Here is a 123,491-nt window from a genome sequence, read left to right as displayed (position 1 = left end):
CAAAACGTGGAGCATTGCAATCAAGTGAAGTGAAGAATCAGGTTGTTATGTTTAACATAGTTACTATTGTAAACAGCAGCAAATTCCTATAAAAGGAAATTCATAATTTTAATATCAAACAGTACGATAGTACTGTTTAAGTAGGGATCGGGGTGGATTTGGCGCGCGCCTCAAATTTCGATCCCTCAAAAATCATCCTAGAAATATCTCACACAGCAAATAAACCTTTTACTAAAGAGTCTTCAAGTTTCTAACTTTATTTCTAGCGTTATATATCAGGAAACGACTAGAAAAGTGCTGGAATTTTATTTCTAAAAAATCGCTAAAACAGAAATTTTCGTCTGCCTGCCAGCCTGCCTGCCTGCCAGCCTGCCTGCCTGCCTGCCTGCCAGCCTGCCTGCCTGCCAGCCTGCCTGACCACATTCGCAAGGCTACAGGCCAAACGAAGCAGCGAAGGATCACCATTCTTTGCCACAATATTTAACTCGCTGCTGGGATGTGCCTTTTCGGGTTCCGACGAGTGTCTGCCTTCTGCGCTTTGCCTTTCCTTTTATCTTCAATTACGGATCGTCTTCTTCTTTTCCAGTCACGGAGGCGTTAATAATTCGTATCGACACTTTCCTTAGAGCAGCCGTATTCGGACGCCACAAAACTAATAACGGATTCCGTACTGTAAGGGCAAGTAGATGCCTGTATAGCAACACTTGCAAAGCGATCAAACAGCCTAGTGAAGTAAGAACACACTGCCACGCCCTTATCAATCAGAGCGCGCGCTCGTACTTAACGATCTGTGGACCACGCCCATTATTAATGGTCCAGCTGCAACTAATTGTAGAAAACAGGAGATAGAAACCCTGCATGCCTTTCAATTTAGTAATTGAGCAGCTTGCATAAAGCAAGCAGCAAGATCGAGATACTCTAATAGAGCAGTCAGTGCCAAAGATCAATAATAGCTATATAACTATACCAAAAAAAGTTAACAAACTAGTGAATTTAAAAATTGTTAATTTAGAAATGGAAGTAGGGATCAAGTGATAAAAACTACTGAAACAAGTGATTTGAATGATGGCAACTATTACAACATAGCTTTGTGGGGAAATCCCTACTTTGGCATTGAACATATATGGTGACGTGGTGAGATGCCAATGTAAGGATTTCCCCACAAAGCTATGTTGTAATAGTTGCCATCATTCTAATCACTTGTTTCAGTAGTTTTTATCGCTTGATCCCTACTTCCATTTCTAAATTAACAATTTTTAAATTCTTATTTTCTAACTATGTACTGTATGTGCAAATGTTTCTTGCTAAGAAGTGCACTGTCATTCTTGCGCAATAACTTTACATATAATGTTATGAAATTGCAGCTCACTACAATTACGTATCATTTACCTATCAAGTGTGGCTTTCCTAGTTAGTAAGGTTTCAATGCTTAAGATGCAGAGCATTTTTTCTAATATACAGTATATGTATCTGTGCAGTCACATGTAATCTGGTATAGAGTAATCAATTTTGGCAGATTGTTAGTGTGTATGATTTTGATGTACAGGCTTACGTTTCTATCCAAAATTTACAACAATGGATCATAACTACTGTACGTATATATTGTGATGGTTGTGACTGTCATAATGTGATTATGGACTGAGAAATACAGTTTTATTTGCGCTTATGTATTCCCACTATAGAAAGCTTTACATCCCAATATTTCAATGCCCCCAATACTGCATGATCCAAAGGTGGGCAAAGGGAAATACCTGGAACTCTACCCTGCATATGTCCCTGAATGTTTTACTTGCAAATAATTCTATCACTGGATTTATTGTTTTAGGGTAAAACAATAGATGAGAGGCACACATACAGTCACCTTATTAAAGGAGTTTTAATTGTTGAAAATTTTGAACAAGGTTTTTTCCCACTTTAATGCTGAACTACACTAACTTTTATTTACACAGTGTTAACTTGACTGTACTATAATAGTGTATGATTATGTAGGTTAAGGCAGTTAGTGGAATAGCTGGACTACCAGGACATCCAGGCCTTCCTGGTATTGGAGGACCAACTGGTTCAAAAGGAGATAAAGGACCACTGGGTAAACAAGGTGAAATAGGAGGCAGAGGTACTGATGGAGGTTGGGGTGATAAAGGAAATCAAGGTCCTCAAGGAATTGAAGGGATTCCTGGACATAATGGAATTGTAGGGCTCAAAGGAGAAACAGGTGCATGAAATATAAAACGAGGATAAAGATTTTGATAAACTTCATTTAGGTCCCCCAGGATTACCAGGAACACCTTGCCTGTGCTCCCAGGAACCACCAACACCACACTGTACAGCTGGTAAGCTAATAAAAATGATATACATGCAATGATGATGAATTCAACAAATTTGATTTCCACAAACAAAACAACTGTTTGTTTGTAGAAATATCAAATTTGAGCATTTTATTTTATTACTTCCCATTGCATAAGGCCATGTAGATCTAAGTCAGAAGTCAGAGGTCAAACTTCGAAATTTATAACTCTTCTTGTATTTATTTAAAACACTGTTAACTGGTAAAGAAAAGTTTACTCTGCTTTGTTGAGTTTAGTGTCCACCATTTTATCAATGAATGACATTAAAAATTCTACAAGCACTTAGTAATATTTGCTACAAAATCAACCCACCACAACCTAATTTTGTATAAACGAGAAGATGAAATTTGATATGTAGTGCATGTAGCACAGCTAGTTTGACTATCATTTCATGCGCATGAAAACTAGATCTGATCACAAACTTGTTGCTTTACCTGTGATCTTAATTTAAAAAGAGTAAAAGGAATAGATGATAATTCTATGATGTAATCATTTTAGCAATTGGAGAGCCTGGATCACCAGGTGATATTGGGAGTAAAGGTAAACCTGGACAAAGAGGGTTCCAAGGTGTACCAGGTAAAAACGGATTAAATGGGCTACCTGGTAAGATAATCTGTATAGATATAATGTCAAAAAGATGATGCGTTGTTCACAGGTCCACCTGGTGATCGTGGAAGATCTGGTAATCAAGGAAACCCTGGTAGACTGGGACCTCAGGGAGAACCTGGTCCTCGTGGTGCACCGGGTCACCCAGGAATATCTTACTGCCCAGGAATTACAAGAGATGACATCAAAAACATTCGAAGAATAATCAATTCTAGTGTTCTTGTGCACAAAAGCTACTTTGATTCATGGAGAGGAAGTATTCAGCCTCAGAATCCCTATGAAATACTCTTAAGGCATTATTTACCAGATGATGTCCAGCTAAACGGCAATAACAGTTATACCTTAGCTGCTGAACGTACTGATCATAGTCAGTTTCAAATCAGAAGAGGCACTTCACTAACAACATGGGCTAATAGCACAGAAGAAATTATAACTAAACTTGAAGAGTACAAAAAGTGAGCAGTAGCTATTAGCTAACCACAGCCTGGGGTAATTCATAAAAATTAATTATGAAAGCTATAAATTTAAGCATTACTATTATATCACTGGTACAAATGCCTTATAAACACCGATAGCATAACAGGTTTTATGCATACATGTAGCTATAATATTGTACAGTGTGAGGTCCACCATTTTGAAAATTCTAGCTCCACCTGCAAAAAAAAAGTTTCTGTTAGACATTAGAAGCACCTTTTTATTAACTGGATTTTAAAACCTTCTTCTACATGGTGTTCAAAAAGATATTTATACATGTTTATAGGCTAAATAATTACCAATATCTTGTAGATGTTCATTATTATGTTGGAAAGTTTGCAGGAAGATAATGTACTGTATCTGTGCTTTTCAAAAAATCAGACTATATATGTGACCCGGTCTGCGAAAAGGGCTCTTATAGCCTTTCCAATTGCATATATATGGTAACCCATAACTTGACTGGTGAATATGGTACAAGCCTACAATTTGGTCACTCATCAACCCTAACCTGGCAGTAACTGTGGGTGTAATTACATGGTGATAGCTTTAGTAGATTAGGAGTTATGATTAGCCAAACATGGATAATTGGAAAGGCTATAAGAGCCCTTTTCGCAGACCGGGTCACATATGAAGTCTGCTATAGAGTAGAGTGTGCAGATGTAGTTTGCTTTACTGTATATTACACTGTTATATGCAAATATTATTAATTTTATTATAATGAAGTACAGTAGTCTTACTACAGTTTTACTTGCCAGATTTTTAGAAACATACTCAGAAGGACAAGGATGCAGCAAGGCACATCAGGATCTCCTATCACATCATTATTTTGTCCTAAAGGGCATGATGGATTACCAGGACCCCCTGGGCCATTAGGTCCTCCAGGCGATAAAGGTGACAGAGGACGAGCTGGAAATCCTGGAATAATGGGTATAAACAGTATCTTGTAGTAGAGTTTAGTGTACACAGTGACCATTACTACTGATAATATCACTATGTTGGCTACAGGTCAACCTGGTGAGCCTGGTGAAGGTGGTAGTAAAGGAAATAATGGAGATCATGGTCCAGTCGGAGATCAAGGATTTAATGGACCACCTGGTAGGGTTGGGATGCCAGGCCTGCCAGGTAGTAAAGGCCTACCGTGTAAAACACAGGTACACTTGGTTTTCCATGACATTGACACACTAAAATATTTATGTGTGATTATAGAGTCGTAGTAATCCTGTTGAGTCAGTTCAGTGGTTGGTTAATGGGCCATCAGGACAAAAAGGGTCTAAAGGTGATCGTGGTGATAGAGGTGTAGAAGGCATCAAAGGACCTCCTGGTGATCCTGGAATAAGTGGACATGATGGCAGTAATGGGAGCAAAGGGGATATAGGTATATAATTACACACGAGTAACTATTTCTCCCATGTGCTTTTATGGAATACATGCTTAGCATATTTAAAAGTGTTGCTTTCTACATATACTGTATAGCTACATGTATACTCACTGTGTTTGTATACATGTATGTGGCCTGCTTGTATGGACATAAAAGCACCAGCATGAAGTACTATCAACTGAATTTTTCATACTATCTAGTTATGTCTTATGTCTTCAACTTGACTAATGTTTGGTGGTTTTCTGACAGCTTGTATAATCATACCAGACAAGTCTAAGGGCTAGTTGGAGGGGATTTGAAGTACTGAAGAGAGATAACAATGGTTCTGAAATTTGACATGTTTTCATTGTTGTGAGAAACTGCCCTGACAGGCTGTTTTGGAGTTTGTACTTTTAAATACCACCCCTGCCCAATTGAAGCCTATCTTGTGAGCAGTCTACCACCTAACATCCAGATATGAACACTGTTAATAGAGGATAAAATCAAAAACTCCATGAAAAGGCATTATCTTAGCTATTGAATACTTGTGCAGGCTATGGTAATGATAATTTGTACATGTAACTGCTGGCTGGTTACAGATATTAAACTACAATTTCTGCAAATCATAAATACGCCTATATGGTTGTTTTTCTAATATTCAGTTAGTTGATTCCAGAAAATCATATCACATGTGTAGTGTTAAACTTTTCCTCTTAAAAAGGAGCTGATGGAGAAACTGGGCAACAAGGATTAACAGGTCCAAAAGGTCAACGTGGATATCCTGGTCCTCCTGGACCTCCTGGCTCACCTGGTTGTGCCTGTAAACTGTTTAAACTTCTTTTGGACATTTATCACATCATTTTACCATCTGGAGGCATAGTTCATGAGACATTGATTATTGCTACCAACCTAACTTCATACTCTGCTCCACACAAATACTGTGTCCCAGGTTAGCTACAATACTTTGATTTGTGTATAATAATTATAGCAAATTTATCTAAAATAAAGCCAGGATTAAATGACTAGGCTCACCTGGGCATCACTGCAAAAAACTTGGATTTACACACCCAATGGAATATTTAGCACACATGTAAAACAGGTCAAATTTGTAACATATGTGTTTGCAGAAATGTGTAGAATAGGTCAAATTTGTGACTATGCACATCATGATCACATATGATGGAAATGGTATTTCAACACATTCCCTCCAGTAGCACATACATGCTTGCAACTTCACTACATATGCGCACAGTGCACAAATGTATAGCAAAAAAGATGACTATATGTGCTTTGTCTTTGATAGGGTAGTGCATAAAAGGAAAATTCACATCTTTTTGCTGTGCATTCCATCACAATAAGTGAAGGAGTACATACCCAAGTGCTGGATGGCCAAACAGTGGTTAATTCTGGATTTATATTAATCACAAACATGCTTAACCTCATGTTTGATTCACCATTGCAAAATAAAGGTGATAAGGTGATAAATTTGGTCACTTTAAGCTCCTAACATACATACCATTATTATTGTTATTGACTTAATTTCATAGTGATAGGTGCTAAATATGAGGAGATATGATTAATCAGACTTGAAAGTTTGGAAAGGCAATAAAAGCCACCCTTTCACAGATATGGTCACACTTTTATGACTGATGCCATCATTTCTAATAATACACTAACAAGTAACTATAAATAATAAATAATATAATCATAATCATAACAATCAAAATGTAGAAAGCAAAGGAAATAATTACCCTGCATAGTATACAAATTTAATCCCTATACACTAGTTAATTGCAAATTCATTTTGCATTTAAGTATGGGGATTAAATTCGCAAATAAAGCATACCCTAATTTCTGTAAATTTGCTTTGTATTATGCATATACACTAACCAGCACCATGGTATATAAGGAAGACACTCCCAGAGTTGAATATTGGTATATACTGGACTTACATTATTTGTGACCGGATTTGCAAAAAGGTACCTTTTCCACACATTTTACAGGCAAGCAAACAAAACAGTGTAACTTTTGACTCCACATACTGATCAACTTGTTCTTAGTTTCAAACTGTAGCCAGATACTTTAGCTGCAATATATCAGTAGGGTTTATGGTTTGGTAAATATTTTCTCCTATAAGGTCCCTCTGGAGTACCAGGAAGCAGAGGCCCTAAAGGTCCTCAAGGTAACCATGGTACCACTGGTGAACCTGGTGATGATGGAGATGAAGGACAACAAGGTCCCAAAGGAGCAAAGGGTATTAAAGGTATCAATGGGATAACTGGTCTAAAAGGTAACAGTATATTATGGTCAAAGCCGTAAAAGTGTCCTATACAGTATGAATGTAGCTATACATGCAGCTTATGCATGCATCTCTATAGCTCAGCTGTAACACTGGGTACAAATAAAGTTATTTACATAATGATCACAGTGATCTTTAGTAAGCGGTTGTTCTATTAGAGTATAATATATTTTTAAGCTTCAGTATAGACTAATATATCTTCAATGACAAGGGTGGCTTGAAGAAGTTTGGTGACAGGTTTCCAGAGTTTTCTGTTGCATGCACTTACCTTAAGTCTAGGGGGTCTGGATGCTCCCCCAGGAAATAATAATGTATTCTAAGATTGAATCCGGTAACAATTTCCCCAAAACCTTCTGTAATGCTGTCATTTTAAACATGTGCTAGGAATTGATTGATTGATATAGGTTGCTTATGCATGCTTCTGTTGACATAGTATCAGAAGCAGGCTAAAGAGTTAAGAGTGGAACTACGTCAAGTTTAAAGCCCTTACTTGGGATTTAGGGACATGCCCTCAGGAAAATAAACACTCTGAGTTACAATTTTTTACTATTTTTGCTGCATTGATAAACAGGTAAACTAAGTAACTTTTAGAAGTGCAAAAATGTGACTAATGAAAAGTTAAGTATTTAGGCATATACTGTATAACAAAATCTTGCTGCAGAAATAATATTAGCTTTCGAAGGATGCCGCAGCAATCATTCAAACTCAACCACTGCTCAATACTCAAAACAATGTAAACACTTATTATATAAGTGTAACTAGCCTACTACTGAAGATGCGGCATGTAACCAAGTACGCAGGATATAGACATACATTTTGTTTGCAAATCTAAATCTTCTTCAGTAAGCAGACATGATATACCAGTGTTGGGCAAGTTACTTGATCAATTACTCTTTATTTCTGTATTACTCCAAATGAAAGGTTAATTATAATATTAATATCATGTACATTTATTATAGCCAACTAATCAGTTACAATAGCATTCCCCCTCATGCATGCACACTGCTTTCTTTACTTTTAGCTCAGCTCTATGCTAGACTGGGACTATGATTATAGTTTTCAGCTGTAACACATTGGTAACTTATAGTAGTGTTACGTATGTGTGCATTAGGTTACTATTTCTTCATTATGAAACAATATTGATTTTCTCATTAATGATAATGGATTTTTTCTTCTTCAAACATAACTTAATCACTGTGAATAGTAGTACAATATAATTAGTACTAAGAAGCCCAAAAGTAATAACTTTCATGCTACTGTAATAATGCATTATTCCCAACACTGCATGATACACTATTAATGTTCTATACAAAAGTCATATACAGTAAGTCAGAAAATTTAGTACAGCAACTGTTTACTAATTTTATAATATCTATCAATGTTACAGGACCTGCAAGAAGAAATGGCTTAGTAGGGGAAGATGGATCACCTGGAAGTATTGGTCCACCTGGTCCTCCTGGTGAGGGTTGTCAATATATTGGAAGAAATGCTACTAACAGTAAGTGACGAGCTCATTATGAAATAGGAAAGAATAACACACATAAAGTTGCATTGTTTTGTCTTAGGAATAATGATTATTGGTCATCTTATTAGCTATTAACTCTTGTTATTAGTAATAGTGTTTATACCTGACTATTAAGCTTTATTTAACCTTTAGCTAGAGCTATGTTCAAGTAGGGTGTAATCTATGGTTCTCAGTTTGAAAGTTTGCATTGTGAAATCTTTTCATTGAAAACAAACAAAAAAAACAGAGCTATGTATAGATTTTGCTCATAAAAAGGTCACCTATATTCCTTATTAAGTAACACCTTTTCCTGGTGCAGAAAAACTGCAGAGAACAGTATCTAAGGAACGAATGTAATGAAAGCTAAACACAGACTTGATGTTAAGCTTTTAGCGTTTTAAGAGGTTTATATACATTTTCTGAAAACTCCAATCCACACTCCCTTCACCTACTGCTTACATTATATAGCATCATTCACATGTCCTCCTGGAGAGAAAGGTGTTAAAGGAGTAAAAGGACCTCGTGGGTATCCTGGAGCAGCTGGTCCTAAAGGAATACAGGGTACTCATGGAATACCTGGTAGTGATGGACAGAAGGGAAGAAGAGGATTACCTGGTCATAAAGGTGGCAGAGGATGCACTGGTCCACCTGGTATACCAGGACCAACCGGTCCAGCAGGTTTACCAGGAAACCCTGGCAATAGAGACCACTGTCCTGAGTTTGATGGAATTGACTTGGGTCTGGTATGTGTGTAGCATTTTTATACACAGAGCGTATTGTATTTTATTATACACATGTACCAACAGGTACAGCCAAACCCAGCAGAATATAATGCCATCCGACAACTGGCTCGACAGATGGCCAGGAGGAGCAGCAAGAGAATACAAAGATATGCTTGTTCTTTGAGAGATGCCAGTCAGCCACTGCTTCGATATTTGGCATGCTACATTTGTGATAGCAGTTCTGGAAATTAGAACAACTTTTCCTTGTGTAGCTACTCCAGCATAAAATATATTCTACAATTGTAATTATTCAACTATTTACTGTATGACGTGCATTGTGTAAAACATAGCGCTAAAGATTTGCACAAAGTACATGTATGTAATCAAAACTTCCTGCATTTGCATATGTATACAAAACTAATGTGTAGAAGGATTGCAGTGAGTAAAGTTGTAGGCACTATTCATCCATTGAAAAACACATTAAGAACATTAATAGTGCTAACCGCAGCAATATAGACATGCATAGAAATACACAGCTGTAACTAATTTATGCACTGTAACATGAAAGAATTTGAAGTCACTCATTCTCTATTTTAAACCATAGTTACTTTTATGGAAATCAAAGCCAATGGTGTCTAACTGCATGCCAATGGTACAACAGATGTTTACAAAGCTACATTATTAATATTCATGTTGGGAAGGCTTTGACCACAATTGGCTGAACTCAGTTGAAGATTTCGAACTAAAATCACTTAATTATTAAATAGATTATGGTAAGTAACATTAGTATTAGTAACCAAAGCTTTAAGCTACTTTAATTTCCTTTGTCCTGAATTACTAAAAACTTCTCTCCTGGGACTTAGTAACTATGTGCATTAAGCAAATCTAAAAAAAATTAATAGTTTTCACAGTTTCATTCTTCTAACTACTTTAAATATCTAATCTTTATTAGTTTCTGCAAAGTGCTGGTATAGTTTGTGGAGTTAACAACAATATGTCAATGCCACGGAGTAATTTTTTCACCATGTCTTTTAGAACCCTTAACACAACAAAAATAGTGTTCTAATACTACCTATTCTAACTCTGTCTTTATTCAGTATTGGAACAACTATTTTAAAAACTCTCTATAATGAGACAAAACGAACCTCAATTCTATAAATCAACCTAATGTTATTCACTATTGAGTGCTGTGGTCTGTTTTTGTTTGAGCCAAGGTAGAATTTTTGGACTATTGGTTCCAACACCAAAACATATAGATGGAATAAATACAGTTAGTATTTGTGTATGAATTATGCTGTACTTGGAACCCCCCACTCCCTCCCAGATCTGACACTGCAAAATAATGTCATTGGAAGATACAGTCCACATGGAGTCTTGCCTACAATGTATTACCAAGAGTTAATAATATTATTAACTCTTGGTATTACACTGTAGTAATTTTACGGCGCTACATACATGTAGATAGAAGAGACGAGTGAAGCTCAACTTTAAGAATCAGTCAACAGAAGCTATAAAATTATTTCTAAGAACTGCATGCGAGCCATGTCATAGGTTAATAATGCACTCCAATAGAACAACCACCTGAAACTTTAATTACCTTTAGTAGAAAAGTAAATAGCTTTGTCCACAAGATTAATACATAATTATGAAACTGCTAAACATGTTTATAAAGAAATTATACAATGTGAGACAAGGCCTAGGGAACTTCATGAAGATCACATTACAGTTATAATTTCAATTTTACGCACCTGTATGATGGTTATCCCTTTGAGACCGTTAAAACCCTTCACTTCTTCGAGACCTTGCTGTCCTTGATCTACATCACCACTAGGTACATTTGCTGCTAATTCAGAAGGACCTTGAAACACACAAAAGCTCTACTGGTAGAATATTCTGATACAAATACATAGTCTGTACTCCATTTATCTGTAAATCTGCATAAATTGTGTTTTCTGTTTTTACTTATGGTGTTTAAATAAGATAGTACAAAGCCTACTGCGATGCTACAATTATTGTCAATGTGGGATGTTTTAAAGCCAATAGCTATAGCAAGCCACATACTTTAGGAAATTTTGGCAAGTAAGTACACTGTTACAGTATTATATACAGCTAAGTTTAGTTGTGTGAAGATTATTAAGTAAGGATATTCACATAATATTATTTGCTTGCAAATGATTTTTTTTTACAGTTATGCATTCATTTCTTGCTCCTTTTGTCTTACTTTCCATGTTATAGTACATTAAACTGATTGCTATATTGCCTCTTAATCATCAAGGATGGGTTTAGGGGGGTATGGGGCTAAAATACCCCTCCAAAAGTTTACTATGTGCTATGCATAGCTAGAAAGATAGTAGAAGTTACAGTACAGGTGCAATTGCATCTAAAGCATACATGGGCAATGAAAACACATAAAGAGTGAGAAGAGAAGAGCTAATTTCTTCTATAGGAATAGTAAAACTGTTTTAAAAGCTGCTAAACATTGAAATACCCTACTTGAACAGTAAACTACTCTAGTAGAACATTCATCACTAAAATTCTTTAACTATAAAGAACAAAAACCAAACCCTAGATACTTTGAACTTCAATTTTGAACTCAAACTATACTGCAACATTTATGCTGTGCCTTTTGTACGAACGCTACATTGATATTTCACTTAGTTAAAGTGGTTCACAATGCTTATTTAATAAGGTTCAGTCAGTATTATTACCAGATTCGATCTCAGAAAGCTACACTTGCAAAATCTTCCTGAGAGGGCTTGCACCCAGATCTCCCTAGATAAAGTGTGCTTCTCACACTGCACTACTAGTTGTACCAAACAGTTGCCACATTTTTAGCCTCCAGGCCACTATAGATGGTATTAGATGGCTCTAGCTTAGCACCGCCCTTGGAAAATCCTAGATCTGACCTGATCGTGACAGTGATTTTCAAGTCAATAGTTCTTCAGGAAATTTCAGCTCTGTACCGTTGATACATATAGCAATGTTAGTAGCTTTATTATAGTAAATCATGCTGCTTGTGATTGATTTGGATAGTGCCCCTGATGAAGTAAAATAGGTTGTTTAAACTCTGAAGATGTACCAACTAATGAGAGCATGATAGATATGCAGCATGGCTAAAGCAAGCACTAAATTTTACATGTCAGGTGGTGTTTATAACATGCATGCACGCATGCACGTATGCATGCACATATACACACACAAACCACTATAATATGAACATCAACAGCAGTAAGGCATTTTTGTTAGCATAAGTCCTGTATTAATAAAGGTGGTTAAGCTAAATAACTACATTGGCAGCCATAAAGTGTACTATCAATGTAATTCCAATTTGGAGTGAACCAGTATAAGCAGAAAGAACATTGGAAGATATTTCTAACAACATACGTATTCTCTGCAAAAGAAAATTCAATCAGATTTTCATGACAGTCAATAAACTCACACATAGACTGTGTTATAGCAACAGATTCCTTTGGCTATGTGACTTACCAACTGGATCTGTAGATTTGGAAGGTGTAGGTTTCACAATGGAGGTAACATTGGGGTAAATACTCCTTAAACAGTTACCACTATCATACTTTCTGTATCCTGTTGTACAGGCACAAGTAAAGTTTAGGCATTGCAAATTTTCCAGCAGACAATGTGAATCTGTCATACAGCCTTGAACAGCTAGGTAAATGTCTTCCATTTGTTAGCTCTAAACCATCTCACAATAATATTATTCTGAAATGGCATCACAGATGATGGGCCTACTGCAGTGAAAAGTACATAAAACATTTGATGGTCGTAGAGATGAAACACAAGCTTGGTCTTGTACCATGGTTTCATTTCTTATGGCCAGATATCTCTTCTGCCTATCCAGGGGCCAAATTGCCACCTTAATGATGGAAAGCTGTTATGGTGATCGATGCAGTGATTGGACTAATATTGACCACTTAAGCAATGATTTTATGTTGATTGTATGTAGTTCAATAACTTTCTTAATCTAAAGAGATATTGTTTGTTGAAATGGATGTACAACTGGACTAAGTGCCCATGGGTTGTATCTGCACCATTTATTCTTTATACAATCAACTGAACAAGTATCTTCAACTTGTAGCAATGTGTTGCTTACACAATTGTCACAATGTATGTAAGCCCCATCACAGTCAACAGTTCGGTGCACCATCATGCTGTCACAATAATTACCAACTGTACCAGATCTGCATGAGTCCCATTCAGAGTATACTACAGTATGTCATAAGTGTAACAGTGACTGACATTAATGTCACAAGATTGAAGATGAGGACAAGGCCTGCCAAGTTCATTAATATACTGTATGTCTCTGACGTGTTTGTATGCCATCTATGTCACAGGATGAGTTACAGATGGACCATGGCTCAAATTTTGAAACAATGCAATCCACTGGACATGCAATGCTGTAAAATTCTTGTTGTGAAAATAAAATCTATGCAATAGTGATCTGAAACACTTTTATTATCAGATTTACGAGTACAAGTTGCCACTCTGTTACGCAGTCCATTACCACACAAGTGGCTGTCATTAATCAGAACACAACTCAACCGCAAACCAGTATACCAGTAGTACTGAGATTCAGGGCATGGTTCTGGTTTAGTGAAGGGTTCACATTGTCTCCCTGTAGGAAATGGATGCCTCAGAATTTGCCTAGTAAGCATTCTGTTACAAGACGCACTGCTACTACACTCTGAACAATTACTATCATCTTCACTCCATTCTGACAGTACACAGTCACCTGTACATGGTAGATAACAATCCTTTGATGCCATAAATGTATTAGAATTGTTACAGGAAGTAATGTCATGTGGCTGCCATCTACATAGCAAGAGTAATTTTGAAACATTTTTCCATGTCCACAATATTCATTAGTGTTTGTGGCATTAGTAACAGTACATGCAGTCCATTCCCCAGGTATAATTTCAACACATGATTTGTTTATACAAGTAGTTGTCTCTTCCAGAGGAGGACATAATTTTAGTAAAGAATTGGGTTGTTGCAATGCAGTTCTATATCTAGTAGTAGTTCCAAAACCACATGATGTTGAATAAGGCTCATGTTTTTGCCATTCAGAGACCTTGTATTTGCGATCAATAGGAAGTTTGACATAACAGTGGATAATGCTGATTGGAATGGGAGGGGATGTACCACACACTGAATTATTGACAACATAATTTGTTTTACTGATGGCATTGACACAACTAACTGTTCTGATCTTAATGCCTGTTAATTTTTTGCTGTTATTTACAATACAGGAACTCCATTTCATACAATCCAATGATAACTGGAACACTGTGGTACTAGACATGTTTGTTCTTGATATAATTGTTGGTTTATCAATTCTGGACAGTTTTCAGTGAAAGATCCTGTGACACCCACAGGTAGAATTGCATGTCTTTCTCTAGTTCTGATGCCAGGTGAGTATCCACATGATTTAGAACATGGACCAAATTTTGACCAATTTATAAGCACATGTTTGTCATTACATGGCATGATGCAATGCTTGAAGTAAGCAGGCTTCTTTTCTAGGCAATAGGAATCCCCTACTACATGATCAGTAGTGGGACAAGTCACTGTTCTATTCTTGTATCCTATTCCACAAATTTCATGGTTGGTTAAGTAACAATCTGACCATTCACCATTAACCCATACATAACTTTGACATGATGACACTGCTCAAGTACAACTTCCATTCCATTACTGTTGACATCATTACAAACTCCATCAGCTTCTTGCCAGAGTATGGTATGATACTTTGGTCAACAACCATCACTACCACAAGTTTCTGAACAAGGTCCGTAATACCAGTTACGTTTAATGCATTCACTTTACACTCTCTTGCAGTGCTCTCCATAGAATAACTCGAGCACTCTTCTATTGGCATCGTGGTGTTCCCAAGCATGCATGTTACATTACGTGTTTGTACACTAGTACTGCAATAAGTAGTAGACACATTGCTACTGCATTCATCCCACTGACTATAATCTATTTTATAAATTATACAGTTCTGGTCTTTATTGCATACTTCAGCTTGTTGAAGCTGTGTTGATGTGCAATTGTATATCCCACAGTCAAGTACATGTCTAGTTCTTTCCCTCATTCCTCCAGTATGACATGAGGGCCATATAGTCCACTCACTAACAACACAATCATCAGAACACGGTGGTATATTGCAAGGGACATTACTTGGTGGCTTTTCATCAAGACACTCATCCTTTGCAACTATGACTTTTTTGCAATGTAATTGTCTGGTAGCAAATCCTTAACCACGTGTTTTATTATAAGTCAAGAAACAAGACGATGTATTTTGTACACTCCATTTTGGATAGGGACACTCATCAGGCATACAGTATTGCAACTCTTTACTGTGAGAACATGGAAACTCATCTGGTATGTGGTGTGAAAGTTTCTCTCTGAATCAATAGCCAGATTTACTGCTTAAGCTACAGTTATGGAAAGTGATACATTGACTCCATGCAGTACACTGGCTCAGGTGGCCATGTTTCAGTTTACATTAAGATACAAGAGCAATTGGTGGAGAATCCAATAAAGTTTTGCATTCTGTATGATTCACATACTCGGTATGGTTTCCAAATGACTTTTGGCAGTACACATGTCTGTGTTTGTATCCTTCACCACATTTTGAGCTCTGGTCATATGGGGTACAGCTAGACCACAACTGGATGTAACCCATGTCAAGTTATACAAGATTGAGTAGGACCTTGTTTCTGTTAGTTCAGGACACAGCACCCCATGAGTATTTGAAGGTGGTGGATAGTTTATAATGAATCTTGTTCTAACCTGTTCAAAACTCTTACTATCATAATTTAATAAACATTCTGGCCACAAAGACCATCCTGATACCACACACTCACAAGGCATTTCACAAGTTTCAGATACAAAGTTGTGTGGTTTAAAAACTGATACACAAAAGCTTTGATCAACCTCATCTCCATACTGGTTTATACAAGTAACATTTCTATGTCCAGGGGCGTATCTAGGATTTTGAAGATGGGGTTTCCTACTAACAATATGTTACTGCCTTTTACATATTAGCAGGGACAGATGTAGGATTTTGCTAAAGGGGGGCATACTAAAAGAGGCAACTTAACAGTGTGTGAAGCACACTCAGCGAAGTGCGAAGCACGAGCTTTCTAGGGGGTGTTTTTGAGAATTTAGCATTCTGAGATTGAAATTGGTGGCAATTTTGACTGAAATTTGCACATTTTATATAACACTGTAAGCATAGCTACTGGACTAAAACATGATAGTAGTACAATTAAGGTCTATTGATGATAGCCAAAGGTTATAGTTCCGAAGAAAAATTTGAGTTTCTGATATTGAATTTGCAAGATGGAGTTTATGCTAAAGAGTTTCATTGGAAGCTCAAGTAGCTAGCTATATTACTGAGCTGTAATAAAAACAAAGTTAGAAAGCTAGTAGTATATAGCTTCTAGGCCACTATATATATGTATACAGCGTTGTGAGAATATACACACTGCTGGCATGTGGAGTGCCATCTCCAAAGAACCTCTATAGTAAGGGTGCATGTAATTGGAGTCAGCAACTCTAGATAAACAGTGTTTTATTAGGATAATATGCATGACTGCTCTATTAGAGTATCTTGATTTCTGCTCCTAACCCACCCAGTTACCTATTGTGTGCTTAGTGTGCTATGCCTATATGAGCTGATACACATGATTCACAGTATCAAGACACACGGTAGTGTGTCGTGCGGCCCAAGGAGCTGGCGCGCCACACCCGTGAGTATATTGACAGGAAGAACGAAAACGTCATTTTCACACCTTTGTATCTCAGTGATTACTTATCCGATTGGAACCAAATTTGCTACACAGTTGCCCGCCAGCCAGAGGAGTCTACATTCCAAATTTGAAGGAAATCGCTTCAATCATTTCCGAGATACGAGCAGCCAAAGTTTCGTTTTTTTTCTTCGTTTTTTTTTCTTCTTCGTCTTTTCGCACACTTGCAAAAATTGCTATAACAAGCAAACGCGTACTCCGATCGCCATGAAATTTGGCACACAGAAAGGGAGTCCAACGGCGAATCCTAGCATCAAAGTTGGTACAAATCCGATGAATGGTTCAGGAGTTATGACCGATTATTCTCGTAAAACAAGATCGATTTGTTGTCACGCCTACAGGGTAAACCGCTTCATGGAATGAGTTGAAAATTGCTATGTAGATGGAGTAGCCATCGTAGGAGTGCTTTTTGGTAGTTTGAAAGGAATCGAGATAAAGACCACGGAGATATGACACAAAACCCAACCTGTGTCACAATTACGTGATCGATTTTTATGAATAAAAAAGTATTAGTTTTCACGCGTACTAGGCAAACCGCTTAGGGCAATGAGCTGAAAATCGGTGTATAGCTGGAATAATATTCATAGAAAGTCCTTGCAGTAGTACAGAAGAATCGGATTACAAACCACTGAGTTATGATTCTAAAGCCAACTACGTGTAGCAAACAGGGATGAAGTAGATGTACTTTAAATATTTTATCAGTAAATGTACAAATTATGTATACTGTATAATACATATGTGACCGGATTTGCGAAAAGGGGTCTTCCACACACATCAAATTTGCCAATTTTGACAATTGATAACTTCAGATTGGAAAGAGCTATTGCCTTGATATTTGGGCGGTGGTGAGCACCACTATAGCTGAATACATGGTGAAATTTTCAGGTTAATATGTTACTTGAACACTGAGTTATGGTCTCCACCGTTTACGGAATTGAATGTGTGTGGAAGACACCTTTTCGCAAATCTGGTCACATATATTGATTACAGAAATCTCCATGGTGGTTTCTTTGTAACTGAACACTCTACAAGGTGACTTCTTCTAATTGCTCTCTCTACAGGGTGAATTGTTTGTAGCTGAACGATCTACAAGGTAACTTCTTCTAGCTGATCTCTCTACAGGGTGATGTGTTTATAGCTGAACTTTCTACTGGGTGATTTGTTTGCAGCTGAACTCTCTAAGTGGTGGTTTCTTTGTAGCTGAACTCTCTAAAAGGTAACTTCTTCTAACTGATCTTTCTACAGGGCAATTCGTTTCTGGCAGAATTTTCTACAGGGTGATTTCTTTGCAGCTGAACTCTCTACATGATGGTTTCTTTATAGCTGAACTCTCTACAAGGTAACTTCTTCTAGCTGATCTCTCTACAGGGAGATTTGTTTGTAGCTGAACTATCTACAAGGTAACGTCTTATAGCTGATCTCTCTACAGGGTGATTTGTTCGTAGTTGAATTCTGTACAGGTGATTTGTTTGCAGCTGAGCTCTTTACAAAATGGTTTCTTTGTAGCTGAACTTTCTCCAAGGTAATTTCTTCTAACTGATCTTTCTACAGGGTGATTTGTTTGTAGCTGAACTATCTACAAGGTAATTTCTTCTAGCTGATCTCTCTACAGGGTGATTTGTTTGTAGCTGAATTCTGTACAAGTGATTTGTTTGCAGCTGAGCTCTTTACAGAATGGTTTCTTTGTAGCTGAACTGTCTACAGGGTGACTTGTTTGTAGCTGAAATCCCTACAAGGTAACTTCTTCTAGCTGATCTCTCTACAGGGTGATTCGTTTGTAGCTGAACTCTCTACAGGTGATTTGTTTGTAGCTGAACTCTCTACAAGGCGATACTTCTAGGTGATCTCTCTACAGGATTCCTTGTTTCTAACTGAACTCTCAACAGGGTGATCTGTTCATAGCTGAACTTTCTACTGGGTGATTTGTTTGCAGCTGAACTCTCTAAATGGTGGTTTCTTTGTAGCTGAACTCTCTACAATGTGACGTCTTCTAGCTGAATTCTCTACAAGGTGACTTGTTTCTAGCTGAAATCCCTACAAGGTAACTTCTTCTAGCTGATCTCTCTACAGGGTGACTTGTTTCTAGCTGAACTCTCTCCAGGTGATTTTTTTTGCAGCTGAACTCTCTACATGGTTTATTTCTTTGTAACTGAACTCCCTGCAAGGTGACTTCTTCTAGCTGATCTCTCTACAGGGAGATTTGTTTGTAGCTTGACTCTCTGTAGGTGATTTGTTTGCAGCTGAACTCTCTACATGATGGTTTCTTTGTAGCTGAACTCTCTACAAGGTAATTTCTTCTAGCTGATCTCTCTACAGGCCGATTTGTTTGTAGTTGAACTCTCTACATGATGGTTTCTTTGTAGCTGAACTCTCTACAAGGTGATTTCTTCTATAGCTGATATTTCTACAGGGTGATTTGTTTGTAGTTGAACTCTCTACATGATAGATTCTTTGTAGCTGAACTCTCTACAAGGTGATTTCTTCTATAGCTGATCTTTCTACAGGGTGATTTGTTTGTAGCTGAACTATCTACATGATGGTTTCTTTATAGCTGAACTCTCTACAAGGTAACTTCTTCTAGCTGATCTCTCTACAGGACAATTTGTTTGTAGCTGAACTGTCACATGATTGTTTCTTTGTAGCTGAACTCTCTACAAGGTGATTTCTTCTAGCTGATCTTTCTACAGGATGATTTGTTTGTAGCAGAACTCTCTACAAGGAAACTTCTTCTAGCTGATCTCTCTACAGGGAGATTTGTTTGTAGCTGAACTCTCTATACATGATTTGTTTGCAGCTGAATTCTCTACATGATGGTTTCTTTGTAGCTGAACTCTCTACAAGGTAACTTCTTCTAGCTGATCTCTCTACAGGGAGATTTGTTTGTAGCTGAACTCTCTATACATGATTTGTTTGCGGCTGAATTCTCTACATGATGGTTTCTTTGTAGCTGAACTCTCTACAAGGTAACTTCTTCTAGCTGATCTCTTTACAGGGTGAATTGTTTGTAGCTGAACGATCTACAAGGTAACTTCTTCTTACTTATCTCTCTACAGGGTGATTTGTTTGTAGCTGAACTTTCTACAAGGAAACCTTTTTTAACTGAGCTCTGTACAGGGTGAATTGTTTGTAGCTGAACTATCTACAAGGTAACTTCTTCTAGCTGATCTCTCTACTGGATGATTTGTTTGTAGCTGAACTATCTACAAGGTAACTTCTTCTAGCTGATCTCTCTACAGGGTGATTTGTTTGTAGCTGAATTCTGTATAGGTGATTTGTTTGCAGCTGAGCTCTTTACAGAATGGTTTCTTTGTAGCTGAACTCTCTACAAGGTAACTTCTTCTAGCTGATGTATCTACAGGGTCACTAGTTTGTATCTGAATTCTCTACATGATGGTTTCTTTGTAACTGAACTATCTACAAGGTGACATCTTCTAGCTGATCTCTCTACAAGGTGATTTGTTTGTAACTGAACTCTCTACAAGAAAACTTCTTCTAACTGATGTCTGAACAGGATGAATTGTTTGTAGCTGAACTCTCTACAGGGTGATTTGTTTGTAGCTGATCTCTATACAGGTTACTTATTTCTAACTGATCTCTTGAATTCTGTTCAGGGTGACTGCTCTATTAGGATGACTGCTCTATTAGAGTATCTCGATCTCGCACTTGCTACACCAAGTTGGATTTCGTGTTATAACTCCGTGGCTTTAAGTCTGATTCTTCTACACCATTGAAGAGCCTTTCTAAGATGATAACTCCATCTGTACAGCGATTTTCAAAGCATTACCCCAAGTGGTTTATCTGGTAGGCGTGGCAAGCATAATAATAATAATAATAATAAAATAAAAAAATTAGCTAATCTCGATTGCGTAATTGTTACACACTGTTGATTTTTTCGCTGTATCTTCCTGGTTTTTAGCTCGATTTCTTTCAAACCACAAAAGGTTTGAGGTTCAATAGTTAACCTATTCACCCACCGATTTTCAGCTTCTTCCCATACGCGGTTTACCCTGTAGGCGTGACAACATATTGGTGTTATTTTTCGTGCATAATCGCTCATAACTCTTTGCCTATTTATGGTGTTCCAGCCAAAGTTGGTACCGAGATGCGCCTTTATACCCCCCTTCTGTGTGCCAAATTTCAAGGCAATCTGATAACGCGTTCGCGTTTTATAGCAGTTTTTGTAAGTGTGCGAAAAGAGGAAGAAAAATAAGAAGAAAAAAAACGAAGAAACTAAGCCAATTTTTGAAGTCGCATATCTCAGGAATTCCTTAAGCGATTTCGCTCAAATCTGGAATGTGGAGTACTGAAGTTGGAGGAAATGTACATAGCAAAAGTTGTCTTGTTTCATCAAGGCAGCACAGAGCTACGGAGGTGCGAAAATTGCGTTTTCTTTCTTCCTGTCAATATACTCACGGAGTTGCGCGCCGGCTTCTTGGCCACACGACACACTACCGTGTGTCTTGATACAGTAAATTAACACAACTAAATTAAAAGCAGTACAGCAAATAAATGGTACAACTATAGACTACAAGGTAACAATTACTAAACACTAACTAGTTTCAACACAGCTTTGAAAACTCCAGTGTACATTCTTGCCTAAGGTGCTTCAACTGAAACTGGAGAAATGCATATATCTCCATGGTACCATTCTGAACACTCCAAACAGCATGTCATTGGAGGTTGACGTGGCATTATATAAGCCTTCGCTTATTCAATTTATATAATTTTCAGATTTTTCTTCTTTTGCCTCTGATTGGTAACAGAGAAAAACGTTAACATTGTTGTTCAATATTATACAAGATGAGAGATGGCTACACATCTTAGGATAGTCAAATACTAATGTTCCAGGGTTTTCACCTAAACACAGGAGCACTGCATATGCAATGCTAAAAAAACCACAATCATTATTTCCAGTCTGTTTATGAACATCTACAAAGTTCAGGGTAAATTCTGATTGCTGGTGCGCAGTAAACAGGCCATTTGCATTAGTTGTCACAAGAAAACATACTGTCAAAAACCAACACATCTTTCTGGTTGAGTTACTAATTGTTACCCAGTGATTTCTGTTACTGTCATGTATAACTTGAGTGAAAGCACTTTCAACAATCAAATAACTCAATAGCCAACATCTTGAAATTTTGGTTGAACTACTTGTTCAATATTATATTGGTTAGCATTGATAATTGCAACATTAATCCAATCACCCGACTTTGTCCCCATCCATGAAGTGTAATTCATCAATCCAGGAATGGGTGTCTTCATCTTTCATATCAGAACAATTCAATATAATTATTTTAATGTCATTCAGCTATAGTATGAAAATGTACTGTTTGTTCAATTAGAATTTAAAAAAAAAGTAATTCTACAGAAACCTGTTAATTTTAGCAACTTTTATATGCTCATCTGTATAGCACATATATCATATAGGGGGTGGGTGGGAGGGTGCGGAGAGGAGGTGTGGTGGGTCGCCCACGCACAAGAAGTTGTTGACAGTGAAAAAACAGTCTATAAGTATCATGCAACTGTTTAAATATATACGTTCTTTGATATTGTATATACATTAGTTTGCCAGTGATAGTTATAAACGGCGAACAGAATGTAATGAAATGCCCGCCCACGCACAATTTGCGCCTTCGTTAAAATGGCCTTGCTCAAAGACGATTAATTGTCTAGGACGTAGTTTTCTGTATAAATACTTTGGTTTGTTTATCATGCTGTAATGTTGAGCTGCTGTGTTATGCTATAATAATATTAATGCTTATGTTATTATTTTAATGATGTTTCTATTGGTTTAGTGCACGGTGGGAGGTGGAATCGTCCATGATGACGATTGGGCACTGTGCAAATAAGGTGAGTGTATGCTTTGTACAAAGAAGCCCACGTAGCTGTGCAGGGCTCATCTTCTGTATAGTCTTTTTGTTTTTGTTTTTTTGAGGGGTAGCCAATGTCCATGCAAAACACCGAAATGGTGTATCAGAGAGGTTGCCAACGCCCACGCAAAGCACCCAAATGGTGTGTACGAGAGTCCCAATCTTTATGTATTTTAAAAGCATTTAGTGAGATTGCTAACTAGTAACTACCTGTACAGTTGTTGATCTACATCTTGTTTTAGCTATTCATGATCGATCATTGTCTACTTTGTTAAACTCACTTTCTCCATTATTTTTATGTGATTTTGGATTTAGGATTTGGTTTCTAAAATATTTGTGTATTTCTGATTGGATTTCTCACATAGTGTACAAGAGTCCCAAGGCATTGGCTACCCCTCACTTTTTACCAAAAGTCAGTTCATCTCTAGTTGACAAAGGTAGTCTGACCATCTAATTATGATATTAGAATCTAAATTAAATTCTTGATCACAGATACACATTTCCCTTGTTGCTATATGTGGTGGACCACAAAATTAACTAATGTAAACAACCCTTACCATACCTTGTGTTCTATTTTTATGTGAATATGTAGTGTAGTGAAGTGTAGTGTGTGTGTGTGTGTGTTTGTGTGTGTGTTTGTGTGTGTGTGTGTGAGTGTGTGTGTGTGTGTGTGTGTGTGTTTGTGTGTGTGTGTGTGATAAAGATTTTTTTAAATTCACCAAATAAAATGTGACCGTTTTTTCCACAGGTTTACATGCTGGAGATCTGCAAACAGCTAACTTGAAAGTTTTTATATTGACCATTTTTTTAAAAATTAATATTTATTTGATTACATTTACTAAGTTGGATCATGTGATCAAAATAGTTTAACGTGTTATTAGCATGATGTACAAGGGCTATTGACCATTGAAAAGTTGATGAATTAAACATTCACGAAAGTAATGCTTCTTTATTGCAACTCGCCCACGCAATATAGCGCGCGCGTCACTAATGATTAGTGCTCAGCCGGGGTATGCGACCATTGGATTGAGATGGTGATTTTTATAAAATTATTTGTATCATGTATAACGTTCGTCACGAACGGTATAACTAGCTGAAGTATTCAAGCAAGGAGCGATCTAGCCTTGTATCACCGGGATTCGTTAAAAAGTTCGCGGCTGGATTGTTGGGGTGAGCCAATATTTTCATTGCCAATGGTTTTATGTGTAATGTTAAACCCCCTACTTTGTACCATGAAAAAGGCCGTATTAAGCTGTTGCGTTTTACGTGAAAGTAGATGTCATCCTGGCCATTCCTGCTAGAACCGGGGAAAGGTTTAAAAGTTATCTGACGCTCCATGGAAGAGCCTTGAAAACCTGCTTCCAGTGTAGACGCGTGTATCTTGTAAACGAAAAAAAATTTTTTTTAAAGTCGCTGAATTGTTTGATATAGTTTGGACGATTCTCTGTATGTATCAGCAGTCTTTTATTTTGCTGGAGGATGCTGCTTCTTTTCACTGAGTTGTATACTTGTGAACAAGTTTTTAGAAGCTTCATTGACAGGTTGACTCGATGGAGAGCTGTCCAAAAGGAGTGATCCACTGTGTGATGAGCCTTCCTCACTGCACACTAGATGATATGCATGTTGGAGCAAACATAACAACTGTTAACATAATGATATGAACTACAAAACAAGCAAGGAAATATTAATCCTTTTTCCCGCTAAAACATAAAAATGTACGGTTAATTGTTAGTAGCAGAGCCCATATTAAAATGAGCTCTAAATAGAGTAGAAACCTGGTCAGCATGTTCTATATAATTTCATTGGTGTGAACCAAGCAGTCAAAGAAAAGTATTGAGAGAGAAAGTGGCAAAATGGGTACTACCATTAAATGTTTGTGTATCACCACCACAATGTGATACTGCAGTGCATCAAAAAGCTATTATCAATGCTATTCTTGTCCAGAAAGTAAGCAATGACATTTTTTTTGTTGGCCTTGCCATTGTTTTCCTATCTATAGTAAACAACTACAGGCTACCAACACTTCAGTAACTCCACCACAGGCTTAGCAAACCCATGCAGCACAAAAGAGATTTGATAAAATTTTAACTTAACTTTTAGCCACTAAAATTATCACCACTAGTGTTTAATTGATGGTATATCCATTCTAAAGTTAGCATTAGTAATAGGTTTACAAGTAAGGAGGCTCAAGGAGCCTGTAAAGCCTGATCTTTACAAAGTTGTTGCATTTAAGAAGATTATAAAATTGTAGCTAGGTTTGGAGCAATCAGGCTGTTCCGTTGAGAGACAAAATGTCAAACAAATACACACTCACCACTTTTACTGATACCCAAAAGATTCTTGTCGACTCACATAAGTTTTCAAATTCTGCCATACTTATTGCAACATACAACAGTACTAAATTTCTCTTTCATAAATCAAGCCAAAAGTTCAGTTTTCAACTGAGTGGCCTTTGTTTATAAAACTCTGAATCTCTCATCAAAATCACTGAGATCTGCTATAGTACCTAAAATGTAATTCTCAGTCCTTCTTAGCTCTGGTCTACCACACTGGTTCTGCCATCCAGGTTGTTTTCCACTCTGGTTCTGCCGTCGGAATTGCCTTCCATTCTGGTTCTTCCTGCTATAACCCAGGCAAAATGATCCTGCAAGAACTTTAAACAAGATCTTGCAAGAGAATCCGGTCATTTATTACAGGATTTGGCAGGAATCCTGCAAAATCCTGCAAGAGCTTTCCAGGATCTTGCAAGAGAATCCGGTCATTTCTTGCAGGAACTTGCAGGACTCCTGCGGGATCTTGCAGGATCGTTTTTGCTGGGAAGCACCGTTTCTATAACTACAGCAAAGACTGAATTCACCACAAAAGGACTTCTTTGCATTCGTCACCATTCATCTTGTGTTCCCTCGTGTTGTCACCTGATGACAGCTGCAGGTCACGTGATAAAATCCCACATTAGCATAATTCGAGGCCGGCATAATTATAGCCGAAAGGCTAGTTATCGGCTACAAGAAACAGCAGGCTCGTTTTGTTTGTCACAAAAGTAACATAGTATAGTGTTTGAAGTGATTTAGAGGATATATCTAGGCACTTTAGGCGTTCCGTTCCGGAGAATAATGCCACGGAATATGCCATTCCGTTCCGTGCCGTTCCGTGGAATAATGGTAAGTGTTATATCCCTACTGAGCACCCTACTCCCTACTGTGCTATATCCGTACTGTGTAGCTAGTAAAACAATAATAAGTGTTATATCCCTACTGAGCTCCCTACTCCCTACTGTGTTCAGTAGGGATATAACACTTATTATTGTTTTACTACACAGTAGGGATATAACACTTCTTATTGTTTTACTGTGATTTAATATCATGCACTACTCCAGCTTGTTTCAGTACTTTTTATCGATGTGCTGAGCTCCCTACTCCCTACTGTGTTCAGTAGGGATATAACACTTATTATTGTTTTACTACACAGTAGGGATATAGCACTTCTTATTGTTTTACTGTGATTTAATATCATGCACTACTCCAGCTTGTTTCAGTACTTTTTATCGATGTGCTATATGGCCCCTACTCTAGTTGAAAATTCCAAAATTTTCTTTGTACTTGTTTGTTAACTTTTTTTTGTAAATACTTATTATGACTGGTGAACCCACGCATAGCACATCTGAAATGGCACCACACCCCAATTACTGAGCACAGTAGGGATATCGTAACACTTCTTATTGTTTACTGTGATTTAATATCGTGCACTACTCCAGCCTGTTTCAGTACTTTTTATCAATGTGCTATGGTCCCTACTCTAGTTGAAAATTCCAAATTTTTCTGTGTACTTGTTATGCAGCTTCACTGTTAAAATGTCCTCCTGGAGAGAAAGGTGTCAAAGGAGTGAAGGGACCTCGTGGATATCCTGGAGCAGTTGGTCCTAAAGGAATACAAGGTAGTCATGGAATACCTGGTAGTGATGGACAGAAGGAAAGAAGAGGATTACCTGGTCATCAGGGTCGCAGGGGACATACTGGTCAACCAGGTATACAAGGACCAATAGGTCCAGCAGGTTTACCAGGTTCTCCTGGCAACAGAGACCACTGTCCTGAGTTTGATGAAATTGATTTGGGCTTGGTAAGGTGTATGTGTAAAAACATCACGATGAATGATTTGTTATACACCAGTAAAATAATGCTCTCAACTTACTCTTCATCTATGTCTACAACAGATACAACCCAACCCTGTAGAATATTCTGCTATTTGGCGATTGGTTGCAAGGAAGGAAAAGGGATATGCCTGCTCTTTGAGAGATGCCAGCCAGCCAGCCAGCCACTACTTCGACAATTAGCATGTCATTTTTGTGATGGCAGTTCTGGAGATTAGAACAACTTTCCTTAGTCTTGAAAAATTTCTAGCAAACACATTCAGCATTGCTGTACTCGTTGAAAACTCATGAAATACTTATGTGATGCAACTAGGTTTTGGCTACTTACAGACTGTTTACTGTACATATATTGTAGCAGTGTACATAATCATTTTGATGTAAACTTGAGTGTTGTGTAATGCTCCATAGAATTTCTCCAAGTTTATTACAGGATAATAATGAAGCCATGGAAGTAGTTTCTACTAGATTCTCTACACTGCACAAGTGCAAAATGTCAAACCCATTTACGTGTACTGAGTAACACGTTACATTTCTGTTGAGATTCACATGTAATATATATAATGCTGCTCACAATCTTTAATGTTATCTAAAGGTTATCATGACTTGGGATTGAAAAATGAGATGAATAGCAGGTGCTTACAATGGTCGCTGAAAGTGTGAATCAATTTCTTATATTTTAGCTATTTGCAGCAATTGTTAGCTAACTGATTCAGAATTGTTAATGTACAACACTTGAACTTGAAAAAGTCAATAATACGTATAGCATACTTTTGAATAGGTACTGCTGAATTGTTTAACCAATCACAAATAATATTCTATTACTTTTATTGGTTGTGTCATAGATAACGTGCTAGCTAGCTATGTATAGTAACATCTATGTTTGTACGTATCCACATTTAGGGAGGGATGTTATAATCGCACGTTATATTAATGCATCAGCAGTACATGTAACGTGTTGTAACCAACAACAGACACACAAGCTAAAGTGCTGTTCGGGTACTAATGACTAGTATTGCATCACTGGTACTACATGCAACACAGTTATGCTTCTTCATATTAAATTATAAAATTTAATTAATTACCAAACAGATATAGGCACAAGTGTCCTATAATGTATACACACATACACATACACACCTGCTCATCAAATAATATAATGATATTATGCTTTATTAAAGATTACATGGCCCAATACAGTTACAGTTGTATCTATATAGCTGCAAATAAGTCTATGATTATTTCAAATTTCTGAACCTGATGTTTATGTAAACGTCTAGTGAGATTGTATATAGCAGCACAAAGAAAGTCAACAGCATGCTTGTCAAATTGCCATCATGATAAAAGCTGCCAACAATATTATGGTCTTTCCCAGATGAATCTGATGTGACTGACTAAACTCCTGGACAAGAAGAAACTGTTGTATTTAATTTAGTGTTCAGTGAGAGCTGCATTCTTGCTATAAAACATGCACATTAAATAGATATTAAAGTATTTATTTATAGTGCAATGCAAATAATACATCGCAAAAATATTCACAATCTTATTTTTATATTAAGCCCAAAACTACATGTTGTTATTATGCCAACAACTATGTGCTTATTCGTGACCGAATTTTGGAAAATCACCCATATGGGCGCATTTGACACCTAAAAGATTTAATGATCAACTCACAAACTTTATAGTGCAAACTTACCTGTTAATGATTGTAAACCATTCTCAATACCTTAAATTACAAGAAAATCCTTGAAATATTTTTAAAACTGTTCCCTGCTCTTATTAACAACTCACTAAACATGGAGATTCTAATTATTTCACATGCACCCATATGGGTGATTTTCCAAAATTCAGTCATAGTGATTGAATATTCTATTAGAATGTTTTTTTAGTATTGATAAAGACAAAGAAACACACTATTAAAAGCAAATGTACGTATAAATATATTTTTGTTGTTTTTTCTGCAAACAATGCAGAATTCTTGTACAAAAAATTCTGGAATAGCAAAATTCAGATACACTCAATACTAAATTTAAGTCCTAGCTTATGTACAATATTTTCAGCTAGCTGTGTAGAGAGGATAACTTTTGTAAAAGGCCAATTTTCTAAAAAAATGTGACAGAAGAGATTATTCAACAATCTACCTGACCAATTCAGCTACCTGTCTACAGTTCAGTCTGTACCTGTCTACAGTTCAGTCTGTACCTGACTACAGTTCAGTCTGTACCTGTCTACAGTTCAGTCTGTACCTGACTACAGTTCAGTCTGTACCTGTCTACAGTTCAGTCTGTACCTGACTACAGTTCAGTCTGTAGGTGACCAGAGTATAGGTACATGCATCCAATAATACCGTGTGAGTGCATGTGTGTCCTACAATGTGTAAAGTCATGGAGTCTTCCTCAAAGGTTATATGATATCTATTAACATTTGTAAGGATTTAATGGTACATGTACAATCAAATTATAGTAATCACTATTTATAGAACTATGCTACTATGAGTGTATGTATGGTTTCTTGTGCAAAGTGTAGTGAAAAATCTCTGTGCTACTCTTCAACAATCATAAAACATTGCATTTAGTGTAAGAGTAATCCTGATGTATCCTATTATGTACAAGATGTTTGTGTATAGTTACGAAAAGAAAAGGTTTTTAGTAGTGTTTATTTTAGTTTCCAAATGTTAAAGCTTCAGGGGGCTAAATTTCTCAAAAAATCAATTCCATTGTAGGAAGTAACTGCAAACAATTAATACAGATTTAAGTTTGAGAATTCACACAATGATCTTGTGTTACTTGTCCGATCTAGCTACATTCAATTTTAAATAATTCCAATGTTACACCCATACAAGCTATCACTTTTATGGTTTGTAATGGAAGAACACTTTGTCTCTATCTCAAGAAATGCTTTGTTGCTAGGTAAGTAATGTCATCCGAAGCTTTTAATTTAGTTTTGAATCTATCAACCTTTGTTCCATGTATATACAGTACAGTTGAAATGTGAACCCCTACTAACTAGGTGGTGCTCACACTTATTGTAATTATTATGTTGTCTACTGCTGTAGCCATAGCAACAGTTTATGCACCCCACAATATTTAAGAATAATATGAGTAGTTTTAAGAAATTGTAACAATTTGTACTGTATGCATGCTTATTAGTAATTACGCTGTGTGGAAAATATTTGCAATACTACATGCACACTGGGTGTACCTTGCAACAAAGGACCATTGTTGTGTAACTACAGTGTATACTTGTGCTGAAATAAAACAATTCAAATTTTAAAGTTTAGACTTTTTTAGTAATCAGTTGGCAAACAAAGTAAAGCCTTGTGTAATTTATTGATGTGTAGTCTTTTCTGACCAACTTCCTTTATACTGAAACCTGACAACTAGCTATGTGTTAATGAGTGACACAAGACTGGTCACACACACACTCATGTACGTACATTTAATGATATCTTGTGGTTTCCTCAGTACAATATTGTTATGACATGTTTTAATATGCTACAGAAATTACACACTTAGTCTAAAGTTTAATGATACAATAGCAGACATTTGTGTAGGGTATTATACACATGTGTGTATGGGCAATGTAATTATCATACACTGGTTATTGGAATGTGTACAAATTTTATTTTTACATTACCAGCATTGGCTGTGTTAACTACATGTAATTACTGTAATAATTATTATGGGTACTTTGGGTGGGCCAGATTATACATATACATAGCAATACGCCCCAAATTGTATATCCATAGACTGAATAATATTATTCAATAGGAATACGTAGTGAAAGTATAAAGTTGCAGATCAAAATTAGTCTATGACAAGTCACAGGTTTGTTAAGCAATTGTGGAGCACTCAAGCAGAGTATCCCAGATATCAGAATGATTGGAATGCAGTGAAGCCTAGAACTGGCTTGACACTGATGAATGGAGAAGTGATCATTATTGGTATGTTAACTAGAAACATTTGATACAATAACAAGATATCAAATTACAACATCTAGGTCATACATTTCCATGGTAGCAACATCGCTGATTTACTGCATACGCCATAAATGTTTAAAGTTGATGTATACTGTTACTGCTAGTATTAATGCCATAAAGTTGCACACAAGTTTAGGATCATTTAACACTAAAGAATTGAAAAGCCCGCCACAGTATTCCTATAGTCATAGTTGCAAGTAACAGTGATTTGTGTACTGCGTAGTCTAAAGATGAGATTCCTGTTTGTGCTACTTTGTGTTGGACTAATTGAGAATACCTGTTGCCAGACCAATGGTGGACTGTTTTCTGTCTCTACTGGACCATGGAGTGAGTGTCACAGAATTGATAACAGTTACATGTTTTATAAGACAAGAAAAGTGGTCTGTATGTATAAGAACACTCAAACAGCACCATGGTATTATTGTAAACAACTTGGGTTACACATACCAAATAACAGGACCATTTGTGAAGGGGTAATGCCTGTGGACTGTGTCACAACAGTTTGGTCAGAATGGAATGCCTCTACTCCATCTTTACAACATCGTTCTAGGGAGATAATACTGCCACCGTTACATGGTGGCCATGCATGTCCTCACACATATGAAAGCAAAGCATGTATTGACTGTGTGGTAAATAGTATACACATTGTTTACCAATGGAAGATCAGTGCATGGAGACCATGTGAACCACTATCAGGTCCAGCTAATTGTGGTCATGGAGTGAGACATAGAAATGTTACTTGTATAAACCTGTATGGAGATGAGGTTGATCAAAGCTTTTGCGTATCAGTTTTTAAACCACACAACTTTGTATCTGAAACTTGTGAGTTGCATTGTGAGTGTGTGGTATCAGGATGGTCTTTGTGGTCAGAATGTTTATTAAATTATGATAGTAAGAGTTTTGAACAGGTTAGAACAAGAGTCATTATAAACTATCCACCATCTTCATATACTCATGGGGTGCCGTGTCCTGAGCTAACAGAAACAAGGTCCTGCTCAGTCTTGTATAACTTGACATGGGTTACATCCAGTTGGTCTAGCTGTACTCCATATGACCAGAGCTCAAAATGTGGTGAAGGATATAAATACAGATATGTGTACTGCCAAAAGTCATTTGGGAACCACACTGAGTATGTGAATCTTACAGAATGCAAAATTTTATTAGATTCTCCACCAATTACTCTTGTATCTTGCTCTGTTCAATGTGAACTGAAACACGGCCACCTGAGCCAGTGGACTACGTGGAGTCAATGTATCACTTTCCATAACTGTAGCTTAGGCAGCAAATCTGGCTATCGATTCAGAGAGAAACCTTCACACCACATACCAGATGAGTTTCCATGTTCTCACAGCAAAGAATTGCAATACTGCATGCCTGATGAGTGTGCCTATCCAAAATGGAGCATCAAAAGTACATTGCCTTGTTACTTGACTGATAATAAAACATGTGGTTCAGGATTTGCTACCAGAGAATTACATTGCATAAATATTCATGGAAACATAGTTGCAGAGGTTGAATGTCTTGATGAGAAGCCACCAAGCAATGTCTCTTGCAATATACCATGTGCTAATGATTGTGTTGTTAGTGAGTGGGCTATATGGTCCTCATGTTGTGCTGGAGGAATGAGGGAAAGAACTAGACATGTACTTGCCTATGGGATATCCAATTGCACATCAACACAGCTTCAACAAACTGAAGTATGCAATGAAGACCAGAGCTGTATAGTTTATAAATTGGATTACAGTCAGTGGTATGAATGCATTGGTAAAGTGTCTACCACTTATTGCAGTACTGGTGTACAAACACGTAATGTGACATGCATGCTTGGGAACACCACAGTGCCAATAGAAGAGTGTCCAGGTTATTCAATGGAGAACACTACAAGAGAGTGTAAAGTATGTAAGAGTGAATGTATTAAAAGTGACTGGTATTATGGACCTTGTTCAGTAACCTGTGGAACTGATGGTTATCGACCAAAATATCGTACCATACTCTGGCAAGGAATTGATGGAGTTTGTAAGGACAATGACAGTAATGGAATGGAAGTTGTAGTTGAGCAGTGCCCCACCTTGCCATCATGTCAAAGTTATGTATGGATTAATGGTGTATGGTCAGATTGTTACTTACCTGGCCATGAAATTTGTGGATTAGGATACAAGAATAGAACAGTGACTTGTTCCACTACCAATGGTCATGTAGTAGGGGATTCCTATTGTCTTCATAGTGATTCACAAAAGAAACCTGTTAACTTCAAATATTGTGTCATACCATGTAATTACAAATGTGTACTGAAAAACTGGTCAAAGTTTGGTCCATGTTCTAAGTCATGTGGATCCTCACCAGGCATCAGAACTAGAGTAAGACATGCAGTTTTACCTCTAGGAGTTAAAGGATCTTTTTCTGAAAACTGTCCAGAATTGATGAATGAAGAATTGCATCAAGAAGAAGCATGTTTAGTGCCAGAGTGTTCCAGTTATCAATGGATTGTATCAAATTGGAGTTCCTGTATTTCAGATACTAACATTGGATTGGGAAATATGATTAGAACAGTTGCTTGTATCAATGTCATCGGCAACAAAACTGTATTGATCAATAAGTCACTGTGTGAAGCAGCCTCTCCTACTCCGACTAGTACTGCACCTTGTAATGTTGAGCTTCCTATTGATTGCAAGGTCTCTGAATGGCAAGAACGTGAGCCTTGTTCAGCATCATGTGGTTTTGGAACTACTACTAGATACAGAACTGTGTTACAGCCACCAAATCCTTTAGGAAGGTCATGTCCACTCTTGGAAGAGACAACTACTTGTATGAACAAATCATGTGTTGAAATTATACCTGGGGAATGGACTGCATGTATTGTTACTACTGCCACATACACTAGTGGATATTGTGGGCATGGGAAAATGTTTCAAAATTACTCTTGCTATGTAGATGGGCAGCCACATGACATTACTTCCTGTAACAACTCTAATCCATTTATGGAATCACAAGATTGTTATCTACCATGTACAGGTGACTGTGTACTATCAGAATGGAGTGAAGATGTTAGTAATTGTTCAGGATGTAGTGACAGTGCGTCTTGTAACATAATGCTTACTAGGAAAATTCTGCGACACCCATTGCCTACTGGGAGACAATGTGAATCCCTCACTAAAACAGAACCATGCCATGAATTTCAGTACTACTGGCATACTGGTTTGTGGTTGAGTTGTGTTCTGGCTAATGACAGCCACTTGTGTGGTAATGGAGTATGTAACAGAGTGGTAACTTGTACCCGTAAATCTGATAATAAAAGTGTTTCAGATCACTACTGCATAGATATTATTCCTAAACCTTCACATCAAAATTTTTGTAGCATTGCATGTCCAGTGGATTGCATTGTTTCAGAATTTGAGCCATGGTCAATGTGTAACTCATCCTGTGACATAGATGGCATGCAAACACGACAGAGACATATATTAATTAATTCTAATGAAGTTGGCAGGTCTTGTCCTCATCTTCAAGAAACAAGATCTTGTGACATTAATGTCAATCATTGTTACACTTATGACATGGTGTATTCTGAATGGGGCTCATGCAGATCTGATAAAGTTGGTAATTATTGTGGCAGTATGACGATGTATCGAACTATTGACTGTAAGAGGAGAAATGATGGGGCTTTTGTACATTGTGAGAATTGTGTAAGCAACACATCACTACAACTTGAAGACACTTGTTCAGTTGATTGCATAGAGGATGAATGGTGTAGATATAGCCCATGGAGTACTTGGTCCAGCTGTACATCAATTTCAACAAAGAATATCTCCTCGTTCAGCTTTAGATCAAGAAAGTTATTGAACTATGATCAACGTAAAAATGATTGCTTGAGTGATCAATATGAGACCAAAGAATGCATTGATAATAGTATAAACCTCCTATCATTTAGGTGGCAATTTGGCCCCTGGTCACTGCAAGGCAGAAGAGCTGTCTGGTGTGAATCCATCAGAGATAGAAACATTGCACAAGACCAAGCTTGTGTTTCAGCACTAAGACCATCAAATGTCTTATGTACTTTTCATTGCGGTAGACCATTCATCTGTGACACCATTTCAGGATATTGTCATTGCCAAGATGGTCTAGAGCTAATGCATGGAAGATGTTTACCTACTCAAGGATGTATGACAGATTCACATTGTCTGTTGGATAATATGCAATGCCAAAATTTCACTTGTGTCTGTGCAACAGGATACAGAAAGAACGGCAGTGGTCACTGTTTGAAAAATACTGATCTCAATAGTACCCCTGTTGTGACTCCTACATCTTCCAATCCTACAGTCTCAGGCAGTAAGTCATGTGGTGTTGCATATAATAATATCCCTGATGTGTTGTGGTTATTGCTATGTGTGTTGTACATGACTCTAACAACTTGGTGGAATTAGGAATGTTCCTGTATATAAAGCATGTTCTTGATATTATTCCACACCACACTGGTTGCTGCCAATGTGATCTCCATAAGCAGGTACTTCATTTAATTAAACTAAACCAGTGAAGTACAGATCTTGTGTTAACTAGAGGAGAAAATGTCACACCGCTTTGTGTTGTATAGTGTAGAACTGATAATGGGACTTTGGGTTCCTTGATATACAGAGCTGCTGTATGTACTAGTCCTACCCTTTAAGAGAGTTTTCTTGTGCCACTCATAAAACCTAAGAATAAAAGGGTTCTCTAGCCAGGAAATATCCCATGTCAGCCTGTAATTAATAAAGCTTTGCATGTGTCACATGCATATGCATGTGTGAGTGTGTGTGCGTGTGTGTGTGTGTGTGTGTGTGTGTGTGCGTGTGTGTGTGTGTGTGTGTGTTTGAGTGTGTGTGTGTGTGTGTGTGTGTTTGAGTGTGTGTGTGTGTTTGAGTGTGTGTTTGAGTGTGTGTGTGTGTGTGTGTGTGTGTGTGTGTGTGCGTGTGTGCGTGTACGTGTACGTGTGTTTGTGTGTGTGTGCACACATGCATGTGTGTGTGTGTGTGTGTGTGTGTGCGCACGTGTGTGTGTGTGCGCACGTGTGTGTGTGTGTGCGCACGTGTGTGTGTGTGTGCGCACGTGTGTGTGTGTGTGCACACGCATGTGTATGTGTAAGAGAGGGAGAGAGAGAGAGAGAGAGAGAGAGAGAGAGAGAGAGAGAGAGAGAGAGAGAGAGAGAGAGAGAGAGAGAGAGGGATAGAGAGTGTGTGTATGTATGTATGTGTGCGACTATGTGTGTGTGTGTGCATGTGTGCATATGCATCAACAACTAGGCCTGATTATCACAATCATTAGCTGTGGATGACTCGAGGCTGGGGTGCGTGTGCGTGTGCATTCATGTACATGTGTGTGAGTGCATGCGCACATGTCTGTTACTATATACAGTACTGTAGGTGTATTGTATACACATAATACTATACTTCATTAACTTACGTGTCAGCTGACATTACCATATCAATGTGTTTCTTTTCAACAGGGTCCTGGTTTCTACTGGTTATTGTTATTGGTCCACTGATACTGTTTTTCTTGATTGTGTTCACCATAGTAGTTATCTGTTACTGCAGGTATGACAGATTGTGCATGAAATTTTACTACAATCATGTATTACATGTATACTAGTGACATGGTGAAATTCTAGAAATTAATAGCAATTGCCTTCAATTATCACCTTATTATTTGTTACATTGTTTGTACATTCATGACATCAGAGTGTGATTTTGGTTTGGCTCTTAAACAGTGGGAATCATCTGAAATATGCACTGATTGAGAATTCTTAGCACAAAAATTAGCACAAGTAATGGGTTTCTGAATTACTACACATGTAGTATTATGTTTCATCAACCAACAGCTTTATGCTATAGCCTATTAACAATAAATAGCATAACATGACTGTGCATTGCAAGAAAATGTTGAAGCAGGCATGTTGTCTCAGTTGATCTCTACATACTTGGTGTGTATGTGATTGACATAATATGGCTTGTTACAAGTAATGCTATATACTGTACTGTATAATGGTATCTATAGTGAAACATTGTATGTTTACATCTCAGAAGTTCAATAAGTATTTCACCAATCATTTAAATAGTAGTGATTTGTGGTATCTTTACTTGCACCAGTTTGCTGGAGATGCAAAGGCTTTAGCTGCAATTATATGTACAGTATGTACAGAATGTATGGATGTACTGTACATAACATATGGTACTTCAATGAATCTCTTAGTGGTTTGAATGAATATTGACAATAAGGCATGTCAAAGTTAAATGTAATCACTAATAACTTCCAATGCACAGTAAAAGCAAACTAGTGAACGTCACTACTAATGGCTGCCACAATACTCAGTATTTTTGTGTAGTGACGTTCACTACTAAGTTTGTAGTGAACGTCACTCCATTGACCACCAAGCAGTGACGTTCACTGCAAAAAGTAGTGAGTATTGTGGCAGAGCAATTCACTACTAATTTTTTACAGTGTGGTTTTACAACAGTATTATCATGTAAGAATGATTGTTGTATTAGAGCACATGTATTTACTAACCAAGCATCACATGATACATAGTATGTAAATATATACTAGTACAGATATTAATTATTTATATGATATTGTAACCTGCAGGCATAGAAAACGTAAGCAGTGTACTCCAGTTCAAATAGAAATAACTTGGCCACATCTTGAGAGACTTTCAAGACAAGCCAGCATTACATCTAGAAATGTTCAGCTACGCCATACTGACAACCTCCCCCCTCAACAAGATGTTTCAGTACAAGAAGGACAAATAACAATGTCAACATCTTCCACAGAAGATCCATTAAATATGCAAATAGATAGTCCTCTACACATATCAGTTCCCCAACATTACAAATATGAGGTGTCCCCGGATGGTGAAAGCCTTCAAACTTATCGGTCAGTTATTTCAACTTCTACAGCAGCTCACTATCCACATGTATCAATTTATGATACTAATTCAGCTCAGTCTAGTCCACAAACTACAAAAAGAGTCTTAATTGGAACAAATCGTTTGCACATGACAGTGTCAGAAACCAATCCAGTTCAATCTAGTCCACAAACTCCAAAAAGAACTTTAAATTCTACAGCAACTCATCATCCACACGTACCTGTTTATTCAACTAATTCAGCTCAGTCTAGTCCACAAAGTACAAAAAGAACTTTAAATTCTACAGCAACTCATCATCCACACGTACCTGTTTATGCAACTAATTTAACTCAGTCTAGTCCACAAACTACAAACAAATTGGTGAATGCATCAGATCAAACTAATCCAAAATCAAAGAAAACACATACTGATGGAACCGAGACTTCTAACAGTTGGCAGGCAGAAAAATTTGAGGACAGTGTAGTATACAAAGCAAAGGCTAAAGAAATGTGGAAGCAAGCACAACAATCTCCAGTAAAGTTTCAAGCAGTACTTTAATGGAAATTTTGAATTTTAGATTGATTTTTAAAATGTATATACTATAAGTAATAAAGCACAAAACTGTTAAACTTATTTTGATGATAGCTATTCGATTTAATTGAAATTTACTTTACTTTACTAACTATATGTGACCGGGCCTGTGAAAACAGGGCATGTGGGCACAAACTACACCCCATCACTCTTCAGGTCATATCGCAGAGCTAGAATAGTAGTTTTTCATTCTGTAACTTGCATCATAATGCCAATTAAATTCTGACTACGAGCTGAAAATTACAATACCATAGCATAATGGTACAAAAAGTTATGAGTGATGAACGTGTGAAAAAGTAGGCAAAAATCATGTGCCCACATGCCCTATTATCGCAGGCACGTCACATATTGTTTTTTATGTTTGTCACTCACTTAATCTTTTGGAGTAAAGGTATCATCAGCCCCTGTTGCTATGAGTAGTAATCTTCTCCTCAGTCCCACAAGCTGTTGATAGTGGGTGCAAACTCATGCACACGCACCAACAGCAAGTATGTGCACATAGATGAGATGAATGATATACATCTAGATAAATTTTAATGGTTGTCTTCTAAATCTAACTGAGTGCAGTGCTTGGCCAGTGTCATGCCAGTACTGACCATTATCCATGTTGCTTGAGCACTTTACATTTTCAAATCTGTTTATATAGTGTCTGTCTTAATGTACATGCAGCTTGTTGCCTGTCAGTACTCCGATCAGTCTAAATACTAAAAAAGTGAAGCTATTGTATGTACAGATTTTACATTGCTACTACTGTGATTGTTACAGATGTTGTAAATTGCAATTGCAAGCATGAACTATAGATAGCATAATAAATATTTTTTGTTGTGATGATTCTTGCATACAAACATGATACATGTATGTAGCTACAGTACTTCACATAATCATTATTTAGATTTTACAAACAAAACACAGTACTGGTTAAAATAATTATAGTTACATAATTACATACAAACTTCGATTACATACAGTAAAGTAGTCAACCACGTTTTCTGCATAACTATGACGAGTAAGAGTTAAAGTGACCTTTATAAAGGAGATAAACTGGTGACTATGATATAGATATGGAAGGCGCCTTGATGGAAGGTACGGTAACTCACCCGTGTTAAACTAAATTTGCAGTGACTTGTGTACGCACACATTCATAGTATCAGCAAGTGAACCTCGAGCTTGTAACTTGAATATACTGCACATAATGTAAGGCATTATTGTTACGAGGTGGTTACCAATGTGCCTGACAATGTCATGCATATTTACACTGTAATCTCACTGGTTATGTACACATGGGGCAAGGTCGAGAACAAGGTTGAAATTTAAACTATGATGAGTACTACTGAATCTCTGCTTTGTGCTGTTGCTTGCTTTCACCGTAAATTCTTACAGGTGAAACAACATAACCAAATGGTTAGAACAGTGGCTTGGTATGTCCCATGATGCTGGCCAGTTCATGCTGTTGCAGTTGCCATGACTATAACTGATTATTATGGAACTTTGAGTTCCACGTCTTCTATCCATGTTAACCTCTTGGAAGTTACTAGTCTTTTCCAAGGTGGATTTTCCTGCACATACTCAAGTGCTTAGGATGCTTTCCTCAGCAGCTTCAAGCCTAATAGAGTTAACATAATGCTGCATAAATGTTCGTTTGATATCCAGCTTTTATTTCTCTTGTAATGCTGTGTACCCCTGGACACTAAACAAGACTACACGACCGGCCACAATTGACGCAATAAAATACTGAATAGCTTTTTTCATTGTACCAGTGATAAACATGATGTCATACACTCATCCAGTATTTTCCATAAACACAAACTGAGTACATATGCAACAAAATTTAATATTTTATCTTCAAATGTTTACTAAAACACTTCTTCATATTCTCCCTATTGTGTTGTGCGTATTGTCAATCTTTATTGTCAATCTTATATCAATTACTTTATTTTGCAGATTATTAAAACAAGGTACCACAGAACTTGCCAGCTTGAGCAATCCTAATGTAAGTGTATTTTGTTTCTGATTGTACAATAGACCATGTGCAATCTTGGGGACATGGTTTTGTAGTATTGATGCAAGAATATTATAGGGATGGGCAATTATCCAATGATCATAATAGCAATAGTTGACATCGTCTTTTCATTAACTAGTGATAATTAAAATCGGCAATTATCGCATAATAATCGAATAAGTATCTTAAATATTTAGTTGAATATTTTGTTACAGTGGTTAAGTGTACAACAATCGTGATAATGGCTCATGACAATAGTTGTACGACAGAAATGTTTATACCCCCATCCCTAGAATACTATAGTCTAACTTCTCGGACATTCCCTTAAGATATTTATAGCTACAAATACAGATTATTGCACACAAGTCGGTACTAATATAATTCCCTACCCCAGGAAGTAATAAACCCAGGACCAAGGACCTGCAGGGATCCAGAAATTTTATATATTTCCAAGTGTTTATGCATTCTATAATTGTATTAGATGCCTCTGCGAGTCACAGTGTCTCGTCTTACATAGTCATAGCACTTCTGCAGCATCAAAGTACCTCACATGACGTCTATTGTCAGGGATCTAGACTGGCTGCTCACTGGTTACAGCTGGCTTTCTGTATGACAAGTACACTAGTATTGTGTAACTGGAGAAATTTTGTGGGACATTTTTTTCCAGGAAATATTTTCCGTGAAAGGGTGACTGCTGGTAGGAGTTGCTGGTTACACAAACAGTTTGACAAATAGCCTTGTGCGCTTCATGTGGTACATAAGAAGTTAAACCTTCTAGTATTTATTAATATTGGTGCGTAGCTGGAGGTGTGAAAATGAGCACCTATCAGAATGGTCTATGCTAAGCAGTCCAAACCCTCTTTCAGAGTAGGCATGGATTTGTGAGGCACCATGGTATATATAGAGTAAGTGATGTGGTCATGCAAGACAGGATGCTGTGACTTGTAGAGGTAACAGGCATGAATATTGTGAAGTACCAATCGAGTTCTTCATTTCCAGGTCCACTGCTTATACCACCTCATATTATTTACACATTACATATTGCAATAATAATTATTATTATTATTTATTGTTAGCATTTATATTCCAGGAAGTGAATAGTCTATGTGATAGATGATGATGGCCTATTAATCAGTCTGCTTGCTTCAGCACTGATAAGCCCCCTGACTATATTATGGTGAAGAGCCTTAGATGATCTGTAGATGTCCTTATTCCAAGAAGCTTAAGACGGCAATCAATCTGCAGCAATTGGTGACTTAATTGTAAATTGGCCAATTTCGACATGTAACCGACAATTCCTTTGTAGCATATCTAAGTGTGTATTACATGTGTTTATGTATAATGTACTGTAATGAGGAGTGAAAAACAAAATGAAGTGTCCATTTATATGTTGGTATTATTCTTCAGTACAGAGGTATTTGTGGAGCAGACTAGGGACTTGCAATCATAGTTTGCAACACACACTAGTAATATTTACACAGTCAGAAGTTTCGTGCTCCAAGTATGAAGCTTACATGTCTGGTTGATGTACATGTACTGATAGTACATTTGATAAACTTGTCTCACCACTATTATGTTTACTGTGTTTGTTACAAGCCTTGATTATTGCATTTTGAAAGAATCATTACACCACAGCATCGAGTGTTATGAAGATGACGTTGACTATAGAGCTGAAACAAACAGGTATTCTGTATACCAGTGTGTGGCAATGACCATGATACAACAAGATATCGAGATTGGGAGAATGGGCTGGAGCAGTGTAGCCTTGTAACCTGACCCTTAATCTGTCACATCAGATCACATGACCCTCAAACAATGGGTCATGGTAAATGTGTACCTCAACATCTATGATAAAGCTCAGGCTGGTATATTTGGTGGTATGCCTATTTACCCCACACCAGCTGCCCTATATTATCCCTCCTAACTGATATGCTACAGCGCAGCTCATGTCCCACTAACCAGCTGTAGTTTGGTACTATGAGTGGAAAGAAAGAGATGGGGAAGGACCGACCTTTGGTGGGATAAAATGTTTCCAGCACAGCAAACAGTTAGTGATACTGCTGCTCCTTTGCTACCCTGCTATAGCATAGAATAATCTAAAACAGGCAGGCTGCTACATATGGTATTACCCCAAACCTGTTGTTGATACTCTCTTATGAATACCACCATGCATAGTGATCAAGCTAACCCAATTGTTTAGTTATTTACTGAATAGTGCATAGTGTTCAATGCTAGTTCCCATCGACTGATGTTGTTATGGCCACTTAACCTTCAATTAAACTTGTAATATGCAACAGGTCTGAACAAGTGATAAAAATATACACAACTTATAATTGACAAACAAACTACAAATTAGTTACAGAATAAGTTAGAATACACACTATTATAAACCAATTACATTGTGTGTGGTGTCTTCCCATAATCTCCAGAATACCGACAATTGCTAGAAATAAAAGACCACTAAACACCTTACAGAAATTGGATAATTAAATTCAGCAAATAATCAACACTATTGCAGTAGTGGAGTAAGAAAGGCATTGGACACAAAGTTAAGTCAATGATGCATTGTATTGCAGCTGTTGTGGTTGGTGAAAAGGCACATCTTAGGCCTTAGCAAGTTAGTCAATACAAATTCTTTAAAAGTTAAAGTTTAATAACTTCCCAGAAGCATTTTGGGTCACTCTGAAATCACGCTAATTTTCCATTGACATTGTAAGGCAGAAAAGCGACAATCTACATCATCGTTACTGAGCAAATGACAATGCTCAATTGATGATTTGATTATCCATATGGTGCAGTACACACATAGCTGACAATAGACTTACCTCGGTATCCACATGATCCCAATTGCTATGAATCAACATCTGTCTGCCACTAGCACCTAATATAAAGAGGAACATTCACCATTTGTGACAGCAGTTGCTGGTCTTAACTGAAAATCAACACAATACGAAGGTGATTTGTGAACAGTAAATAACATGTCCGTTGTTGGAAACTTTAATAAATATGGGACACCTTTTAATGATTAATGGTACACACCATATATTATAGCCCCTTCCTAAAGAAATCTGAACATTTTATTGCATGGATAATGGATATCCTACCATGTTTAATATAGTAGACAATAGTAACACATTATTATTTGTTAAAAGATAAATGTATCACTCATTTCTACCTACATTAATATACCTTGTAGTAGATACTATGCTGCTACGTAGAACAAAAATACTTGACAATTCACAACCAAGGTTATAACAAGTAGCTCCACTAATGACTGCACCAAATTAAAAACAGACAATATTATATAGTGGGAATTACTATTTTACCAAATTTTGAGCAAAAATGGGCAATTATTTGTAAATTCTGCCTATTGCACGTTGAAATTAAGCAATTTTGTTTGAAATTTGCAGGAGTACCGTCAAAATCAACAATTAAGTACTAAATTTTGTAATTTAGTTAAATTTCAAAATGCAGCAAATTTTATTCAAAATTTCAGCATCAAAAAACATTCAACAAAAACAAGTGCTATACGAATTCCGCTGTTACATAATTTTCTTTCATCATTATAATATCTTCACTGGATAATTCCATCGATGGTGACAATGATATTTTTCCAACCACTGCTCGCTTTGGAAATTCTTCAGTTACAATTTTGTTGCGACGTCCTCTCCAAAACTTGAATTTCTCATCGTAGTCTCCCTCGAGCCATCCCACCTTGATAACTGTAGTGCCTATACTGGCAACTTTACCAACTTGTGGTAAAAATTCCTTGTATCTTTGGCACTTCAAATAAACATAGTCACCGACTTCATATGGAGACGGAGCAATACTTTCTGGTTCTGTAGGTATAGTGTCTGGGCCTTTACGAGCAGGTTTCTTTTTTCCAATTTGTATCTGTAACAAAACAAAACAGATTCTTTTGGTAGCAAGTTACATATAATATGAGTGCTTGCATGCAGACCTGAAAATTCAGTTCCTTAAAATATCTTTAGAACTGAAAATTCAGTTTGCTCAAGAAATATTAGAACTGAAATTTCAGTTCGTTCAAGAAATATTAGAACTGAAAATTCAGTTCGTTCAAGAAATATTAGAACTGAAAATTCAGTTTGTTCAAGAAATATTAGAACTGAAATTTCAGTCAGTTCAAGAAATATTAGAACTGAAAATTCAGTTTGTTCAAGAAATATTAGAACTGAAAATTCAGTTTGTTCAATGTATTTTAGAACTGAAAATTCAGCTAAAACTGGTACTGGTGATAAAGCATAACCAGTGTGACGACATTCCGTAAGTTTCTTGAATCAAAACATTCCGTAAGTTTCTTTTGCCGTTCATGACTGGAACGGCAAAAGGGAAAATATGAGACACTACTTTCAATTAAAGCAAGAGTAAATTTACTCTTCATAATACATGTAGTAACATACAAAGTTTTAAATCCCTTTATTTTATAATGTATTTCGTAAATCATGATGTACTTGCTTTAGTGGCAAGGCCTACTACGCTGGTTATAATTGCAGAACACCTGAATGGTCCACTAGGAAAGTTCACCTTAAATAGCCTGCACGTGCATGGAGTTGCTGCACCTGCTTCTAAACTTAAAAAAGAACCCCACCTTCAAGCCAATGTTTTCCTAAGGAAACAATCATGATCATTATACACTTCGTTTAGCATTTAATTATTCTTTGTATACAGGTTGCTTTTAATACTTAATGGTTTGCTCATGTGGGTGCATACAGACAAACAAAGATAGGTAGGTAGGTAGGTGGGTACCCACTACCTACCTACCCACACACATACATCCAATTTTAGAAACAATTACAGCAAACTAGGTGGCCCACGGCCAGCTGTAGGCAAGCGTCTGGTTTAAAAGTGGTTCTAAAACACTAAATTTCAAAAATGGGAAACCATGATTAAATAAGGTTGAATTGGTAACAATTACATATACTGACCGGACGATGATTAGTATATTTGGAAGCATAGTTCTGAATCCTTGGATTAACTGGCACATCTATAGTACTGGACGCTGTAAACCTGAAATACATATAAATAATACATAAGCAATCTTTTTGAGGAGGTGCAACACACCGTTCATCTACCATTGTTATGCTGTCTAAAATCCAACCAGAACTTTGTGGGGTGCTTCCAAAACGGTTTTCAATCCCTGAAATGTCTTCCTTCCATTGAACTAAATCATCTGATTTTATAGCTCCAGCAATTTCATACTTCACAATATCCTTCTTCAGCTGTCCCAAATCTTGCTTGGCCAATGATGGCTGGATAAGCTCTGGTCTTCCGGTTGGTACAGACTGAAAACCACCAGTAAACCATAAATAATACCTTGGAATTACTCTCACAAGTTTATAAAATAGTCTATTTATATATACAACAGGGATGACTGCAAAAGGTAACAATATAATAAAAATTTCCCAGAAATTCCTGAATGGTGGCCTAATCTTTTCATAATTGATGTGCATGCTGCCTTTTATATTTGAGTATACTGTATGTAAGTGACATATATGTGCTGGTCAGATTTAAGAAGGTACTAGTCAGGTTTTAGAGGTAGTGATCATTTTGACCACTACTGACCAGTGTGGACAGAACCCTGGTAATTATATATCCACATGAGTGAACTATATACACAAAAGAACAGTTTGTTTTAATCTGAAACAGCTTCCCTAGCTAATACATAACAATAGCACTACATATAGTAGCTTCTATTTGCATTTTATCTGTTGTATTTTTTGTAGGATCAAAGTTCAAACTGGATTCACAGCAGTTTTACAAGATGATGGATATACTTATTGTCAGTGAGATTTCATTGCAGAGGTTGCCAAACTCTCCCCGCAGAATTCTGCTACAGCAGACCCATCTTAAGTGGTCGCCTTTGAGTCACAATTCATATAGGCAGGTGGCTGTATTAATTTGGGAATACAGACAGGTGCCCTTTCTATATAGACAGCCATTAAGACAGGTTCCAATGTATGTTGTCACACATGTATCACAATTAATGCACATTCATTTAGACACAATGAATTGGAGGTATATGTGGGAATATGCACTTACTTTTAAAAGGACACAATTACCAATCCAATCATTATGTGACCAAAACTTGTACTGCATCACGGCTTTCCCTGATCCATCCTTTTTGAACATAAAAATGTGTGGCTCAGTGTGGTAGTGGATTTCTTCAAGATGAGGAGCAATCCACTCCCTGATGTTATATACTTCTTCTACCACAGACGCATGGACCACATCTGGATTACTTCTTTTCGCTGACTCTAGCATTGCTACAACCAAAAAAGTGCACGTATGATTCATGACATGACACATTCTGGTGATATTCTTGAAAGAAACCTTAAAAGTAAAATTTGAACTTTCTAACACAACAAATACTCAGGGACGACGACATTTTGCCATATACTTTATAGTCCCAGTAAACCATGAAATCTACTGCTCTATTTCATGTCCAAAATGGTAGGTCACTAGTATAGAAATCTTTATAATTACCTAGCACCACCCATATTCTTAGTCACTAGTATTAATTCAACCAAATCTGGTATCTACAACTTTGCAGAGAAGACTGTAGGTTGAGTAAAACCAACTAAAAGATACAAAAACTTCCCAGTACACACATGTACAAAGGTTCCAAATGTTCATTCCAGTCCTGGACATCCAAGGCGTAAACACACACACACACACACACACACACACACACACACACACACACACACACACACACACACACACACACACACACACACACACACACACACACACACACACACACACACACACACTGCTTCTGGAGTTAACATTAGGTGCCCCAGCTACCCCAACACCAGCTGGGTAGGCTGGAGTGGTTTCTTGGTCAAGGAAACAACACAAAACACACAATTAGCTGTACCAAGTGGGTGCATGCCTGGCTTGAAACATATAAAAGTTGTGGCTTTGCAAGACTATATTTGATCACAGGTTAGTTTTGATGGCAGTAACCCACTACTAAAACATTATACACTATTGTTGTAGGTATATGAGCAACATCAGGTTTACTACAGTGTACACATATTTACCAGCTATTGTACTTGCTGAATTTTTGCTTAAATATTGAGATAGTCGACTGAACCGTTGATCTACGTCCTCGTGGGTATGACCCACCATTAAAAATCCAAGTTCAATCTGAAACAGATGTAAAAAATCATTAAATTCTATAGGTACGGAGCAGCATTGAAACTGGGTTGGGTCATCCGGGTCATATTTTATCTGGATCATCCAGGTCTGACCTGCTTGAGTGGGTCAGAACGTACGAAAAAATTAGAATTTCACAATAGAAAAGTGTAATGTAGTATACTGTTGTACTCCTAATCCTTCTTGAGCCACGCCCACTTATTCTAATTCCATTTACTGCCTGCAAGAACAGCAGAGCCATGCCCCTTATTTTGTATGTGAATATACGCTAACAAAATTGCATATTTGCTGTTTGCAGACTATATATTGAGCCACACCCACTAATCACTGGAGTTAAAATACTCTGCCCTTACAGCAAATTAGTTTTCGTGTATAATACAGCTGCATAAATCATGGTAGCCATGCATTTATTGGTATTAGTGCATGCTACTGCTGCTATAAATCTAGCGTGCTCAATTGCCCGATGCCACCAGAAGCACATGGCACTTGACTCAATTTTATTGATCCGGGTCACATCCAGGTCAGCAGTCGTGGCCCAGTTTCAATGCTGATATGGAGCATGGCTATACTCTACTATACGTCTCATATCATAAAGACATAATAAATAACAACACACAAATGTTTTGTTCTCTATAGCCATAGTTTGCATACATACAGTGCAAATTTGCAAGTAATGCTATAAAATTAATATGTATGATGTATGTACACATGTATGCAGTAAAAATAAATAAAACTTACTTCTTTAAAGATGTTCTTTTCTACTAAATATGCCATAAATCCATAAACATATTTGTTCTTATTTTCCCGAACACCTATAAAATAAATGCTTGTAGTGATAAATGCTTCAAAAGAATAATACAAGGAACTGCCTATAAGAATGTGTCGTCAGAACCAGCCATCCTCAGATAAGAGTAAGGACATCTTAACTTGGCCTGTGCAAAGGAAGGACCTTCGCAGACTTCTAGGCCTTGCAATTTTTTACACCATATTATTCCGCAAGTACACATAGCCAGCTCCCTCAATGCACCCACAGACAAAAACGTAATAACTAGGAGGGTGCACATCAACAAGCTCTCCACACTTTAAAACATGCCCTAGTTAGCCCTCCTGTACTCAATTACCTAACAAAACATGACACGTTTGTGCCTATGACCAATGCATCAGACACTGGTGTTGGTGCAGCCCTTTCCCCAGCCAGGGCACAGTGATTGAATATGCCAGCCGAGCACTGACCAAAGCAGAACCACCACTGAGAAGGTGTGTCCATCTATTGTCTGGGAAATCCACAAGTTACAATACTATCGTACATTTGGTGATTGAGATAGATCACAAACCCTTAGAGTGGCTACAGTCAAAGTGATCTAGTTATGAAGTGGAAAACATTGACATATTTAAATCTATGCTACGTAACTATTATTTGGCAATCAATAACTGACATTATTGTATTATATTATCATGAACCACGATAGTGGATTCATAATAGGGATCGCCCATGTTTTTTGTTGCAAAAACTCTAATAGAACATACACCTAAAACCCACCTTGAAAAGCATTCTTTAGGCTAAAACCAACCTCTAGTGGTTCTTTACAAGGAATATAGGTCCCCTAGTTAGTAAAAAAGGAAGCAGAATGTGAATATCAGCCAAAACTGAAATTTGCCATTTTGTTCATATTTTCATCTTCATATTCATAATATTCTTTCACAGGCATAACTCATTTTAGAAGCAGAGTATTGAAATATAAAGTAGCTATATAGGCTTGTTAAGTGGATTAGTGTGTGTCTGTGAGTTATTTTCGACTTCATTTTCAAGCTGGAACAGCCCAAACGGGACCGCTTCTTCTTGCTCAGACGCCATTGCCCGTACGAGAAGCCATACAATGCCGCTCTTATCAATGGATTTGTGGCATGAATGAGTTAGTTTTTTGCTAGATCTGTTGTATTAAAGATTAATACAGCCGAGGAAGCTTATTTTGTGAGCAAGAGACTGTTTTTAGGTGGTTTTTCTTGCCTATGGTTTGTGTACGTGCGCGGGTACTGAGCGCGCGATCATGGCAAGGATTTATCAACCTTTGATAAACTGTACTGAGACATTCTGCATCGCTTTTATGGGTGAATACAAAGAATGATACAACAGTTCACTCGTGATAAAGCCTCTCACCTTGCGCCAACTACTGGGTTGGATTTCTTTCTTAGTTTCAATGGAATGTTGTGGTCACTAACTTGTGGTGCCACATTAGCTAATTGTCTGCAGCTGGTTAGCTTCCTGTTAAAATTACTGAACTTGAAGCAAGCTCAACAGCGATCATCCAGATTATAAGCTGGTGCTGTAGCACAGACTTTGCTTAATAACAAAAAACATCAAAGTTCATGCATCCAAGTACCTATAGCTGCATGCAGCTAACTACAAAATGTTTATTCTCCACTCTGCCATGAGTTTGCTTCGAGATTACACGATTGCTTGTGACTATCCGTGTGTGTGTGTGTGTGTGTGTGTGTGTGTGTGTGTGTGTGTGTGTGTGTGTGTGTGTGTGTGTGTGTGTGTGTGTGTGTGTGTGTGTGTGTATGTGTGTGAATACTAAACATAAAATATACTACCCTAGATATTTGTCATTTATGGACACGCACAAACTGCTAATTGGTGTAGCTACAGTACATGCGTGTCCAAAGTGTATCCGTGGGCGTGTGCATTTAATGTAAGTACATGTATGTGAGTGTGTGCATGCACACCTACAAGTTAATCCATAAATGGATTAAGAAAAAAGTACGTAAACTAGAAATAATAAAAAATTAAAATTTTCAAACAAGGAATAGGCCTAGATCGCTGAAAAAGCCAGCAAACAAGAAGGGATCGCTGGGGTGGTAATGTTATCCACAAATCCCTATTTTGATTCAATTAACCTAAAATGAATTACATGATGCAATTAACACTTGACGTGGAGAGGCTTTAGTAGTCCACAAGAAAAAATTTCCTATACTGAGTCAATAGGGATTTGTGGATAACATTATCACCTCAGCGATCCCTTCTTGTTTGCTGGCTTTTATAGCGATCCCTAATCCTTGTTTGAAAATTTAAATTTTTTATTATTTCTAGTATCTGTATATATTCCTCTGTTTGTGAAGTTTTCACAGAAATCAAATCAAAAAATGCACACTTGAGAGGTGCATGGTTCTTGCAGTTGCGAGGACTCAATTTTTTGAGTTAGGAGGGATCCTGTAATCAACATGCTGCTGCGCTTTCCCCGTAAACCTGTTACCATGGTAGCCATCAGTAATGAACTAGCACCAATGTGCTCGCAGCAGCTCAGAGGTCAGACCCAGCCCTCTCTATAGTCCTTCAGCAAATGACAATACTGTTATCCACCAGCAACTGGAGAAAATTCCCTCTCAAGAGGTATCAACAGATCTGGTGCCAGTTGACCATGCATGACTCTGTGCTGTAGTAAAGTCTATACCTACAGTACCATGTAAGAAGAAAAGTTCCTCCTGATAGCGCTAAAGTCTCTACAGAGACAGCTATTGATGAATGCCCGCGATAAAGCTGGACACCAAGGAGCGGACAGAATGATGGCAAGACTCTATGAAGCAGCATAATGGGTAAGAATGTAATGCCACCTGTCAATGGACTAAGGCAGCAAGCAGGCATCCAGCTCTACTGCAGCCAGTGGTAGCAGCAGGCCATGGGAACTTGTGGCAGCTGATATTCCTAAGTTGCCAATGTCACGTCAAGGAAGCCAATACATGGTCATTGCACAAGATCATTTCTCAAAGTGGCCTTTACTGTACCCTTATCCGATCAGACAGCAGTAAGATAGTGCAGGCCTCACATTAATTGGACCCCCTCAGAAGCTACACTCTGACCAGGGCAGGAATTTTGAGAGCCTGATACTTGAGAGAAGTATGCAAAGTAGTGATGTGTGATAATAATTTTTGAACACTATCGACTATCATGATAATTTTGTCATGATCGATAATATAATAATAATAATAATAATATCACTGGTGTACATATGCCCATGCTTTTGAGCAAGAAGGCTGAAACATCTACATTTACGTAAAATTCTACCAACACGTAAACAAGGGTTCATAACTCCTATGTCCTTTATGCCAGCAAAGATACTCTTACTAATCATTAACAGACAAATCCATTGGTCACTTAGATCTGTTTACTGAATATGAGTATGATTCTTCTTGTGACATGCATTTTCTACAATACCGTAGACTCTGGTTGTTATGTGCATACGTATAATAAAAGTTTGCCAAAAAAATATTGAATTAGGATATACCTGTTACGTGCATGTGCTTGCCTAATAGAGAAGTTCATCATGAATTTGTTCTGTTAGGGTGGTGCAGTTCACAGTCAATTTGCAGTTTGTGTGCAAATCCGTCATGAAGAGCATGAATTTATAGCTGAGGTGACAGCATTTCTCTAGTGAAAGGTACACTACTAGTTATATCAATGGTAACGCCTCCAATAATCCTGTAAACTTTGAGCCTCAAAGTGTAAGCGAGCCCTTTGCATTTCTTTTTTTTTTGCACAGCTGTAACTAGCACGGAAACTTTGTGTTCATAAATGCTCTTATCAACCATGGTTAATTAACAGAACCGAAGGTGCACTTAACAAACAATATGTGGTTAATATATGTGACCCGCTGAGCAAAAACCCGACTAGTTTGCATTTTTCTCAAACTTCAGTTTATGTCTTCTTGGTTATCTAGAGGGAAAAAACAATGGGCTGCCAAAGTTATAGCTTCATCTGATGAATAGTTGTGGAGTTATAGCGATAGACAGCAGGAAGAGCAAAATAGTCGATTTGTACTGTGCTTATACGGATAAAAAATTACAGGCACTTGTTTAATCCATCATAACTCGAGAAAGAAATAAGCTACGGAGATGGGACTTGGCTCATTCTCTTCCTTATGAAATGGGGCACCTAGTAAGGTAAACTAGTAAGCCTACAGACTCACAGATTTAAGCATGAGCGCTGTTTAAGCTTAAAAATGGCGATGTGACGGCCGTTTTTACCGCAACGGCAACTAACGATCATAACTCACCTTTGCGTCATGGCACTGAAACAAAACAAAGATACTCTTACTCACCATTAACTGGGGAATCCGTTCGTCACTTAGTTATCTCGATTTGAGCTTTGTTTCACTGTTCACTGAATGGTTTAAAATTTGCGTAAAATTATTTTTGCAGTACGCATTTTTACCCAATGTATTTCAATGGGATTTATCTCAAAATCAGAATTATGCAAACTAGTCGGGTTTTCGCTCAGCGGGTCACATATACATGCCCTTAACAAACCAGAGTCTATAGTATAACTCCAGTACAGTGTGGCTTATCCCACAAACAAACTAGTCAGGTTGTTGATTGGAGGATCACATATGATACACCATAATGCACTGTAGGTAAACATACACACGCACGCACGCATGCACGCACGCACGCACACACACACTGTACAGCACAATATGTTTTATAACACATTGCACTTACAATTGTCCATTTGAATAAAAAGCTTGCATGGGAGCCTCCTTGAGTTTAAAATCTCTTTTAGTACAAACAATATGGCTGTAAGTGTTAAATTTGCATCGTGCGGGAACTGCAAATAGTCGAACAAGCAGTGGTGTCCTAGGCCATGAACCACAACACCGGTTAAATGAGTCCTTAGTTTCCAAAGGTTCTGGCAACTCTTCGGCACGCTAATAAGACTAGGAATGTTTGTCTTGTTCTGATCCATTCCATCAATAATCAATGACAAGCATCCCCCAGTAATTTCTGCTCCTGCCAATTGATTTCTTCGGTATCTTTGACGTTCTTGGCTACAATATAAACAGTTTACAGTTATAAATTTACACAAATGATAAACTTTAACAATAATAAACATAGTAGGGATGAAGTAGCGTGCAGATTAATGTACACATGCGTATTGTAATGACATAGAAACATGCAGACATCAATTTTAGTGCTGTTTTGATAATAATTGTCGCTTGGAATGTGGAAAAGTTCTTTGATCTTGAATACCTTTTGTTCTCTCCATTCCATCAACCCTTGTAAGCTTTCACAAACATAATATACAGGAATTCACATAGCAAACTCCAGTACACACTTGTCAGTTTATGCTTAATTTCCACATTTTTAGTTTAGTTCAGTTGAAGTTCTACAGTGACCAGCACTGACCAGCACTGAAGGTCTGACAGCAACATGTGCTGCAGTCTTAACCTAACTACATATGGGGACTGAAATAGAAAAGGGCTAAAGTAGGAAAAAATCCCTCCAACCTGGGGCCACACTTAGTGTTATATAGTACATATACAGATAATGGTAAATAAAGTAATCCTAATTAAAGCTTACTCTTGTAAATTGACATGATCCTTTAGAATTTCTTCAAGCTTCTTTCGCTCTTCAATTGATGTGGTTGGCTTGCTGGACTCAAGTTTAAGCAGGATACAAAAGTCACACTTGCTGAATCTACATTGCTACATATAATGCAAAAAAAAATTCATTCAAAAAGTATACTGTGAAAGAGGGACCACATAACTAGCTACAGAGATAATTATCACATTTATGACATTGGAAGCAGCCCTTGTATCATACAGTACGATAGTAACTGTATATTAGGGATCACCAAGGTTTGGGGTTTCTTGCCCTATAAATATCACCCAAAACCAGCCTAATATTAACTTTCTGACGGCTTAGCAGTATTGGTTAGGCATAGCCAAGCTCAAAAATGTCTTTAGATCAACTCTAAAACGTTCCATCAAGTTGCTATGAAATTTTAAAAATGTCATATTTAACCTAATTTTCTACTGACTGACTAACTTACTAACTTACTTACTAATGCCTTCAGACAAGCGTAACTCGATAACGGCTAAGGCTACAGGCCTGATTTCTTCACTGCTCGACGTCGCTTCATCCCGAGCCGTGCCTTTTCGCTAACCGCAGCAGCTACAATGCATGCATCATGGTGCTACCTTTGTCCTTCTTAAAGATCCTTTGTACCCAGTTCCTTTCTCCAGTACTGCATAAGTGACGATTTGCGGTACGCGCGTAATGGCTTCAGTGCGAGCATTATATAAGGCTTCAATGTAAGACTTAGAATACTCAGGCATTTTACACTACTCTTTGGTATATAGGTGTTCCAACATACAATTAACCTCGCTGGTAGCTGAAAACAGAGGATAATGGTGTCTCTCGCTTTACACTAATAGACATTAGAGGCGCCTAAGGCATTTACGGGCCTCTAATATTTATGCACTAACAACTGCTGGGGCGTGCGTTTTGGCAAGCGATTTTTCCGTATTTTCTGTAGTAGCAGAGGATCATTGCGGAGGTACTTTTCAAGCTGTTTCCCATTTATAATGAGCTAAATTTAGTTAAACATAAGGTGCACTGGCTTAGAAAATTTTTCACTGCGTAATTTTTGGGGCGCGCACTAGGGCGTGCCATCCTTTCTTCAGAAGCGGTAGGCGCGAGTTAATTAATGATAATTATGTTTCAAAAAAGTTAACAAACAAGTGTAAGCAAAAATTAGTAATTTTACATCCAATTAGGGATCATAGTAATAAAAAGTAAAGAAACAAGGTGGTTGCCTATATGCCTGCAGATATACTAGTGGAAATTTAATCCCTAATTCAGTCTATAGCTGTACAACAGAGATTCTGCAGACTGAATTACGGATTAAATTTCCACTACTATATTTGCAGGCATATAGGCAACCACCTTGTTTCTTTACTTTTTATTACTATGATCCCTAATTGGATGTAAAATTATTAATTTTTGCTTACACTTGTGTAACTATAATTGACCCAAAAAAAATGAAAGTGGCAGCAGTCAACAAGTACTACGTAAGGAGACTATAGGTTTAATCTTATCAGCACCAATTAAATCACCAATCAGCAGTTCTGTATAGGTTGAGATAAAATTGTTCATACTGCTCACATCATAGTATACAAGTTTAAGAAAAAATAGGAATTTTCAGTATGAGTAGGGACTGCAACAGAGGAGGTTGGATGCGTTCACGTGAGCTGTATATTTTCAATGAAAATCTTCGTTTCAAGATGTTTATAGTAAAACTATAGTGCAATTGAAAGTTTATATATTTCTAAACGCAACGGCATTGATTGTGAACCCCGGTGAACCCCACCAATTAAGCTGGTAACAAAGCTTGAATTGTAAGCGCCACTAAAACAAATTACGCACAATAACGTTTATTGAGGAGGGTAATACAACGATCGCAGTGTATAACACAGTGAAGGGTTGCTGTTCATTATAGAAAGCGCACGTGGTAAGTCTGGTGCAGTACTTGTATGAATCAAATTGCAATTTATTAAATTTCACCCCGAAACCCGAGTGCTTTCAGAAACAAAGTACGTTGCCTTGAAGCTTACGTGAAGCATGATCTAATGAACCCCACTGTTTTTCAGTTTAGTATTGCGTTATTGTGAGTCACATGAAATGCCAGACAGCCTCCTCTGGGACTGCAATAAAAGGCACTGAAACAAGCTGTTGAAGCAAAACACAACTCAACAACTGAATGCATGCATTTTAATCCCTACTTTAGCAGTGCATTTGAAAATTCCTAATTCCTACTCATACTGAAAATTCCTATTTTTACTTACACTTGTTTGTGTACTTTTTATAAATGAAATTACTTGCAGTAGTAACTAAACATTTTTATCTTGTTTCACTATAAATACGAAACAAGTGCCTCTAGAAATAATTCTCGAAGAACTGCCTTGAGCTATCCAACTTGGTTTGAGATCCAATTCGCCACTGTGGAAGATGTTGAACAGGCAGCAGCACATCTCATGGTGTATCTCTAATAAAATCACGTGAGTGTTACAATACTGTCACATCACACGTGTTGATTGTGCGGTGATGGTGCATGACCTCTGATGGAAGCCGTACGGATGAGCAATGGCCACCATAAAGAAGGATCAAAGCTAAAACCGTAAAAGTAATGCATACACGTAGGCATTTAATATCATGGAAGGTTTTTTCGCCATGAAATCTAAGCATTTCCGCCCAAAGGAGTAAGGCTGTGGCTGTAGCCAAATTTGCGCTATGCTTGACTGAACGCATCAGGCAGGTAGGCAGTCAGTCAGTAGGAAAATTCGCTAAAAATAAAGTATTTTAAAAATTTCATAGTACCTCATCGAAAACGCTTCTGGTTGTTCTGAAGAGACGTTTTGGCTTGTTTATGCCTGACCAATATTACCAAGTCATTGTGAAGGATTTGTGAAGACGATTTTAGGTTGATTTCTTCGTGGACAATGCCCACCAACCATTGATGTCCATACTATACAGTACTATCGTACTGTATGATACAGTACTATCGTACTGTATGATGAGCCGACTACTAACTATAACATACAGTAGTATGCAAATGCACAAGACAACAGGGACAATCACAAAATCAGCTAAGCAGTCTTAAGGTGAAAAATAGTAAAAATGAAGGCATATCACACATGACATGGTCAAACATGCAAGCAGATGTACACAACTTATTTAAATAAATTAAAGTATGCAGGGCCTTGTTTTGGTAACAATGATGGATAGAATATCTACAAAAGTATTCATATACCTTAAGAGAGAGAAATAAATTATAAGGAAAACATTTCAAGAATACCCTTTCTTGATTAGACAAGAGATCATGCCTAATAAAAATTGACCTGTAGATGACAACACGTTAACACAGTCTAGCCCATAATCACACAACCTATATTTCGCTTAATCCAGAGTATGTATCTCAGTATCTATGATGTTCGGTATATGATATACAAACAAACCTTTGGAATGGATACATTCTTAAACTCTTCTCTAAACAGCTTGTTGAATTGTGACAGACAAATGGCTTTGGAGGTGTCTCCGTGATAGAGTTGCTCTATCAAAATTTCATGAATACGCTTTTCAGTTAAACAGGTTGGTAATAAGATTGACTCCTTATCTGGACGCTTATCTCCAACTTTGTTGAAGTAATGCTCCATCCATGCTAAAGCATCCTTCGTCTTGGTAGACAATGACCTCCTTCGTTTTAGTTGCACAGCATTGCTTGTATCACCAAATTCAACAAATAGCTGGCAAAGCCTATAGAACCTGGATGCACTCAGAGAAAGTACAGTGAGCCACACCTTTAGGCAAACCGGCTTTCCTCTAACAATGTATAATGTGTTTTTTATATCCTTTGATCCATCTGAACTAGAAGGGCAGTGGGTGCCAAAGTATTAGCTTATCCAATTGTTCTGCTCTGGTTGCGTCTTGCCATCAAATCCGCAGTGATCAGACAGGATGTCATATTCAGTTAGTCCATGCTGCGTGGTAGCACACTTCTCCTTACAGCCATTAAGGTTCACAACATTACTGAGTTTCCACACACTTAAATCACCTGCTGTGCAACGCTCATGCTCTTCAGTGGCATCAATTGTATGCTCTTCAGTGGCATTGATTGTTTGCTGTTTACGCTGCTTCTTCACAGGCGTGCTGCTTTGAAGTGGAGCAAACCTCTTTCCGCCATTTGTAGGTAGAGTTAAAGCTACGGTTGTGTTTTCACAGCTGCAACTACCTGTTGCATTTGTTCTCGAGGGATTCAATTCAGCTTGGTCATTTGGTACTATTTTTGAGGGTGACTTGAGAGTACTATTCACGCGTAAAACTGAATTCTTATCGCCTTCATCTTCGCTGTGAACTACTGGCTCGATAAAGATCGGTAAACTAGTATCACTTTCCGATTCTTCGACAAATATTGGAAATCCATTGTTGCTAAACTGCTGTCCGTCACATATTCTTTGGTTGGACAGGACTGAAGACCACATGACTTCGAATCACCGAAGAATATTGGAAGTTCGTTGGTGTCGCTATCACTCAAAGTGATGTCCATACCGCCACGAAATTGTACACACCAGTAGTCAAGTACACGAGGAGATCACGTGATTGCCTTAATTAGGGCCTGGCACAAAATGCCTGCCTACTCGTGTTTAACTTGGGTTTGCTCAGCCATACAGCCTTCTAGGAAGATGAAACTCGCTATGGTGTTTGTTCATACGATGACCAACGTAAAACCTTAGTTTTATGGTGCGCGTTAAGTTTAAGTGAGTTTTGTGTCGTTTTTTAGACCTGTGATGTATGTAGAATACTTCGAAACTTAAAAAAAAAAACAGTGTCGGATGGAAGGCATTCACCAGTGCTTATTTATTTGGCTTTAAGTCCAGCACATTTGCCTCTTGTGCTGGGGGTGGTAGGCAAGGGCATTCCATCTAGCCCGGGAAAAAATTTATTTGGCTTTTCAGCATGGGTACAACTACAGTGATTATGTGTACAGCTTAGTTTGAACCACACAGTTGCTTTGTGTGGAGTAGTGATTTTCAGCTACACAGCAATTTGTAATGGCTATGGTCACCATCCTCAAACTATCAGCCACTTCAAAGGCGGCATAACAATGACATAATTGAAACCACAACGCCACCTAAGGTACTTTGGATCTTTCTGAAACCTCTACTTGGGTTGTTTAATTACCTTTTAAAGTTGATTAGCACCCAATCTTGACTCACCTGGTATTACTACTTGCCAGTGATCCACCATGATATGTGTGCAATAGGTGAAATATTTTTGCCCGCCACAAGGCATTCAAAGATCACTGAGATTCAACAAACCCCAAAAGTACTCTCAATACTTGTACAAACTTGCAGCATGGAGCAACTGCCATTTTAGGTCAGTCCAAGGTACTAGCTGGCTTCCTGGATTTATTGACAATGTGCTATTCTTACCTATAAAATGTATGGGGAACCCTGGAGGAAAATGTACCTTTTTCGGTTTTTAAGCTCTGTGCTTGCCAAAGGAGCAAACTCCAACTTAACAAACTATGTAATCATATTCTGAAATCAGCAATCATTACTCTATCAGTTGAGCATATATATTAAGTTTTTTTTCAAAATTTTAAAATCGGGCTGGAATGCCTACCTTAATCTCGTGTCATAATTATTTTTAATGTAGAATATAATTACTTATTCTCGCGGCACTAATTATGTAAAAGTACTACCCTGGTAGCCGATTTCATTACCGTATTCCTTGCTGGGAAGCCTAGTACTAGTATTAGTCCCAGCACGGGCACGCTGGCCAGCCCAGCCTAATGTCAGCACGTGAGAGAATTGTTTTACACGTGCTTAAAGAGAATAGTTCTTGCGCGTCAAAAATTTAAAGAAGAAGTCACGTACATTCTATTTGAGCCAATCAAATCACTTTGTTTCAACTTTTGAATATTTTCGGATGCCATTTCAAGATTAACATTGATTGCTCTACTTTGATTTATGTCTTCATGCGAACCTGACTGTTGTGGTGATTACAGTAAAGCTCTTACAGTGATTTGATTGGCTCGAATTGATTGACTTCCGCTTTTAATTTGTTGACGCGCAAGAACTATTCGATCCTCTGTATTCTCCGGGACGATCACTTCGTCAGATCATAGCGTCTTTTATCTACGGTCAGATTTACTACTAAAGGGTGAACATGTTGTAAAAGAACTTATAATTATATCGTTACAAGCCCACAGAAACGCATCCCTAGAAAGCAGACATTACAACTGAGTTTTAGCACGGAAATTGTAGTGTAGTCGTCTTGTGTATGGTGTAATCTCAAATGTTGATTGTGCAGGGTTTCCAAAATTAGGTCAAATTTGTGCTTATCAACACTGTAGACAATTTTAAGGCTAGTGCACCATTCTTCATGTATTAACAGATAGTGTAGTGTCTCTGTTGAGTGTAATTATTAGTGATTTGCTATGTGAAGCAAATATAATAGTAATGTGTGTAATATGCATATAGGATGTTCTACTGGACACTAAGCAAGTGATCGATGTTGTTCCACTGGATGATAAGCAAGTGATCGATGTTGTTCCACTGGATGATAAGCAAGTGATCGATGTTGTTCCACTGAATGATAAGGAAGTGATCGATGTTGTTCCACTGGATGCTAAGCAAGTGATGTTGTTCCACTGGATGATAAGCAAGTGATCGATGTTGTTCCACTGGATGATAAGCAAGTGATCGATGTTGTTCCACTGGATGCTAAGCAAGTGATGTTGTTCCACGGGTATTCCAGGCAGGCGATGTTGATACTACACTAAGTAAACAAGATAGAAAAATAATTGAGTTTAATAACTTTTTTTTATAACCGAGACATTGCTGTTTCTAAATTGAATACTTTGTATGTATGTACATGATTACTTTAACAACAAAGCCATGTAAGAGCATACATTTAGGAAGGACACAACTAGAATCAAGTATATAACTTTCTTTTACCAGTTTTCCACTACTTATCTTGTATGCCTGATATCACATCACAATTTTAGGGTGAAAGTTTTGATGGTTGAAACATTAAAATAAAGCACCATTCACAATTAACTTTCACCTGGCTGTATAACTTTAGCCATGTGCTCACCTTCGGAAACCACAGGTTGACTGATCTAGTTGCTGAATCTAATATTATCTATGCTACTTTGAGTTCATATCATTCTTCGTTACTTATAGATAGCAAAGTGCATACATAATAAGTTGCACATGTACTATGTATATGGGAGCCATTTAGTGAAGAGCTGTCATGTGTGATCATCATTAATGATCATGATCCATAGACTGTGAGCATGATTAAAGGAAGACAGACAGATTTACCTGCACAGATCAGATTATACGTTCTGTTATTGTAGTATTTGTGTGTTACAAGATAATAGTGAAAATGCATTGAAATAGCATCTAATTTTTAAAAATTTCCTGGGGGGGCATGCCCCCAGACCCCCCTAGAAGGCTCAATGCTTCGCATTTCGGCACACTGCAGTGAGTGTGCCCCCCTTAGCAAAATCCTAGACCCACCCCTGACACTGCCCACATTATATAGCCTTGCCTCCTCCACACATAAATCCTAGTTACACCCCTGATCACGGGTTAATATGAGTCAACCAATGTCATAACACCAGCTGGTTCATGTGACATCACGGGTTGATATGAGTCAACCAATGTCATAACACCAGTTGGTTGATTTGGCAACACAGGTTGATATGAGTCAATCAATTTCATATCACCACCTGATCGATGTTACATCATGGGTTGACATGAGTCAACCAATGTCATAGCATCAGCTGGTTGATATGACATTAGAGGTTGATCATGATATGAGTCAACCAGTGTCATAATACCAGCTGGTTGATATGGCAACATGGGTTGATATGAGTCAATCAATGTCATAACATCAGCTAGTAACAGACGTTGATATGAGTCAACCAATGTCATAACACCAGCTGGTTCATGTGACATCACGGCTTGATATGAGTCAATCAATGTCATAGCACCAGCTGGTTGATGTGGAAACACAGGTTGATAAATGTCATAACATCAGCTAGCAACACAGGTTGATATGAGTCAACCAATTTCATAACACCAGCTGGTTGACGTGACATCACGGGTTGATATGAGTCAACCAATGTCATAACACCAGCTGGTTGATATGGCAACACAGGTAGATATGAGTCAACCAATGTCATAACACCAGCTGGTTCATGTGACATCAGGGGTTGATATGAGTCAACCAATGTCATAACATCAGCTGGTTGACATCACAGGTTGATGCGAGTCAACTAATGTCATAGCATCAGCTGGTTGATGTGACATTAGAGGTTGATATGAGTCAACCAGTGTCATAATACCAGCTGGTTGATATGAGTCAATCAATGTCATAACATCACCTAGCAACACACGTTGATATGAGTCAACCAATGTCATAACACCAGCTGGTTCATGTGACATCACGGGTTGATACGAGTCAATCAATGTCATAACATCAGCTAGCAACACAGGTTGATATGAGTCAACCAATGTCATAACATCAGCTGGTTGATATGGCAACACAGTTTGATATGAGTCAACCAATGTCATAACATCAGCTGGTTGATATGGCAACACAGTTTGATATGAGTCAACCAATGTCATAACACCGTTGGTTGATATGACAACACAGGCTGATACCGTATAGCGGGTTATGTGTGCGAAGTCCAAAGGTTTGCAAAATTTGCAAATGAAGCTCTGACAAGCAATTTTTTTGCTGTAAAATACCTGTAACAAAACATGCAAAAGCTATAACAAATCACTTGTGTCTTGCAAATGTAGCAACCGCAGAAATTTATACTAGAGGCTATTTCAGTAGCCTTGAAAAAATTTGGACTCACAACAAAAACCCGGTGTACGGTACGAGCCAACCGATGTCACAATACCAGCTGGTTGATGTGACATCACCGGTTGATATGAGTCAACCAATGTCACACACATAACCCGCTATACGGTATCAGCCTGTGTTGCCATATCAACCAACGGTGTTATGACATTGGTTGACTCATATCAACCTGTGTTGCCATATCAACCAGCTGGTGTTATGACATTGGTTGACTCATATCAACCTGTGATGTCAACCAGCTGATGTTATGACATTGGTTGACTCATATCAACCTGTGTTGCCATATCAACCAACGGTGTTATGACATTGGTTGACTCCAGTGCCTAACTGGTAAAGTAGATAATAATAACAATAACGACTCATATCAACCTGTGATGTCACATGAACCAGCTGGTGCTATGACATTAGTTGACTTATATCAACGTGTGTTGCCATATCAACCAGCTGGTGTTATGACGTTGGTTGGCTCATATCAACCTGTGTTGCCATATCAACCAGCTGGTGTTATGACATTGGTTGACTCATATCAACCTGTGTTGATATGGCAACAGAGGTTGATATGAGTCAACCAATGTCATAGCACCAGCTGGTTGATGTGATATCACGGGTTGACATGAATCAACCAATGTAGACACTGGAATAGATACTATTATTCATGTGCATGTGTCTTATCCACTTTTTGAAACTAAAAACAATGATACATGCCTCCCTTTTCACTGACTCATTCAATTGAAATGTTGTGCATTCATTTCTTTAGAAATCTGAAGTAACTGTTCAACTCATAGCTATGTTATGTGTGTTATGTATTACATAATAAGTTGTGCTACATCTAAAACAAGGCACTATAGCTACAGTATAAGAAATATTACATGGCCAATGGAAATTTTGGTATTTTGATGACAGTATATTTGGTTTCTGTGGAACACAATGAGTGTTTTGCATGAACGTGTACGTTTCATAAAATTGATGGCATCCTAATGTGGCGTTACACATTTGATGTACCTAATCACCTCATATAAGGTAAGGCCAAAATTTACTCATACAGTGGTTCAATCCCTAATAACTTGATAAACGTATTCTCTTATGCTGTGTAGACTTATGAATCAGTTCAATTAATAAGTTGTATATTCTTGCTAAGGTAGTATATTTTTCTTAAAACATCACAATATGCACAGAAGTATATTGCTCTTCTCGACTGTTGTTTAGCTTGTCATTCTTTGATATATCTCTTTAAGAAAGCCTCAGCGGTGCTCTTCATTTTTGTTACTTTAAGTTCAGGTTATGAAACCCAAACTCATTACTTTTCTAATAGCAATTGATTTCTAAATCCATGAACTTTTGCCGATGTTGACTCTATTCGAGATTTTAAATTTATTATAAGAGTTAGTGCCAAAAAATTAAGTTAAGGCCTTTACGATCTCATATAAGTGGTATACTAATACATCTAACATAGTAAGTGTCTTCACACACCGAGAACAAAATATACATCTCATCCTAATCTACTCTGTCAGAAAAACCACTATAATTATCCAACATGCCAATGGCTAACTTTTTTGAAGCTAAACTAATTACTGCTTTTAGAAATGGCACTCAGCATATGAGAATCCCTCGTGTTGGAGATGATGAGAAACACTTTTCCTGCAAGCATACGAGGCCTAGTTACTATGGTATTTTTCAATTGTAGAATATACCTGAAACGTTAAGTGAAAAGTCCACTGGAAAGGCTACTCACATCAGCATTGAAACTGGGTCGGGTCAACCGGGTCAAAAGGGTCAAAAGGGTCAAAAGGGTCACGTTTTGTCCGGGTCATCCGGGTCTGACCCGCTTTAAAAATTATCTGGGTCTAACCCGGATTGGATCACGTGGAACGCGAAGATTAGAATTTGAAGATATCAAAGTGCAATGATCCGTGCATTGCACTCCTAGTCCTTCGTGAGCCACGCCCACTTACTATATTTGCATTTTGCTACATTCAAGCATCAGTGGAGCCACTCCCCTATTTCTTAAATACATGGTAGCTGTTTGCAGTTTTCTATTGAGCCACGCCCACTAATCGCTGGAGAAAGTTTGGCTTTTCGTATAAATATTGTTGCATTGCACATGTATTAGTGCTATAAATGGTTACAGTACACTATCCTGCAGCACAATATTAAAGCCATCAAGCGCCAGTCTACACTCTTCGTTTTGCACCAGAAGGAAGTTCTTGGCGTGTGCTCGTGGTGTGCGCCCTGATTTTAAGCAATCCGGGTCACATCCGGGTCTGACCCGGATTGCTATCCGGGTCAGCTGCTATCCGGGTCAGCGGGTCATCCTGGTCAGCAGTAGTGACCCGGTTTCAACGCTGACTCACATGCAGTCTTGGCACAGCTGCTTTCAATTGTTAACTGCCTTCAAGTCAAAGTCCAAAGTTTAAGGATATATATATATATATATATATATATATGTATATATAGCTGCTTTCCCACACATGGGAAGGACGAGCATTAATGTTACCATATATGGTCTGAATTGCGTGGACGGAATAAAATACAAAACCTGCTTTTAACCAAGTGAGGATGAGTAACTGTGTTGTAGTAGGGGTATATACAACTATTTGTACTTGTTTGCTTTAAATTGTATGGTCCACTGACAGGCCATGTGTACTATAGACAGGGCAATCTTTCACAAAAATGCACCAAAAAATGACCAAAATATTAATGAAACCTTACAATTTCAACTAAGAAACAAATCCCAGTTAATTGCCCGAAAACAATCTTACACACATGCTATTCGAAAAAACAATTCCTTTAAACCAGGCACACGCCAATCTTAGTGTGGGTGCACGCGCCTTGTGTAAATAAAGCATAGTTCCTATTTCCGGCATAATATAATGCATTAAAAGAGATGATCAACTAGCTAATAGTCTTGTGCATTGGGCCAGCTGGTAACGATTCACTGCTATTTTTTGGGTACTGATGATAGGCTCTAGCTGGGCCAGTGCTAATTTTTTTGGGCCCACTTGTAACTTAAACTCAAAAAGTGTAAAAAGCCGAAAAAAAGCTTCTGAAAATCTCTGAGTGGATCCCCGGCCTATAGCTTCTGTGCTCCCACTCCTAACCATTGCGCTGTCGCTGCTAGCTGCCGAATCACAGAATTTTTGTCAGTTATGCGGGTCTGCCACAGAGTCTTATAGATCTTCTTGCGCTTCGCCACGCTCGAGGGTGAGCAAGGCTTACAACTTGCATCGATTTTAAACATGAGCCAAGCTAGGAGGAGATTCTACAGCTTTGTAAAGCTAAGGTGGTAACTCAATTGGATGCATGGAGCATGGTAGCAGTACCCTCTACCATACTATCCACCTTTTAGGCCAACATTTATCCATACCTTGTTTCCTGTCCACCGCCCGCATCAATTTTTCGCTACCGCATGCGTAATTATTATGTATTTCATATTTCGAAATATTTTAAATAAACTTAATTATCAATACTGTGCTGCCTGAGTGTTGAACTTTTGGTCACCAGCTAATTCAATGGAGTATTGTAGAAGTGTAAGATGTTGTTTGCTGACTTGTTTTGGGAGAAAAGTTGGCTGCCTCGAAACTATTGCAGTTTCAGACGATTTGAAATGTGATTAAGACTTGATTAAGACTTCTGTAGCTAATGCAGTGAGCTATGTAACTGCTGTGTGTTCAGTTTTATACATGGTAAAGGGAATAATGAATTTTAATAAAATAATAATAATAACCGCCCGCCCTCCCCTGTTTGATGCCTTATATAGGACAGGAAACAAGGTATTGATAAATGTTGGCCTTAGTACGATTATAAAACGAATGTGGGCCCAAAAAATTAGCTGTGCCGGTCACTTTGATAGGTCATTATTGATATATAGCTACTATATGCAAAACAACCATCACATCTTTTACTTACGTGACTGCTCTGTGCCATGCTGCTTCTCTACTAAAATTTCTCGGTCCAAACGCAAGGTCAAACGGTTGCTACGAAACCAATTTAAATCACGTGCTCAAAACAGGCGGGATATTTCGACCACGTTGTTGCTGCCTAGGTTGCTGGAAAACAATGCCTGGAACAAATCTTTGGCACTTTGTGCCAGTTTCTTCTCAACGAATAAACGAAGGAGTCTATATCGGAAAGGGCAGTAAGACCTACCAAAAATACGGTATTATTAAACTTGGCTCGTTGATGGTGAGAAAGGGCAACGATGGAGTATCTTGTCTTGTGGTAAGTGCGTCCGTCGTATACCTAGCACCTTAGGCTGTTCATTGTTCATATCTAATGCAGGCTACCTTTAGCCTTAAAGATTCGGAGCCAAGAATGTTGGATTTAAAACATTTTAACCGGGCTGCCAACGAATTTTGCAAATGCTTCAAGAGCTGCGGGAGCAAGGAGGCGTTCATCGAAATGTTCGACGGAAAGATGTCAGCAAGTGATGATCCAAATCCTAAGCGGCCTAAACTGATGGAAGTCGCTAGTCATGCTGCACGCAAAAGACAACAAGAAAATGTTAATGATCAGCAAGCTGAATTTAATGACTCCGGAATGGACAAAGAAATATCACCATACCATCAAGGTGACTGTGTGCATATATACTTTGTACCTAAAGGGACCTCTAAAAATGTCAGCATGCAATGCACCCGGCCTTTCATTTTGCAGACTGGACTCGGCAACTTTGCTGGAAATGAAAGGGAATGGCTTGGTTGTATCTGTACTTGGTTAGCATTGTAAGGTAATACATAAGGCCCCATTGCATAATAAACCAACCATAGAGTAATTGCTGTTAACATTTGTTCAATAAGGGGTACGGCATCCATTTTGCTTCCGAATCTTTATCCTTTGTGTGTTGTATTATCTCTTGCATTTAACTTGTAAGTGCTAGCCAAGGTTCTTTTTTTGACTGACCATAATCCCAAGTATACAGACACAAATTCCTGTTTCAGAAGTATTCTAACAAATTGGTGCATGTACAACCTTCTTGGTTCATAAGGAGTAGTAGTATCAGTTATCAGAGTTCAATAGTGTTGTCTCCAGTATTAGAAGAGATAATTATAAAATGCCTAAATTATTGACCAGGCACCATTTCCAGTAGAATTGTCAAGTCCAGTTTGTGAGTCCAGTCCAGGAAACCTATTATAGGCCAATGCATCCATCTTTTGGCCAGTCTATAAGTTTTCCATGAGCATCTGATGTTACAGTAATATAAATCATGGTGTGATCTAATAGTCTGAATGTTGACTGAATTTTGTTTGACAAATTTCCTTTGTTTAATTGCTTAATGTCTCTCCATTACAAGCAGTTTTAATTTGTAACCGTAACTTTTTAAACTGGTTTTTCTATGAGGTTTCTCTCTCTCTCCTATTGGGACCATACATAATCAGCTTATTCCAAGACCACGAGCACAAGTGTGCCTGGCAAGGAGTTTAAAAATGGACATTGCTTTCTCCTTTACCAAGTGCAATACAGTGGGCAGCATTTATTGTGCCAGTGACCAAGTAATACCAGGCATTTGTATGGTATATGGGATCAACCTTATTATGGTAATGGTTATTTATTTGTGTTTTAAGACTTATGGGTCAATGCTTTATATTAAAACTAGTTTTGTAGACTCTTCCCATTTAGGTTTGTCCAATTTTAATATTTATTTAGGCATTAGAGAGCTGTTTATTGGTGCATACTAGCTTTCATAAGGTCAAAGCTTTGTTTTTTTGACACAGTACTCTAAATGTGTTCTAGTTAGATATGTTTTCCTTTGTTGTTATGGACTCTTGGTCATATCTAGCTATCCTAAGATAAATTCCTCAATAAATTATATACTCTACTATAATACTGTTCAGTCACATGCAGTGGTGGGTATTGCTTTCAGGGTTCTGCCCACACTTGTTGACAATGTTTCAAAATGACTAGTGTCTCTAAAATCCAATTATTGCTTTCTTAACTCTGTAATTACTAATGCTTTCTAATACAATAAGCCAACACTCAGAAATTCCTAAGCAGTATCCTGTACTATATCGTAGGGATCATGGATGTTTGCTCGTTTTCACAAGAAATTATTAACCAGAAATCATGTTAACTTGGTAGTATTAGTTAGACCCAAAAGTGATAATTTTTTTTTCAGAGTTACATGTACACTGTACTTAGAAAGCTGCTGTAGAACTTTTTCAGTTGAATTTTCTGACTAGCTTTCTATACAAGAGCACAAGCAAAGGGTTTTAACTCCAAGCACATGTTATGCATTGCTTCAGCCTGACTAGTACCTTTTGGATTTCAGTACATGAAGATTTTTTCCATGACATGGAACATTGCATTGGTTTGCCATTTTCAAAGCAAACACATGACATAATTTTGTGGGGTTCCAGAAAATGCGGAATTCTGGAATAAGTAAAATCTTAGATGAAGCTATTTCTACCCCATATACTGGCTCTACACTGAATAAATACTCCTCACCTTGTATAATCGCGAACACGAAAACACCAGAACAATGCCAAGCGATTCTTAAGGTAATCTTCAAATATAATTCACACAAAAACATTCTAAAGTGATCTTTTCAGGCTAAAATACTTTCAAATACACTTTTCTATAGATTCACTACTTAAACTTTAGTTCTTTTTCCTGTACTAGCTAATACAGCCAATGTACTCCTGGACGTGACCTAACTTATGTACCGTATCATGGTAAAGTATTAAAAGGTATCTCTTTTACGGACAAAATAGCAATCCAGCCTGGTATTTTTGGGCAAAGATCTAGGTACTATTGTACAAATATAGATACATATGCAAGTATGGATTTACCTAGCATTGGTTAAGTGATTTAAAAAAAGTAACAGGTACTAACTAAGCAACATACACCTAGGGACGGAGCGATGTAGAACATTGAAGAAATCATATATAGTTAGTTAGTTACTTAGTTAGGGTTTAGGATTAATCTGAAAGCATTTTTTAGCTTGGCTATGCCTAATCAATGCTGCCAAGCTGTCATAAAGTAAATATTTGGCTGGATTTTGGTTGATATTGTAGGGAAGAAACCCCCAATATCCAGGATTCCTAATATACAGTCACTACTGTACTGTATGATAATATTCCAAGCAAAAACATTCGAATGTTTCCATCTGCTTTGGCTGTCAAGCTTCCAACAATGTTCTTAGTATCTGTTTGTCTTTTTTTGTTACTTGTTTATTTGATCTTGGGTTGAGTATCAATCAGTTTGCCAACTCAAAGAATCAATAGACTGTTACCTACAGAGCAAGAAATAAAGAAAATTATATGGATTGGCATTGGTAAAATGCATGTGAAAGTTCATAAGAAAAATATACAGTATGAGTTCCTTTTGTGACCTTGACATTACATCATACGTATGTAGTACTGCTAATATTTACCTTATGATAGTATTGGTTAGACTCAAAAATGTATTCACATTTATAGGAAACCCTTCTACCAAGTTGCTATGAAAGTATATTATTAGAATTTTCTGACTGAATAACTGGGGTAGTGCTAAAAGCCGGAACGGAATAGGAATGGAACCAGTTAGGGCGCGCGCCGAACTAAACCTACCGTAACAAGCTATTTTACCACTCCTAACCCTTTGCACATTATTTAGACTAACAATTCCTGTACCTACAGCTGCATAGTAGGTCGCCTACGCTGTGTTTTTGATGACTACTAACGAGATTCTATTTAACAGCCACCAACATTTCAGAGTTTTTCATTTAGTTCCGTACCTAGCTACATCTTAGCTTACGCTACAAAACATTCTATTTAGAATCACTTCACATACTGTAGCTAGCTAAACTGCAGCCAATTCAAGCTGAAATAATGTAACTACCGAAACCAGCCTATATTACCCATAAAATACTTGGAAACACTCTGTAACATTTAAATAATACGGTATTTTACCTCTTGCGATCACTAAGAAGTAATTTCACAATGTGATTACTGTTTACTGGAAGGATTAAACAAAGAACACGTACAAGTTGGCGAGCATTAAATAGAATTTTCACGAGGTGTTTCATAGAAACAAGGCATGTACAACTTACAATGTAACTGCAGACGAAGTAGCGTTAAGCTCTGGATAATTTTATATGGTTAGGGGTGATGAACAAGTCGATTAAGGTGAGTTTTGTTTAGCGTACGCCTAATTGGTTCCGTTCCGTTCCGTCTTTTAGCATTACCCGAATAACTGAATGACAAACCGATGTCCACAAAAAACAAAGAAAACATTCAACGATAAATTAGGCTATAGGTTACTGTTCAGCATCGCTGCATCTGTAGATGTGTGCCTTTCACCAAGAGCGGCAGCTAAAGTGCATGTGTCATGGTGGTAGCTACCTTTGTCCTTCTTTGTGTCTGGTTCCTTTTCCACTACCAAACAGGCGATGATTTGCAGTATAATTATGTGTCATTACTTCAGTATGATTCTTAATGATTGCAGAGGTACTTCTTACAGAGGAAAGGAGATTCAGCAGAATGACGGAAATAGCGAAATTGGCGGAAACAGTGGGATTTTGAATTACCATCGTTCACATACTTATATCTAGCTACTCTGTACTACTAGCTAATATGTATGACTGACCAAATTTAAATCGCATTTCCAATTTGGACCACCAGATCTGGTTTTCGTCAACCTAAGCAGAAGGAACAGTTGCCTGCTATCTGTTCTGTACACCTTCCGTTCCGTAGTCTCATCCATCAGTCACTTCACACCTTATCATGCCATATTGTAGTCTGCCATGGCTAGACTGCACGACTGCATGGTACCTGTCATGGTACTGTAGGCACTTATAATTTCCAATTAATGAGCGCTGTGCAGAACTTCAGAAGGATATATGGTGTGGTGAGATGACTGGTGGATAAGATTACGGAACTGAAGGTGTACAGAACTAAGCCTGGGCGGTATTGAAAATTATGAAACGATATACCTTCTGTAAATATATCAGTATTGAACAAGTAGTGTTTTACCTCAACAAAGGCACAAAATACCCATGGTAGCTCAATAAACCCCAGGTGCAAATCACCACAAACAAGCTTGTTTACATAATTTGACAAGGTGTCTACATCACCACATGCCTACAACCATTGTCACATGTCTAGTTACATTCTAAATATGGGATAAAACATGCCCACAGGGAGGCCATAATGCCTAGACGGTATGGCGGTAAAACCGGTATCACTCAAATATCACGGTTTACTAACAATACCGGTATATAGCACAGGCTTATACAGAACAGATAGCAGGCAACTGTTCCTTCTGTTTTGGTTGACGAAAACCAGATCTGGCGCTCCAAATTAGAAGTGCGATTTAAATTTGGTGAATCATACATATTTTAGCTAGTACAGTACGGAGTAGCTCCCAATATAATTGAGGTGGTAGTGTGTGTGAACGATGTTAAAGTGGCATTGAAGTAATTATGTGAAGCCATACAAAACTAATTAAACAGCATGTTTGTGGTCATGCGCGAACAAATCCAGAAATCTGTAGACCATCACAAACCAATTCTAGGGCTGGAAAGAACCAACTCCATCAGACTACTGGGCTACTGCTGTTGATACAAGTAACGGTATTCACGTCTAGATGGCTTCAGTTTGTCAAAACTTTGGTTAGTTCACTGGCAAACATAGCACGCTGATGTCGTGTGATTAGTGCTATACGGAGCGCGCCCATACCAGCCAGATAGGCTCACTATTCAGCTTATTTCTTCAAAATTACTTGCCATAGACCATCAAAATTTGGTACAAGCATCGGGAAAGCTTGTCTCTAAAAGGCTACAGAGAGATTTTTGAGGATCTTTGTTTTGAGGGCGACTTGTACGAGGAAGCCGTGAATGTGTCTTTTCTCTGCCTTTTATACTTTTCTACACTAAAAGGGCTCTGTCACATTGTTCTACAAAGTAAGAAAAGTTTATAACTTGAAAAGCTAAGCGCTGTGGTGTTCCATCACGGAGAAATAAGACAGAGTAGGCTGTAACTTGTGTGGCGCATCCTTGAAAAGAAATCACTGAATTGCCCAGAATCTTGTGTGATAACGTAGATGGTATTACATTACTTGGATGCCAATTCTTATTAAATTTCTCCAACTAAAACAAAAGTTATAAACGATTAATAAATTTCAATTAAGCGTGTGGGTGATAACAGACGCTTGTTTAATGGGATTTGTACGGCTTCGCATAATTACTTCAACGCCACCTTAATTCAAAATCCCACTGTTTCCGCCAATTCCACTACTTCCCCCTTCCACTGAATCTCCTTTCCCTTCTTACACTATTCTTTGCTTGGGATGCCTTGTATCATGTTTGGCATAGCTGAAAGTGAAGCCTAGCATCACATTCATTTTTGCTTAAGGTGGTGATGAAGTAATTATGTGAAACCGTACAAGACTAATAGGACAGGATGTTTGTGGTCATGCTTGAAAAAACATGGAAAACTATAGAACAAAGCTGTGCACTACGAAGAGATGAAAGAGAACCGTCAAAACTGTGGTAAATTAATGGTGAACAATGCCAGCTGTCATCACGTGATCACTCCTTGGCCATCACTATTTGTTAAATAACTTCATTTTTGTTTGCTGTAGAGCTTCAAGATTGCATAGAGGCAACAGGCAAGTGTATCTTTACAAGCCTACTTATAGATTTTTCAAGGTTCACATTTCACGAGCTAGTTCTCATGTTGAAGAACACTGGTTAGCGTTTTAACAACTTTCCATGTCGATATTGATAAAAGGAATCCGTAGATTCATTCTAACAGATGAGAAACTATAAGAGCCGAAGTAACTTAGCGCTAGCTTTTACCATAGGAGAGTTATTTCAAAAATCGGCTTGTAATTGCAAAGTTCATAGTCATAAAATGAATTAGAAGAATGAAAAATATGGCATTCAAATATTTTATGAAATACAAAATTTAAGATTACTAGTATCTCGATAGAAAAATGCTGTTATCTTAAATTCTTTATCTTGATAATAAAAATTATCTCAGTAAATGATTTATCTAAATTATCTCCCAGCCCCACTTGCGACACAATGTTCTATAATTACGCTTACTTTCCTTTAGATGTCTGGTGACTTAGTGAGGTTACTAAATCCAATTTATCTACCTTGTAGTTGTTTTACCGTGCACATTTAGAGGTTTCTGTAGGTACAGTATGTGTAATGTACAAAAAAAATTTGACTGTTCAAAATCCACATTGTCCACTATGTACAGTGTGTTCATGATCCATTCAGCAATTTAGTCATGTCCAATAAATCCTTACTTGGCCACCTCTCGAGTATATATGCGTAATGTTAATTAACTGTTGCTGAATTTGGTGCTTCCTTGTACATTATGTGTGTTTGTATTTCAGGTCATTTTGTGTTGCCAGTTAAGTGTTTGGAATGCCCCCCAGAAGAGTGGCTGGTGAGAAATTGCTCTGATACCATTGTCAAGCAGCTAAAACAAGAAATGTTAAAAAATGCTTGCACAGATGTCCAGCCTATTCTTTGCATAGTTCATCTGAAAGATGGTGAAATTTTCCAAGCTAACATGAAAGAGGGATACAAGTACTTCACTATAGGGGGAAATCATTCAAGACAGGCTCTTCAAGAACTTTTATCAGAGAAGGAAGAACTACAAAATTGCAAGCACTATACTCACAGATTATGTTCTGTATATTTACCAATGAATAATACCCTAGTGAGGAGGTTGGCCAGTAAACATAATTGTGCTGCATCACATGTGCACGAAATGACTACCTGGGATTTGGTAAGGTTACATGTAAAACCTAAAAGTATATACGTAATGTGTGTTTAGCAGAATCATTTGTAATGGTGTTTTGTGTGTAAGTGTGTGTAAAAGATTGTTTGGTTTTGATTGTGAACATTTTCACTAGGGATTTTAACAATTTTTTAATCTATTTAATTTATGGTTGCAATTGACCGATGTAAACAACAGTGAGAAATATGTAGCTCCTTCCTTTTTTTCACCCTTTTCAACCCAACCCACAGCACCACTCAGTGGCGGCTACCAATACTTATTAAATTTAAAAAAAAAATACAACCAGTATGTATACTAGATAGGTAACTACAAAAATTATCAGGCAAACTATATTACAGCATAGTTATAAAGTACTGCCTGAATACTACTATGGCTATGTTTACAAAACAGATGAAAACTAACTACTGTAAGCGACACATTACGCATAGAAAAATCATCTCAACTGTTTTATAGTCTATCTATCATATTATTCTTTGAAAAGTCTCCAGGCTGCTCTTCATTTTTATCCGTGTAATCACGGGTCATGCCCACTTTTATAACAGACATATATGCGTCTTCTGAGAGAATGAGGCTTATTAAGGTCTTTTCATTGTAAAATACCTAAACAGTCCACAAGGAAAGCTAGTCTCGGAAGTCTGTGAAGAGTTGCTGTACCCATTATTAAATTCGGAAAAGAAACCCACCTTCGAGCCAAAGCTTACCTGAGAGAAAATTCATTACAGGCTTTATTTAGCCTTTATTCCTTATATATAGGCTGCTTTTAATACTTTATTGTTCATACGCATGTGTGTGCACGTACAAAGAAAGATAGGTAGATACATAGATAGGTAGGTACACGCACAATTTTTGGAAAACAATTCAGTAAATCACTTGGGCACACGCCTGGTTTAACAAAAGCAACACCACATGCACAAACACACAATCAACAGAATGTAAATGTATGCAGTGACAAGTCTTGTCCGTTCTCCCGCTCATCATGACCTTCTATCATACTGTAGCTAAGGATCCATTATCACTTACATCTTTCATCACATATCAGGGAGGTTGGGAGGGAAGTATCCTGTCTGAGAAATTGCAGCCTAGATTTGACAATTTTTTCACACAACATGCTCATTTATGTTAACCACCAAAACCATGCACATGATAGCACATGCATGCTTGTCCAATCTGGAAGGAGGTTATTTTCCATTTAATTCACTACATTCAACCGGCGGAAAATTACTAGCTTGAGAAGTGTTTCTGATGCCAGCAAAACCTAAACATTCTAATTATTTCAGGCATGACAATAAGGGTAACTTTTCAAAATTCTGCCAAAATTTAGATGAAGATGCATTGATTATAATGCCAATTGTTATGTATATATGCATTATTGCTGTAGATACAACAAAGCAGAAAGTTGCTGTATGAACTATCAGATATTCCTCTACATCAAGACCCACCAACGAGGAAGCCTGAAGGTTGGAGGAAAGCATGTTCAGCAGTTCTGGCTATAGAGGTAAGCATAGCTGTTGTGTCTTTACTGAGCATGCTGCTTAATACTGAGCAACACATACATATCATACAGTACGATAGTAACTGTATATTAGGGATCCCCAAGGATTGGGGTTTCTTGCCCTATAAATATCACTCAAAACCAGCCTAATATTAACTTTCTGACAGATTACCTGTATTGGTTAGGCGTAGCCAAGCTCAAAAATGTCTTCAGATCAACGCTAAGACATTCCACCAAGTTGCTATGAAATTTTAAAAATTTCGTATTTAACCGAATTTTCTTCTGACTGACTAACTTACTTACTTACTAATGCCTTCAGATAAGCGTAACTCGATAACGGCTAAGCCTACAGGCCTGATTTCTTCACTGTTCGACGTCGCTTCGTCCCGAGACGTGCCTTTTCGCTAACCGCAGCAGCTACAATGCGTGCATCATGGTGCTACCTTTGTCCTCCATAAAGATCTTTTGTGCCCAGTTCCTTTCTCCAGTACTACGTGTTTTGTAGGTGCTCAACATACCAATAGCCTCGCTGGTAGCTGAAAACAGAGGATAATAGTATCGTTCGTCTTACACTAATAGATATTAGAGGCGCATAAGGTGTTTACGCACCTCTAATACTGACAATGCCGCCTGGCTGGTCGAACTGACAGCACATAGTGTGCCCAAACCACTGTTATAAACGGTGGACGAACCCACTGAAGAACCCACCAACACATTGACAGTCAAAGGACGCTCTTTGGGGTCTTTGTTTGCCATTTTCACTTCAGCAGGCACGAGATTAGACTCGATTTCATTGGTTCATTTTGATAGTCAAAAAAAATTTGAACTGCCAATTGACTTGCAAAATCCTGTATGCTTTGGATCGAAGCTGGGTTTCTTTTCTGAATTTAAAAATGGGTTCAACAACTTTGAGACCGGCTTTCTTAGTGGACTGTTTAGGTATGGTACAACTGAAAAAACACCGTAGTAGGCTTCATAGGTTCCAGTGGATAAATATCTCGCCGTTCTAAAAGTGGGCGTGACTTGTATCTACTTGAACGAAAATGGAGAACAACCTGAAAACTTTGTTGCGAGAATTTTCAAAGAATAGTATGATAGATAGACTATAAAACAGATACTTCTGTGCGTAATGTATCGCTTAGAGTGGTTTATTTAAAATAGGCTTCCTTAGCAGTACATAGCAATGTATTTCAATAATTATGAGTTATTCATGAATTACAAAATACATTATAAAATTGAAGTATGATTTAAAACTTTGCATGTTCAGTGTTGTAATACGTAGTTATACATCGGTAATTAAGTCCATGGTTTGCCCCTGGTTTTTTAGAAGTAGTAAAACATCAACATGTTTCTTGCATGTAATGTCAGAGAGGAGCTGAAATTTCAGTTTGGTCATAGTTCTTGTTCTTGTCCTAAGAACTGAAACTTCAGTTCATAGGACAAGAACTAAAATTTCAGTTCATAGGACAAGAGGACAAGAGCTGAAATTTCAGTTCATAGGACAAGAGCTCAAAGTTCAGTACATAGGACAAGAACTGAATTTTCAGTTCATAGGACAAGAACTGAAATTTCAGTTCATAGGACAAGAACTGAAATTTCAGTATAGCAATCACTAAAGTCTTGAATAATGACTACAGTTTCAAATAAACCGCATACAGGGGATTACATTTAGCATCTTTGATTAACCTGTCTCTTTTTACCACTATACAGGAAGTGCCATGATAGCTGGCATTACTGGAGAAAGAAATGTTTGTACGGCAGAGAACGCAGAGAACGACGATATCAGATTTATACATTCTAAAATACGAATAGTGAAAGAAGTGTCAATTACGCCTCCACCACCTGTTGCCCCTTTAGAGCACCCTGACAATGATGATTCTCAAGATATTGACAATTAGGATTTTTGTTCAAATTGTATGTACTCTATTTGCTAATGCTGTTTTGTTGCACTTGTTGTAGGTCTTTGTTTTTCCAACATTGTAAATCAGTTCTTTTGCACTGTAAATTGTGAATCCCTTGTTTCCATATTGTGTTATTTGCATGTTAAATTTTGAGAGGGTCAAAAGTTTCATATATAACGGAATTTTTTCAGGCAATATAATAGATAATAGCGATTCCCACAATATAATAGACAGTGTTTAAAGTAATAAATGCATGTTCCTTACTATTCTTATATTAGTGGGAACTCCGCCAGTGCAAAATATCTGTTAGATGAATCACTGTGTTTCAGGGGCGTAGCTATACCTGATTCTATATTTGACTGAATTTGTGTGGTTGAGAATCAAAAAATGTGCTGTAATTTGGTGGAACTGCTCAGTATTGGATTTGTAAAGTAATTGTTTTATTAGATGTTTAATGGTAGACTGATGAAAGACAAACTATTTCCACTATAGGCCATAGTGCCCGTCTTATAATGCCGGGAGGCAGGAATATTAAGGAGGATCATTGTTTACTAAATTTCTCACTGTTGGTTATGAAGTATGCTAAAATGCTCAGTTTGTGCAAGTACGTAGAAAAGACAGAAGAGTGAAAACGGAATACGATATTGGGGCTGGAGGCTAAGTTAGTCCATCTAAGCTTCTGTACTATTCATTCAGAAGTATCTTAGTCTAATAAGCTGTACAAGCAGCAGTGTAGTAACTAGCTAGGCATAATTTCTTTTAAAGCAAATGTGCTAGAGTCCTCAGAGATGGGCTCGCATTGCTTGTTAAATGGTTTGCATGCATGGGGACAGCCAGACTTTGTGCCTGGGTAATTCAGAAAACTAGCTACACCCTGGCTGTGTTTTGTTGCATATTTCTACACAGTGACATATGTAGCTAACAATGGCTGTAGGCAGAAAAAATACTTGGACAATTAAAGAACTATTTGCCAAATTCACCTATGTTTTACACTGCCAAAGTTATCTACTGTACAGTAGCTTTCAGACCTTCCCCCTAGGATTGTGATTTTAATTATCATTAGTTAATGAAAAGGCAATGTCAACTATTGCCAACTAAATATTATGATAATTGGATAATTACCCATCCCTATAATATTCTTGCATCAATACTACAAAACCATGCCCCCAAGATTGCACATGGTCTATTGTACAATCAGAAACAAAATACACTTAAATTAGGATTGCTCAAGCTGGCAAGTTCTGTGGTACCTTGTTTTAATAATCTGCAAAATAAAGTAATTGATATAAGATTGACAATAAAGATTGACAATACGCACAACACAATAGGGAGAATATGAAGAAGTGTTTTACTAATCATTTGAAGATAAAATATTAAATTTTGTTGCATATGTACTCAGTTTGTGTTTACGGAAAATACTGGATGAGTGCATGACATCATGTTTATCACTGGTACTATGAAAAAAACTATTTAGTATTTTATTGCGTCAATTGTGGCCGGTCGTGTAGTCTTGTTTAGTGTCCAGGGGTACACAGCATTACAAGAGAAATAAAAGCTGGATATCAAATGAACATTTATGCAGCATTATGTTAACTCTATTAGGCTTGAAGCTGCTGAGGAAAGTATCCTAAGCACTTGAGTATGTGCAGGAAAATCCACCTTGGAAAAGACTAGTAACTTCCAGGAGGTTAACATGGATAGAAGCCGTGGAGCTCAAAGTTCCATAATAATCAGTTAAAGTCATGGCAACTGCAACAGCATGAACCGGCCAGCATCATGAGACATACCAAGCCACTGTTCTAACCATTTGGTTACAGGCCTGCCAACCCTCACAGATTTACCGTGAGACTCATGATTTCACTACCAAGCTCAAGGTCTCACAAGCAGTAGCCCTAAACTCACGGATTTTTAGTTCAGCCTACCAATTCTCACGGATCATCACCGTAAAACTCATGATTTCTTTCACTTTCAAGCTCAGGCCAGACTCAAAGCTCTCAGAATGCCCTTTACCTGGCCTTTTCAAGTTCTCAGGGGATTTCCCCAGGTACGTAATTGTGGTACAACTAAGCAAGATCATGTGATTATAAAGGCGGGCATTGTGGCGTGGATTACCCTTCGGCCTTCAATTTAATACCAATGCATTGGAGAGTATTTGGAGCAAGATCTGGAGTTGATTTTAAGCGGTCGGTACTCTGATCAGAATACCAACTCTGAATCGCTTGGTTTACACGTCACACAACTGAGAGACCCCACACAAGAGCACCTGCTTTCATGGGTTTGTAGCCTATACAAATGGTATATTCTATGTGTTTGGAGTATTTTAATTGCTTTCAGCCTCTAGGACGAAATTGACACATCTCCAATTCATCACGTGATATTATAAGCACCTAGTGGCTTATATCAAGAACGTTCCATAATCCGGTCATGTGTTACAACTTCACAGCAATAAAAGAGTAACTGTTTCAACACAGTGACTTCCGAGTAAGTACATTTATCTGGTGAAATAAGACTCGCGCACCAACGTTGAAACCGGGTCACTACTGCTGACCCGGATGACCCACTGACCCGGATTAATTAAAGCCGAGACGTGTTTCGGCTAGTCTCGAGCGAGCGAACGAGTCTACATTTTGAGCGTTCGATTCGTGTTGAGTAAATATTGCAACTTCAGCCTAGCTGTAGGTTAAAGACCAAAAAAAAAAAAAAAACTCTTCACGCTCACCATAGATACCCTCAGTTTCGTGCTACATACTGCACTTACTAACAAATAGGCGTGGCTGAGCATATGTTGGTAATGCGATAAGTGGGCGTGGCTCACGAAAGAGCTACGCGATAGCGTTTATAAATTCCACGTCGTCAAACGAACAATTTCGTTTCTCACGTGATCCAATCCGGGTCAGACCCGGATAAATTGTAAACCGGGTCAGACCCGGATGACCCGGAGAAAATGTGGCCCGGATGACCCGACCCGGTTTCATCGCTGTCGCGCACACATTTACTGCAGGTCTAGCTATTCCATGCATAGATTAGTGATGTGCAACATGTTTTAAATCCTATATTAATGCCCATATGAAGATGGGCATGTGTATACGTGTTGCATGGTAAAGGTGGCCTACCTACCCATTGTATGGGTATGGGGGCTGTTGCAACTTGCTGTGTCTGCCTATAATATTGTGTAGATACAGCAGTCCATTCGGGATGTCAAGACTGAGTCTCAAGGTTTTTCTGTTTCCTAGGTTGGGCCTGTGGTTATGTTGTTTCACCTGTAAGAATTTACGGTGAAAGCAAGCAACAGCACAAAGCAGAGATTCAGTAGTACTCATCATAGTTTAAATTTCAACCTTGTTCTCGACCTTGCCCCATGTGTACATAACCAGTGAGCTTACAGTGTAAATATGCATGACATTGTCAGGCACATTGGTAACCACCTCGTAGCAATAATGCCACACATTATGTTCAGTATATTAAAATCACAAGCTCGATGCAAAATAGTGATTCATTTGCTCATCATACTATGAATGTGTGTGTACAAAAGTCACTGCAAATTTAGTTGTGAGTTACCGTACCTTCCATCAAGGCGCCTTCCGTATCCATAACATAGTCACCAGTTTATCTTCTTTATAAAGGTTACTCACTCCATGCTCACTCGCAAGCTCACTCGTCATTGTTACGCAGAAAACGTGGTTGACCACAACTCTGTGCGGTGATCACGTGATCAATCAGTTTCCTGTATTACGTAACTTTGTGGTTGAGCAAGTCTGTACATAACGAGATTGGTTGTAAACAAAATACGTAAAGGCGGAGTGAATCCTCACTGAGTCTTGAACGCGCTTAATTAAAAACCGGTTCACCCGGCACGGCACTGAGCTACAAATGGCAAAGAAATCCGATCTAATTTTTCCCTTCGAAGGTATGTTGTGTATAAATAACACCAAGCCGGAGTTTTCAGCCAGGCTAAGTCCGTTCCCAACGTTTAAACAGAATCTTGCACGTTTTAAAGTTGTAACTAAACGGACTAACTATACGTACAATGTCTACTGAAATATTCTTACATAGTGTTTCATCACTCTTGGCATTGTTTTGACTGAACTTCCTTTGTTTTGTATATTATAGCAATATTTGGCAGAACTATTTATAGCATAATAGACAACTACTATATTTAGTAGTTATACAATGTGGTATTTATGATAATGCATAATGTTTTGACAACGCACATACAACAGTTAGTTCCAGCATGTACATAATTATCAGTTTTACTGTGCGCTGGCAGTAAGTAGTCTGACAGTGCATAGAAAGGGAATTGTTTGGTCACTCTAGCATTCAGAGTTATAACTAGCAATGGAATGGAATTTTGCATTAAGAATGCATCTGACAACCATGCAAAGTGCGTAAGTTCTTGAAACAGGTTTGCAAATGGTGGTTAACAAATAATTGATTAGACAGTATTATGAATACATCAGTTCCATTTACACGACCCTTTACTATCTCCATCTATTGTTCTTTTAAAAAACTTCCCAGGTTTATCAGATTAGTCTGGCCAGTCTAGAAAGCTTTGAGAGTTTACGAGAGAGTTTGCATTTGAATCGTCGGAATCGTGTGAATACTATATAGTTGAAAGTGGACTCATCACCAAGGGAAAGGTTTGCTTGTGTTGGCAAGTTAATTTTTTGACATCTTAGATAACTCTGTTTGATTCCTTATAAAAGTATAATGGTAATAGATTTATGTTACATTAGGAGTGGATTTTTGCCAGCACCAGTGTAATACAAATGTAAAATGACGGCTGTCCATCATTTAACTCATGACTAGGCTTCCGCTGTTTTCTGGCAATGCTTGTTTTGGTGGTGGCAGTCCTGCATACTATTAATACCTGTTAAGTTGTTCAAATAGAACTTTTACTCAGAAACAGTTTCAACACCGGTCTTCTACATGGTGGATTTCCTTCAAGCTAGAGTATTTCAGAATATCAATGAATTATGTGGTAGCCTTTACACTTACCTTTTACAAGAAAATTAATTCTGTTGTTTCTTTTGTGCTTGTTTTGTGTAATTTGTTGTAATTTTGTATGCTGTAGTTACTGTTTAGATGTTGTAATGTACTGTGTACACTCCAGTACAGGGGAACAGCCTTTGGCCGAGTACTTGGAGTTTAAACAAATCAATCAAAACAAACAAACAATCAATCAATCCTATTGGTAACTATAAGCACATCACTTCTTTACAAATCTTCGTGACAAAACCTTCCACGTATTATGTCATTCTATATCATGGTAACCATAAACATTTAGTAACCAACAACACAATTGGATTGGTATTAACTATGTATTCTGTACACTCTACAAAATTGAGTGGCCAGACCTTTCCTCTCTATGCGAAGGGGCAGGAGTTGTCAGACTAAACAAGTATGTGTACTTAATTAACCACCATTCTGTGTAATGCACATGATATCACAGGTATATGAAACAAACATCTGGTCATTCATGTGATGACTTTGTTGTGGTATTTATGAAGCCACAATTATTAAGTTTTTAAATGTGTGGTTGAAACATAATATATTATTGTTTGGTCTATCACTAAGTGATGTAATCTAGATTGAGCAAAACAGATCCAAATTGAACATCAGGTAAAATCAAACTAGCACCACCAGTGGATATCCACACTTTCATACTAATAGGTGTGACCCTCAGGCTGGTTTTAAGAGGTGTCTTTTCTGGGTGATGTGGTGAGCTCAAATGGTGGTTTCTGGCCTTATGAAGGATCTGGCTTGGCAATACACCTATTAAGGTTGGCCAGGCATTTTCTGTGTTGATTTTGCTGCATATGTATATCAGCCACTAAGTAGCCAGCACATCTTATTTGGACTCCAATTATGGTGGTCTGCCTCCATTTTGAAGTCCGTCTCTTGTCCATCCCACCACCCCCATCCTCTGAACACTTCTGATATGACTTCGCTCATCCAACTGCTCAAATTTTCTATCTTACCGTAGAATTGTGTTGTTAAGCACATGTGTCTATTAAGCGCATATTATATGTTAAGCACATGCACATTTCTTGTGATTAACCATGGCTGATAAGCGCACATGGTCAAATGCAAGGCTCAAGATGCAACAAAGCTACACACGGGAAGAAATGCTGGAATTACTGGAAAATGAATGTCTCCTCAAGCGATTACGTCTCCCTTGTGGTCTTCCTTCACTGTATAAATTATATAACAAATCAGCAGCCTTCTGGATTGCAATGTTCTTGTTAATTATGAGGAAGTTCACTCAGGAATATCCTTGCACACAACTGGCACAAACTACTAACTCCTCTATTACAACGTAGTGACTCTGTTTTAACACACCATAATTATTTATTAGGTGTATGCGTCTAACAGGTAGTATAATTTTTACAAAAATTTTCTCTGAAAATTATTAGTGTATGCACTTAACAACCTGATTCTATGGTATTTGGTAGGAAACTCTACAAGCAGCTACAAGTACGTACTAGAAGTGGCCTGAAAGGTAATAGATTGATGCATTTCTTGCGTAAGTTTCATATTCATGTACTAGCTCTATCCTTGGCGAGTTATATTGACTTGAATTCTTTAAAACCGTTAATCTCGAAACTTCTAGTGTGCGATTTGGATCGTCTTCCAAAGTAAAGTGACATCGATACTTTAAACTGTGTGGTAGTAAAAATTATACTTTATTTCCATATTGTATCACTGAGGGTTGTGCTGTATTTTCTTTTCGCATATGCTCAACAACTATGCTACTGTATATTTCATATTTACTCTATTTCTCTGTGATCCTAATGTGGCACTCTTCAAGCAATAACCAAATTATTTTCATTCCAGCCACCAGGCTACTGCAATGTTCATGAAACCATTCAATAATCATTAACACATAGTGTGTATGGCTATTCCAGCTAGTGCATTTAGGAAGACAACATGCAGCTGGCATTAATCGACACTTCATACTAAATAACTACTGTCTATGTTGTAAAGCTAGGTTGGTTAATTTGCTTTCAATCATAATATTATTATATTGTGTTATCCACACTACACAGAAATGTCTAATGTTATACTCAATACCTACTCACAATCACTAAACAATAATTCTCAATCTTCTACTTATTTGTAGTCACATAGATAAGCCATGTACTTTTAGTTTTCCCTTTGCTACATAAATCAGTAGAAGTAGGAATTACCATGCCATGCAGTATGGGAAAAGCGCTGGGAAATGGTCACAAGCCTACTATAGTGATTTTAGGCATTTGCCTCTTGCTAATTGCCATCACATTATTTTACTGTTTGCAGCCATTACTGTATATAGCACAACAAACCAGTTATATACAACACCACCATGCTCGTGCAATGTGCCCATGCAATATGAAAAATAGTAATCTCAATCTCAGTATTTCACTCATCTTCACCTCATATTACTTTACTTTCTCGCCCATACCTGTGTGCTATTTTTCCTCTTACAGTAATTGGTATTGTATTGGAAATATTTAATGACTGCTCATTTAATGCAATTAACTTTGGTTGCTAATTAATCAATGGTACTTAGCTAGTTTTTAGTCAAATTTCTGGAACAAAACCATCTGAATTAGGTGATAATTAAGCTGCATAACACTTCTACCCTATATCACTCATTTCCGAGTGATACAAGGACTGTTTTCTACATGGAACTCACAATGACAATTCTTCGCAATGGAGATGACACCACAGTAGTCGTAATTGTGCCCAGTGGAGCCAACTGCCTACCATTTGCAGTAATGTATGTAAGAAAGTCAGGTTAGTGTGTGGGATGTAGGAAGCATGTATGACTGATCATGATGCTCCTGAGTCTAAAACTGCATTGTACAGAGTTACTATACTTATAAGTGAACAAAAACCAGCCATTTTTGCAGATTCCTTGAATTCCATTTTATCGCTTCTCTGTTATCTATAGTAACAAAGGAGTGGATAGCCAGCCTTTTGTGATGAATAGTCTTGGAGTTAAATTGATAGACAGTTGGAACAGGAATAAACTCGATTTGTACAGCAACAATACAGCAAGTAAATTACAGGCACTTACTTAATTGACCATAACTTATGACTGAAATTAGCTACTGTACAAAGATTGGATTTGCCTCAGTCCATTCACCATGAACTGGAACATCAATCAAGATATTATAGTGTTTTCCCTGTACACCTCCCTGTGGACAAAGAAGAAGGCCATTTCAGCAATTAAAAGATGACAGTAAACTTTATTTCTACTGCATCGTAAATAAGCGCCCATTACTCATGTACCGTATGCTGTATAAACATGAAACAAAGATTTCCTTATTTCCAATGAACAGGACAATCTGGTGGTGTATAGGTTTTATTGCTTTGAGCTTCATTTCAGTACATAACAAAGCAATGGAAAAGTGTGTACTTTTTTTCTGTATCACACATATTTTACCCAGTTTATGCCCAGTTTTAGTAGTGTTCAATAATGCAAGTACACAGTCAAAGTTTCAAACACTTCTAATGTTTGGGAGCGACCCCCTTCAGCTCAGTGTATCAGAGTGCCCTCTCTTCTGTTACCCTGCCGAGTCCATGTGTTCTCTATACCTCCACATTTAAAACATTGTTTCTTGCTTTACTATTCCTGGAAATGTGTCCCTGTCATCCCCACTTGAAGAAATTGATCAGCAATCCAGTGAAGACAACGCTGTCAACTGCTGTGTCACATGTAGCACCACTTTGATCAGTTTTCATCACTGGTAGTAGTAGGCTGCTTAGTGTGAGGGTGAGAATCTGCATGCTGGTATATAAGGAGCAGTTTTGTTACTTTAGCAATGGTAAATGCATATCCTTCCCAGCAGGGCAGGAGTGTAAGCTGTAGGGATACCTTGTGTGGAAAAGTGTTCCTTAAATCTTTATCCTTAATAGCATCTGGAAGTCTAGTTGGTTTAGCAGTTTCTCCAGATCTTGTGTGAGTTCATCGATGCTTTCACTGCCCTCATGAAGTTGTCTTCTTTCCCATGTGGTTAAACAGTTTTTGTCCACAACTGGGTTTAGTTTAAACCTCCAGTATGTGAGTTGCTCCTAAGGCATTGTCTAGAGCTTTGTAGATCCTTTTAACATTGTAGGAAGGTGTACCAGCTTCTTGCTATTGTTCCAAGTGTTTCCATTGCAGCACACATCAACATTGACAAGGGGGTGGCACTTCAATAACATATCCAGTATTCCAATCATTGTCCTCGGTCAAAATGTAAGTCAAAAGTCAAGTAGCAATAGGTCAAAAGACAAGCTTTGTTTGTAAAGTGTATATATATATATAGCATATTAATTGAATTACATATTAAAAACATAAAAGAATTTGGCTAAAGGCCATCCCCTTGCATGATCTAGCATCAGCATCTTAGAGAGGTTCAGGTAAGAAAATCCCTTGGCCACCAGTAGCCATTTCCCAGGTTTGGGCACCACTGTAACCAATGCTAATCATATAGACACAGTAACCATTAGTAACAATTAGCTTGCTAATGTTATTGCATAATTAGTGATAATTAGCAAAGTCTAAGCTGTGTGGTTTTGCTCATAATATGATCACAACTTTGTGGTGGGCCATGCCTACTTATCAGGAATGCATGTTACCATCTGTAGGAATGTGCGGAGCCATGCCCATTTATCAGTAAAGGTGTGTTTACTTATCCTGTAAGTATACACCACACTCACTTATAGAAAATGTGTACTTGATCCATGCCCACTGTAATTGATCAGAATTTGGTTATCATGTTGTTTAGCTTTCCATTTACTGTACTTAATACACTAGCTGCATGAGCACCAAAAGTGTAACTCTTGCTGTGCACCTCTTTTTCGATTAAAGTAGGTCACATCTGAGTAAAATATGGGATAACTATCTAAGTCAGTAGGTCACCTGGATCAGTAGTACTAACCTATATCAACCCTAGACTACTCTTGCATTATAAGACCCAGAATGTAATTATACCAATACTAATGTTTTTCTGACTGCTAAGAGCAAAAGTGATAATGGGTAGATTGCCTACAGTGTTGGGACAGTTACTTTTTAAAAGTAACTAGTTACATATTACATATTATTTGCAACTGAACTATTTACTTACATTACATATTACTCCTAAAATAAAGTAACTATAATAATATTACATATTATGTTACTTTGTGTCCACAGCCTTAAGCTGTCACGTGTGAAACTACCACCTTATCAAGTGACATGATTGCATTGTTGAACAATGTGCAAATCTTGGTTATAAGTAAGAAGCTGGTGAATAAGCTTAAGTAGGCTTCATTACTTTGTTGTGGCTAGGCGTTACTCAGTGGATCACTAACAAGATTAGTAGCTTCATTACTTGTGGTAATAATATTATGTAATATTACAGTAACTATATTACTTAGGTAACGCATTACATTTGTAAGTAAAGTAACTTGAGTTATATTAGCTGTTTTTATAGCGTATTTCGTTATATTACTTAGTTACCACAAAAGTAATAATATTACATAACGCATATTACATAAAACGCGTTACCCCCAACACTGATCGCCTACATATGCAACTTGAAGAAGTGCATACTTTACAGAGACGTTTATATCATACTTGCTATTGTTAACCTGGTTTACAGTATTACCATTCTGTACATAAAAGTTGCCTACTATTTATACTTTTATGACTCACTAATTTTATACCATAATGTCATGGCCATAAAATTTTCAGTCCTTATCAAGCGTTTAATTGGCTTTAACATGCAAGTTACTGAATTCAAATAATTATTCCATTTCAGTTTTGAGATATGATCCATTGTATAATAGGGTGCATGTACTTGTGCCCACATGCCCTATTTTTGCAGGCCAAGTCACGTTTTGTTAAAGAGTGCTTAGCTTGATCATGTGTGTGAAATTTTCATCATAAAGCTACATATTAAGTTTGTTGTATAGCACATCCTGTTCTATTGGTCATAGGGAAGGCTTATAAATGTTATATGTAACACAATTTGGGAAAAGGAGGTTTACCACACATATCAAATTCAATTACCAACTTTTACGGTTCATAGCATCTGATTGGAATAAGTCATTGACATGTAATTTCGTCAGTAGTGAGCAGCCACGTATCACTTACTGCATGGATGCATGGAAAAAATATAAAGTTTGTATCTTTGTTGGATGGCCTTCCAGTTCCAACTTATAGTATTGAATGTGTGAGAAAGACTTTTCTTTTGCAAATCTGGTCACATAATTACAGTAACTGTATGGTGACAAAGGTTTAGGACTGTGTTGATAAATCTGTCTCAATTTTGCAGAAACACCAGCTTCTGAGAAGCTAAGGAAATCCTTTACTCAAGTCCTTCATGTTCTGGACAACAATGAGATGGCAAAAGCCTTACATTTTTGTGAGCATTTTGATCACACTTGTTGTATACATGTTATGAAATTATTCAATGAACACAAGATGAGCTCTCTGATTTTAAAATACATTCTTCTTTTGGATCAAAAAGAATTTGATAATGTTTGTTGCCATATAACTGGTGAAAATAATGTTAAGGATATTTCACACTTATACCTTAGTAAGTTGAATTAATTTATCCTGTGTGTGTATACAACTATTAATGTAACTTAGCTAAACTGATGTACATATATGCAGAAGCAATTGTATAGGCACTAAATGAGCTCCTGATATGTATGTTTAGGGAAAAATTATCAATTTGAGTGGGGATCAATGAAACAGAGGAGGTCATCTACACCTACAACTATACAAGTGCATGTATATAGTATGATTCCTACTTGTGTCACAATTCTATAGCCTGTCCTACTCAATATCAAATGTAAATTTTCTAATTTTGCCTAATCCTGTTTGTTTACTGTTTTGTTACTACGTGCAGCACTTTATTACTGATGAACCATTGCATGCTACATCAAAAGAAAGAGTGGCGCCAGAACAATTATAGAACGGCCCCAAAACCATTTCGTTTCAAGAGTTTGGGGTTACTCTGAAGACACTAATGGGGTTGGTTTTGCCTAACAGATTTGGGATAATAGAAACCCCTAAACTCTATGATCCTTACTATACAGACTGCTATACTGTATAATACATAATATGTGACCCAGTCTGACAAAACCGGGCTTATCGCCTATTTAAAAGTATCGAGAAATGCCGGTTTTAAGTATTTAGTGTGTTGTAGCTCGCCAATGGTTGAAGCTATGTGTACCAAATTTTCACACGTTTTACACCAATTCCTTAACTTCCAGAGCATCCACTGTGTAAGTAGCCAACAACTAAGTTTCCTGCCATTTTAGATAGTTTTTAAACCGAGGTTGACTGTATCATGCGAGCTGCAAATTGGCTGGGAGGCGGGGGCCCTGGAAGGTGGGCAAGATGGTGTTCAAAAATTGAAAAGGAAGGCCAAGGGATGAATTAGGCCAAGTTGTGAGCCATGTAGGTCTCAAAACTAGCTAAAATGAAAGGAAATTCACAGCAGAGGTACTTATTCAACACCACAGAGCTGTACAGCCACATACAGTCATTCCCAGGCTGACCAGAGCTCCATTAAGGCCCCACACCACACGTACGGATCGCCACTGGGCTCGGGAAAAGCAGCCAGCAAAACCAGACCACTCAAGTCTAGCTGATTTTAAATATGGAATTAGATAGTTTATTCATGTAGCTTTGTGTCCTGGGTGAAAAATCGAATCTGCTGACATGGGCGATAAAACCGGTTTTCTCAGACTGGGTCACATATCATACAGTATGGTAGTACTGTATATTAGGGATCATGGAGTTTTGGGGTTTCTTGTACTTCAAAATCATACTAAAAATAGCCTTTGTCTTCCTTTGTGTCCCAGTTATTTTAGCTGACAACACAAGGTGTTGATTTGTGATAGCGCAATACGACTTCCTTGTGGTTTCAGTGGTAGTTATTACACTTATCGCATATATTTAGTAGTGATTACAGAGACATTTTTCGTACTGTTCTTTATTTGTATCGCTATGTAATGGGTGAAACATAGCTGAAAATGAAGCATGATGGTCACTGCACTTTTTCAGTAATTGATTGTTGGGACATGTGTCCAGACACAGAATTGATTTTATGGCATACCCAGTGCCATTGTTTTATTTGATGTAGTGTACACAGGTTCATTAGTCATAACTTTGTTACAAAAAGTAGGCAAACAAGCAGAAGGAAAAAGAAATTTTAAGTTGGATTAAGTATCAAATTAAGAATAAAAAGGTAGTGAAACAAGGGAATAGAACAAAAGTATAATATAGTGAAACAAGAGGTTAGCCTATGGTTAACCTATACACATGCCGATTTTTAAGTTATACTCATAAGCGGTTTACCCTGAATGCCAAGTCAGCTTTTTTAAATGCAAATACCATAATTGTCCAAAGCTCTATGACTATGTATCAGATTTGCACCAAACTTTGTATGTGATTTTGTTGCACTGCATTCTTAAAATGCACCAAAACTTAAGACAATTGATCTACGCATTTTGCATTTTATAATGCTTTTTGTAAAGTGTGCAAGAAGAACCTCCTAAACAAAGCAGAGAAATTAAGCCAAACTTTGAGTGCTCATATTTCATGATTGTGTTAGGCCATCTTGTTCAAATTTGGTATGTTGGGTGCTAAAGGTGGAGGGAATTTGTAGTACAAAAATGATTCCAATTTAAGAAGGGTTGATGTACACATGCATGAAAATCGCATTTCTTGAAATATACTCACATTGTGGCATGCTAGCTTTATTGGCCAAATGACACACTACCATGTAGGGGATACCGAGGGGTGTTTCTAGGGGTTTCAGGAACCCCCTTTGGATTTTATACACTACGTGAAACATTAAGAAACTGAACTTCAGGTTTCCAGAATCTGAAATATATCATGGAACATGACACATTTTAAGCTTTTATCTTAGTCACAATAGTTTCTAACATGATAGCAACACTTATAGCATTATTCTGAATTGTGATTTTGGTGAAAAAATCGAGATACTCTAATAGAGCAGTCAGGTAATATAAACTATTCTAATATAACAGTCACATAGAAACCCCTTTTCAAAATTCCTGCGTATGCCCCTGCCATGTGTCTGGATATTCTTGTTGTTGGACTTCAACATCACAGGAGCATTGAATACTCTAATATAGCAGTCAAACAATCTAATATTAGAGCTGGTCAATGAAAAGAATAGTTTTAAGCAAAGGTATCTAAAATATATCAGCACCCTTTAAAGAATTTTTGTAATAACATTGTATGGAGTGCCTTTCTGTTCTATGCATTAGAGTTTTGATTACTGTATTACTGTAAGTTTCACACTAATGAAAAATAGTTGGGTTTTACTTAATGGCTCATGCATATCATCACCCTTTCTCTACATGTATATCAATACACATGGATAATAATAATATTAATGTTATTTTGTTGTTTAAATTTAGCCTTCAAATCATTTTCGTTAACAACAAATGGAAGATTATATTTCACTGGTGGTATTATGGATAGCAATGATTATTACACTTATCTGAAAAATGGAGATCATTGTTTAATCAGTTTGCAGTTTTTCAACCTTGTGGAGCACTTGCATACAATGATAGATAACCCAAGATTATTTCTAAAGCACTGTCAAAAAGTGATGGCCAGTAAGACATGCAGCATTCCTTACTTTTCTGAAGATAATCTGAAAGGCTTTTTCTACCATTTTAAAAATTTTGAGAAAAACTCCAGATTTTTGCTTCGAGTTTGGAACTGTTTTTGGACATGGAGTGACCATTCAATTTTAAAAGAGCTACTAAATTTGGGAGATTACACTGGTGCGCTAAAGTTACTTGATGTTTTTGATCACTATCTTGATAGCTTGAAATCAAAGCCAATTGCCAGTTTTAAGTTTCCATTGCCTTCAAATAAAATGATTCCTTCTGCTGCCAACATGTATACAGTATTAGCCATAAAGTATAACAAATTATTTAAAAAGTGCACTCTGCAGAACATTTTTGAATTGCGTCAGTCACTGATAAGGAACTGTGAAATTACCTTACATGCCCTACAGCTACTAAGCGTGACAAGTGACAATTCTGAATGTACCCTAGTATTTTGGATGATACCAAAGTGCATAGTATCTCTCATGAATGCACAGATTCCTGCCTATCGTGACAGTTTCAACCAAGACATTGCAGAAATATCCATTTACCCAAGTTCACTTTTTACTATAAGCAGATCCATTGAAGTTGGTCCTCTGGCTTTTATAACATGTTCTCCTGAATGTGCTGAGGTGAGTGTACAAATATACATACATAAGTATTACAGATCAAATGTGTATTAGTCCTATGCCAATTATGCCAGCATAATTTGGGCCATAATAGGTAGCCAAAGCATAGAGCATAATACCAGCATAACAGGCACAGTTTTTATGCATTGGTTATCACAGAAGCTGAAGCTCTGCACGTTTTGCATGATTCAGAATGGTATAGTGTACAGACACAGTAAAATCAGATTTACAGCTACTTGTGAAGGAAAGACTAGTAAAAGGTTTATATACTCTAGTAGAAAAATCGCTGCATGTTGAAATATCCTAGTAGAACATTCACAGTTGCAATAGATATTCTAATAGAGCAGTCAAGACACAATTTTATATGAACAAATTTGGAACAAAAATTGTGCAGAATTGGAGCATGATAGGGGAAATTTTAGAGCATTGCTCAAAAGTATAGTAGGCAATTTCATAAGTATAATAAACTCAGGACTAAAGTGATAGTAGTGGTAGATCTATAATTTAAAAGGGGTTTCGTAATGTATTATGCCACCTGAGGACATGTGTCCAGAAAGTTTTGAGATTATGGAAACTCTGAGATTGTATTTTAGACTATGTGATCATGGTAAAACCAATGCGTTAACACCTACTATGGAATAAATGAAGTAACTGCAAGCTGTAACTTTCATGGCTCTATTAGAATAGTCACTTGACTGCTCTATTAGAGTATTTTGATCATTTTTATGCAGTTGGCGGTAGAAAATCAAGACACACGGTAGTGTGTCGTGCGGCCCAAGAAGCCGGCGCGCAACCCCGTGAGTATATTGACAGGAAGAAAGAAAACGCAATTTTCGCACTTCCGTAACTCTGTGCTGCCTTCATGAAACAAGACAAATTTTGCTGTGTACATTCCCTCCAACTTCAGTACTCCACATTCCAAATTTGAGCGAAATCGCCTCAGGCATTCCTGAGATATGCGACTTCAAAAATTGGCTTAGTTTCTTCGTTTTTTTTTCTTCTTATTTTTCTTCCTCTTTTCGCACACTTACAAAAACTGCTATAAAACGCGAACACATTATCCGATTGCCTTGAAATTTGGCACACAGAAGGGGGGTATAAAGGCGCATCTCTGTACCAACTTTGGCTGGAATACCATAAACAGGCAAAGAGTTATGAGCGATTATGCACGAAAAATAACACCAATATGTTGTTACGCCTACAGGGTAAACCGCGTATGGGAAGAAGCTGAAAATCGGTGGTTGAATAGGTTAACTATTGAACCTCAAACCTTTTGTGGTTTGAAAGAAATCGAGCTAAAAACCAGGAAGATACAGCGAAAAAATCAACAGTGTGTAACAATTACGCAATCGAGATCAGCTAATTTTTTTAATTATTATTATTATGCTTGCCACGCCTACCAGATAAACCACTTGGGGTAATGCTTTGAAACTCGCTGTACAGATGGAGTTATCATCTTAGAAAGGCTTTTCAATGGTATAGAAAAATCAGACTTAAAGCCGAGCTTAAAGCCACGGAGTTATAACAAGAAATCCAACCATCTATGATCCAAACTGGTGTAGCAAGTGCGAGATCGAAATACTCTAATAGAGCAGTCATCCTAATAGAGCAGTCATCCTAATAGAGCAGTTATCCTAATAGAGCAGTCACCCTGAACAGAATTCAAGAGATCAGTTAGAAATAAGTAACCTGTATAGAGATCAGCTACAAACAAATCACCCTGTAGAGAGTTCAGCTACAAACAATTCACCCTGTTCAGACATCATTTAGAAGAAGTTACCTTGTAGATCGTTCAGCTACAAACAATTCACCCTGTAAAGAGATCAGCTAGAAGAAGTTACCTTGTAGAGAGTTCAGCTACAAAGAAACCATCATGTAGAGAATTCAGCCGCAAACAAACCATGTATAGAGAGTTCAGCTACAGACAAATCTCCCTGTAGAGAGATCAGCTAGAAGAAGTTTCCTTGTAGAAAGTTCTGCTACAAACAAATCACCCTGTAGAAAGATCAGCTAGAAGAAATCACCTTGTAGAGAGTTCAGCTTCAAAGAAGCAATCATGTGAGAGTTCAGGTACAAACAAATTGTCCTGTAGAGAGATCAGCTAGAAGAAGTTACCTTGTAGAGAGTTCAGCTACAAAGAAACCATCATGTAGATAGTTCAGGTACAAACAAATCACCCTGTAGAAAGATCAGCTATAGAAGAAATCACCTTGTAGAGAGTTCAGCTACAAAGAAACTATCATGTAGAGAGTTCAACTACAAACAAATCACCCTGTAGAAAGATCAGCTATAGAAGAAATCACCTTGTAGAGAGTTCAGCTACAAAGAAACCATCATGTAGAGAGTTCAGCTACAAACAAATCGGCCTGTAGAGAGATCAGCTAGAAGAAATTACCTTGTAGAGAGTTCAGCTACAAAGAAACCATCATGTAGATAGTTCAGGTACAAACAAATCACCCTGTAGAAAGATCAGCTATAGAAGAAATCACCTTGTAGAGAGTTCAGCTACAAAGAAACCATCATGTAGAGAGTTCAGCTACAAACAAATCGGCCTGTAGAGAGATCAGCTAGAAGAAATTACCTTGTAGAGAGTTCAGCTACAAAGAAACCATCATGTAGATAGTTCAGGTACAAACAAATCACCCTGTAGAAAGATCAGCTATAGAAGAAATCACCTTGTAGAGAGTTCAGCTACAAAGAAACCATCATGTAGAGAGTTCAGCTGCAAAAAAATCACCTGTAGAGAGTTAAGCTACAAACAAATCTCCCTGTAGAGAGATCAGCTAGAAGAAGTCACCTTGCAGGGAGTTCAGTTACAAAGAAATAAACCATGTAGAGAGTTCAGCTGCAAACAAATCACCTGCAGAGAGTTCAGCTAGAAACAAGTCACCCTGTAGAGAGATCAGCTAGAAACAAGTCACCTTGTAGAGAGTTCAGCTAGAAGAAGTCACATTGTAGAGCTACAAAGAAAGTACCATGTAGAGTTCAGCTGCAAACAAATCACCCTGTAGAGAACTCAGCTACAAACAAATCGCCCTGTAGAAAGATTAGCTAGAAGAAGTTACCTTATAGGGAGTTCAGCTATGAACAGATCACCCTGTAGAGAGTTCAGCTACAAACAACAAATCACCCTGTAGAGAGTTCAGCTACAAACAAATCACCCTGTAGAGAGTTCAGTTACAAAGAAACCACCATGTAGAGAGTTCAGCTGCAAAAAAAATTGATCACTCTATTGAGAGTTCAGCTAGAAGAAGTCACCTTGTAGAAAGTTAAGTTGCAAATAAATCACCCTGTAGAGAATTCAGCTACAAACAAATCACCCTGTAGAAAGATCAGCTAGAAGAAGTTACCTTGTAGAGAGTTCAGCTACAAAGAAACCACCATGTAGAGAGTTCAGCTGCAAACAAATCACCTGTAGAGAGTTCAGCTAGAAACAAGTCACCCTGTAGAGAGATCAGCTAAAAACAAGTCACCTTGTAGAGAGTTCAGCTAGAAGAAGTCACATTGTAGAGAGTTCAGCTACAAAGAAACTACCATGTAGAGAGTTCAGCTGCAAACAAATCATCCTGTAGAGAGTTCAGCTAGAAGAAGTCACCTTTTAGAGAATTCAGCTACAAAGCAACCACCATGTAAAGAGTTCAGCTGCAAAAAACTCAATCACCTTGTAGAAAGATCGGCTAGAAGAAGTTACCTTGTAGAGAGTTCAGCTACAAAGAAACCACCATGTAGAGAGTTCAGCTGCAAACAAATCACCTATAGATAGTTCAGCTAGAAACAAGTCACCCTGTAGAGAGTTCAGCTAGAAGAAGTCACATTGTAGAGAGTTCAGCTACAATGAAACTCCCATGTAGAGAGTTCAGCTGCAAACAAATCACCCTGTAGAGAACTCAGCTACAAACAAATATGCAGTGTAAAAAGATCAGCAAGAAGGAGTTACCTTGTAGAGAGTTCAGCTACAACGAAACCACCATGTAGAGAGTTCAGCTACAAACAAATCACCTGTAGAGAGTTCAGCTAGAAACAAGTCACCCTGTAGAGAGATCAGCTAGAAACAAGTCACCTTGTAGTGAGTTCAGCTAGAAGAAGTCACGTTGTAGAGAGTTCAGCTACAAAGAAACCACCATTTAGAGAGTTCAGCTGCAAACAAATCACCCAGTAGAAAGTTCAGCTATGAACAGATCACCCTGTTGAGAGTTCAGTTAGAAACAAGGAATCCTGTAGAGAGATCACCTAGAAGTATCGCCTTGTAGAGAGTTCAGCTACAAACAAATCACCTGTAGAGAGTTCAGCTACAAACAAATCACCCTGTAGAGAGATCAGCTAGAAGAAGTCACCTTGTAGAGAGTTCAACTATAAAGAAACCACCATGTAGAGAATTCAGCTGCAAACAAACACCCTGTAGAGAACTCAGCTACAAACAAATCGCCCTGTAGAAAGATCAGCTAGAAGAAGTTACCTTGTAGGGATTTCAGCTACAAACAAATCACCCTGTAGAGAGTTCAGCTACAAAGAAACCATTCTGTAAAGAGCTCAGCTGCAAACAAATCACTTGTACAGAATTCAGCTACAAACAAACCACCCTGTAGAGAGATCAGCTAGAAGAAATTACCTTGTAGATAGTTCAGCTACAAACAAATCACCCTGTAGAAAGATCAGTTAGAAGAAGTTACCTTGGAGAAAGTTCAGCTACAAAGAAACCATTTTGTAAAGAGCTCAGCTGCAAACAAATCACCTGTACAGAATTCAACTACGAACAAATCACCCTGTAGAGAGATCAGCTATAAGAAGTTACCTTGTAGATAGTTCAGCTACAAACAAATCTCCCTGTAGAGAGATCAGCTAAAAGAAATTACCTTGTAGAGAGTTCAGCTACAAAGAAACCACCATGTAGAGAGTTCAGCTGCAAAGAAATCACCCTGTAGAAAATTCTGCCAGAAACAAATTGCCCTGTAGAAAGATCAGTTAGAAGAAGTTACCTTTTAGAGAGTTCAGCTACAAAGAAACCATTCTGTAAAGAGCTCAGCTGCAAACAAATCACCTATACAGAATTCAGCTACAAACACATCACCCTGTAGAGAGATCAGCTAGAAGAAGTTACCTTGTAGATCATTCAGCTACAAACAATTCACCCTGTAGAGAGAGCAATTAGAAGAAGTCACCTTGTAGAGTGTTCAGTTACAAAGAAACCACCATGGAGTTTCTGTAATCAATATAATAATATTATGTGACCGGATTTGCGAAAAGGGGTCTTCCACACACATCCAATTCCGTAACCGTTGGAGACCATAACTCAGTGTTCAAGTAACATATTAACCTGAAAATTTCTCCACGTATTCAGCTATAGTGGTGCTCACCACTGTCCAAAATTCAAGGCAATAGCTCTTTCCAATCTGAAGTTATCAATTGTCAAAGTTGGCAAATTGGATGTGTGTGGAAGACCTCTTTTCGCAAATCCGGTCACATATGTATTATACAGTATATATAATTTGTACATTTACTGATAAAATATTTAAAGTACATCTACTTCATCTTTTCTTCTTCCTGTAGTAAAGAAAAAAACATAGGTTAAAAAAGTCCCAAAGCTGGCCATAGGCCGGTTTTGGGGTATACAAATACAAAAAGAAATGAAATCTAATCCAAAACAGCCAAGCTGTAAAAAAAGTGTGCGGCCCTCAGAAAGGCTATGGTGAAAAAAGATGTGAAATCCAAGGTGGCGGCCAAGAAATGGCTGTGATGGTAGGTTAATGGTAAAAATTTTAATAATGACAATTTAGGTAAATTTTGTGAAGCGGCACAAAAATTCACCTGAATTGTCGTTATTAAAATTTTTACCATTAACCTACCATCACAGCCATTTCTTGGCCGCCACCTTGGATTTCACATCTTTTTTCACCATAGCCTTTCTGAGGGCCGCACACTTTTTTTACAGCTTGGCTGTTTTGGATTAGATAAAGTTTTGCTGAGGTTTTAATACTGTACAGTAGCTATAAATTTAAAGTTAAATTCTGCTGAAATATAGTGGTAATTATTAGTTTTTGCTATGGTAATTTTTCAATACATAAGGGCATAACCAGGGAGTTCGGATGTTCAGACAAACCCAAGCTTTGGCTACTTTGGCAATTGTGTTCAGCATAAAATGACCTAAACAACCAATCTCGATGAAAATGAGATTAACAGATAAGCCAGAAAGCTGAAGGTCATAATTATTGTAAACAGCTATATCGATCTTCCTTCCGAGTTCTAGCAGCCAAAAGATGTTGCTGGGTATTGGTGGGGATACAGTAGTTAGTTTGAACTAATAGATGGCATTTTTGGAAACCAACACCAAGTCATACCTGCTAAGGATGAAGGAAAGATTGGTTGGAATGGTGCTAGGAGGGCAGACACTAGCAAGATATCCTGGAATGTCAGCATAGAGTTTAAAATACTCAACATCACCTAGTAGCACCTTTCATTAATGGTTGGTAAGGAACTTTGCTATCTACTCATAAATTCTCCTTTGAACACCTTATTGTTAGCTCTGATAGAATTCCCCTGAACTCTGTGTAGAGAGAAAAATACAGCGTTTCAAAAAAATTTATACCAATACAGTACTCCCTTGATTATCCAAACCTCTGTTATCCAAACACTTGGTTACCGAACAGTGGAAAGGCTCTATTAGAGTATTTTTTATTTAAGATGTATGTTCTATTAGAGTATTTTAACAGGGTTCTGTATATAAATGAAAAGGTTTTGATTATCCAAACTTTTTGATTATCTGAACATGTCTTGGTCCCAAGGGAGTTGGATAGTCAAGGGAGCACTGTACCGGATAACCGCTAATAACCGCTTGACTGCCACCTTAAATACAGTTGCCATCTTACTTCCGTGTATTCCCATTTATTTTTGCGACTTACATTATTTCACCAACCCAGTGATATCATCAAAGTTGAATGGCTTTCATAGTGCTGCACTGCCCCTTTAAAGTAATCCCCCAACTTGTTATAAATTATTTTATCACCTAGCAATGAATATCTTCATGTTACCAATGTCAACACAAGTTGTGATAAACATAAACTGAATTATCTCATTCCAAATAAGGAATGAGTAGTATCCGATTAATAAATTTCCCCAATGGCTCACTGTTACTTTCACTAAAGCCTGATTGTCTCAAGCCTGGAAGAGCCAGACACAAACTGAGCCAGACACAAACTGAGCCAGACACAAATTGAGCCAGACACAAACTGAGCCAGACACAAACTGAGTGGGTGTGTCATAACTGTTTTATCGCTTAATAAGTGCATCCATGTGTAACACTTACAGAAAAACTGCTGTAGTCATATATGGCTTTAATGGAGTACCAATAACAGGTATGTATTTAGCTGGTGGTGGTGCAGGCCATGGATTTGCTACATCAATCATGGTGTTCACTGCTGGTGATGATGATGCAGTGTAAACATTAATCAGGTTTACATTCAAGAATCAACCTAGATACCTATTTAATAAAGTATATACGAAACAGAAATTTACTTTGATTGAGTAACGTTATCAAATACTCTGCCCTATACAAAGACTGCTAGCCTTACAGTATTCATCCTACAAATGTTGGTGTATGTAACTGTCTTGCTGATCTGAATTTTCTAGTTGAGTATACTGCATATTTGTCACGTTTCATAAAAAGAATGGATATAGATGTTTAGACTAATTTTAAACAGCTCTAAACATCCTGTAATTGACCTTACGCTTGCATGTGTGTACTCTTTTGTTTGTATGCAATTATTACAGAAACATTTCTTACAGAAAGAAATGCAGTTGTTGACATTGAATGAAGAGCTATCAGATATGAAATCTCGAGTTATGACTAAGACTCTACAGTATCAACAAGTGGTAGAAGAAAAGAGACAGTTGATCAAAAGAATTAGGCATCTTGAGAGTGCTGTAAGTATTTTTGTAGTTACGTGTTATTAGCACTGATTTACCATATTCTTTTAAAGTAATTTGACATTTTTACAGCCATAAACATCTAAAATCAGGCATACAGAACATTTACTATCTAACATTAATACAGAACTATGTTTACTATCAAGAAAATGTTGCCCTCATTATACCATAGATAATAGAGTACTTAAAAGGATAGGAAATGCAATAACGTGACGTCACAAAATACGTATATTTCTGTTGGAATTCCATGTATTACGTCACGAACATACTCGTTACGCTTGGTGTGCTTGTATCAAAGAGAACCAAATTGTTGTAACGACAGAATTTTGCAACCAACAACTGTGAAACTTCGCTACAATGAACTCAAGTAAGTAATCGAGGGAACTAGGATGGTACCAACCCTCAAGGAAGTTATGCATAAAATTAAAGGAGCTTGAAAGTGAAAAAAATGGCCCAAAAATTACTTTTTCTTTGTAAATATATTCTATCCTTTTAACTGTGATAAACCTATTCCTTACCATTTAACATAGGGAACCAGAGGAAATATCAGAGCAAAACAGGAACTGTTGCTTGAAGAAACAACTAAGTATCTTCCATTTTTTACCAAAAGTTTAAACCACCTTGCAGTACAACGCAGCAGTAAAAGACTGTGTTGGTGGCACACCTAGCTTACCACAAGATTCAAAAGTAGAACCGGCTATAAAAGAAGCGGTATGGACGAGGCATGGAGGTACTATGAGTGAAAATATGACAACGTGTAACAATCATGGTTAACGCGATACGCTTTGTTACAAAATCTACGGTCTGAATTCTATCGCCAAAATCTCTCACAAAGGCCTAAATACTTGCTGTAGTCTGTTGGATTACTATTTACGCTGCTTAGAACACTAATTCCCATGCTTGAGCACATAACTGTCTTTTCCTTTCAAGTCACGCATAACGGAAATCAAACTGGAAATCGCTTGCATTTCCTATCCTTTTTACTCTATTATCTATGATTATACTGTACATGTATGTAGCATTACACACATGATCTCCCCCCTGCAATCTCCTTTTCCTGCTTCCGCTCTACATTTACCAATACCCCAGAATTAAGAATTTAGCACATGAAAAACATGATTGGCCCATGATTGATACATAACTGGCAAGTTTGTGCCAGATTCTAAACAATGTCTATTTCATGTAATTATGGTATTATATTATAATTTATTAATTTAATGAAGTAGGGATCTATGTAATAAAAAGTAGTGAAACAAGAGATGAATGATGGTATTACAGTATAGCTCTACATTGGCATGTAATAATAACAATCATTTTGTTCAATGCCAAAGTAGGGATTTTTCCACTGAGCTATGCTGTAATACTTAGTACATAAACAAATGTTGATTTTTAGTTTCAAAGGTTTGAATGCAGCATTCGAAGCTTTGATGAATATTGTATGTAGCTATAGCTACAATTACTTACATGTCATTCAGTTGGTAGCTAATAGCATAATTTTTTGGTGTATTGTAGCTTAATTTATTAAACAATGTTCAACAGTTATCGTTTTGGCTCCCTTTGACAAATGGAATTTTTTGGATTGACATGTGTTAAAAGATTAGCAGCTGGAGACAACACAAAACAAGTTGTAGTTGCTGCTAAAAGACCTTACAACTGCAACAGTAGTACACAACTCATGAAAATTCTTCCTCTACAGCTTGTCCAGCTATATAGCACTTCGCTACTAGTATGGTGGGCATGATCACTTGTGGCGTAAGCTAATTAATTTGTCAGACAACCAATGGCTTCACATACAACCACCTTCAATTACTTTCTAGTGCTTCAGGCGTAACTGTCCACAGCAAAAATGCTTCACAGCATGATGAGCAGTCATCTTCTGCTGTAATTTCAACCTCCACTATGAGACAGATTGCGCATGCACATATTTGAATTTCACTTATGTAATTCGAATAAAGCACCTTTCGAACCATTGAAAGAATGCAGTACATTCATTTATGCACAAGTAATACCATTTTGTTTCACTGCTTTTATTGCTTGAATCCCTACGTTATTTTAAATTAATGCAGCTGTATACTAGTTTTTTTTTGTTATAGCATACAGCTATACATGTGTTTGACTGTTCTATTAGAGTGACTGTTGTATTAGAGTATCACGAGTCAGCCTTTCACCTGTCATTATTCATATTTCATTATGCTAGCATTATGAATACAGCCAGGCAAACAATAACAGGGTGTGTCATCTCGATAGATTGCTAAGAGGTGTGGATTATAAATCAACTCACATTAGTAGGTGGGGTCTTGAACCTATCATGAAGTTACAGGTATCTACTGAGAGTGAGCATGTATTACTAAATAAGTTTGCGGCATCTAAATATACAGTACTGCTCAAGGAAATTGTTGATAGGACAAATTAATGCCTCAATATGGTTTCACTGCAACAACAAGAAGACAACCAACCTGATTGAAGATAAAAGGAAAGACAAAGTACAGAGGGCACACACTCGTCAGAACTCCAAAAGGCGCATCCCACTAGTGAGTTTGTTATTATTGCATAAAATGGTGGCCATGCACTGCTTCGTTTGGCCTCCAGCCTTGCGACTGTTGGCTGGCTGGCTTGGATGGCTGGCAAAAATTCAAGTTTCACTGATTCTTTTTTAAATTCTATATCTGGCCGCCTGTAAGTGTTTTCTCCATAAAGGTGATTTTCATCATGTATAAGATGTCTCTAGGATGATTTTTAAAGGCAGAATTTAGGAATTTTTTGGGGATCCCTACTTAAATGGTACTACCATACTGTTTGATAAATGCGTATGCATACAGATGGTTATGAATGAAAGTTTATTGTTAACAGCACATTGTCACTACAAAATTTTGCTTGGAAATTGTGTTTCTAAAACAATGACATGTAATTATTGTATCAATATTTAATGACTGATGCTCATACTAATTTAAAAGTGGTTTGTATTTTTTTTAGACCAGTGGTAACGTAAAAATGGCAGCTGAGAATACCAGACTGGCAGATAAAGTTCAAGATTTGAAAAGCTATTATGACTCAAGTGTGGAAATTGAAAAACTGGAGATGCTGAAAGGATTCTCTAAGGATGAAAAGATACAACATGTAGAAAAAATCAGTGCACAGCATAAAAGAATGCTTCGTAAAATACATAATCTGAGAACTGTTTCATATGTAGGAAAGGCCAGGATTTTTGTCCATAAGTCTTGTATGACCAAAAAATGCTATGAAAAGAAGTCAGTTTACTATGTGAAAAAGATAAGTGCAAGTTCATTAAAAAGCTCTAAGAGCAAGTCAGCTTCCAATGCTACCAAAAGTCCTAGAAAGTGTATTACCTACTCCAGTGCGGTTTTAGGTTGTGCTACAAAATCTGCATACGAGTCAGCAGCTTATGCTTACATGTCTACCTTTTCTACTGTGTTTTATGAAAAAATAATTGTATCTCCTGCAAGTAATGTACTCAGAAGTCTTCAAGGATCTGGAGAAGGTAATGGATGTAGTAAAGTAGTATAGAACTTGTAATACACACAGTAGCTACAAAATAAAAAGTTTTAAATAGTAGAATTGACTACATGTCTGTTTTGCATGACATTGTAAAGTGATCTCTACACACAGAGCCACACATAGTGATGCTATACTAGCAGTATACAGGCCTTTTTAGCCAATTGGATTTGATTTTCAGCTATGTAGTACATAGGAAAGTACAGTATCCCCTATCAGTTTTTCTAATTTTAATAGTGTCATAGGCATACGTATGTATTTTTGTAGAGCAACAACAGCATCGTAAAAATAGTGGGGACTCAACAGACAGCGTTGTATCACAAGGTACAGTAAACTAAGATTATATTACCTATATTGTGCAGAGTTAGCCCTTTGAAGCCCATGAATGCACTGGTGTGTCAAACTTATTCATGCGCATTTGCCCACTGATGCTCACCAGTGCGTTGTTATTGATTTCCATGGGTTCTTCATGTCTATAGAGGGAAAGCTGTAACATTATTGCCATACAACTACTAGCAGTTTGTTTGTCAATGAATGGCAGCTTAAACTGTACAAAGCATATGGTACCACTCAGACACAACATTGTCTCGCAAGAGTGTGAATTACAATACCTGTTAATTAAGGAACGTGGCACCTTTTGCTCGTGAATATCCATCCCAAACAAAATGGAATGAATAATTGTGAGCAAAACAGTGCCATGTGCTTTAATTAGCAAGTTTTTCTTAATTGCTTGCACTCTCGTGGATTGACGTTGCATTTGAGCGGTACACTACCAGCCAAGCAAGAATCTCGATACAATACCAAAAGAAATGTAAGTTACAAAACTAAAGCAGGGAAGAATGCACACTATTCAAAAATGTTGGATAAGTCTCCTCTCTGATAGTCCAATTGAGAAACGGTAAAAAACCATCAGATTACTGTTGCACAATCTAATATGACATTGTCAAAAACCTCCAGTACAAATACATAAACAAAACACATTGTAAGCTCATGATCATAACAAATACAAGAATAAGACCTATGTCTGTGTAATTTATTCAACAGAATAAAATAATTCCATTTGTGCCTTGCCAAATAATCAGGAGCAACTGGTGCTCTTGTCAAACTTTTAGGGATGCATTCTTGATACAGCTTGCACACTTCATGATATATGACCGGATTTCACATAACAAGGCTTCCACACACACAAAATCAAACTTACGTTTTTACCAGAAATGTATTGCTGGCCTACTAATACACTATCATATTCCACACTGTACTTCCTTCAGGACTGGCAAGTCTGGTTTCTGTGGCAGCTTTCTTCCGACCCTGTCAAAGCCACGAGTGGGAGACTGGCACCATTGAATGGCCATGGCTTTGTGATAATGGTATGTAGTGAGCTGGGACTTCACAGAGAGCTCACCAATGGTGTTCTCAGTCAATTTGGAGTGATTTGAAGGCCATGGAGGGCCATGGAGAGCCCAAACTTGGCCTCTGGATTCCAATCGTCTTCTTGCTTCATTTTATACCCCTATATTAAGCCCACCCACCTCCCCCCACCCTCCCACCCTATTACTACCACCTGTGATATTATTACCCGCTCAAGAAAAGCTGCCCAAAACAGGGCTAATTTTGGGTATCAGAAATGTATACACTCACTCAGTGATAGCTAGTAAATGGATGAATACTTGGTGCAAATTTTGTTTGCACAGCTGTAGGCACTGGGAAGTTATTACACAATGATTACTTAAAATCGCCATATCTCCTAACGAAGCTTTGTGCGTCGAAGCCTGGTTTGTCAAATTCAGTCACATATTGCTGGTTCTTTTTATTTAGCAGTTTGATGTTATTGAATACTCGCTGGGTTTCTGTGGTCAAGCAGGAGCACTGCTACACACCGTTACAATGTTCATAAACTGTAATCATGCACACCATGGCTGCAAAAAGTCATCACCAAGGTGGTCCTTATTTTATCATGGTCACAGGGCCATAAATATTGTTTTGCCGTACCATTACTACTATAAACCAAAATAATAATTAAAACCACAATTGATGGTTATCTTAATTTATACAATTGCATGTTATAGTTTGCAAACAATCTGGCATCAGTGCAGGCACTGTAGTGTTGCATGACATACCAGTAGATGGCATGTTCATAAGCTAGATTGGAAACGATACAAACGGTCACAGGATTACTAATCTGGTATCATGCTTATACCACGAGTGTTTTAAAGAATAAAATTGAAGTTGGGATCTATGCAATAAAAAGCAGTGAAACAAGAGATGAATGATGGTATTACAGCATAGTTCGGTGGGAAAGTCCCTACTTTAGCACTGAATAAAATAATTGTTATAGCTAATGTGCCAAAGTATGGACTTTCCCACCAAGCTATGTTGTAATATCATCATTCATCACTTGTTTCACTGCTTTTATTGCACAGATCCCTACAGTGTAACTTGTGATTGTTCTATTATAGAATATCATACTTACATGACTGTTGTATTAGAGTATCTCAAGTCAGCCAAAAAAGGTGTGCAGCTAGCTAGATCAATAAAGGGTGAGGTCATCTTCTTTACTGTTAAGTAATAGCTAGATTGTTAAGAGGTGTGGTCTCCATTCTACTGTATATGACTATTAGTTTACCTAGATCTTTATTTGATAGGTATGGTTGCGGACCTATCCCTAATGGGGTCCCAATTACGAAGATGCATATATCTACCTCTTATAGTAGCATTGGGACTGAAGCGCTTCTGAAATCCAGCTCTGAAATAATTCTGTAGCATCTAAATAATTATGCTGTTGAAAAAAAGGGTTGATATGGAAAATAAGTGCTGAAAATTTCATGAACACAGAGTCATGGAATCAAAGTTGTGACAAATCAAATTTTAAAAATGTAGGCAATTTTTATGTGCCTACATGATCTGTATTCTCAGGCCCAGTCATAATTCGAGTTTTGGTGATTTTTAAACCAAGCGCGCACCCACAGCCAGTCAAAGCCGAAGGCCAGCTGTGGGCACACGCCTAGTTTACTGGAATTGTTTTTGTAAAAGTGTGTGTGTGTGTGTGTGTGTGTGTGTGTGTGTGTGTGTGTGTGTGTGTGTGTGTGTGTGTGTGTGTGTGTGTGTACCTATCTATCTATCTACCTATGTTTGTTCGTACGCACCCGCGTGAAAATAATCGTTAGATAATGGTAAAAGCAATACATAAGAAGTAAAAGTGAAATGAAGTTTGTATTACACTTCTGCATAGGTGAACTTTGCTCGGAGGTGGTTTCTTTTCGGCAGACTGAAATACGGGTGTGGCAACTTTCCTCAGACTTTGTAAACTACCTTCCCTTTGAGGTTTTCAGGCGTTTAACAACTGAAAAACAATGGTGCAGGCCTTGTACACTGCCCAGAATAGCCTATCGCTTCAAGTTGAAAGGTAAAAAATTGAAAGGTTGCGTATCTCTTACATACACGAATGAAAATGAAGAGCAGCTTTGAGGCTTTGTCGAGAGAATTTGTGGGATAAAAACATGATATGTGACTGGATTTGCGAAAAGGTACCTTTTCCACACACAAATTTGACCCATTTGTTTGAACTTTAAAGCTTCCTAACTTTTTTATCATGGCATGTAAGTACTTGAAAATTTCAATGAATGTAGCTACATTATCTGGTTACATTTTGATACTAAGAACAAGTTAATCAGTATAAGGAGTCAAGTGTTACATCATTTTGTTTGCTGGTATGTCAAATGTGTGGAAAAGGTACCTTTTCGCAAATCCGGTCACATATATAGTCAAACTATAAAACAGTTTAGAAGATACTTCTGTGTGTAATATGTTGGTAAAAACATATATAGATATACAACTCCTAATAGGGATTGGAAATGGCATCACGTGCCAGAAATAGGCTTGTTTCGAATGTTACGGGTAATTTCCATAATTTGTATCGTATTCTAATTTAATTGTCCCCAAATGAAGTTTTAAAGGTTTTGCGAGAGTGATTTAGAACCTAAGAGCGAAATGTGCTATGATCCTACTAGCTTTGTTCCACAGCCTTGGCATTAAATTAAAGCTTGAAAGACAAACGGTTACATTAGACAGCAGCTGTGCAGAGTTAGGAGAACAGAAACACGATGGTACAACAACACCTAGCCAAGTTGTAACTAAGGAAATATGCTGCGTTTAAACTGTAGGGTGGGTTCTAAAAGCCACGTATTGTCGATACCAGAAGGTGTACACAGCTGCTACTGGAACAGAAATGTACCTTGGTGTAGAAGCGATAACAAAACGACACGATATGACGAGTTTCTTCTGTGGGAAAGGCCAGCCAGTGACTTCCACCAAAGTCGTTCAACCTTAGAGAACTTTCATATTCTACTAAACCTGCACTGATTGTCTACAGTAAAGATAAATGTTAGTATTTTCAGGTCTTCAAAGCGGTAACAAGCGAAACGAGCCTTGTATCTAACTGGTGACGTCAATTGTACAAGTAGTATACTGGGCGCGTGACGCCATTTCCAATCCCTATTAAGAGTTGTATAACAAGCGCTTCCTTAGCAGCGCATAGCAATGTAATTGAATGAATTACAAAAATTTCATGAATTACAAAATACGACAATTAGCTAATATTATTGCATAACCCAAAACTACCCTATTGTAAAATCATAGTAGCATATATATATATATATATATACAAGTATACGAAAAAATTTGGAATTTTCAACTAGAGTAGAGACGACAGTACATTGATAAAAAGTACTGAAACAAGTGCATAGGGGTAGTGAACAATACTAAAATACAGTTAAATAATAAGATGTGTTATATCCCTACTGTGCATTTCCATTATGGCATCTTAAGCACAGTAGGGATATAACACGTCTTATTATTTAACTGTATTTTAGTATTGTTCACTACCCCTATGCACTTGTTTCAGTACTTTTTATCAATGTACTGTCGTCCCTACTCTAGTTGAAATTTCCAAATTTTTTCGTGTACTTGAACTTTTTTTGTGAATAATTTTATTATAGCTGGTGACCCCACGCATACCGCATCTGAAAAGGCACCGTGTGCCCCAGCTATATCAATTATCGTGTGTAAAGTGAAGTTACCATTACACTTCGTTGTCAGCTATGTTCAACCTGTTACACAGCATTTTAATCAAGAACTTGTTGAAAGCATTTCGGGTCGATCTGAAAGCTTGTTTGGGTTTAGTTTTACCTCACCAATACTGCCTCATCGTTGTAAGGGAAAATTGAGGCTGATGTTTGGGTGATATTATTTGTGGGCCATGCCAACTCCTTTGTGGTCCCTACTATACAGTTACTATCGTACTGTATGATAAGCCCTACTCTACCTTTTACACATTCGTTAGCTATAACTTTGTTAACAATGATGTTACCAAATAAGCTATGCTTTCTTTGTACCTGTCATAGGTTAGCTATACAGTACACATTGATCATTGTAGTTGGAATATGGTGGAACACAATAAGTAATTGTTACACATAAGGACGATGCTGCTGGAGCGACTGACAACTGACAAGGAATTGTGACAAAACATAATATGCAGGGTTTCTATGAGATTATGCACTTAATACATTATTATTCATGCATTGAATTAGAAGTTTTGTATATGCATTTTACACTTAATAGTGTTAACAGCTTTAGATAGTTATTTGACTATCCCAATCATGTATGTATATGGTTTTGCTGACTTGTGTAGACAATAGTAATCACATGCAAGGATACATAAAGAAGTGTTAATACTGTAATAGCGAAGAATGTGTTAGTCACAAAGAAATGCATTTAGAAACGCAAGCAGTTAAACCTAACTGCTAAACAACAAACACACTAATACTAAACAAGATGTCTTACGCGTGTATCATGTCGACGACGTACGATAGGTCCTGTATAAACCAAACGTCAAATCACAAACGTATTCTAAAAGTTTGGTGCGATAACACGTGTATTCACAATGATTATGGAAGCCCTATTGATATGGAAGCCCTACTGATGAGCAATGGCCATGATAAAGAAGGATCAAAGGAAAATCAGTAAGCAATAGCGCATACATTGTAGGATATTTAAAATACTAAGTTTCATCTCCATGAAATTCGAGGCATTTCCGCCAAAGAAGTAAGGCTGTAGTTGTAACCAATTTTCCGCTACTCTTGACTGAACGCATCAGGCAGGCAGGCAGGCAGTGAGGCAGTAGAAAATTCGCGAAAATAATTTTTTTTTTAAATTTCGTAGCACCTAATCGAAAATGCTTCTGGTCGTTCTGAAGGCATGTTTGGGCTTGGTTATACCTGACCAATGCTGTCAAGTGGCCGTGAAGGGTGCAAAGATGATTATGGCTTGATTTATCTTCATAGACCACGCCCACATCTTCGTCATCCCTACCATACAATACTATTGTACTGTATGATATATATCATGAACCACGATAGTGGGTTCATAATAGGGATCGCAGTTGAATTTTTGAAAATCCTAATAGAGCAGTCACCAAAAACCAGCCTGAGAAAGCAGACTCGAGCATAAAATAACCCTCAGAAGGCTTATTATCAAACACTGAACTCAGAAAAATTGTGATATAGCAGTAAAAATGGTCTAGACGAAATTTGGAAACATTCAAAAATTGTGAATTTTACGCGAATTGTTCATATTATTATTCATAATATTATTATTATTTTGTTTCACTCGTGTACAGCCCAAGGCTTCCATTTTTCGCAATAAAAACTACATGGCCTTACTCACTGAGTCCTTCCGCGTGTCCATGATCCATTAATTAACCCGTACTCCACAGATCGCTAACCGGCCTCCACCTTGATAAATTTCTAAGTTCTCCGCCATTGCCTGCTGTTCCATATACAGAAGAAGCCGTAGAAGAACAAAATTACGGGATCTTGTGTGCTCAGGATGCGTATTGTTCAACTATGGTCTTTATAACGTTAATAGATGGCAGATTGAAGTTGTGCAGCACTCTTTTACCTTACAAGATCGCCATAATAGGGTCTCTAGTGAGCTTCCCGTCTTCGCTACATGAAGCCGTTCAAGTGCGCATGCAAGGCATCCAGTTTATTATTCTTCCAGCCATCACAGTGAGTGCTTTGTTTGTCCATTATAGGTGGAAGATAAATGGTAGCGCTGATATCATGGCTGCTTTTCACACACAAAAAAGGTTGGGTGGGGTGTTTATTACAACCCTACCATTTAAAATATTTTGTGGTCTAACCACATAGCTATCATCAACAACCCTCCCATATGGTATCCATGTCATAAACAACTTACAGAGTGTGAAGCCTGACAGTCTTATATGGGAGGATTGTGTGCTACTGTGCTTATGTCACTGTAACTAGCTACTGTGAACTTATTTTAGCACATTCTCCAATCAGCTAGTGACATTGACAGTTGCAAACATTTAGCTATGACCACATGCTAACCAGACTTTGCTGACTATACCTATGGTGTTCCACCTTATGACACACTGCTGCTAGCAGGCTACACCTAGGCTTTCCAGGGCTAGAGCCCAGTCTAAGTCCTGGCAATTAAAACTCAATATGCCAGTTTAAAGTACTCCTGCATGGGTAATGACTGCCAAATCCCTGGTAATCATGTAAGACTGGTTACGCCACGCACTGGTCACTAGTAGTGACATTGTGATTTGTACATGCAGACACCGGCATAGGAAGACTTTTCGGCCAAGCCTAGCCATCTCCTATTTGCTTGATTAATACCAACTCACAGTGTTGCTGCTGTATTCAGCCCTGTTCATACGTGCATTTATACAAAGGTGTTGTAAAGCATCATCGCTACAATAATAACACTACAGCTACAATGTATAGCTATCTCTTCACTACCTATTCTGCTAGACAACTCTACACCTATAGTGCTCGTGCTTGATGTATGCATCATTATATCACGTGAAAATTTATCTTCTCTTTTGAAAAAAAAATTGGACTATACAGGAATTATAACACTAACAGTTACCATTCTTATAAATTGTATCATAGAGTTTCATTCTTGTCCTTCTGTTAGAATATACACCTAAGACATCTTGTTCTTCTTCAAGTCTCCTGTGCTGTCATCAACACTGTCTCCTGTATGATAGGTGCGCAATCAGTAGTTCTTCTGACAGATAGGTAGCTCATATAGCAGTGTGTTTTCAGCAATGGCACCAAGTGTGACGATGATGGCTCAAACACTGAGTATAGACTAGGAATTAATGTATCCTGCCTTATATTTTGTGTGTGTACAAATCAGGATGAAAATACAGTCTTTATCATAGATTACAAAATTAATATTGCATTAACATATCTAATGAGTTAGCCTTTTAAACTAAGGAATCTCTGTTAGCTTATTACACTAATGTATCAATTAACTTATAATCCGTAAATGGATTTGGAATAAAGTACACAAACTAGACATATTAAAAATTTCGCTGGGATGGTAATGTAAACCATAAATCCCTATTTTGACTCTCTATAAATACAAAATTAATAATGCGTTAAGATATCTAGTTATTGAGTTAACCTTTTAAACTGAGGAATGTCTGTTAGCTTACTACACTAATGTGCCAATTAACTTATAATCCATAAATTGATTTGGAAAAAAGTACACAAACTAGACATATTAAAAATTTAAAATAAGAAATAGGGATCACTGAAGAAAGCCACGAAACAAGAAGGGATCACTGGGGGTGGTAATGTAAACCACAAATCCCTATTTTGAGTCTCTGTTGGTGGTAATGTAAACCACAAACTCCTATTTTGACTCACTTCAAATTGACAGAGCATGTAACTAAAAATTTATGACAGATAGTCAAAATAGGGATTGGGGTTTACATTACTACGACCACCCCCAGATCCCTTCTTGTTTCGTGGCTTTTTTCAGTGATCCCTATTTCTTATTTTAAATTTTTAATATGTCTAGTATATATATATGTGACAGAATTTTGGAAAATCACCCTTATGGTCGTGCCTGAAACAATTAGAATTTTTGAAACTAGCATGGTGCTGTTACTATCAGAAAGCACTTTTCAAATATTTCTAGAAATTTGCTTGCAATTCAGGGTATCTATGGTTTATTCTACCTTTAATTGGGTAGGATTTTAACTTATAATGCTGTGTTTCAGAGCTAAATATTTAATGCGTCAAATGCACCCATAAGGGTGATTTTCCAAAATTCGGTCAAATATATATGGTTAATTTCACACAGTAAGTTAGCTAGCTGTATGGTACCTGGTTTTTAGAAGTAGCACATCAACTTGTTTAAAAGTTTTATATCTAAATTTTTGTTGACGCACGAAATTTTTGGGGTGATTTCTACTTAAACGGTACTACTGTACTGTTTGATGATAGATAACTCCCTCTAGTGGCTGTGAATATCTGTAGATGCATCATCCCATTGTTTACCCATGTATGTGACCTTTTGAGTCTTGATAAATGGTTATGTTGCGAAATGTAATAAATATAACTAAGAATATAAAACATTGATTGCATTTCTGTATTATTATGTACTTATTTATTTATTTTTGTATCAACAGTTCCTTCAGATGCGCAAGAAAGGGATGAAGAAAAGAACAGGGAACAACTCATACCCACCCATAACATGATATTATAAATAAATATTTTTGTTTATTTACCATTATGCTCTTTCATGTACATTACTGGGTACTTCTACACATGATAACAGTTTGCAAGTTGATTTGAAGATAAATATCTTAAGTTTGCGAATCCTAGAGCTATATAAGAGTATTGGCACTCGACTAGACATTGGGTGGCCTGCAGTTCGAATCCTGGGGTAGTACATCACAAATTAAAATAATTTCATGCTTGTATTACTGATTAATATGATCCAGGTATTTTGTGGCCTCAATGACATACATTTGATTGTGAATTATGGCTTTTGAACTTTACTTTTGCAGAGGTCTTGAATCAGTAAGCTAGAGCGAACATGAGATAATGATTTGAAGATGTTATATTTCAAGACACACGGTAGTGTGTCGTGCGGCCCAAGAAGCCGGCGCGCCACACCGTGAGTATATTTACAGGAAGAAAGTAAACGCGATTTTCACACCTTTGTAGCTCCGTGATTCCTTATCCGATTGAAACCAAAGTTGCTACAGACGTGCCGGCTAGGTAGGGGAGTCCACATTCCAAATTTGAAGAAAATCGCTCCATCAATTTCCGCGATACGAGCGGCCAAAGTTTGGGGGTTTTTTTTCTTCGTTTTTTCTTCTACTTCTTTTCGCACACTTTGCATAAAACACGAATTCGTGCTCCAATCGGCCTGAAATTTGGCACACTTAAAACGCTCATTAAGGCGAATCTCAGTACCAAGTTTGGTAAGAATCCGATAAACGTTCACGGAGTTATGACCGATTATTTGCGTAAAATAAGGTCGAAGGTCTGTCACGCCCACAGGGTAAACCGCTTGAAGAAAATTGCTATGTAGATGGAGTAACTATCGTAGGAGTGTCTTTTTGTGGTTTGAAAGGAATCCAGTTAAAGGCCATCGAGATATGCCACAAAACCCAACCTGTGTCACAATTACGCGATCGATTTTTATGAATAAAAAACTATTAGTTTTCACGCCTATTAGGCCCCTATTTGATGATTATTAGTTTCTCATCCACCGCCCGCATCCTTCTTAAGCTACCGCATGGTAAGCCATTATTTACTCTGCGCATGCTCAGAAGAACACGTGATATATACCAAACTGTTCTTGTATTGTATTATTGTATTAATGCTTTACAGTTATAATTTTTGTTGATGAACGCTACAATTCGCTATATATCACCAGGAGAACTGTTGTTTTCCTTAGCAAATTGCTGCAGTGCCAGTTGCAATCGTGCTCTATCGACTTCATCAAAGCAGGCTTTCAGTTGACTGTCGAAAAACAGTTAACGATCATGAAAAGTAGAATCAGCTGGTGAAGGAAATGTTTGTAGTAAGAAAGAAAGACAATTTGGACAAGGTCTGTACATCAGTGTGTTAATATTATACAATAGTAATACCCTCCCGCCCGCATCATAATAATTAGAAAGGCTGGATGAGAAACTAATAATAATCACCGAATAGGGGCCTTAGGCAAACCGCTTAGAGCAGTGAGCTGAAAATCGGTGTGTAGCTGGAATAATTATCATAGAAAGTCCATGCAGTAGTACAGAAGAATCGGATTACAAACCACTGAGTTATGATTCCAAATTAAAGCCAACTACGTGTAACATATGCGAGATCGAGATACTCTAATAGAACAGTCACCCTAATAGAGCATTCAGCTAATATATTTACTCCATTATAGAATTTTATTACATTGCAAGTTATTCTGTAGGGAGTTCAGCTGCAAACAGTTAATCTTACAGACAGTTCAGCAAGAAGCAAGTCACCCTATAGAGAGTTCAGCTACAGGTATATCGCTGTAGAGATTCAGAAGAATAAAGTCACACTGAAGAGAGTTCAGCTACAAACAAGTCATGCACCCCGTGGAGAGTTTGGTTACACCCTCTAGAGAGTTCAGCTACAAACAAGTCACTGTGGAGAGAGTTCAGCTACAAAGAAACTACCCTGTAGAGAGTTCATCTATACAAACAAGTTAACCTATAGAGACCAGCTGCAAACAAGTAGCCCTGTAGAGATTTCAGCTACAGACAAGTTACTTTATAGTTTATACAATGTTCAGCTACAAGTAAGTCACTCTGTAGAGAATTCAGCTACATACAAGTCGCTCTGTAGAGAATTTTGCTACAAACAAATCACAGTGTAGAGAGTTCAGCAACCAAAAAGCCACCTGTAAAGAGTTCGGCTATACAAACAAGTTACTCTGTAGATAGAACAGCTAGAAACAAGAGAGAGCTCAGTTAGAAGAAGTTGTCCTGTAGAGATCTCAGCTGCAAAGAAACGCTGTAGAGAGATCAACTACAAACAAATCACCCTGCAGAGTGTTCAGCTATAAACAAATCACCCTGTAGAAAGTTCAGGTACATACAAATCACCCTATGTAGAGTTCAGCTACAAAAAACAATCACTCTGTAGAGAGTTCAGCTACAAAGAAACCATCCTGTAGAGAGTTCAGCTACAAACAAGTTACCCTACAGTGAAATCAGTTTGAAACAAGAGATTTCATCTACAAACAAATCACTCTGTAGAGAGTTCAGCTATGAACAGATCACCCTGTAGAGAGCTCAGCTATACAAGTCACCCTGTAGAGAGATCAGCTAGAAGCAAGTCACCTTGTAGAGAGTTCAGTGACAAAGAAACAATCCTGTAGAGAGTTCAGCTACAAAAAAATCAACCTGTAGAGAGATCAGCTATATAGACACTAGACACAATATTATAGGGAATTCGGGTACAAGCAAATCACCCTGTAGAGAGTTCAGCTACAAACACATCACCCTGTAGAGAGATCAGCTATATATAAACAAATCACCTTGCAGTGAGTTCAGCTACAAACAAATTACCCTGTAGAGAGATCAGCTACAAACAAAACACCTTGTAGAGACTTCAGCTACAAACAAATCAACCTGTAGAGATTTCAGTTACAAACCAATCACCCACTGTAGAGAGAGCAGCTACAACCTAAATCACCCTGTAGAGAGATCAGCTACAAACAAGTCACCCTGTAGAGAGTTCAGCTACAAAAAAAATCACCCTGTAGAGAGATCAGCTAGAAACACATCATCCTGTAGAGAGTTCAGCTACAAACAAATCACCTTGTAGAGAGTTAAGCTACAAACAAATTACCCTGTAGAGAGATCAGCTACAAACAAAACACCGTGTAGAGACTTCAGCTACAAACAAATCAACCTGTAGAGATTTCAATTACAAACAAATCACCCACTGTAGAGAGATCAGCTACAACCAAATCACCCTGTAGAGAGATCAGCTACAAACAATCACCTTGTAGAGAGATCAGCTACAAACAAATCACCCTGTAGAGAATTCAGCTCAAACTGTAGAGAGATCAGCTATATAGACACTAGACACAATATAGGGAATTCAGTTACAAGCAAATCACCCTGTAGAGACTTCAGTTACAAACACATCACCCTGTAGAGAGATCAGCTACAAACAAATCACCTTGCAGTGAGTTCAGCTACAAACAAATTACCTTGTAGAGAGATCAGCTACAAACAAATCACTTTGCAGTGAGTTCAGCTACAAACAAATTACCCTGTAGAGATCGGCTACAAACAAAACACCTTGTAGAGACTTCAGCTACAAACAAATCAACCTGTAGAGATTTCAGTTACAAACAAATCACCCACTGTAGAGAGAGCAGCTACAACCTAAATCACCCTGTAGAGAGATCAGCTACAAACAAATCACCCTGTAGAGAGTTCAGCTACAAAAAAAATCATCCTGTAGAGAGATCAGCTAGAAACACATCACCCTGTAGGAAGTTCAGCTACAAACAAATCACCTTGTAGAGAGTTAAGCTACAAACAAATTACCCTGTAGAGAAATCAGCTACAAACAAATCACCTTGTAGAGAGTTCACTTACAAACAAATCTACCCGTAGAGATATCAGTTACAAAAAAATCACCCCTTGTAGAGAGATCAGATCACCCTGTAGAGAGTTCAGCTACAAACAAATCACCCTGTAGAAAGTTCAGGTATAACAAAATCACCCTATAGATAGTTTTGATACAAACAAATCACCCTGTAGAGCGTTCAGCAAGATAAACGTCACCGTACAGAGACATCAGGTTACCCTATAGAGAGGTCAGCTAGAAGAAGTCACCTTGTAGAGAGTTCAGCAACAAAGAACCCACTCTGTAGAGAGTTCAACTAGAAACTAGTTATCCTATACAGAGATCAGCTATATGTAGAAACAAGTCATCCAGTAGAGAATTCAGCTACAAACAAATCACCCTGTAGAGATTTCAGCTACAAACAGATCATCATCCTGTAGATAGTTCAGCTATAGATACAAGTCACCCTGTAGTAGGAGAAGTCACCTTGTAGAGAGATCAGCTAGAAACAAGTCACCTTGTAGAGACCAGCTACAAAGAAACCATCCTGTAGATACAAACAAATCACCCTGCATAGAGTTCAGCTGCAAATAAATTACCCTTTAGAGAGTTCAGCTACAAACAAATCACCCTGTAGAGTGTTCAGCTAGATAAAAGCCACCCTACAGAGAGATCAGGTCACCCTATAGAGAGATCAGCTAGAAGAAGTGATCTTGTAGAGAGTTCAGCTACAAAGAACCCACTCTGTAGAGAGTTCAGCTAGAAATAAGTTACACTATACAGAGATCAGCTAGAAACAAGTCACCCTGTAGAGATTTCAGTTACAAACAGATCATCCTGTAGATAGTTCAGCTAGATACAAGTCACCTTGTAGAGAAATCAGCTAGAGGAAGTCATCTTGTCTTGTAGAAAGTCAGCTAGAAACAAGTCACCTTGTAGAGAGTTCAGTGACAAAGAAACTATCCTGTAGAGAGTTCAGATGCAAACAAATCACCCTGTAGAGAGTGCAGCTACAAACAAATCAACCTGTAGAGAGTTTAGCTACATTTCAAGTCTCTTAGTAGAAAGATCAGCTGCGAACAAGTTATCCAGTAGGGAATAATAGACATGTAATAAATATATTTATATAATTACTGATAAAATCAAAAACAGTTGAAGTATTAAAAATCTGCTCTGTCTTTTTATTCTTCCTGTGGTAAAGAAAAAGGATAGGTTAAAAAAGCCCCAAAGCTGGCCTATTTGGGGTTTATGTGACCGGATTTCACATAACAAGGCTTCCACACACACAAAATCAAACTTACGCTTTCACCAGAAATGTATTGCTGGCCTAATACACTATCATATTCCACACTGTACTTCCTTCAGGACTGGTAAGTCTGGTTTCTGTGGCAGCTTTCTTCTGACCCTGTCAAAGCCACGAGTGGGAGACTGGCACCATTGAATGGCCATGGCTTTGTGATAATGGTGTGTAGTGAGCTGGGACTTCACAGAGAGCTCACCAATAGTGTTCTCGGTCAATTTGGAGTGATTTGAGGGCCATGGAGGGCCATGGAGAGCCCAAACTTGGCCTCTGGATTCCAATCGTCTTCTTGCTTCATTTTATACCCCTATATTAAGCCCACCCACCACCCCCCACCCTCCCACCGCCCCCCACCCACCCACCGTCCCCCACCCTATTACTACCACCTGTGATATTATCACCCGCTCGAGAAAAGCTGCCCAAAATTTGGGCAAAAGTGACTCCTTCTAAAAGGGCCCCCATTTATGTTTGCTCATTTTATCGTCCACCAGACCTGTCCATTGACCCCATACTGCAATTGGGATTATCTTTGAACACTCTTACACGTAGGTTTACTGAACTACCTAATATAATAGTAATGGGTGATTTCAACCTTCCAGGTATTAATTGGTTAGATGGAAGTGGTCAGGTTATCTCTAATCCTAGCTATGGAGTAGAACTAAATAATATATTTCTTGATCAAATTAATGATATTGGCCTTAATAAATTTGTCAATACTCCGACTAGAAACAACAACATACTTGATCTTGTACTTTCTACCTCATCTACCATTTTGGACTTAACTACTGCACCAGGAATGTCGGACCAAACTCATCCACCTATTCATACCAACAGAGCTTTTTCTCCAGATCAATTAAGGATTGGAACAACTTACCATCTTCCATCATTGAGAGCAACAATATTGACTCTTTTTCAGCGGAACTGCAAACATTGTATAGAACTCAATAACTGTAATCTTTGTAACTACGTAGCTAAATTCATTTTATGATTGCTTTTCTTTTCCTGAGCATATCAGCTGTGCTGTCTGCTCAGTAACAACAATAATAATAATAATAATAATAACCGTCCACATTGTTCACACCTATGTGTTATATTATTATTATTATATTATATTGTTTAATTAGCAGAGCCGTGTTATAAGCATACACATTACTACAGTAGTTAGCTACTGGACATGACTAAAACACGGAACGGACTGGGAAAACGGACTAGCAAACGGACTGGAAAGAACTTGCCTGAAAACGTTTTTTGGCCATAGAAATTCACTGCATAGGTGCTAGAAAGAATATAACACTCAACAACGGCCTGAAACAAACCTCTGAACTGCTCTGAACACGATGTCGTCGTCGGTCGAAGTTTACACAAGCCGATATTAAGCCCTGCGCTTAAAGATAGTCTGAAATTAAATTCATTTTGTGTTTAATTAAAAGCGCACTTTCGTTTCGCATGTGTTAACAAGACATGACACAAGCTTTAAGCTTGTTAAGACACTATGTTACTTGGAATTCATGGTCTGGTTAATTGCTGCAATTAGTTTGACGGCTGATCTTCAGTTTTACAGGTGACAGCTCGTGACAGGTAGGCTTCGTGGCGGCCACGTTGTATTTAATCAGCTGGCAAGAAACTGGCTACTACAAATACAGTCTGTGTTACTTTGTTTGCTTAAACTGTAGCTAACCGACAACTTCGCTGTCACAGGCGCTCAAACTGGCAGACTGGTGCTTTGTAAATTATCTCAGGGTAGTAATGGTGGCTCGAGCACACGTTAATTTAGAGGTTTTTTAAGGCTGTTGTTACGTGTTATATTCTTTGTAGCAGTGATTTAGTGAGTTTCTATGGCAAAAAAACGTTTTCAGGGGAGTTCCTTCCAGTCCGTTTGTGAGTCCGTTTTCCCAGTCCGTTCCGTGTTTTAGTCATGTCCTTAGCTACTGCAATTCTGCAGGTTCAGGGTACCTGCATGCTTCCCAGGATTTTGGCAAGATGTTGGTATTAAAAATGTTACCACCATGCATGCTGCAGGGCATGAATGGCACTGATGTTTAATGCTTGGTTGTTATTATAAAGCGACCCCTGCACGTAGGGCAGGTACCAATGCCAGCAATATATATATATTAAAGGTGAAGAAACTAAAGCTGAACCCGGCCTAATAAGATCTACTGGTAAAGAGTTCCAATCATTAATTGTTTTTGAAAAATAACTATTTTGGTGTGCTGTGGTAGATACATGTGGTAAGATGTAGTGCAGTGGATGGTACTGTCTCGTGGATCGTGATGTTGGTAGGTAGCATGGAGGAATTGTAAGTGATATCTGTTGGTAAAAAACTTTGTGTAATATTTGTAGTCGAGATAATTTGGGTGGGGACTATTCTACGGAACGGAACGGAACGGAACGGAATGATGGACTAAACCACGGAACGGAACGCTTTCTCAAACTGAAGCTTGCAACTTACCATTGCTGAAACTTCCCTTATAAGTTAGCAGTGGCATCTCCAGTGGGTGGTTAAATATAAGATAAAATGAATTAAAGGATCAATTGTGGTTTTTTGTTGGTTGTCATTAGTAACGAAGTATTATTGTGGGATGAGCTGTATCAGTGATGTTCATCCATACGGAAGGGAACTTTATGTGAGCTGTTTTTCTTATTTAGACTTTAGAAAACAGTCTGGGCCGGTCTTTCAAGTCATAAGTCAGTGTATAAATAAAGCAAGCAGGAAGATACTGGTAACAGGAAAGAGCCAGCTGAATTAAAACTTGAAGAATTTTGTGCAGTGTGTGAGGAGCAAATATTTTGGCAGACCGCAAGGAGGGTATATTCTGCAAACATCACTGAAGTGTATGCATGGAGTTATTTATATATTAACAGCTGGTGCAGTGGACTAATGCCGTTTTCAATAGTGAGCTGATTTTATCTGTTGCACAATTCAAGGATGTGTCTGACTGCTAGCCTTGAATCAGCCAAAACTCCAAGATCAGCCAAATCTCTATTATAAGCCGCATGTGAAACCATGCCTGTAGCCACCAGGCAAATGTGATTTGGATCAGGATGTGTGTGTAATTTCAATGTATCTAGTCAGACCTGAAATGGAACACTCACATTAATTACATACCACCTAAGAATCCTAGGATTTCTTAAGTGTAACATTTCACATGCTTCACTTCAAACAAAACAGGTTAAATTTGTTCGTCTATTTTCAAGTGATTCCCAGTCCAGCTGGTCCATGAAATTACAATGGGATCACATGTATTTGTTACAGTGCGGGCTGTCCTGTGTTGGATCTACTCTAGAGTTGAGATTTCAAGGTAGACTCACTGCCAATGTACTGACACTAGTACTGTTGTAGCATGTTTAAGTGGAGGACAAATGAAATAGTAATGCTAGATTATTTATGTATACAAATTTTTCATAATGAAATTGATATCCCATTTTGATTTGTACTTCCACTTTGCAACATATTCAAGAACAAGAAGCTACCACACTTAATCTCCAACCACTGTCATTAATTAACCAAGATCTCACTAGTCTGTAATTCACCCTACTGTAGTGATTTTATTGATTCATCTGTATGTTTTCTTCATTTTCCTTTGAAGTTGTACCAAGAGTTCATAATAAGGTGAAGTGTCTAACTTGAATGCATTCACCAAACACCCTGCTTAAAGTAACACCTCGGCCTTATTTCAGAACAAAGGCTTTACCTTCTTCAGCAACACTAATCAACAGTTTTCTATCCCCCAGTAAAGGTGTTGATTTGATGAAAGGTGAACTTTACGCAGGGTGTTTGTACAGGCCATACTGAGAGTTAGACACTCTCTCCCATACAAATCAGTATTACGAACTCTTGGTTGTACAGTATAGGTAAACAAAGATAAGTTTCTCTCCCATCTTATTCTAGGATTTCTATTGACAAGGAAAATTCAATTATTTGTATACAGGCTCAAAATTGAGAAAATATAAAGAAAGTGAATTAATATTAT

At 37.7% G+C, this 123,491-nt stretch overlaps 6 protein-coding genes across 9 annotated transcripts in view; 5 read left to right on the top strand and 1 right to left on the bottom strand.

The window, feature by feature from the left end:
- LOC136253588 (collagen alpha-1(I) chain-like) overlaps positions 1-9,738 on the top strand; it is an 18,793-nt gene extending 9,055 nt beyond the window's left edge. The window contains exons 12-23 of the mRNA XM_066046255.1: positions 1,479-1,492; positions 1,683-1,733; positions 1,990-2,125; positions 3,001-3,406; positions 4,189-4,352; positions 4,431-4,576; positions 4,632-4,800; positions 5,504-5,731; positions 6,920-7,072; positions 8,469-8,579; positions 9,054-9,328; positions 9,392-9,738. Coding sequence (XP_065902327.1) covers positions 1,479-1,492; positions 1,683-1,733; positions 1,990-2,125; positions 3,001-3,406; positions 4,189-4,352; positions 4,431-4,576; positions 4,632-4,800; positions 5,504-5,731; positions 6,920-7,072; positions 8,469-8,579; positions 9,054-9,328; positions 9,392-9,559 — 2,021 coding nt within the window. The 3' untranslated portion in view covers positions 9,560-9,738. The remainder of the gene's footprint in view (positions 1-1,478; positions 1,493-1,682; positions 1,734-1,989; positions 2,126-3,000; positions 3,407-4,188; positions 4,353-4,430; positions 4,577-4,631; positions 4,801-5,503; positions 5,732-6,919; positions 7,073-8,468; positions 8,580-9,053; positions 9,329-9,391) is intronic.
- Positions 9,739-26,070: 16,332 nt separating this feature from the next.
- LOC136253138 (uncharacterized) lies at positions 26,071-27,469 on the top strand (the record flags this gene model as incomplete). Its single annotated transcript, XM_066045763.1, has 2 exons — positions 26,071-26,170; positions 26,847-27,469. Coding segments are annotated over 2 exons (627 nt in total), but the record flags the coding sequence as incomplete, so codon positions are not given.
- Positions 27,470-31,134: 3,665 nt separating this feature from the next.
- On the top strand, positions 31,135-38,639 carry LOC136253126 (thrombospondin type-1 domain-containing protein 7A-like). Its single transcript, XM_066045743.1, has 3 exons — positions 31,135-35,454; positions 36,605-36,692; positions 37,741-38,639. Exons 1-3 carry the CDS (start codon positions 31,362-31,364, stop codon positions 38,555-38,557), a joined length of 4,998 nt encoding a protein of 1,665 aa, XP_065901815.1. The 5' UTR covers positions 31,135-31,361; the 3' UTR covers positions 38,558-38,639.
- A 5,234-nt stretch (positions 38,640-43,873) lies between these two features.
- On the bottom strand, positions 43,874-58,695 carry LOC136253132 (uncharacterized). Its single transcript, XM_066045752.1, has 9 exons — positions 57,563-58,695; positions 54,126-54,250; positions 53,268-53,593; positions 48,510-48,583; positions 47,657-47,762; positions 46,650-46,873; positions 45,672-45,892; positions 45,536-45,617; positions 43,874-44,483 (listed from the first exon to the last, which is right to left on the bottom strand). The coding sequence occupies exons 1-9, from the start codon at positions 57,758-57,760 to the stop codon at positions 44,115-44,117; spliced, it is 1,725 nt and encodes a 574-aa protein (XP_065901824.1). The 5' UTR covers positions 57,761-58,695; the 3' UTR covers positions 43,874-44,114.
- Positions 58,696-66,975: 8,280 nt separating this feature from the next.
- On the top strand, positions 66,976-78,256 carry LOC136253135 (uncharacterized). 3 transcript variants are annotated; one of them, XM_066045758.1, is made up of 6 exons: positions 66,976-67,205; positions 67,266-67,554; positions 74,307-74,579; positions 74,637-74,704; positions 76,095-76,211; positions 77,919-78,256. In XM_066045758.1, the coding sequence occupies exons 1-6, from the start codon at positions 67,044-67,046 to the stop codon at positions 77,928-77,930; spliced, it is 921 nt and encodes a 306-aa protein (XP_065901830.1). In that variant the 5' UTR covers positions 66,976-67,043; the 3' UTR covers positions 77,931-78,256. The 3 variants fall into 3 exon arrangements, with proteins under 3 accessions (XP_065901830.1, XP_065901831.1, XP_065901829.1); XM_066045759.1 differs by having other exon boundaries at positions 66,976-67,209; positions 74,307-74,704; XM_066045757.1 differs by having other exon boundaries at positions 66,977-67,205; positions 74,307-74,704.
- Positions 78,257-81,863: 3,607 nt separating this feature from the next.
- Positions 81,864-114,450, top strand: LOC136253131 (uncharacterized). 2 transcript variants are annotated; one of them, XM_066045750.1, is made up of 9 exons: positions 81,864-82,016; positions 88,272-88,353; positions 88,407-88,454; positions 89,395-89,658; positions 92,522-93,351; positions 101,128-101,265; positions 104,242-104,767; positions 105,049-105,105; positions 114,290-114,450. In XM_066045750.1, exons 2-9 carry the CDS (start codon positions 88,314-88,316, stop codon positions 114,364-114,366), a joined length of 1,980 nt encoding a protein of 659 aa, XP_065901822.1. In that variant the 5' UTR covers positions 81,864-82,016; positions 88,272-88,313; the 3' UTR covers positions 114,367-114,450. The 2 variants fall into 2 exon arrangements, with proteins under 2 accessions (XP_065901822.1, XP_065901823.1); XM_066045751.1 differs by lacking the exons at positions 88,272-88,353; positions 88,407-88,454.
- The last annotated feature ends 9,041 nt before the right edge of the window (positions 114,451-123,491 follow it).

The sequence above is a fragment of the Dysidea avara genome, chromosome 4 (genome assembly GCF_963678975.1).
Source record: "Dysidea avara chromosome 4, odDysAvar1.4, whole genome shotgun sequence".
NCBI classification, from domain to species: Eukaryota; Metazoa; Porifera; class Demospongiae; order Dictyoceratida; family Dysideidae; genus Dysidea; species Dysidea avara.
Note: the sequence above shows the minus strand (reverse complement) of the source record. Positions and strands in the feature narration are given on the sequence as shown.

Coding starts and splice junctions, on each gene's coding strand:
- LOC136253126 (XM_066045743.1), top strand. CDS start 31,362: ATGAGATTCCTGTTTGTGCTACTTTGTGTTGGACTAATTGAGAATACC. Junction 35,455..36,604: donor CAATCCTACAGTCTCAGGCA/GTAAGTCATGTG, acceptor TCTTTTCAACAG/GGTCCTGGTTTCTACTGGTT. Junction 36,693..37,740: donor GTAGTTATCTGTTACTGCAG/GTATGACAGATT, acceptor TGTAACCTGCAG/GCATAGAAAACGTAAGCAGT.
- LOC136253131 (XM_066045750.1), top strand. CDS start 88,314: ATGATTGCATTGTTGAACAATGTGCAAATCTTGGTTATAA. Junction 88,354..88,406: donor TGTGCAAATCTTGGTTATAA/GTAAGAAGCTGG, acceptor TGTTGTGGCTAG/GCGTTACTCAGTGGATCACT. Junction 104,768..105,048: donor TCTTCAAGGATCTGGAGAAG/GTAATGGATGTA, acceptor GTATTTTTGTAG/AGCAACAACAGCATCGTAAA.
- LOC136253132 (XM_066045752.1), bottom strand. CDS start 57,760: ATGGAGCATTACTTCAACAAAGTTGGAGATAAGCGTCCAGATAAGGAG. Junction 48,584..53,267: donor TTTTATTCAAATGGACAATT/GTAAGTGCAATG, acceptor TTTATTTTATAG/GTGTTCGGGAAAATAAGAAC. Junction 45,893..46,649: donor GTAATTGTGTCCTTTTAAAA/GTAAGTGCATAT, acceptor GGTGGTTTTCAG/TCTGTACCAACCGGAAGACC.
- LOC136253135 (XM_066045757.1), top strand. CDS start 67,044: ATGCCTGGAACAAATCTTTGGCACTTTGTGCCAGTTTCTTCTCAACGA. Junction 67,555..74,306: donor AATATCACCATACCATCAAG/GTGACTGTGTGC, acceptor TTTGTATTTCAG/GTCATTTTGTGTTGCCAGTT. Junction 74,705..76,094: donor AAATGACTACCTGGGATTTG/GTAAGGTTACAT, acceptor TTATTGCTGTAG/ATACAACAAAGCAGAAAGTT.